The sequence below is a fragment of the Eumetopias jubatus genome, unplaced genomic scaffold (assembly GCF_037043125.1).
Source record: "Eumetopias jubatus isolate StellerSeaLion01/CBP00866 unplaced genomic scaffold, mEumJub1_p1.0 scaffold_5, whole genome shotgun sequence".
NCBI lineage: Eukaryota > Metazoa > Chordata > Mammalia > Carnivora > Otariidae > Eumetopias > Eumetopias jubatus.
In genome coordinates this window covers 38,278,642-38,412,817 of record NW_028274811.1, presented here as the reverse complement: position 1 = coordinate 38,412,817, position 134,176 = coordinate 38,278,642, and the positions used below count along the sequence as shown (strand labels likewise).

General features: G+C 40.9%; 1 protein-coding gene across 3 annotated transcripts; it reads left to right on the top strand.

The window, feature by feature from the left end:
• The first annotated feature begins 13,566 nt into the window (after nucleotides 1–13,566).
• Nucleotides 13,567–88,847, top strand: PRELID2 (PRELI domain containing 2). 3 transcript variants are annotated; one of them, XM_028119140.2, is made up of 7 exons: nucleotides 13,567–13,660; nucleotides 26,444–26,501; nucleotides 28,853–28,926; nucleotides 37,522–37,682; nucleotides 55,217–55,322; nucleotides 81,024–81,093; nucleotides 84,766–88,847. In XM_028119140.2, exons 1-6 carry the CDS (start codon nucleotides 13,634–13,636, stop codon nucleotides 81,081–81,083), a joined length of 486 nt encoding a protein of 161 aa, XP_027974941.1. In that variant the 5' UTR covers nucleotides 13,567–13,633; the 3' UTR covers nucleotides 81,084–81,093; nucleotides 84,766–88,847. The 3 variants fall into 3 exon arrangements, with proteins under 3 accessions (XP_027974941.1, XP_027974940.1, XP_087879433.1); XM_028119139.2 differs by having other exon boundaries at nucleotides 13,567–13,708; XM_088023307.1 differs by lacking the exon at nucleotides 13,567–13,660 and adding an exon at nucleotides 26,053–26,111.
• Nucleotides 88,848–134,176: the final 45,329 nt, after the last annotated feature.

Below are 134,176 nucleotides of genomic sequence, written 5' to 3'. Positions count from 1 at the left end.
TTCCCCTCTTCAGAGTTTTTCCCTCCCACCCCCATCCCAAAGCTGTGCTCCTTACTGGAAATTGTCCTCCACTGCAAGGGAACTGGCTCACCCAGCCCCCTTACCTCAATGGGGTGGGCACCCAGTGCCAGAGCTTCCTATAGGATTGGCTGAGGCCTCAGTTGGAACCAGATTTTGGAGCACTGCATTCTTCACTTCAGAAGCATCCCCAATCTTCTTGTATTTAAGTTCTTGCCTCAAAGTCTGTTTCCAGGGAACCCAATCTAAGATAAATGCCACTCCTTCAGACTGTCGCAAGATTGAATATATAAAGCCCTTTGGGAAGCATTCACTTTGGAGTGGGGAATGGATTTAGTATTTGAGAGCTGTCATTATTCTTGGATGGTATGTCATAGACTGATAACGGTCTCATTTCTTTCTGATCTCATCAGTCAGATAGTACTTTGAGAAAAATAATGTAATAACTAGCTCAAGGCAAAGTTATGTAGTGTTAAGTTTGTTTTTTGTCCCTCAACTCATTCTTCCTTTGCCTTGCGGCCCCTCACGGTTGCCTCCTTCTCCACCACCTCTATTCTCCCTGCTTCCTCTCATTAAAATAAAATTCAACCAAGTAATCTGAAGATCTATTTGGCTTTATTAAGCGATTCATGAATCAGGCAGCCTCTCATCTAGTAAGTAGAGGGGAGCTCTGAAGAGTTGTACAAAATAGGTTTTATAGGAAGGAAGGTAGGGTAAGGAAGTTATAAACAAAACAAAACAAAACAAAACAAAACAAAACAAAAGGATTGTTCCAGGCCAGGTCACTTTCCATTTGGAGAAGAGTAGCAGCTGGGTTGTTTTTTTTTTCCTTTAACTATTAGGGTTTATTTTACTTTTCTTTTTTTTAATTTTTTTTTTAATTTAAATTCAATTAATTAACATATAATGTATTATTAGTTTCAGAGGTAGAGTTCAGTGAGTCACCAGTCTTTTTTTTTTTTTTTAAAGATTTTAGTTATTTATTTGACAGAAAGCGAGAGAGAGAGAGCACAAGTGGGGGGAATGGCAGAGGGAGAGGGAGAAGCAGGCTCCCCAGTGAGCAGGGAGCCTGATGTGGGGCTCGATCCCAGGACCCTGGGATCCTGACCTGAGCCAAAGGCAGATGCTCAACCGATGGAGCCACCCAAGTGCCCCGATTCACCAGTCATATAATACCCAGGGCTCATTACATCACATGCCCTCCTTAATGTCCATCACCCAGTTACCCCGTCCCCCCACCACTCCCTTCCCCTCCAGCAACCCTCAATTTGTTTCCTGTGATTAAGAGTCTCTCATGGTTTGTCTCCCTCTCTAATTCGTCTTATTTTATTTTTCCCTTCCTTCTCCTATGCTCCTCTGTTTTGTTTCTTAAATTCCGCAAATGAGTGACATCATATGATAATTGTCTTTCTCTGATTGACTTATTTCGCTTAGCATCATACACTCTAGTTCCATCCACATGGTTGCAAATGGCAAGATTTCATTTTTTTTGATGGCTGCGTAATATTCCATTGTATACATATACCACATCTTCTTTATCCATTCATCTGTCGATGGACATCTGGGCTCTTTCCATAGTTTGGCTATTGTGGACACTGCTGCTATAAACATCGGGGTGCGTGTGCCCCTTTGGATCCCAAAGTTTGTATCCTTTGGGTAAATACCTAGTAGTGCAATTGCTGGGTTGTAGGGTAGCTCTATTTTCAACCTTTTGAGGAACCTCCATACTGTTTTCCACAGTGGCTGCACCAGCTTGCATTCCCACCAACAGTGTAGGAGGGTTCCCCTTTCCCCACATCCTCGCCAACATCTGTTGTTTCCTGACTTGTTAATTTTAGGCATTCTGACTGGTGTGAGGTGGTATCTCACTGTGGTTTTGATTTGTATTTCTCTGATGCCAAATGACATTGAACATTTTTTTCATGGGTCTGTTGGCCATTTGTATGTCTTCACAGCTGGTCTTACTATGCAAATCACCTTATCTTCCTTTGGGGCTAGGAGAGGGCCCACGTGACAGGTTACCTCACTGTTCTTCTCAGAAAATTCCCTGAATGACCCTTTAAAATTTACATTTCCAGGGAGGTTGAAGGTAATCAGGTTAGGTATTGAGCCCCGGTTTGGTGACTTGGCCTAAGTGATGCCCTTTCTGGCTTGTGGTTTTTCTTTTTAACACCCTCTACCTATTCTAATCCTTCTGTACTTTACTGCATATACCTCCTTCTTCCCCTGGAAAATGTGTGGGAAGGGAAAAGATTTGGTAAACTTATTCACACTGAGGTGCAATATGTTACCCCTTAGCTGTCTAAGTTATACTTCATCTAAAATTCTTTTTGTGTGCCTTTAGTTTTATTATCATTCTCTATATTATGACCATAACTGCCCTTCAGTAATTTCTGGTCTTCATTTTGGCGAGAGATCAGTCTTTTAAAGTTGGTCTTCTCAGACAGGAAATATCTTAGATAGACTCTTTTAAAATGCGTGCCATTAATTAATTAATTAACTAATTAACTAATTGCTACTGCTATCACAGAGAAGATTTTCCCTTTTATACTAACACTGTAAGGTGAATTGCCCTTAAAGGATGCAATTTTGCCAAACAAACAAAATGAATAAAAATCTTACTGGATTTCTAAACAATGAAGATGAAAAGAGTAAAAATAGAGAATTGAACTTATAAATGTCTTAGGCAGCTCACCTTTCAGAGGTCTCAGGAGTTGGGTTGATTTGGAGATGGAAAAAGACCTGACAGTGAAGGTGTTCCTTTTTCTTCTCTTTTTTTCTTTTTCTTTCTCTTTTTCCTTCCTCTTCTCTTCTCTTCCTTTTCCTTTCCTTTCCTTTCTTTTCTTTTCTCTTTTTCTTCCAGCATATGAACTCATAATGGCTAAATTTGTCTTCCACATCAGATTAGTTAGCAGTCTGTGTTGAAAGTGATAGAAAGCTCAACTCAAATAAAGTTATGCATAAAAGGAGATTGACTGGAAGATCCTGGAGAAGCTCAGAAAATTCCAGAAGGAGATGCAAGAACCAAGGCATCTGGTGGTGCTCCCAGGCCAGAACTGAAGATCTGGTGCCACCAGACTTTGTCTTCATCTTTCATCTCTGCTTGTTTTGTGTCTGGTGCTGTGGGGTGAAGTATGTCCTCCAGAAGATGTTTAAGTCCTGACCCCCAGGACCTGGGAATGTGACCTCATTTGGAAAGAGGATTTTAGAAGATGATTAAGTTAAGATGGTGTATTAGTTTGTTAGGGCTGCCATAACAAAGTAAGTAAGGGACAGGTCGGGCTAGGTAGGGAGAGATAGATAGGAGCTCTGGGATCAGACTCACAGAAATCCCCAAAATGTGGAGGAGTAAGGAAACCAGAGATAAGGGAACACACCACACCACCCTGCCCTAGGTGTCTGAGGGGGAAATCTTATTTATGTCAGTCTCCTGTGGTCAACAGAAAATAACCAGACCCTAAAAAGAAGTAAGCCATTAAAGATGTTATCACTAGTCCTTAATCCATGGTGCTGCCAGTAAAAAAGTCAAAAAGATTGAAGTTCCCTGGTTAGCTGGCGAGAGATCAGTCTTTTAAAGTTGGCCTAAAAGACCAAACCCAAAAGCCCTCGGTGGCAACCCTGTCAGGATCCCTCACTCTTGAGAGCTTTTTTCCTGTATCCTTGCTTAATAAAACTCTTATCAGTTTACTCACTCCCCTTTGTCCATGAGATTCATTCTTCGGCTCTGTGAGATAAGTACCTAGCTCTCCCACTTCAAAAGTACCACAGACTGGATGGCTTATACAACCAAACTTTATTTGCAAAACGTTCTGGTGGCTAGAAGCCTAAGATCAAGGTGTCGACAGGGTTGAAATGGTCCTTCAAAATGGTCCTCTCTTTTTACCCAAGAACTACCCTTCTAGGACTCTATTTTAAAAAAAGCAATAAAATGTGGTGATAAAAATTTATCTACAAGGATTTTTGTGAGCAGTAGTTATAAAAAATAATATAAAAGACATAATTTAAGATGGTGGTTCATTCATATAATGGAATATGATTAATATCATTAAAATCATATTTTTGACGCTAATGCTCTCAATTTGTTAGAGAACATGACAAAAGTATACAAAATCATATATACTACATCTCCCGATGTTAAAAGGGAGGAGGTGTGTATCTTCTGAGGCCTCTCTGGCTTACAGACGGGTGTCTTTACCCTCTGTCTTCACGTGGTCTTCCCTCTGTTCAGGTCTACGTCTCATCTTCCCTTCTTATAGGGACCCTAGTCATATTGGATGAGGGCCCGCCCATATGACCTCATTTTACCTTAATTATCTCTTTAAAGGCTTCATCTCCAAATACAGTCACATTCTGAGGTATGAGGGTTAGGGCTTACCATACAAATTTTGAGGGGGTCATAATTCGGCACATAACAGATGAGGTCATTAGGGTAAGTCTTAATCCAGTGATTGGTATCCTTATGAGAAGGGGAAATTTGGAAACAGAGACAGACAAGCATAGAGCGCTGATGATGTGAAGACAGGTAGCACACCATCTATAAGCGAAGGGATGCTGGAGGCCATCAGAGGCTAGGAGAGAGGCCTGGAACAGATTCTCCCTTAGCTCTCAGAAAGCACAACTCTGCCAACACCTTGATTTCAGACTTCTAACCTCCAGAACTGGGAGATGACAAATTTCTGTGTAAGCCTCCCAGTTTCTGGTACTTTGTTTGGGCAGCCCTGGGATGTGAATACATCTGGCTTTATTTCCTTTTCCAGTTTGGTGGGCTTTCCCCTCGGTGGTGTTCGGTATGGCGCTGAGACGTCCTTGGCTCCTCTCACACCCCACTTTTGATCTTTCAGCATGCTTTGCCATCTCTCCCTTCACAAAAGATCCAGAATCTAAACACTGCTCCCTTAGCACCTCCATGATCACTCATCACCTCTGGTCCACATTATTACAACGGCCTCCTAGTTGGTTTCTGTCTTCCCCTTGCCTCCCCAAGGTCACTTCACCATTACTGGCCAGAATGGTTCTGTGAAAACAGAGTTCTGATCATGTCTCTGCCCAGCTCAAACATTTCTGTATCTCATAACAGAGATAAAGGTAACATTTTCACAGGGGCCTAGAAGACTCCGTGTGCCTAGATTCCTGTTGCTTTTCGATCTTATCTTCCAGGACTCTGCTCCAGCCGCACTAGCCTCCTCCCATTTCTCAAACACAGCAGGCAAAGAACTGCTGTCTCAGGGCCTTGTAACTGGCCACCCCTCTGCTTGGAATGATGGTTCCCCAAACACGGGCATGACTTGCTCCCTCTCTTCTTAAATGTCAGCTTGTCAGGGAGGTCTTCCCCTCTGTGCCACCCCCACTTATCATCCTTCTTCCCTACTTTATTTTTTTCTCTTTGGTATCCTTACTTGTGTAATAGTTTTACTTATTTCTCTCTCTAGGCACTGGAATGTGATAGACCTAAGTCCTCTGTAACATGTGGGTTGGAATGATGACCTAGGAGCTCCTTGCCCTGAAATATTTCCTCCCTGGCCGATTAAAGTTCTTGAACTTCCTAAAACTGTTGATCATTTTCATCTTTAACTGAGGGAAGAAAAGTCTGGCTCACTGATGCTTATCCTGATACTGTGAACTTGTTCTCAGATTTTGCCTTGTTCTCCCAGCAAATTCCTGCTTTGTACCCTGGTTCCGGTAACTCTATCTGTGTTGCCTGCCTGAGTCTCTAGCTTGCATCTGAAATCTCAGGGAGCTATAAGGGAATTTAGAAATAGTCTTGGCCCTCTTGGTCACTTTGTTGAGCTTCAGGTACAGGAAAGAACTTGCTCAAGGTCATATTCTCTGTGAAGTATATTCGTGAATTTATTCAACATATACTATGTGCCAGATATTTTGCTGGGTACTTGTGAGATAATAGAAAATATTGCTCCTTCCTCGCTCCCTCTACCCACTCTCTACTCTCCCCTTCACTTCTTTCCTGTCACAGAGTTCCTAAAACCCTTGTAGTGTCTTAAGCAATAAAAGTACAAGGAGCATCTTTTGTTCTAATATTTTGTTCTTGAACTGGGCTTCTAAGCTTTTGAAATTTCCTGGGTAATAGGAGTGTCTTTTGTTCTAATGAAGTGACTGTGGGGGGGCTCCTGGATGGGGGTGGTCACCAGAAACACCAAGCCATGATTAGAAGCTTGGAATGTTCAGCCCCATACCCCATTCTCCAGAGAGTGCAGAAGGGCTGGAAACGGAGTTAATGATTAATCATACCTACATGATGCCTCCATAAAAATCCCACAAGTAGGGGTTGGGGAGAGCTTCCAGGCTGGTGAACACATGCAGGTGCTGGAGAGTGGCACACCTGGAGGGCTCCTGGAAGCTCTATGTTCTTTCCCCCCTATGGACCTTGTCCTATGCATCTCTCCCATCTGCATGTGCATCTGTATCCTTTATCATATCCTCTTTTTTTTTAAGATTTTATTTATTTATTTGACAGAGATAGAGACAGCAAGAGCAGGAACACAAGCAGGGGGAGTGGGAGAGGGAGAAGCAGGCTTCCTGCCGAGCAGGGAGCCCGATGTGGGGCTCGATCCCAGGACCCTGGGATCATGACCTGAGCTGAAGGCAGACGCTTAACGACTGAGCCACCCAGGCGCCCCTTTATCATATCCTCTTAAGATAAACAGGTAAACAGTAGGTAAATGGTTTCCCTGAGTTCTGCTCTAGCAAGTTAATCAAACTGAGGAGGAGGTCATGGGAACCTTTGATTTATAGCGCATCAGTCAGCACAGGAAGCAACCTGGCCTTGTGATTGGCACCTGAGGTGGTGTGGGGGAGCGGCAGTCTTGTAGGACTGAGCCCTGAACGTGTGGGATCTGGCACTATCTCCAGACAGAGTGAAATTGTAGGACACCCAGCTGGTGTCACAGAATTGCGTGGTGTGGGGAAAACCTCCACAGCTGGTGTCAAAAGTATTGTGAGTACGGTAGCAGCAAAGGAATCAAGGAGGCACATAGCAGCAGGCCCCGGGCTTGGATAGGGAAGAGTGAGTAACACACTGTTCTTTCCAGTCTGGAGACCCTCGTAGTTCAGTGCAGAATTTCCATAAACAGACAATTGTAAGATTGGGTGAAAAAGATCAATGATGGAGAGATGGTCAGGATGGTCAGAAGAGCGTGGTGAACCAGCATGAAGAGGGTGAGAAAAGCAAAGAGGGGAGAGAGTGAGGAGAGAGGGTCCTGGCTGAAGCCCCTGTCCACTTCAGCCTCAAGGCATTTATAAAGAGTCAGTCATCTGTCCATTCCCTCAAAGTGGACTGGGTGTCTACTATGTTCAAGCCACTGTGCCTTGCCTTGAAGACACAAAGATGAGTTTGGTATCTCAGAGACCAAATGAAGAACTTGTGAGGTTTTCAAATTTCCAAACTCGAGTCCCTGACTAGTTAAGCCACCCAATTTCAAAAGCAATGGGAATTTGTTTGCAGTTCCTTCTCACTTCCTTGGGGACATAGCAAGTGAGACTGTTGTGCAAGCTGGCTGGGATTCTGAGCCACAAGATTCCTTGGCAGTTAAAGCTTCCCTTGTCAAGCCTGACACACATTTCCACCTTCAGAGTTACCTGGATGTCCTTGGAGTAGGCAGGTGGCCTTTGTTCTTACAGCCAATGAGCCCAGCTAAAGCCAACAGGTTCTGGGTCCTTTAATCTTTTACACCTTTTATGGGCAGCTAATCAGGAGTTGGCAAGCCCAAGGATACATTCTGGAAGAAAGCAGTTGTCAGAGTGGCGTGGGGGTGCAGGACCCAGCCTGGCAGGGGTCTCCTGTGTCACACCCTGTCTCCAGCTATTCTCTGGTAACAGAGGCAGATAAGGGTCACCATCAACTCCGCAAGTCAGTTATCTCTCCTTTGTGGGTCTCTGTAGTTCCCGAGGGAGGCTGGTGTTTATTTGTTTTTCTTATGTATGGTAGAGTTGCTCTCTACATACAATCAACATTTAAGGGCTTTGACATCCAACCCTCCGTTCCACCATTCATAAGTATTTCAAGGAAATGCCACTCTTAGGTGTAGAAGGTGAGGATTAAGAATTAACTAGTAAATATAGCCATTTCGTCATTGGCGACCTTGACAATAGTAGTTTCAGTGAACTGGCAGGGGCCCAAATTGATTGGAATGGGTTCAAGAGATTGTAGGCAACTCCTCTGAGGAGCAAAAATGGAGCAGAGAATTAGACTAGAGCTGGAGGATGGTATGGGGTTAAGAGTGGATTTTTTTTAAGATGGAAGAAATCACAACATACCCTATAGTGTGTGCTGGTTGGAATGACCCCGTAGAGGCAAAACTGACGATGTAAGAAAGGGCAGGCATGGATGGATAAATGTCCTTGGACAAGGAACTTTCTGGTGCTGCCGTACAGTTGTGTAGGGCAGGTAAAAGTTTTCCTTGACCATCTTAGGATCCCTGGCTCGGTCTGAAAATTAAACTGACAAAGACAAGAAAGCATACGCATTTACGTACTCTAAGTTCTGTGGGACATGGACTCCTTCATACAGAAATGAGGACCTGAAGAAATGGTTGTACCTGAGGATTTTAAAACAAGGTTTGATGAAGAGTGGGTGGTAGTATAGAAATCTAATAGGCAAAGAATATAAGGTAAGTGTAATCAATGTTGGGAAACTTGGCAAGGCATATTTGTTTGGATTCTTCTGAAAATTCCCGTCTTGGAGATAAGGTTGCTACTTTCCTTCTGGTATGCAGAGAGCACTCCTTAGAAGACAGTCTTATGACCTGCTTCAGGCAAGAAGGGGAGGGGAAGGTCAGAGAACTTCCCGCTTCTGCCATTTTCTCAAACTCCTTCAGCTTAAAAATATTCAATATGCCATGGTGCCATATTTTGGACTACTGTGCTCTGAATCCTGTTGGTGGGTTGTTAAACAGACATTATTAAATATTAAATTATATAAACTTACAATTAAATAAACTATATTTAAAAAGGTAATAGGTTGGGGCCCCTGGGTGGCTCAGCTGGTTAAGCGTCTGCCTTTGGCTCAGGTCATGATCCCAGGCTCTTGGGTTTGAGCCCCATGTCAGGCTCTCTGCTCAGCGGAGAGCTTGCTTCTCCCTCTCCCTGCTACTCCCCCTGCTTATACTTTCTCTCTGTCAAATAAATAAATAAAATCTTTTTCTAAAAAAAGGTAATAGGTATTCAAAAGTCATCCCTTTTTAATTACTACATTAACCATTAACTGTGTTTTTTTTTTAAGGTTTATTTATTTTAGAGGGAGAGAGAGAGAACAAGTGGGAAGATGGGCAGAGGGAGAGAATCTTCAAGCTGACTCCCCGATGGCTTCGGAGCCCTATGTGGGGCTCGATCTCATGACCCATGAGATCATGACCTGAGCCGAAACCAAGAGTCCCTTGCTTAACTGACTGCACCATCCAGGCGCCCCTGTATTCTTTTAAAGAAAAATTTTTTAAATTTGAGTATAGTTGACACACAGTGTTACATTAGTTTCATGTGTACAACATTGTGATTCAGCTTCTCCATGTGTTATGCTGTGCTCCTTACAAGCGTAGCTATCTTTTGCCACCATACATCGCTTTTCCAGTATCATTGACTGTATTCCCTGTGCTGTGCCTTTTATTACTGAGTAAGGGACAGGTGGGGCTAGGTAGGGAGGGAGAGATAGGAGGCTATGTGATCAGGCTCACAGAAATCCCCAAAACGCGGATGTGTGGGGAAACCAGAGATAAGGGGACAAATTGCACCACCCTACCCTAGGCATGTGGGGCAGGTGTCTTTTTATGATAATCACCTGTGACCAACAAAGAATAACCAGACCCTAAAAAAAAGGAAATAAGTCATTGAAGGTGTTATCACTAGTCCTTGCTCAATGGTGATATCAATAGAAGTATTAAAAGGATTTAAGTTCCCTGTTTAGCTTTCTATAAAAGACCAACCCTAAAGGCCCTCAGTGGCAACCCTGTCGGGACTCTTACTCTTGAGAGCTTTTTCTGTGTCTTCACTTAAACTTCTATCGCTTTACTCACTCTCCGTTGTCAATGAGATTCATTCTTTTTTTTTTAGATAGTTTTTTTTTTTTAAGAATTTATTTATTTGAGAGAGAGAGAATGAGAGATAGAGAGCACAAGAGGGAAGAGGGTCAGAGGGAGAAGCAGACTCCCTGCTGAGCAGGGAGCCCGATGTGGGACTCGATCCCGGGACTCCAGGATCATGACCTGAGCCAAAGGCAGTTGCTTAACCAACTGAGCCACCCAGGCGCCCACGAGATTCACTCTTCAACTCCGTCAGACAAGGACCTAGCTCTCCCGCTTCATGACGGTGACTAATTCACTGGAAGCCTATTATCTCCCATTCCCCTTCACCCATTTTGCCCATCCAACCACCCCCCTTTGCTCTGGCAACCATCAATTGGTTTTCTGTATTTATAGGTCTGCTTCTGCTTTTTATTTGTTTATTCATTATTTTTTACATCCCACATATGAGTGAAATCATATGGTATTTGTCTTTCTCCGTCTGACCTGTTTCACTTAGCATAATGCTCTCTAGTTCCATCCATGTTGTCTCAAATGCCACAATCTCGTCTTTTTTTATGGCTGTGGAATATTCCATTACATATATGTTGCAGGATTTCTTTTCCTTTAGTACCTGTGGTTTTTGGTCACGCCACTTCAAAGAATGAAGAGGTAAATCAGACAAAGAGTGGTGGGCAGCAAAGCCAAGTTTATTGAGCTATAGTACAAAGCTCCTGAAGAGGGAGGGGACCCGACAGGGTTGCTTGTTTGACGTTTAAGCCCAGGGGTTTTATGGGCTCTCTGGTGTGGGCTGTTTTAATCTGATTAACCCTCCACGCACCTGTCATCCAATCAGGTTTTTGTCCACACGCTCATCTACCTATCAGGGAGTTGTTTCCATGGGAAAGGGTGGAGGGCTCTTTCTAGGGTGGTGTTCTGGGACCAAGAGGGTGGTGGCCACCACTGCCATAAAGCATGCCGGCCAGCTACAGGCCACCAGATCAAGCTCTTTGTTTAAATTCCCAACTGGCCGGGGTGCCTGGGTGGCTCAATCGGTTAAGTGTGTCTGCTTTTGGCTCAGGTCATGATCCCGGGGTCCAGGGATTGAGCCTCACATCGGGCTCCCCGCTTTCCCCTCCTCAAATGAATATATGAAATCTTAAAAAAAAAAAAATCCCACTGGCTTTTGAGCTGGCCCTCTGGGCCTGGGTTAGGACACCCAAGGCCATTCCCTTCCTTTCTGTTATAGACAAGCTGTAAGTCCTCCCAGTAGGAGGACTTCAAGCTAGGGCATTGAGTAGAGACTAGAATAACAGGATGGGGTCTTTTTCCTTCTAAGGGTAGTTTCCTCTTAGGGTGGGGGAGAGGCCCTTGTCCCTGCTTGCCTTTCTTCCAACTACCCTTTGTTATATATGTATACATATATGTATATATATGTGTGTGTCTATACACACAATATCTTCCTTATCCATTTGTCTATTGATGAGCACTTAGGTTGTTTCCATATAATGGTTATTATAAATAATGTTACAATAAACATAGGAGGGCATATATCTTTTTGAGTTAGTGTTTTCATTTTCTTTGGGTAAATACTTAATAGTGTTGAATTATTGAATCATGGTAGTTCTATTTTTAACTTTTTGAGTAACCTTCACTGTTTTCCACAGTGGCTGCACCAATTTACATTCCTACCAAGAGTGCATGTACCATACTGTTTTGATTATGATAGCTTTGTAGTATATCTTGAAATCTAGAATTTGTGATACCTCCAGCTTTGTTCCTTCTCAAGGTTGCATTAGCTCCATTAACTACGTTCTTGCAGTCATGTCTACTACAGTGGCGCATTTTTTAAAAAGATTTTATTTATTTATTTGTCAGAGACAGACAAAGAGAGAGCGCACAAGCAGGAGAAGAAGCAGAGGGAGAAGCAGGCTTCCCGCTGAGCAGGGAGCCCGATGCGGGACTCAATCCCAGGACCCTGGGATTATACCTGAGCCGAAGGCAGACGCTTCATGACTGAGCCACCCAGGCGCCCACAGTGGTGCATTTTTGCACGTCTTTCCCCCTCCATGGTTAGTGACATCACTTTGGTAGTTTGAAATTGGCTATGGTGGGAGTACTGACACAACAGAGACTGCAATCATTAGACATCAGGGACTTGTTTTGGTGGTTTTTTAGAAGGATAGCTGTTTGTTAACCATTTGCGAGTCCACTGCTCTATTCAGTGGACCAGTGGTGAGATGGCCTTAAATTAAGCATGACAGTTCACAGGAACAGGAGAGAAGGCAGGGCATTTGGACAGATGAGTAGACAGATATGGTAGAGAGAGGTTTCCTAATCACTAAGTAAAAAAGGAAGCAAGGAAGTCGTCTGAGAATAAGGCTGGGAAGGAAGTGTTGGGGGTTTGAGGTGAGAAGACTATGGGACAGTTAGTGGGTGAGAGAAATGTAGGGTTTTGTTTTTTTTTTTGTCTAGCACCATTAAAAGGCCCCTTGAGGTTAGTGGTTATGAATTTAAAATGAGGCCTGTTAGGATGGGTGTATATTTGTCTCTAGTCTCTTGCAGCGGCAGGAGTGAAGCCCTGAGTAATGGGGAGCTGGATTTACCCCAGTGTATGGTTTTGCAATCCCAGGATGACTTTGTGTGTCAGTAGCAAGCAAGATTATAAAATTATAAATGTGGAAGTCACCACCTCTGAGACCTGCCTCATTCATTCTAGCTAAAATCAGGCCCCACCCCCATACCTTTAATCCATTATCCTGTTTGTGTTCCAATTTTGTTTATTGGATGTCAAATCACCTGGCTGACCCATCGTACCTGCCAGCAGGGACCATGCTTTATTTGCTACTGAATGTGCCGTGCCTACCACAGTGCTTGGCACAGAGTAACGCTCAGTAAGTGATACGTTGAATAACTAATTGAATAAATGGATTCACTTGCACGTTCTTGCAAAATCTGTACAGTCCAGTGAAAAGTATTGAAATTATTTTCCTGCCCCTTTGTTCCTTGCTCCATGGTGTTTCAACTTTGAGGGGCACAGGAATTTCCTTACAGGGTCGGATATGCTAAGCCATGATTATTTCCTGAACACTCCCAGGGCATATAGGCAATTTTTCCTAGAGGCCCAACTTACAGCTTTTTGAGGCGGCGGCCCAGGTCGTCTGTGTCATGCAGTTGCTGACCTTTGTCACAGGGGACGCAGCAACACGGAGGAGGGTTATATTACAACCCAAACTTGGAGGGCGGGTAGTTTCCGTATTTATGATCACTTTTCTTAGGGCTGCTGAGTTCGAAGCTCAGGCGAGGTGACCACAGAAGAGCACGCGTCCGGAGGTCCAGGCGGCAGAGCGCGGGCCGGGCCCCTCCGGGCGGGCCCCTCCCGCCAGGCGCCCGCAGTGCCCAGACCTCCGGAGCCGCGCCCGGGCCTCCCGCCGCCCACACACCGCGGGGGCGGAAGGGGGCGGGGCGCGACCGCCTGTCTGTCCTTCGGGAGGACAATAAAGTTTCGAAAGTTTGAAAAGGGGGGGGAAAAAACCTCCCACGCCCCTTTGGCCCGGCGGGTTTGGACGCCTGCGGCCGCGGCACAACCCGGCCCCTGGCGTGCGGGGATGGGGGTCACGGTGGACGTGCGCCAGGTATACAAGTACCCCTTCGAGCAGGTGGTCGCCAGCTTCCTCCGCAAGGTACCCGCCCGCTCCGCCCCGGGCCGCGCTTGCGTTCCCCCGGGCCGCCCCGACCCCCCGCCCAGCTCGCCCGCCGCCTGCCCCGGTCCCTTCCCCTGCCCCCGCGGGGTCCGCGCCCGCGCTCTCGCGCCCCAGCTGCGGGTTTGGCCTCGGGATGTGCGGGGGCGGGGGTGGAAGTGGATTTCCTCGAAGGTTTCCTACCCCTCCCTGGGATGAGGAGAAGGCACCGTGCGCGGCAGCACGTTCACACCCTGCCCCACAGTTGTGGGGAATACTAGTTCTGGAGCCTGGTTGAAGTTGCACATGACTTGTCGATCTTTCTAGTACATCGTGGACCCCCGCCATAAAAGCCAGTGGGAACCGTGGAAGCGATCACCCTAGTTTACTCAGCGTTGTCGCTCTACCACCTCGCTACTTTCTTTTTTATGAAACGGCTGCGGGACTTGGGGCAGGTGGCTTCGTTTGTGCCTTCGTTTTTTGATCTGTGAAATGGGGGAAATGAAAGTACTAACCCCAAGGGCTGGTTGTGAGGAATCAAGTGAGATAGTTCACGTAAGTGCTTAGACTGAAATGTTAAAGTTGTTTGTATTACTATACCTGCCCCCGAGGCTCGATATTCAGTGTTCCTCTATCCCAGGGGCGCCTCCTAAGGCTATGCTCGTGGTAGAAGATTCGGAAATTTCTTTGAGAAATGGAGAGCACCCAGGCCTGGGAGCTGAGACTCCTGAACTGTAGTCTCTCTCTGCCTTTAGTTACTTCATTTGGTCAAGGGTCATCTTCTCTTCAGTCCTCGCTTTCTGCATCTAAGATAAGAGCCTTATATCAGAAGGTATTTTAGGTTCCCCTTCAGCTTTCACTTTTTAAAGCAAGATTTGCAAGAATTATCATTTGCCTGGGCAGCGGCCACCAGACAATGTGCTCCATATATAACCCAGAAGCAAAACAGAGATGCTGGGAGAGGAAGTCAGTTTTTTAAGTGATAAGACCGGACCCCCATTAGAGGAGGTGATGCGGTTGGGCACCCAGTCACAAGGATTGGTTAGGACGCTGGTTAACATGGTGTTGCGATAGAGGCTTTTTTTCCCTTCTTTTTCAGGAGAATGTCAGTTTGTTGATATTTTTCATTGATCTTCAGTAGCTAGAATGGTGCCTACCACCTAGTAGGTGCTCAGTAAAAACTGGTAAATGATGAATGAATAAATGAATGAAAGAATGAATTGTGGATCTGGTGGACACTTTGCCTTAGGCCAGACTTCTGGGCCCAAAGGAGAAACAGTCAATAAAACTTTTTAAAAATTTAATTTGATTTAATTTTATTATGTTAGTCACCATACAGTACATCATTAGTTTTTGACGTAGTGATCCACGATTCATTGTTTTCGTCTAACACCCAGTGCTCCATGCACTACGTGCCCTCCTTAATACCCATCACCGGGCTAACCCATCCCCCCCACCCCACTCCCCTCTAGAACCCTCAGTTTGTTTGTCGGAGTCCATAGTCTCTTCATCTCTCCCTCTGATTCCCCCCCCTCATTTTTCCCTTCCTTCTCCTAATGTCCTCCATGCTGTTCCTTATGTTCCACAAATAAGTGAAACCATATGGTAATTGACTTTCTCTGCTTGACTTATTTCACTTAGCGTAATCTCCTCCAGTCCCATCCATGTTGATGCAGAAGTTGGGTATTCATCCTTTCTGATGGCTGAGTAGTATTCCATTGTATATATGGACCATATCTTCTTTATCCATTCATCTGTTGAAGGGCATCTCGGCTCTTTCCACAGTTTGGCTATTGCGGACATTGCTGCTGTGAACATTGGGGTGCATGTGCCCCTTCTTTTCACTACATTTAACACTCCATTTTTTATTAGGTCTGGCAGTCTGGAGGGTGGATTCTCTCATGTCACTGCTCCCTTGGAATGCCTTTCTGGATTATCCTTATCAAGAGCTGATCTCCGTCTTGTCAGAACTGGAGGAGCACTTGACCTAGGCATCCCTGACTATCTTCTGCAGTGTTGGGTAGTTACTTCTGCACATACCTTTTTCCCTCATGAGACCCTAAGCTTCTTGGGGGCAGGACTCATTCCTGCAGAAGCACACAGCACAATGCCCAGCTCTCTTTTCAAGGGTACTTGGCATGTGGTCATGCTTCTGGGCTAAATGCTTTTCTTTCATTCAACAGGTGTTTAGAGATACTTTTCTTCTGTGTGCCAGGCTCGGGGCTAGGGCCCAGCAGATAGACCCTCTTCTCACGGAGCTGATGGTCTCTAGTCGGGGAGACTGATGTTAAGAAATTAACAACTAATGAACACATACTTAAAATTGATGATGTGTATTTACGCAGAGAAAGTTCATATTGCTGGGACCAAATATAGCAGGGAAGGCCTGCTAAAGTCCCCCAAGGTGGCCATTAGGAAATCCTTTCTTGAAAAAGTGGCCTTTGTCAAATGATGGCTGAAGTGTGAATAGGAGTTTCTTAGGGAAGAAGGGAGGAGGAGGGAGAGTGCTTTCATACATTATCCTGTTTACTCTGTCCAGCAGCTGCGGGAAGGACTTAGGACCGATTTCCATTTCACTACCTAGAGAAACTGAGGTTCAGAGAAGTTTAAACAACTTTTCCAAGTTCCCACAGCCAGCAGTTGGGAGATCCAGGATTTCAGCACATCCAAAGTCTCAACCCCTAGTCCCCAGGCTGTGCTGCCTGCCACATAATAGGCACTCAGACGATTATTGAGGGAATAAAACGTTCCAGAATCATCTTTGCTGTGCTCTTTATCCAATCTCAGTTTTCTTTAGTCTTCTCTTACAGTTTATTCATCTTGCACCCTTTGTGCCTGATGTAAGGGTATGGTGCGGGATGTGTGCTAAGGTGAGAAAATACAGTGTTTCAGTTTTCTCTTGCTCTGTAACAAATCGCCCCTGTGATTTAGTGGATTAAACCAATGGTAGACTTTTGGGTCTCACCATCCTGTGGGTTGTCAGGGCTCAGCTGACTGGTTTTGTGTGCATATGTTACAGCTGAGGTCATTTATAGGGCTGCATTCAGTTACAATGTGTTAGAATTCTTGTAAAACACTTAGTCAAGTGCCTGACACATAGTAAATAGGATATTTTGGAAGGCAGGGCTAGGGAAAGAATATTTTCAGAAAAGGCCTAGCAGTGGGACAATGCAAACACTATGGGTGACACCACACTTCCGTTATTTTTATTCACAAAGCAATGCCTCAGAGGGGCTGTGTGACTCAATAAATTATGAGATGTCAGTAAATCCACTTGCTGTGAGCATTTCACCTTACATTTCTTAAAGCCATGAACTGGAAGTCAATAGATCTGGTTTCTGATCATTGTGCTTTCCCCATTCAAAGCAGTTTTTGGGTGGCCTTGGGACATGGTTTTTGCCAGTCTGTACTGTGCCCATGTGCAAAGTAGAAAGAGGCCTCATCTAGATGGTGGACTCCACAAGCTCACAGTCAGTGGGGCTAGTGGAAAGGAAATGGGGCTATTTATGCAAATTAGCAAGAGGGGCTGTTACCCAGTCAGGCTCTTGAGCTGTCTAAGCCCTAGAAATGCAGGCTGAGCGGAAGTTCCAGGCAAGGCTTTATCAGGGCTTAATGTTTCAGTACAGGGGAGACAGAATAAAGATTCTGCAGTCTGGCTCCCCAAGGAGAGGTCTCAGAGAGTTTTAAGGAGGCTTAGGCTGAAAAAGGGTCATCAGTGGGGTCCATCTTGGCTTAGATTGGTTCGGTTTTCACAGCCAAGCATTCCTTTTAGGCGCTGGAGGGTTTGCACAGTGTCTGAAGGGGATCAGACTGGTTGAAATCTGGGTGAGGGGTTCTTGTTTGGAGCTTGTGGCTCCTGGCTTCTGTCTTTAGTTTCTGATGGCAAGCCACATCTGCTCGCAGGGCTAGAAAACTGGGTTATTGTGGTTTGTTAGCCAGTTCCTGGGTGTGGGGACCCAAGTCTGGTCGCTGCTCTGTCTCAGCACTCCTTCCACTAGGTGGCTGGGTAGCCCTGTGCCCCCTAGCCTCCTTGACCAGAAGACCTTGTGCAGTGAGCAACATGCACAACTGTACATGACAACTCTACTGTCTTCATTTCGTGTCTGTGAAACAATAATGCCATGTACCTCATCTCCCAGGATTGTTGTGAGGATCAAATGTGTAAGAGTTTGCAAGCATGAGCTTTTTATAAGTATAAGGTAGTAAGAATGATCTTTGTGGCTAAATATACTTTTATTTTTCTTTTAGTCTTTATGTATTTTTTTCAAAGGAAGGCACTTGGCAGAAGGGACAGTCATATGAGGATCTCTGAAAGCATTTAATCTGATTTTGCACAATGGTATGTTTGAAGCTGTTTCAGCACTGAGGATGTTCTATTTTAAATAGAGTCTACTGATCTACGTCTTTTGGTATGTTAGGACTTGCCTTCCAAGTTATTATATACTACTATTTTTAAAACCTGAGGAATGTTTGCTCTTCTTACACCTGCCTGTTGGATACCACAGGCAAAATATTAGCTACATGCTTTCAAAGCTAAGTGGCACCTTGAAAACACACCACAGAACTCTTTGTTCATGGAATACAGTGTTTCTCAATGAACCCTTCATGGAGGAATGCTGTGAGACCCAAAATGGTTTATTCATCAGATGCTAAACTGTAGTTTCCATGCACTGTATTGTCACTGCACCTGACAGTGCATTTAGGCTGCTTTCTTTGTATGACTCTTAGCTTTCTAGCTCTTATCACTTACAGCTCTTTCCTTCCTTTTACTTAAAACCACCCACAAAGAGCAGACAGGGTTGCCTGGCTGCAGGCTAGAAGCTCACTCATCTATTCAAGCCCACATGGATCTGTTTACTGGGCTTGCATTCATGAGCTGGATTCAAACACTCCTTCAGTTTTTCTACCTAAAATTTATAGTCATTGAAAAGGACTCAGAGGGCCCTTGTGTTGACTGGATTTTCTTGTTTATTCTCAGTTAAGGCCAAAGAAGTTAGAGTTTTTCTTACTATAGAGTTGTTCAGGTTAATTTTCTTTCTGTGCTGTAGGCAAAGGAGTCATTGTGAATTGGGTGTAAGCTTCATGGGCAGAGATCTTTCATTTGTTCCTGATGCAGCCCAAGTACCCAAAGAGATCCTGGAATATAGTAGGTGCTCAACAAATCCTTGTGGAGTGAGTGAATGAAGTACACCACTCTGGAGTTTAGCCTTGTGTAATTTGAGACTGAAGTTAGTGTGGGGTTCAGTAACATGTCCTTACTTATGGCACTGTAATAAAATGGACAGATTAAAATAATTTCTTTCTGCTTCAACACAGTGGCCTCGGACTTTTATTTATTCTAGCCAGGAGCCTGACGTGCTGAACAAAATGGTTTGAGTGTTTACCCTTAAACTCATAAAGGCGATTTATGAGTGGCTATTTCCATTTAGAGTAGAAAGTTGACTGGGTAATTAATGTTTCCATTTCTGATCCTATCTTTTCTCCCTTGCAAATCTGCCGCTTACTTGTGGGGAACATCTCTTCCTGAAAAGCTCCTAAACTATTTGGGGTGAACCCATATTTCCAAAATAAATGATTTGACAAATGATAGGGCTAGTTTAACATAACAGTTATTTATCTTTTTACTTACACTGTAATAGTCTTTTTTAATCTTCCTATCCTCAATCCTGCTAGAAGAAGATTAGGTACGACATGAAGCAGAATGGTGCAAACGGGAAGAGCACAGGCTCTGATATCAGCCGGGGGGACGGAGCGCTTCTAGCTGTGTGAGTTTGGGCAAGTCAGTTCTTTTTCTCTGCCTCAGGGTCCTCATCTGCAGAATATGATAATAGTAACTGTCTTCTGGCATTGTTGGGGGAAATTAAGTGGCTAACGCACATAGTTGCATGTAACACACTTAACTTCATGTCGGCACACAGTAGGTGCTTTGAATACTTGTTAAAAATTTTGATAGTGTTCCTGACAATAATAATTTCTCACATTTATTCCATGAACCTGAAAATAAAAAGCTGAGAGAAGCAGTCTGCAGAAATCTTCACCAACCTGGAGTAATAAAGAGAAGAAAGAGCATGAATAATGGTGCACATTTGAATTATGACTTATTTTTTAAATGTTATTTAAACGCTGGGAAAGTGTGCTCGGAAACTTATCTAGTGGTGGTTGTGGCTTAATTAGTTTATAGAAGGTAGGGCAGTTTTTAACTATCAAAGCAGTAATAGTAAAGCTTTCATATGTCTACTAATGGATATTTATAATAAGTCTGTGTATCATTTTGCCCTCCGGAGACGAGGAGGTAAATAAAACATTGCCTAAGCCCTCAAGGAGCTCACTGTCAAGGGGACAGAGGGAAATACATTAATTTTTATCGTGAGTGCTTTCTCAGGGGCATATTACAGACATAGTGTGTGGGGCAAGGATCGTAGTTTTTTTTTTTTTTTATAAGATTTTATTTTTAAGTAATCTCTACCCCACTGTGGGGCTCGAACTCATGACCACCAGATCCAGAGTCACACGACTGAGCCAGCCAGGCAGCCTGTATCTTAATTATAAATCTGTGACAGCTTTTAGAGTACTTAGAGTTTATTGCCTTTTTAAAAAAGTAAATGTTCTCTCTAGTCCTCCTTCTCTCACATGATGCCTTCCCTAATGCTAGTAGGGAGGAATGTGTCAGGAGTTCTTGTCACATAGACCCCAAATCGGTAAAGCATTAGCTTGTGAAGTTTTACTAGTCTGGAAAAGAAGAAATATCTTCTGATAATTTTTAAGTCATCACTTAAATCTGTTTGGCTTGCAGAAGGATACTAGGAGTATACTCAGTGCCACACCACAGTGAATTGCAAGATAGACACTGAAAGTCCTGAAACTAAGTTTTAAAACTGTTGATTTCATTCTTTAGTAGCAAAAAACCGGTACCGTTTATTGAGAACCTGCCCGGTGCCCAGGTGTTATACTTTACATAACATTATTCCTTTTAGTCTCTCTGGCAACTCTTTGTGATGGATTTTTTTCCCCTAATTGTACAGATGAAGAAATTAATGCAGCCTGAGATTAAAGTAATTTCCCCAAGACTCCCACAGATGGGCTTCAGACTGAGGTCTCTTGGATTCTAAAACTCATTCTGTTTTCAACACTCTGTATTCATTCTCATTTTGCTTTTTATTTCTTTGCTTTTCACTGAGAAATCATTTGACCCTAAATAACATGGTGTTTATAGGGGCCCTGGCCCCCACACAATTTAAGCTGTGCATCTGTGTAACTTGTGACTCCCCCAAAACTTAACTCCGAGTAGTCCGCCACTGACTGGAAGCCTTACTGATGACACGAATAGTCAGTGAACACACATTTTGCACATTATGTAAAGCATATACTGTATTCTGACTGTAAGAAACCTAGAGGAAAAAAAATGTTAAGGAAACCATAAGGAAGAGAAAATGCATTTACAGTACTGTATTGTATTTATTGAAAAAAAAAAAGTCTACATAGAAGTGGACCCACGCAGTTCAAACCCATGTTGTTCAAGGGTCAACAGTAATTTGACTTATAAAATGTTGCAAAACAGACAAAAAAATTCCTTTACCCAGCTTTCCTAAACTGGTGTATCATTTTAAAAACCAGGGTATTAGCATTGATACAGTGTTAACTAATCTACAGACTTATTGAAATTTGGCAGTAGTTCACTCATATTATTTTTCCAGTGTGGGAGTCAATCCAGGATCCCACATTGCATTTAGTTATGTGTTAGTCTCCTGCGTTGTGGGACACTTCCTCACTCTTTTTTTTTTTTTTTTTTGTCTTTCTGGACCATGGTACTTTTGAAGAGTACTGGTCATTTATTTTGTAGACTGTGTATCTTTAAATGCATTTGGTTTATGTATGCATTTAACATTGAGATACGAGGGTTTTCCTTTATGTCATAATTATAAGCTGTTTCCTTCAAAAAACTTTACTATGTCATTGCCAATTATTAGGACTTTTTCTTTTAAAAGATTTTATTTGTCAGAGAGAGAGAGAGAGAGAGTGAGTAAGCGCACAAACAGGGGAAGTGGGAGAGGGAGAAGCAGGCTCCCTGGTGAGCAGGGAGCCTGATGCGGGGCTCGATCCCAGGACCCTGGGATCATGACCTGAGCCGAAGGCAGATGCTTAACCAACTGGGCCACCCAGGCATCCCTGTTAGGACGTCTTTGAATGAATAAGGGTGATGTGACATTGTTGGCCTTTGTCTAGAATCGTAACTTGTCGCAGGGAGAAGGGCCTTGAGTATCCTCTGGTGACCCGCCCCCTGGCTTCACAGATGGTAGCATCATGTTCTGTACGTCTTGGCTCCTTGTCCTTTGTTCTTTCTACTTCATCCTCCTACTGGTCTGAAAGGCCAAGGAACAACCATTCAAAAATTTATTGACTTAAATATGTTTTGTTCTTGATCATTGAAATTTTGATTAATCGATGATTCATTTGATCTTGGTATAAAATCAACTTTGCTTTCCTCTAAGATACACTATTGTGTGTAGCTCATTAATTTGGCACAGTTCATGGTGATTTCTTTGTTTAGCTAAAGGTCGAGTCTCTTTTCAGCTGCTCCACCCATTTGCACACACATTTTTGGAAGCAGCCTGAGCAGCAAAGATTTTCGTAGTGCTTATAAAACAGAAATGTTTAATATACAGACTTATTTTAGGTCCGCTTGGCCTTTGTACATACGACTAATCATACAGATCTGTCAGCTCGGTTGCTTCCTTGTGCTCTCTTCAATAATGCCATTTGGAAGTTGGTAAACAATGGTTCCTTTGGAGGTCATTAACTTTTTTGGGGGGGTGTTATTATAAAAGGCAGGCATTGACTTCTGAGCTTTTTGGAAAGTTGATATTTTAAAAACTCCTTACTCTTAAGGGTAGGCTTTATGAAAGCTTGTATATTTTTCCCTTGTAAATGAGAAAGGTAAATGACTGTATCTTCATGAAGCTGCTCCCCCAAGTATATTAACTCTTATTCCTGTAATTAGATGGACTCAATTTCTTGGCCTCTCACTTTTCAAAGCTCTTTGTTTGTCTTAATGTATATTTTCTTTTTTACCCAGTGTTTTGCTCTTTGGAGCTTCTTACCTTTTATTTATTTATTTAGGCCTCTTACCTTTTAATATGTAAAAGGTAAATGAAAGCAAGGTATATGACATTGTAGAGGAGTCTACATTTTACCCTGGTTAGACTCTGATATTTGCAATAGATTTATATCTTGGGGAAGGAAAAAGGATTTCTTTTAGACATTCTATAAAGGAAGTAAAATCATAAGTAAGTTCAAAATGAAGTGAAATATACTTTGGAAAACCCCATAAGTCCCCCAGAATATATGGCACGCAGGGTGAATGTACACAGCTCCATTTGGCAATTGTTATGCCACTACAGTTTGTGATCCACTGAGCCAGCCAGGTTCTGGGATGGCAAGCATTTTTGGCAGACATCTGGGTGTTTAGACCACTTTGCTTCCATGAGAGTTGCTAGTGTGGAGTGGGGATTGGGAAATCTGTGTGACCCTGCTTGTGTGCAGGCTTTACGCCATTTCTGTTTCTAGCGCAAACTCCTTGTCTTAATAGTAGTTAGTAGGCCTTCTCCTTTGGGGAAGTACTAAATGAAATAATGCATGAGATGACCTCTAATACCTGGTGCATTAGATCAGTGGATGCTCACTAAGTCTTTGATGGTCTTGATCCTGACCTAGCTTGATCCGTTCTAATGTCACACCGTGTTTGAAAAGGTGTCCAGAGAAACCTGTCCACTGCCTCCTGTCTTTTCAAATTGCCATTCCTGGTGATGACCGTCTCTCTGAGAGCCTTCCCTCTCTCAACCCCTTATTACCTGACTTCAGAAGGTTCCTGAATTCAATCATGAATATTCAAGTTACCACGAGATGGCGTCAGATCATTTCAAGTAATGCCAGGTAGGGGGAGCCTCAGCACAGTAAATCTTTAATTTTAAAAAAGTTAGAATATATGCCTTTCACATTATGGGATTTAGCTATTGTAAATAAACCTCTCATTTCTTTTCCCATTCTCATGTGGAAACATGAGGCTCGTGTCTCTTCAACTCCCCAAAGTAGTTGGGTGGGAAAATGACTTGAATCATGCAGATGATTTTGCTAAAGTGAATTGTTCAGGATCTCTTGTGTTTGGCTGAAACCTTCATTTTACTTCATTGTTATTTACAAGGGTGACCCTCAGGTATTTTACAATGACCCCTCTCCACGATTTCCCACTTCCCTATTATCCCTGAGTCTGATGTGTTTATTTTTCTCCTGATACGTTTATTTTTTTTTGTTTTTTCCCCCAATTAATACGTAAACTCTGTAAGAGACTACAGGTTTGTTTGTTTCTTTACTACATCCTCAGTACCTGGAACTGTGCCTGGCATGGTAGGTACTTAAAAACCTCTTAAATGAAGAATGAATAGAGAATTTTCACTGTTGTTTCAGTCAATGCCCATTGGCTTAATAAGCAAGTCTTAAAATTATGTAAAAGTGTGAAATTTCTGAGTTTATATTCTTTAGGAATTTCACTGATAACTTGGTGAAGTAATCAGAACTTGAAAGCTTTTATCACTATCCTCCTCTGGTGATTATATTTCAGATCTCTTCCATAATTTAGTTCAGTAATCTTCCTACAACTTACAGTATATTTGTAATATTCAGTCAGGATGTATTGATGAATACAAAATGAGCAAACTAGGACTAGTGAAGGAAATAATTTCAGACTTTCATTTTACCTTAGTAAAGTTTTTATTCACGCACACAAACACACACGCAATTCAGGGGATCTGGGCGAGCCTGAGATATTTTCCTTGCTTCAAGGGTGCTCTGTAAGTGAGGCCCCTTGCCAAGAAGCAGAGTAGCTAAATCTGACCTTCTCTAGTGGACATTATCTGAAAGTTAAACTTCAAGAAAGCAGTCATCATAATTTTCAGCATTTTTTTCTGGAGCAGAAATGAATGAATGAATGAATACTTAAAAATCCACTTTGTGATTAGTTCTTAAGATTGCAGTTGCCAGGACGGAAGTGTGAATGTCAGAGTTTTTGGCATGGAGCATGATGAGGTGTCGAGGCTGCTGATTACTGATCATCTGTGTTCTCTTCACAAATAGGTCCCCAAGCAAAGTGAGGTTTATTTTCCAGATTGACCCCTGAGGTCTGTGAGGTTCATCTCCCTAAATCACTCATTCAGCAAAAATTTATTGAGTGCCCACTATGTGCCAAACACTGTGTTAGTGGTAGAGATAGAGTGACTGAAGTAGATCATATTCCTGTTCTCACAGAGCCTGTGAGTGTCTTTCAGTGTCTTTCGAGGCCACAAATATCTTTAATATGTGTGAAAGTAGTGGACCCTTTTCTTTGAAGATCAACCAGTTAGCCAACCTCTCTCTCTCTCTCTGTCTCTGTCACATACACACACACACACACACACACACACACACACACACACACACACACACACACGGATGCATATAGGTAGCTGGTGTGAGATGGGGAGACCCACACTCATTGAATTGCATATACCACTTCCTGGGGTTCCAAAGACTTGAAGCTCAAATTCACCGAGTGGAGGGCCCCTCTTCCCTTGCCTCTCAGCTTCTTCACTGCTTTCATCCCCCGTTGGTCCTTCATGATGTCTTGGATGGGACTTCCTGTAATTTCCTTTTCAGGTTTGGTCACATGATGAAGCAGTGTAAGCTTCTAGATGAAGAGCCCAAGGGGTGCTCAGCAGGGTTGAATTAGGGGCTGCCTTGTCCTATGGCTTTGAGGAAGTCACTTCCACTCCCGAAGTCTCTTTCTTTGCATCTGAGCCATAGAAAGGACTGGATTTGGGTAATTCTGAGGAGATTTAAGGGTAAGTTGGTGGGCAGGTTTAAAAGGTAATAGAGAATAGCTGTGGGTAAATTACAGTCTCGGTGCTCTTTAGCTGGGTGATTTTGAGCAAACTACTTAGTTTATCTGGGCCTTATTTTACACATGTGAAAGGGAAAAAGCATATACCTCATGGTGTTCATTTGAGAATTAAATTGAAATAATGTATGTAAACTGCCACGACAAAAATGGTAGCTTTTTTCCCAGCCTTGTTATATCCAAATTGTCTTTCAGGGGAATTAATAGATAAACGATTTATTGAGCCCCTGGAGTAGACTACTTCTGTTAATTGTTCTCCTGTGATACCAGCCCAGCTGTCAGGTGATGGTATATGATCGTAGGGAAAGGTTCACTTTGTATTAGGCCTGGTTGAATTTCACGGCTCTCCCACTGACTAGCTGGGTGATCCTAGACTCTCTGATCTTTATTCAGTTTCCATTTCTGACGGATGAGACAATGATAATACATGACCCAGTCACAGCAGAGAGAGAGGCTGTTTTGGGATTTGAACAAGATCGTGTAAGTAAAGAGAGCCTGTAGCACAGGGCCTGGCACAGAGGGCACTCTTCATTTATGTAAGACTGGTTCCGTAATTAACCTAGTTTCACCTCATCCTCCCTTCTCCGCCCAGGGCTAGGTGGGCTCTCAGGGTTTTCCCTGGATTTATACGGGTTCAGTTGATGATAGCACTCGTCTAGGCCCAAGTAGTAAAGTGAAGAGCCTTGATTGCAAATGGGCCTTAGAGGTTCTTGGAAAATATGTACTGTTCCTGCAAAAAACCGTGGTCGCTGGGAAAGAATTCACTTTGGTAAAAGACAAATGGTAATTCTTCTTTATGTGTTTTCATTTAGTATCCCAACCCCATGGATAAAAATGTCATCTCTGTAAAAATTGTGGAGGAAAAAAGAGGTAAGATCTCTGAATTATACCTCACTTCGGTGATGATCATTAAGTGATACTGATTTTCTTAAAGGTGTTGTGTGTGTGTAGCCTGGTATATTTCTGTTTTTGAAGTGACAGGAAAGAGTACCCAGCACGTACAGCAGCAGAGGGCTTGCTCAGTATGCTCTTGTCATTCTCTCAATTAATAACTGGTGACAGCAGTAACAGCTAACATTTCTGAGCACTTCGTATGTGCCAAGCACTCTCACTTTACTAACTCATTTCATCTTTAGACTAATGTATGGTGTACGTATTATTATTACTCCCATTTAATGTATGAAGAGACCAAGGTATGGAGAGGTTAAATAAATTGCCCAAGGTCATATGGCTATATCCCTATCATATATTTATACATCATTTTATAGATGGCAAAATAGTTGTGATTAGTAGCACATATATAAAATGTGACTATAGTGATTAGATTATGGAATCATAACTGTACTTGACAGCGTGGTTCCATATTGACCAGAGCAGGGGTTGACAAACTATGCTTGTCCTGCTTGATGTTGTGAATAAAGTTTTATTGGCATACAGCCATGCCCACTTGTTTATATATTGTCTATGGCTTCTTCCTTGCAACAACAGCAGAGTTGAGTTGTTGTGACAAGACTGGCCCACAAGACCTAAAATATGTACCATCTGGCCCTTTACAGGAAGTGTTTACTCACCCCCGGATTAGAATGTAGGAGTCTGCCCTGCTCACTGTCATTCACATCTCACTGTAAGCATTTCCACTGTCCTTGCCTGGGAACCGGGCCATGCAGGAAGCTCTAGTGATGGACGGAATCTGTGTATAAACAGCAGAGGAAACACTTTGGAAACACCCAGGCCCACTTCTGACATGCTCTTGAGCCTTCCGAGAAAACATATGATAGGCCACTGTTCATGACGTGACTCTGAAGTCTTCTCTGTGCTTGGTGGGCACAAAACTGTTTCGCTTGTGAGGGTCTTTTCTTCATGTCCATAAGTCTATAAAAAATAGTTTAAAAAACTTTTTTTTTTCCCATGTATCTGCACTCAGTGTGGGAGAGATGTGTTATTTGGCATCAGAGAAATCTGATTTCGGGCGCCTGGGTGGCTCAGATGGTTAAGCATCTGCCTTCGGCTCAGGTCATGATCCCGGAGTCCTGGGATCGAGTCCCGCATCGGGCTCCCCTCCCTGCTCCTTGAGAGCCTGCTTCTCCCTCTGCCTCTCTCTCTCTCTCTCTCTCTCTCTCTCTCTGTCTCTCATGAATAAATAAATAAAATCTTTAAAAAAAAAAAAGAAATCTGATTTCAAGCCCTGATTATTACCTGCATGACCTAACTTCCTGAAGGCTCAGTTTCTTCCTTTATTAAATGGGAAAATAATAATCCTGCTTAGAAGATAATAATAATTAGAAGAAGAAAATAATAATAATCCTGCTTGTGAAGATCAAATGAGAGAACAATGTGCACATCCCAAAGTGGTATAGAAACATTAATTATAATTTCTACCATTGACGGGGGCATCTTTGCCTACAAGATTGGCTAATCCATTTTAAGTATGTGTGCTGCAGACTTTGGATGGGATGGCTAAAGGAATGCCAGTGGGCAAGGAGATGAGCCCGCTTCTCAACCTGGCAGTGGCTTCTGGGCAGTCTGGGTGTTTGCACCAGCGTTCAAGGCTACTCTAGCCAGAGTTTGAGAAACCCTATAGGAGCTTGGCTGAGTCACATTAATTTACAGGGCAAAGGACAACAACTCAGTTATTTTTTTTTTTTCTGACCTGGTCTCCCTGTTTCTTAATTCACATTTATTTTGTGTTTTTTACATTATTGGTGCTATTCTCTCTCCAAAACAGAGTAGTGCCAGTCACAGGGAAGCTGCTTCCCTGTGAGTAAAGAGTATGGCTAATATAATTAATTATAGATTTAAATTTTGTAGCCAGAAGCCTGTGCTTGAAAACATGGTTGGTGCAGAAAGTGGCAGAATCGAGTCTCCATTTTTTTGTTAAAACATTCTTTTTATTGGAGTTGAAGACAAGGCTCATTGGCCCTTGTTGTTGGAGTGATGACATTGATTGTCCAGAGCAGTGAATGGTTCGTGATTCTTTATCCTTGATTTTAGAATGTGCGGTGTGAGTTAGCTGTCTCACCCTTATTCCTTGATCACAGATGAGTGTATTTGGAATGATTTAGCTCAGAAAAGTGGTCAGGGACACTGAGTTTTGAGTTAAACATTTTTCTCTAGGAATTCTACATATAGAAAATTGACATCGACATGAAAAGTTTTATTGACATAGGACAAGAATACATTTCCTTAAAAACTTTTTGAGTGTAAAAATTTTCTGTTTCTAGATGTCTCAACAGGGATCATCTATAGAAAGAGGATTGCAGTCTGTCAGAATGTGGTTCCAGAAATTTTAAGGAAGGTAAATTCATTTTAAGATTTAATCAGATTTGGGTGATTTTCATGTAGTCCTGGAAAGAGACAGCATTTTCTGAGGGGGCGGAGCAAGATGGCGGAGGAGTAGGAGACCTGGATTTCGTCTGGTCTCAGGAATTCAGCTGAATAGGGATCAAACCATTCTGAACACCTACAAACTCAACAGGAGACCAAAGAAGAGAGTAGCAACAACTCTCTGAACAGAGAAGAAACAACTACCTACTATGGAAGGTAGGACGTGCGGAGAAGTGAATCCCAGGCGATATTCGGGAGGATAGACAGCGGGGGAGGGGGCCTCCGTCGGCCGCTTCTGGCAAGTGATAGAGCCGCGGAGCACAAATTCGGAACTTTTAGAAGTTGGCTCCGCTGAGGGACGTCGCTCCAGTGGCTAAGCGGGGGGTGGAACCCTCGCGGGACAGTGTGGTCTCAGGACCCTCGGGGTCACAGAAAGACCGGGGGTGCCTGAGTGCGGCAGAGCTCCCAGGTATCGAAGCGGGAAAGCCGGCTGCAGAGACGGAGCCGAGGCGCGGGCTCTCAGCTCAGGGTTGCCATAAACTGTGATCGCCGACAGTCGGGCCACTGCTCTTGCAGCAGGGACCCAACAAGCGGCAGATCCGGGGAGACTCCCCTCCCTCCCCCGGGAGGAGCAGCGCGGGAGTGCACTGCAGGGATCTGCTGGGTTTGGAGACTCCTCATGGGGTCGGGTGCCAGAGATAGAAACGCTCGGTCACAGGCCCGGTGAGCACGGAGTGCGGCCGGAGACCAGGGAGATGGGAGTGACTGACTGCTTTACTCTGGGGGCGCACTGAGGAGCGGGGCCCTGAGTTCTCAGCTCCTCCGAGTGGAGATTGGGAGGCCACCATTTTCACTCTCGTCCTCCAAAGCTGTACCAGAGCTTGCAGGCAACAAAAGCTCCTGAGAGCAAACCCCAGCAGCTTGCTTAGCCTGGACCTACAAGGGCGGGGCAATTCCACCTCCGGCAAAGACATTTGGAAACCACGGCAACAGGCCCCTCCCCCCGAAGATCAGCACGAACAGCCAGCAAGCCAAGACCAAGTTTACCGATCAAGGAGAACGGGAGAACTCCAGTACGAGGGGGATACTGCACATAGAATTCATGGCTTTTTTTACCATGATTCATTAGTTTTTCAAAGTTAATTTTTTAACTGTTTTTTAATTTTTCTTTTTCCCTTTTTCAACCAACATCTTATCAGTCCCTTTTTTTAAAAAAAACATTTTTTATTTTTCATTTTTAGAGTCATATTTTATCCCTTCATAGTAGTTACCCTTATTTTTGGCATATATATATATATAAGTTGTTCCCTCTTTAAAGTTATGAGACACAGTTTCTTCTAACAGATCAAAATATACCCTAAATCACTAGTGTATGGCTTTGTTCTAGTCTCCTGCCTGATCACATTCTCTCCCTTTTTTTTTCCTTTTTTTTTTTTAAATTTTCTTTCTTTTTTCAAACAACATCTTATCACTTCCTTTTATAAAATCTTTTATTATTTTCATCTTTACAGTCATCTTCCATCCCTTCATTGTATCAACCCTTATTTGTACATATATAAGTCTTTCTTCCTTTAAAATTTTAGGAGGCACTTTTTTTCTGACAGACCAAAATACACCCAAAATCTAGTCTGTGGCACTGATCTATGCACTAGCCTGATCATATTTGATCATATTCTGTTTTTTTTGTATTGTTCTGTTTTTGTTTTTATCTTTTTCTTTTTGTTTTTTTTTTCTTTCTTTTATCTTTCTTTTTCCTTTCTTTCCCTTTCTTTTCCCCTGGTTTCAGGTCTTTTCTGATTTGTATAGAGTATATTTGCTGGGGACATTGTTAACCTGTTAGCATTTTGTTCTCTCATTCATCTATTCTCCTCTGGACAAAATGAGAAGATGAAAAAAATTACCGCAGCAAAAAGAACAAGAGATAGTACCGTCAGCCAGGGACTTACTCAATACGGACGTTAGTACGATGTCGGACCTAGAGTTCAGAATCATGACTTTAAAGATACTAGCTGGGCTTGAAAAAAGCATGGAAGATATTAGAGAAACCCTTTCTGGAGAAATAAAAGAACTAAAATCTAACCAAGTCGAAATCAAAAAGGCTATTGATGAGGTGCAATCAAAAATGGGGGCACTAACTGCTAGGATAAATGAGGCAGAAGAGAGAATCAGCGATATAGAAGACCAAATGATGGAAAATAAAGAGGCTGAGAAAAAGAGAGAGAAACAACTACAGGATCACGAGGGCAGAATTCGAGAGATAAGCGATACGATAAGACAAAACAACATTAGAATAATTGGGATCCCAGAAGAAGAAGAAAGAGAGAGAGGGGCAGAAGGTATATTGGAGCAAATTATAGCAGAGAACTTCCCTAATGTGAGGAAGGAAACAGGCATCAAAATCCAGGAGGCACAGAGAACCCCTCTCAAAATCAATAAAAATAGGTCAACACCCCAACATCTAATAGTAAAACTTACGAGTCTCAGAGACAAAGAGAAAATCCTGAAAGCAGCTCGGGAGAACAGATATCTAACCTACAATGGTAGAAACAGATTGGCAACAGACCTATCCATAGAGACGTGGCAGGCCAGAAAGGACTGGCAAGATATCTTCAGAGCACTAAACAAGAAAAATATGCAGCCAAGAATACTATATCCAGCTAGGCTGTCATTGAAAATTGAAGGAGAGATCAAAAGCTTCCAGGACAAACAAAAACTAAAGGAATTTGCAAACATGAAACCAGCCCTCCAAGAAATATTGAAAGGGGTCCTCTAAGCAAAGAGAGAGCCTAAAAGCAGCATAGATCAGAAAGGAACACAGACAATATACAGTCACAGTCTCCTTAGAGGCAATACAGTGGCACTAAAGTCATACTTTTCAATAGTTACCCTGAATGTAAATGGGCTAAATGCCCCAATCAAAAGACACAGGCTATCAGACTGGATTAAAAAACAAGACCCATCCATATGCTGTCTGCAAGAGACTCATTTTAGACCCAAAGACACCCCCAGATTGAAAGTGAGGGGGTGGAAAACCATTTACCATGCTAATGGACACCCAAAGAAAGCTGGGGTGGCAATTCTTATATCAGACAAATTAGATTTTAAAACAAAGACTGTAATAAGAGATGAGGAAGGACACTATATCCTACTTAAAGGGTCTATCCAACAAGAAGATCGAACAATTGTAAATATCTATGCCCCTAACATGGGAGCAGCCAATTATATAAGGCAATTAATAAGAAAAGCAAAGAAACACATTGACAACAATACAGTAATAGTGGGGGACTTTAACACCCCCCTGACTGAAATGGACAGATCATCTCAGCAAAAGATCAACAAGGAAATAAAGACTTTAAATGACACACTGGACCAAATGGACTTCACAGACATATTCAGAACATTCCATCCCAAAACAACGGAATACACATTCTTCTCCAGTGCCCATGGAACATTCTCCAGAATTGATCACATCCTAGGTCACAAATCAGTTCTCAACCGGTACCAAAAGATTGGGATCATTCCCTGCATATTTTCAGACCACAGTGCTTTGAAACGAGAACTCAATCACAAGAGGAAAGTCGGAAAGAACTCACATACATGGAGGCTAAAGAGCATCCTACTAAAGAAGGAATGGGTCAACCAGGAAATTAAAGAAGAATTAAAAAAACTCATGGAAACCAATGAAAATGAAAACACAACTGTTCAAAATCTTTGGGATACAGCAAAGGCAGTCCTGAGAGGAAAGTATATAGCAATACAAGCCTTTCTCAAGAAACAAGAAAGGTCTCAAATACACAACCTAACCCTACACTAAAGGAGCTGGAGAAAGAACAGCAAATAAAGCCTAAACCCAGCAGGAGAAGAGAAATCATAAAGATCAGAGCAGAAATCAATGAACTAGAAACCAAAAGAACAGGAGAACAGATCAACGAAACTAGGAGCTCGTTCTTTGAAAGAATTAACAAGATTGATAACCCCCTGGCCAGACTGATCAAAAAGAAAAGAGAAATGACCCAAATCAACAAAGTCATGAATGAAAGAGGAGAGATCACAACCAACACCAAAGACATACAAACAATTATAAGAACATATTATGAGCAACTCTATGCCAGCAAATTAGATAACCTGGAAGAAATGGATGCATTCCTAGAGATGTATCAACTACCAAAATTGAACCAGGGAGAAATAGAAAACCTGAACAGACCTATAACCACTAAGGAAATTGAAGCAGTCATCCAAAATCGCCCAACAAACAAAAGCCCAGGGCCAGATGGCTTCCCAGGGGAATTCTATCAGACATTTAAAGAAGAATTAATACCTATTGTCCTGAAATGGTTCCAAAAAAAAAAAAAAAAAAAGAAATGGAAGGAGAACTTCCAAACTCATTTTATGAGGCCAGCATTACCTTGATCCCAAAACCAGACAAAGACTATGATAAAGGAGAATTACAGACCAATATCCTTGATGAACATGGATGCAAAAATTCTCACCAAAATACTAGCCAATAGGATCCAACAGTATATTCAAAGGATTATTCACCATGACCAAGTGGATTTCTCCCTGGGCTGCAAGGCTGGTTCAACATCCGCAAATCAATCAACGTGATACAATACATTAACAAAAGAAAGAACAAGAATCATATGATCCTCTCAATAGATGCAGAAAAAGCATTTGACAAAGTACAGCATCCTTTCTTGATCAAAACTCTTCAGAGTATAGGGATAGAGGGTACATACCTCAATATCATAAAGGCCATCTATGAAAAACGGATAGCAAACATCATTCTCAACGGGAAAAGCTGAGAGCTTTCCCCCTAAGGTCAGGAACGCGGCAGGGATGTCCACTCTCACCACTGCTATTCAACATAGTACTAGAAGTCCTAGCCACAGCAATCAGACAACAAAAAGAAATCAAAGGCATCCGAATCGGCAAAGAGGAAGTCAAACTCTCACTCTTTGCAGATGATAGGATACTGTATGTGGAAAACCCAAAAGACTCCACCCCAAAACTGCTAGAACTCATACAAGAATTCAGTAAAGTAGCAGGATATAAAATCAATGCACAGGAATCAGTGGCATTCCTATACACCACCAACAAGACAGAAGGGAGACAAATGAAGGAGTCGATCCCATTTACAATTGCACCCAAAACCATAAGATACCTAGGAATAAATTTAACCAAAGAGGCAAAGGATCTGTACTCAGAAAACTATAAAATACTCATGGAAGAAATTGAAGAAGACACAAAGAAATGGAAAAACGTTCCATGCTCATGGATTGGAAGAACAAACATTGTGAAGATGTCAATGCTACCTAGAGCAATCTACACATTCAATGCAATTCCCATCAAAATGCCATCCACTTTTTTCAAGGAAATGGAACAAATATTCCTAAAATTTGTATGGAACCAGAAGAGACCCCGCATAGCCAGAGGACTATTGAAAAAGAAAAGCAAAGCTGGCGGCATCACAATTCCGGACTTCCAGCTCTATGACAAAGCTGTCATCATCAAGACAGTATGGTACTGGCACAAAAACAGACACATCGATCAATGGAACAGAATCGAGAGCCCAGAAATGGACCCTCAACTCGATGGTCAACTCATCTTTGACAAAGCAGGAACGAATGTCCAATGGAAAAAAGACCGTCTCTTCAACAAATGGTGTTGGGAGAATTGGACAGCCACATGCAGAAGAATGAAACTGGACCATTTCCTTACACCACACACAAAAATAGACTCCAAATGGTTGAAAGACCTAAACGTGAGACAGGAGTCCATCAAAATCCTAAAGGAGAACACAGGTAGCAACCTCTTTGACCTCAGCCGCAGCAACTTCTTCCTAGAAACATCGCCAAAGGCAAGGGAAGCAAGGGCAAAAATGAGGTATTGGGATTTCATCAAGATAAAAAGCTTTTGCACAGCAAAAGAAACAGTCCACAAAACCAAAAGACAACTGACAGAATGGGAGAAAATGTTTGCCAATGACATATCAGATAAAGGGGTAGTATCCAAAATCTATAAAGAACTTATCAAGCTCAACACCCAAAGAACAAATGATCCAATCAAGAAATGGGCAGACGACATGAAGAGACATTTTTCGAAAGAAGACATCCAAATGGCCAACAGACACATGAAAAAGTGCTCAGCATCACTCGGCTTCAGGGAAATCCAAATCAAAACGTCAATGAGATACCACCTCACACCCGTCAGAATGGCTAAAATTAACAAGTCGGGAAACGACGGATGTTGGCGGGGATGTGGAGAAAGGGGAACCCTCCTACACTGTTGGTGGGAATGCAAGCTGGTGTAGCCACTCTGGAAAACAGTATGGAGGTTCCTCAAACAGTTGAAAATAGAGCTACCATACGATCCAGCAATTGCAGTACTGGGCATTTACCCCAAAGATACAAATGTAGGGATCCGAAGGGGTACGTGCACCCCAATGTTTATAGCAGCAATGTCCACAATAGCCAAACTGTGGAAAGAGCGAAGATGTCCATCGACAGATGAATGGATAAAGAAGTGGTATATATACACAATGGAATATTAATGCAGCTATCAAAAGGAATCAGATCTTGCCATTTGCAACGACGTGGGTAGAACTGGAGGGTGTTATGCTGAGTGAAATAAGCAATCAGAGAAAGACATGTATCATCTTACCTCACTGATAAGAGAAATTCTTAATCTCAGGAAACAAACTGAGGGTTGCTGGAGTGGTGGGGGGTGGGAGGGATGGGGTGGCTGGGTGATAGACATTGGGGAGGGTATGTGCTATGGTGAGCGCTGTGAAATGTGCAAGACTGTTGAATCACAGATTTGTACTTCTGAAACAAATAATGCAACATATGTTAAGAAAAAAGAAAACGAGGAAGATAGCAGGAGGGGAAGAACGAAGGGGAGTAAGTCGGAGGGGGAGACGAACCATGAGAGACGATGGACTCTGAAAAAGAAACTGAGCGTTCTAGAGGGGAGGAGGTTGGGGGGATGGGTTAGCCTGGTGATGGGTATTAAGGAGGGCACAGTCTGCGTGGAGCACTGGGTGTTATACACAAACAATGAATCATGGAACACTACATCAAAAACTAATGATGTAATGTATGGTGATTAACATAACAATAAAAAAAATAACCGGCGGGGGTGGAAAGAGACAGCATTTTCTGATGTACAGGAGTGTTAGAACTTTCCCAGTTGTACCTCATAGCCCCTCAGTGGGTGAAAGCACTCTCATATCTAAGCTCACTTTTGGCAGATGCCACCAGAGATAGTTTTTTTCCTGTCTATTTCTTCTTCTCATTTGTGGAGGGCTCTTAGTTGACATAGAGATGGTCTGTAATTATTGCAAAGAGACCTTGGACATTTTGCATGAAGTGACCAGCTTTTCTCATCTGTCCATGGATATATATGACTGTTAGATAAGAAAGATCAGAAATGGGCACTTGGTAAATATTTAGTCTCATCTTTAGCAAGGAAGATAAAAGCTTCAATTTCTATTTCACTGTCAGAGAGTATAGTTATTTCAGGGAGTATAATGTTCTCAGTGTTCTCTGTAAGTCTTTCTTGTGTGTTTCTGTAAACGGTGGGGATGATGAAATCTTCATGATATGAAATTGTTTTCTCTCTTTGAAATTCTTAAGCACTCTGGTGATTGTTGGCAGAGGTAAATGGGAAGTTTTAATAACATTGCTTACATCATAGTGGGATTATTGACATGAGTCCTTTTAGAATCATTAGGAAATAAGAGGAGAGCATCTTGATGTGAACTTCTTACGATGTCTCAGATGGTGGTTTCAACCTGGAAGTGATTCTGTTTGTGATGGAGAAGCCAATTAGCTTGCAGGTTACACTGGTCTGTGTAGACTGTCAAGACTGACAAGACTGTCACATTCTTTGAAGGAAAGAAAGCTTATGTGACAATGGAAAAGAACTTTTTTATTTTCCGTATGTGTTGCCCTTGTATGCAGCAAATTATCATTGGCTTTTTCTACAGGGTGTATACCCCGCCTTTGCCCTATATACACGCTTTGAATCTATTATTTAAAAAGGCCTTCAACTTTGTCTTGTATCTCAATTCTTAAATAATTTAAGGACACCTCTGACTTGTACAATGCTGCCTTTGTAGTTTCCCATGTCTCCCCCACCTTGGAAACCATACATTTTGAGGTATTGGACAGAGTTTAAAATGAAGAAAATATTTTATCTGATACTGTCCTGTATGCGAGCCCATAAGTGGGCCCAATTAGAATCCATCAATTTAAGAAGGCCATAACCAGCGCTAGAGGAGACAAGAAGGAGGTTGATAATTTGCTTAGTGTTTAGCAGTTAGGGAAATCAGGCCAGGGACTGCACAGCCTGCAGAAATCCTGGGCCATTTGCATGTCCTCACCAGCATTTAGTAAGGTCATAGTGTGTTTGATTATCAAGGACTCACAGCCATTGGTGAGCCTTCATTTCTATATGAGCATCACTTGTCCTATTAATTATCCAAGACTAAAAGCAACTCTGGACTTAGTCTTTATGTAGCTCGCTCTGCCTAAATTGAGAAAGCCATCCACTCTCTCTTGGACAGGTGAACATTTTAAAGGTACCTAGTATCCAGTTGGAAGAGGAATCATGGCTCAATCCTCAGGAAAGAAACATGGCTATACGGAGTCACTGCCTTACGTGGACACAGTATGCATCCATGAAGGAAGAGTCTGTCTTCCGGGAAAGTATGGAAAATCCAAATTGGTAAGATCAGCTGTGTGTGTGTGTGTTTAGGTTGGGTGCAGGGATACACAGATGACTGCATATATTAAAAGGCTATAATTCCATACTCATAACATCTGTTTATAACTCACATAAGGTACACACTATTAATTTTTTTATTTTAGAGTGAGAGAGAGAGTGCACATGTGGGCAAGTGGCGGGGAGGGGCAGAAGGAAAGGGAGAGAGAGAATCTCAAGCAGGCTCTGTGCCTTGCGTGTGGGCTCAGTCTCACGACCCTGGGATCATGACCTGAGCTGAAATCAAGAGTTGGACGCTTAACTGACTGAGCCACCCAGGTGCCCCACATTATTAATTTTTAATCCTACAAGTAGTTAATGAATAGATTTCCCTTTGGGGGAAAAATAACAGAGCTCAACTCTGTTCTCATCACCCTGTCCAGTCTTGGTGCCTTTTTGCTCTCTCCAGAAGCAGTGAGTGTTACCAATGTGCTGAGGATTCTTCCAGACTTTTAAGAGATACCATTAGGTATTTACATGTGTATTCACAGAGTCTATATGGCATGGTTTTGTATCTTTTCACATATATGCTTTCATTCTGTGTCAGTCATTGTATACTTATCTTTTTTTCTTAATAAAAGTTTATCTATTTAATATATATAAAACCTAGCTTATTCCTTTATACTGTTGTGTGGGATTCAATCCTATGATTATACTACATCTTTTTAGCTTTTTTTTTTTAAAGATTTTATTCATTTATTTGAGAGAGAGAGAATGAGAGATAGCATGAGAGGGAGGAGGGTCAGAGGGAGATGCAGATGCCCTGCTGAGCGGGGAGCCCGATGCGGGACTCGATCCCGGGACTCCAGGATCATGACCTGAGCCGAAGGCAGTCGCTTAACCAAGTGAGCCACCCAGGCGCCCCTAGCTTTTTTTTTTTTTTTTAAGATTTTATTTATTTGGAAGAGAGAAAGTGCACGCGTGTGCAAGTGCACGAGCTGGGAGAGGGACAGAGAGAGAAGCAGACTCCCCGCTGAGCAGGGAGCCTGATGCAGGATTTGATCCCAGAATCCTGGGATCATGACTTGAACCCAAGGCAGACACTTAATTGACTGAGCCACCCAGGTGCCCCTGTTTAGCTTTTTTTTGGTAGAGGTTCAGATAGTTTCCAGTTTATCTTTATTACAAACAGTAGTATAGTATTTGTGAAGCCTATGACCCTTATGTATGCAATATATGAATGTTTCTCTAAAGGAGAAGTTTTAATTGTCAGGTTTATTGAGTATATTAATTTCTTATGGCAGAATTTATTCTTATTGTACGGTTTTAGGAGTTTTGACATAGTTGTGTAAACACTGCCACTATCAAGCTATAGAACATTTAAAAGGAAGACTTTAAAAAGCTATATGCCAAGACTATTCAGTGAAGAAAGAATATTCTTTTCAACAAATGGTGCGGTCACAACTGGATGTCTACAAACAGAAGAATGAAGTTAGACCCTTACCTCATACCAAATACAAAATTAATTGAAGATGCATCAAAGACCTAAATGAGTTAAGACCTATAAAACTTTTTTTTAAAGAGATTTTACTTATTTATTTGTGTGAGAGAGAGAGAGATCACAAGCAGCGGGGAAGGGTAGAGGGAGAAGCAGACTCCCCGCCGAGCAGGGAGCCTGATGCGTGGCTCAATCCCAGGACCCTGGGATCATGACCTGAGCTGAAGGCAGACACTTAATCAACTGAGCCACTCAGGCACCCCAAGACCTATAAAACTTTTAGAAGAAAACAGGTAAAATCTTTTCAATCTTGGATTAGATAGTGATTTCTTAGATAGGACACCAAAAGCCCAAGCAACAAAAGACAAAATAGGTGAAATTGGTTTCATCAAAACTGAAAATTTTTCTATTTCAGGGACACTGTCAGGAAGGTCAAAAGACAATGTAGAGAATGGGAGAGAATACTTATAAACCATATATCTGCTTATATGTATATCCATAGTATGTGAGAGTACACTTATTTTGATGAGCCCTGAATAATGTATAGAATTATTGAACCCATATTGTACATGGAAACTAATATAACACTGCCTGTTAATTATACTTGAATTTAAAAAAAAGCCTAATTAAAACATGGGCAAAAGATTTGAGTGGATATTTCTCCAAAAAAGATGGGTAGCTGGCCATTAAGTGCGTGAAAAGAGGGTCAGCATCATTCTGCATCCAGAAGTGCAAATCAAAATCATGATGAGCTACCACTTCAAACCTCCTAGGATGGTTAGAGTAAAAAAGGTACATGGTAACAAGTGTTGGAAAGGGTGGGGAGCAATGGGAACGCTTCCACACCACTGACAGCAATGTGAATGGTGCAGCTGCTATGCAAACCAGGGTTTCAGGGCCTCAGAAAATTAAACAGAGAGTTACCTCTGGACTCAGCAGTTTATACTATATTGAAAACATACGTATTTTGTGAAAACAAAAACTTGTACAGGAATGTTTATAGCACTGTTGTTCATAATAGGCAGAATGTGGAAACCAAATGTCTGTCTAGTGATGAACATATAACCAAATGTGGTATACTTATAAATGGAATATTATTCAGCCATAAGAATGAAGGACACATGCTATAATGTGGGGGAAGCTTGACAACATTATGCTACGCGGAAGAAGCCAGTTACAAAAGGCCACGTAGCGTATGAATCAATTTGTTGGAAATGTGCAGAATTGGTATGTCCATAAGGACAGAAAATAGATTAGTGGTTGCCATGGGCAAGGAGGGAAAGAGGGGGCAGTGACTGCTAATGGGCATGGAGTTTCTTTTTGGGGTGATGAAAATGTTCCGGAACTCATGTTGATGGTTTCCCAACTCTGAATATAGCAAAAACATTGAGTTGTACACCTTAAAAGAGTTCATTTCCCTAAGCCAGCAGTTCCTGTTAACATACTTTAAAAATTTTTTTGTCAATTTAATGGGTGAGAAACGATAAATTCCTTTTGAGATAGGCTTAAAGACAAAAGCAAAATATAACAAGCATCAAGTGTTAATAGTGATTACTGCCGTGAGCTCTGATTTTAGAGGATAATGTACTGTTTTTCGTTTTTCTGTATGATTTGAATCTCTGATTCACTTGTCATTTTAATGGAAATAGTAAGACTCTCAAGCTCAAATAACTAAAACCCCCAAATTTAAAATCCGTTCTGGAGCCCCAACACTTATACGAATCGTTACTGCTCCCCATAATTTCGGTCCTGTGGTGGTAATTCTCAGATGCTCCAGCCACCCACTGAAGGAGTGTGAAAGCCACGTCTTACTAGCTTCTGAGCGGGTTTGCCTGGAACCACCTACTAGGTGCTTTTCCTCAGCCTCTCGCGTGGCAGGAGCTTCACACGGAACATGGGTGTTTGGGATTTTTGTACGTAGAAGTAGTAAAATGACAGAATTGTCTGATTTTATACAGAAAACACAAAAGTCTTTCATTCACCTTGTTTTAGCCTCAGTTTTCTCAGAGATCTGGGCTATTTGGCTAGCCTGAACCGGACCTTTATCAGTGAAATGTAAAGTGATAATTGGCCCTGAGAATCCAAGGAAAACATCCTTCAGGACCTTTTTTCCCTTTGTGTCTTTTTTAAAAATTATTTTTCCAATACCTTGATTCTGGAAAATATGATACATGTGTCTTATAAAAAATATTAAACAGTTCTGGGGGAAAAAGACAAGTTTTCATTACCTAGCGATAGTGTCTGTTTATATAATTTTCTTAGTTCATTCCTAATTGGCATTTAGATTGTTTCTGTAATTTTTTGCTATTACAAATAACGCTGTGATGAAATTCCTATTATTATGTATTTCTGTAGTTATTCAATAACCTTTTAAGGTAGATGGAGCGAGTTGGATTTCTGGGTCAAAGTCATATTTTGATACATATTATCAGATTGCTCTATAAAAAGGTTTGACCAATTACACTTTTTTTTTCTTTCTTTGATCTGTTATGTTCTTGTCCTCTCCCAAACACTCTCCTTTTAGGTTTTTGATATATCAGGCCAATATTTATTGGCGCCTCCCACATCAAGGTCAAAGCTAGATCCTTCCCCTGCAGTGTTTTAAAACTCAGGTTAAATAACTTACCCAGAGTGAGAAGAGGTTGCTGAGCCAGGGTGTGAGTCCAGGTGTTTTGGACGTCACCTTGAGCAAAGTGGTGAGGTAGAAGTAGGGACATGGATAAAGGGTGGATTTACATCAAGCCATAGAGTGTTCTGGATCCCAGGTTATGGTGGAGAGGTCTTGTCCCTTCAGCAGTCAGCAGCCACATGAAGGTTTCTGAGCGGGGGATTATGTGCTGAAAGATATAGTCCAGACTCTAGGAAACTTGTTTTCTTATCTCTTGACACGGATTTAAGCAAGGTATTTTAGGCAGACATTCTAAATGAGTGGGTAATCTTGGTGGGACATCAAAGAAAGGACATTATTTCTTTCCCCTCCTTTGCCAGGGAATGTGACAATGATGGCTGGCCACTCTACCCAGAAGATGAAATATGGACAACCCTCCCCCGCCTTTTTTTAAAGAGAAAAAGCTGTCACAGCTGTTGAGTCTAAAATTAGACCCTCAAGCTGTATGTTGGTTAGCAGTTGTGGGTATGTGATGGGAAACCAGATGTCATTCTGTCCCTATGCATGGCCTGTCGGCTCCATTCAGAGATGGACTCCAAAAGCGTTCCTTAGAATCTGTGTTTTTTTACGTAGATCCAACTTTGGCTTACCACTGATGTCTCTGCACTTGTGGCACCTTCTTGGGCAAGAGTTACATTATAATTTCACATTCTCTCAAGCACACCAGCTCTGAGGCTGTAAGCTCCTCAATCAGACAATCATGGTTTCTGCTTTCTGAAATCTTACATTCCAAGACAAATTTATTAATTTCTTACTATTTTGTGTTTGGTCCTATTTTTCCCAGGACCCTGGGATCATGACCTGAGCTGGAGGCAGACGCTTAACTGACTGAGCCACCCAGGCGCCCCTGGTCTTTTTCCTTAAAATAGATTTTTACTGTACTATGTAGGCATGTGATTGACACAAATTTGGTTTGGCTTTAATGATGGATATTTAGTTTATCCAAGCAATTCTAAAAAGATAAGTATTTTTGGGGGCTTTGCTCTTTCACCATAACTATGGATTTTGTGGTCAGTAGGAACTTTCCTGTTATCTTGAAGCAAGGTTTTAGTTATCACCGTCAGTGGAGACTTCACTCTATTCACGATGTTGCCGAGCTGGGTTTCTTTTGCTTTAGGTTAACAAGATCATTTTCCCATGCTCAGTGTTGAGTATCTTAGTGGCCCGTGTCTTTACCCATCCATGTGGAACAAATTTTGCTTATTCATTAATGGTTATAAACCTTATTTCTGAGATTTAAAATGTGCAGCCTAGTGGAGTACAGGTTAATAACATTGGATGTATTGACCTATTTATAAAATATCAAATAAATTTCTCTGGAATGTAGTAAAAGAAACAAAAGCCAAAATTAAACTTTACACCCAGATTAAATTAATGGGATGAGCAGCTGTTTTTCGTTCAATAAATTTTCATTATAATGAAGTTACACGTATGACTATTCTTCATTCTAATAAGATGTGCAGCATTTTTTATTTTCTATTTTTCAGTTTCTGGATCAAAACATCCCATGCCTTGAGTCTTCATCTGGTGAATCACAAATATTAAAATTTGCATGTTTCGAGGGGCTGATGGTTGGGCATTTTTTTTGTTTGTGTATCCATTTTTTTCCTTGCTTTGAAGTCTTTTTTTTTTTTCTTAAGTAGCAAATTTGACAGTTTGGTGACTTCCTTGTGTTGGGCACCAGCCTTTTTGGTTGACCTTCAAACTTGCTATCACTGGAATATTAAAATATTCCAGCTTTGTTAATTTTACTTAGGCGTTATTTCTAAGCCCATAAAGGGCTTGAAGGTGTAATTATCAAATAGCCCAGATAAATAACACTGTATTCATCCCAAAACATGATACCCTGTACTTAATATTCAACCTTAATTTCCAGGGCACCAGTGGGTGATCAATTAGCAGAATGCATTGCCAATTACAGAAAACTGAGCAACAAGGCCTTTTCTGTGTAAATAGGATATCTGGGCAGGAGTCTTATTTTTGGTGCAATAGGACTGCCCTCCAAAAGATAATCATTTGCTTTTTATGTTTGTGTTCATATAATCAGAGTCTTCTCTGTTTTCCCATCCTGCTGTATCCTCAGTATGTAGCACAGTGCTCCGATGCTTACAGAGGATGCTCTGTGCTGTTTGTTGACCGAATGGCAGATCGTGCTTCTTATGGGCTGAAAAGGGGATGAGGGAAGTGAAAAGGGGTGGAATTGGCAGAAGGGGCAAGTGCAAACTGGGACAGTCCAAGATGATTTGGTAGGAAAGTCAATGTAGAGGAAATCTTGAAATCACCAGTAATACAGAGACCTTGCTCCTGGTTTTTGCTGCTGGGACACTTATATACGGTTTGACTCTAGGAAAAGGCACGAAGCTGGCCTGAACTCCCTCATAAAGTAATGTTAAGATTTACTAAGATAATAAATGGGAATGCTCTATACTTGGAGAGTATAAGGCACTACACGCATGGAAGTTGTTGGAACTAATGGTGAATAAATGCTGTTTTCAATTTCGTGGAATACGCTGTTTTATTGAAAATAGTGGTGATAATTGAACTGGAAACAGGATGTTTAGTTAGGGGAGCATTCTGTGCCGTGTACAAGCAAGAACTTTTGAAATATCTTGGTCAAGGCCTGTTGACTTTTTGTTTCCATCTTCCTTGCCCTTTTGTTTGGACTGTGTATTAGTGCAGGATTCAGGGGCAAGGTTAAACAGGGAGATTTGTTGTGTTGGCTCTAGTTTTGTAGGCCTGGGCTGGCCCTTGGGATTCTTCAGGTGAATCTTTTGAGCACATAGATTGGCCTGATATCTAGTCTGTATCCTGTGGCCCCAGTGGTGAGCAAACATACTGCTGGCTCTTCTTTGAAACTCCGTTTTTCGCAAAGTTCCTGTTAATCTCATAAAGCGCGACCAGTTGATAATCTGGCTCTTCAAGCAAACAGTAAACACTTTTTGGCAGAAGCACCCTCCTGAAAAGTTTAACAGAATTCAGTTGAGGGCCTTCTTGAATTTATGTAAGAAAGGAATTTTCAGTGGAAGTAAGGAAGGAAGAAGGGAGACTTCAGTGAGTCTGACTAGTGTCGAAATTGTGTTGCAGTCTCCGCTCTTATGGATCAGAGATGCTGGGTAAACTTTCTTTCTTTCTTTCTTTCTTTTTTGTTAGTTTCTTACATCTGTAGTAAGTAAATATGTTGAGTATTAAAAACTATAATACTTTATCACCATGCATTGATATCATGCAGAACAACCTGAAGGTCTTGAGACAGCAGACCAGGAATCTGATGCCCATCTGCCTCGTTTAAGGATCTGTCGTCTACATCAGGTTGAGAATTGACACCTGGGAGCTTGGGTGTCATCTTTCCAATCAAGGATAATATTGGAAATAAGCAGAGATGGAAAGTAAAAAAGCCAGGTGGAGTTGAGTTTCCTGGTCTGCATTTACAGCTTCATTTTGGGATAGTTCCTGTGCTGGAGGTGGAGACAGCCCCATTTCATATGTCTGACCTCAGGAGGGTTGGAGCATTGAGAGGAATTGAGGTGGTAATTCGTGGCTTGTTCTTGATTCTCCCCTCTGCTCTGGGATGACTCCACAGCCTTCTGTCTGAAGATCAGAAAACCTGACCCTTACGTAGTTCTAGTTTGGATGAATCTTACTCCAAATATCCTTTGTTATCATATGTTCAAATAATCTTTCCTCTTTTTTTTCCCTACAAGTATTGCCTATTTACCATAGGACGGTTACAACATGCATGTAAGAAAAAACAGAGTATGTTCATGCCCTCTTCAGGTATGTTCTCTTTCTAGCCAGTGGCCCCAAAGAGAACCCATATTCTGACCTCCATCCTTCTAGATTAATTTTACCGATTGTGGATCTTCGTGTGGAACGGAATCAGCGTATGCACTCTACTATATCCGTTTTCTGTTGTTAAATATTGTGTCTGGAGCCTCATTTGGGTGTGTCCGTGCTTGTCCCAGTGCTGTGTAGCATTCCATCCTAGGAGCATACTGCAGTTGCTACAATTTATTTACTCATTCTGCAGAAAAATTGTTTTTACAAACGTGGACTCATACTGTATATGCTATTCTTTCACGTTAATTTAACATTACATTTGTGACTGTCTTTCCTTATTAAATATGTCATTTTAAAATGATTTTCTGTGGCTGTTTAGATGTATTCATTGGATAAAATTATTCTAGTGTGTTTTATTAAATGTCTGTAGTGGGCATTTGCATTATTTCTCATTATTTGCTCTTCTAAATAATGGTGTGATGAATATCTTTATAGGCTGCTCTAAGCCCTCAACTAAGATTATTTGCTTAGGACACATTTTTAGAAGTAGATATATGAGTCTAAGGGCTTGCATGTGTTTGAGGTTCTTATTAGGTTAGGTATTGCTAAACTGGAGCACGCATTTCTATGCATCTCAGAAAACTCCCCGAGGGCATGGCGGTTGGCAGTGTTGTATAGACCTACGTTGGAAATGGGATGAGGAACAGCTACGTAATTTGCAGAGCCCAGTGCAAAATGAAAATACAGTCTCTTGTTCAGGTGGTTGAGAATTTCAGGAACAGGGACATCAGATCATTTAACCAAGTGTGTAGCAAACTGTGCAACAGCATAGGTGGCGTGTCCTTGAAGCCAGCACCAAATGGGATGTGTGCCCTGGGGGACCCGATACCCCAAGGCAAGACCCTGAATGGACCAGTTCACAAACTGTTGTAGATTTTGAAACTTTGCCCACCACTCAGGATGTCAATAAAGCTTGCCCTAAATAGACATTTTTTCTAGGTAGTAGGATTGGGGGAAGGGATATGGGATCTGAGGTTAACTGTGTGGATTTAAATGGTAGCCCTGTCACTTAATTTTGTGAGACCTTAGCACATTTGCCTCTTTGAACCTCAGTTTTTTAACCTGTAAAATGGGGTTAATATTACTTCATCATAAGATTGTTGTGAGAATTAAACGTGTGTATACAAAGGACTTAACACAATACCATGGTAGGCTATCTGGGGTACCTGGGTGGCTCAGTTGGTTAAGCATCTGACTGTTGATCTCAGCTCAGGTCTTGATCTCAGGGTCGTGAGTTCAAGCCCTGTGTTGGGTTCCACATTGGGTGTGGAGCCTACTTAAAAAAAAAAAAGTGTTATCTATTGTAATTGATTATCAGTTCTTTTTTTTTTTCAAAGATTTTATTTATTCATGAGAGACAGAAAGAGAGGCAGAGGCAGAGGGAGAAGCAGGCTCCCCACGGAGCATGGAGCCCGATGCGGGACTCCTGAGCCAAAAGCAGTTGCTTAGCTGACTGAGGCACCCAGGCGCCCTGATTATCAGTTCTTAAGCACCATGTTTTAAGAGAGTGAGCCACCTTGGCCTATAATATGTATCTGCGCTAGGCTGTTGAGCTCCTGAGATTCCCCCACTTGATAATTCCTTAGCATTATGGAATTCCCTGCTGCAGCTCACTATTAATAATTTACGACTTGTTAGAGGAGGGCAGCTCAGAGGGGGAGCCCCAGGAGTGGGGGCCAGAGAGGCTAGTGGGGTGTTTGGTTTTCCATGGCTGTCATGCAGAGTGTGCGAGTGTGATGTGTGATGGCAGGGTGAGCAGGAGGCTGCTGAGGTGGGAGGGCTCTGGAGCTCCGAGGGCTTTGAATGCCGGGACGGGTGGGGAGGGTTTCATTGCCAAGTGGTTTAGGGTGGTTGAGGGTCACCTAGAATTTACTAGAGGTACAAAGGTTTGGGAGTTGATGAGAGTTGGATTTGTGCTATGAGCATTTAACTTCTCAGGCACAGTGTTTGTGTCAATGGGGGAGTAGTAGATGGCATTATTATTAGTGGTAGTAATAGTAAAGTAGGTTAGTATTATTAACTAACATGTATTGAATGCTTACCTGTATTACCTTCAGTACTTTACACATATTACCTTATTCACCTTTGGAACAACCTGTGTGATAGGTATTATTAATCCTTTTTGACTGAGGAGACTGAACCTCACACAGCAATAGGTACTTACCTATGTTGGCAGGACTCCACTCTGTGTTAGAGATTGAGATGTGAATGCAAGAACTACACCCTTAATCTGTGTTCTCTTTCTCTCTCCCTGTGTGTGTGTGTGTGTGTGTGTGTGTGTGTGTGTGTGTGTGTGTGTGTGTTAAGGCTAAGACTGCTTAGCACTTACTGAGAACTCTGTCAGTTGGATTGGTTCCCTGAGGAAGCATTATGACATGAATGGGTTTGGTGAGATGGTGTGGGCAAGACCACGTGTTCTGGGTGGTGGAATCACGTAGGAGCCCGGCAATCTCTGCAGCACTGTTAGACCCCGGGACCAGGAGCGGGCAATCTGACCTGCAGACCCTGCCTTTCTTTTGGGCTATCCCTCTGTGTGGTTACAGGAGAATGCCAGGGTCACCATGATTAGAACTGAGATGTCATCACAACCAGAACGTCTGTGGAAACTCCCCCCCCCAAGACACTTTAATTAAATTCCCATCATGAAAACAATTAGGCAAAATTTGCCATACCTAACCAGTCAATAATTCAAGGACAGGATCTCATTAAGAGCTTTTGCTTTCCCGGAAACTGCCGTTTTGAGGATTCAGAGCTAGTGGCTGCGTGCTCTGGGAATTAATTTATCCATATTCCCCTGAGCTTTTTTATTTTCCCAAATCCAGAAGGAGACACATTTTTAAATGACCTAAAAGCAGGAGACTGATTGTATAAACTGGCATTCACTTTCACAAAGATGTTCCTGGGTTTGAGGTGTGCATTCTCTGTCACGATTCCATTGTGTTCTGTGTTGAATGATGCCTACCTGGGGACAGAGCAAGAGATGTGACTCTGATAACAGGCACCACAGTGTGTGAGCCTCCTCTTCTACCATCATTTTCCAGATCACGCTGGTGCCTTATCTTTGACCAGGTGGACGCTGCCCCCTATTGACCTTAGCAGGTAGAAATCTTGAGATACTTTGTTCAGTTGCCCTGACAAAAGTATTGAGATGTACTATAAATTCTCTCGTTCTTTTGCTTCCTTCTCCTCTCTCCCTTTCCTTCTCTCCACGCTTTTGTTCTTAATGCAGTATTGATTTTTCTACCATGTGCTAGCCATTGCAACTGGCATTGAAGCAGTAAAGAAAAAAAACCCCACAGGTACAACAATTTAGAAGAACATTTGACATCATCTACTAATGTTGAAACTGCACATATCCTGTGACCCAGACATTCAACTAATCTATATGTTAGAGACACTTTTGGACCTACATCCCTGGATGCATTATAATATGTTCATCTTCACTAGAATGGATAAATAATTTGGAGTGTTTTCAAACAATGGAACACTATGCGCCAGTGAAAACGAACGGACAAGTTACATGCAGCAATATGGACGACTCTCAACTGAGCATTCAGGGTTTATTCTCTGCGACTTTGTAGGCAGTCTGTGACAAGATCAGCAGGTGCTTAGGAAACTGACTTCAGGCAGCATGGATTGTAGAGAACACACGCTGGAGACCAGGATCCCACTGAGAGGCAGCTGTGGTCCTAGAAAGGGAAAATTGCTGTGCTGACCCCAGGCAGTGGCCGGAGCAGTGGCAGGGAAGAGAATGACATGGGCTGTGGAGGGGCTGTTAGAAAGTAAAATAAACAGTCTGGTGATTGAATGTTTGGGTTAATTAGGAAGGGAATAATAGAACATGTTGCTGAGGTCTCTAATATCATAGACTAGGAGGATGGCTGTGTCATTAACTGACATAGGAGCAGGACTGGGGTTTTGAAGCAGTAAATAACGAATCTACATCCACCAAACTATATGACCCTGGGCAAGTTATTTAACTTCTTTTTGCCACAATTTCCTCATGTGTAAAAGAGAGAAAATGTGTTAAGAGTAACAACCTCAAAAGATAATACAGTGTCTGATACACAATACACACTGTTGCTACAGAGTTTTTGAAGAGTAAAAGTGACCCTGGGTATGTAACATCATAAATGTGATCAGTCCTTCCTTTAGGCTTCGCAGAGATAAAAGATAGATGTTGGAAAACTTGAATCATCTTTATGTCTCTTGAGTGAAACATCAAACACTTCAAGCTTGAGGGCAGTAGAAAGTCTTAGGACAGGGCGCCTGGGTGGCTCAGTTGGTTAAGCGACTGCCTTCGGCTCAGGTCATGATCCTGGAGTCGCGGGATCGAGTCCCACGTCGGGCTCCCTGCTCAGCAGGGAGTCTGCTTCTCTCTGACCCTCTTCCCTCTCGTGCTCTCTATCTCTCATTCTCTCTCTCTCTCAAATAAATAAATAAAATCTTAAAAAAAAAAGTCTTAGGAAAAAAGGCACAGAAAACAGAGGTTACATAGTGTGGGGAAAGGAAAGCCGAGAGGTGATTTAATGAGATTTTAAGTGAATGGTAAGTCAGAGTTAGCATGTACGTTTACTGAGAATGGTTCTTGGGGAGCACAGAGCCTTTTGAAGAGTTAACTTTTTATTTATATAGAAATGATCCTTAGGTCCTTATGGTTATTAGTTTTGGTGATTACCAAGTAATACATATTATAGAAAATTAGTAAAAGGCAGAAGATGAAAAAACACCTATAATTCTAACATCCAGAGGTTCTTTTCATATTTCAGCTCTCTCCATTCATCTTTCCATCCATCAGTCCATCTTTTCTTTCTTGCTTCTTTTTTTAAGAGCTGAAATTAAACTGTATATTGTTGTGTAACCTGCTATGTTTTGCCAAGGAACTTAAAAGAAGGCTTATCTAGCATGAGGGATTTAGGTTGGCTATGTGTAGTAAGAAGAAAATGTCTAATGTGCTTTGTCAATGAATTATTGAGGGAAAGTGCAACATTTTCTTCTCTAGCAGTCTTAAAATATACTAGGCTAAACTCATTTCAATGATGGTGAGGGTATGACCCCGCTTTACTGCCCTGTTATTCTCTGATATGTGGGCAAGCCATGAGAGAGCTTTTCTGAGCACTTACGTCTCCCAAAAGTAGCAGAAAGAAATATTGGTTAGAATATGATGTGATAGAGACTTTTATTAATCCCTCACCTACACTTGCCTTGAGGACTGAAGAGTTTATCTCTCCCAAGAGTGTAAGACTGCTCAACTTTTCATTTTTAAATATTAAAATCATTGTAAAATTCTACTCTGACTAATCTGGAATAAAGACAGGAAAGATTGGTGTCACTTTACATGAACAAATCATTTTAAATAGGCTTAAATCTAAGAGGTAGAAGCTGCTTTGCCTAGACTGACTATTTGCTTAGACTATTTATGTCAGATTGGCTAGGATAACTCTGCATGTGCGTGTGTGTGTGTGTGAGAGAGAGAGAGAGAGAGAGAAGACTTCCTTTTATGGAGTGCATGATTGGCATGTAGAGGCTACTGCTACTAGAGAATTAGAAGGTCTAATAAGAGTTATGATAACTATTTTTTACCAGAATCACAGCTTTTTGGATCTATATTTTTCTCAGAGTATCTTTCTTAGTGTGAGCAAATGTGCTCACATCTATATCTATATATAGATATAGATATGCACACACACCCCCAAATACACATACAGGAGACATGGCTCCCATCTCCTTTCCATACAGATAGAAGGTAGAAGAGAGTAGAGGAAATATTTTCTTTGCTGAATATTTTTGGTTGTAAAGAAATGTAATATTAATGTATTTATTCACATAAATGCTTACTGAACTCGCTGAGTGTGGGTACTTTGTTGCAAATGGGGGATAGGAGATGGTCTAAAAGCATTAAAGAGTGGCACTGAGCTATTTAGTCAGTGGTGCACACGTAACTGTTCATCTCTACCTGTTACTTGGTGGCCTCAGAGGGAGAGTCCTTGCTGCCTGCACGATAAAGTCTAAACTCCTCAGCATGAGAAGACCATTTGCAATCTGGTCTCCATTTGTCCTTAAGCGTCCTCTCCTAATATCTCCTGTGCCCACCTTATGCTCTGGTCATTCCTATGAACAGAATTTATTAAGCTCCTTACTAAGTACTGGGTATTTTCAGATAACTTGTGGCTTCTCAGACATTCTCTGTTTCTTCATGTTCTCTTGCTTGGGGCCTTGTGGTTTTCCTTATTGGAATGCCCTGGCTCTATTAGCTGGTGTGACACTCAACCACTTGCCTATTTGTCCTTCCCACTAGTCAGCGGGATCCTGGAGGCCAGAGACTTTCTCCTCTGTGTGTCTCTAGCCCTGAGTAAGGCGCTTAGCGTACAGTAGCCAGTTAGCGTGTGGAACACGTGAATTAACAAGGCAAGTTTAAATGTAATCCAAATTTATCCCTCATTTTTTATCTGGGAAAGTCTTAATTTCTCCTTTATTTTTGAATAGTTTTGTCAGATAGGTATTCTTGGTTTGTAGTGTTTCGTGTTTTTTTTTTTTTCCTCCCTTCAGTACTTTGAATATTTGAATATATTGTTCTACTCTGGCCTACGAGGTTTCTCTGAAAATCATTGGAGCTCCCTTGTATGTGATAAATTGCTTTTTTCTTGCTGCTTTCAAGATTCTTGCTTGGTGGTTTGATTATAATGTGTCTTGATGTAGGTCTCTTTAGATTTATCGTTTTTGGTATTCATTGAGCTTCTTGAATTTGGATGTCCATTTCCTTTCTCAGATTTGGCAAGTTTTTAGCCATTGTTTCTTCAAATAGGCTATGCCCCTTTCTCTCCTTTGCTTCTGGCACTCCCATAATGTGTACAATTGATACATTTGGTGATGTCCCTTAAGTCCCTTAGGCTGTCTCACTTTTCTTTCTTTTTTCTTTTTGCTCCTCTTAACTCCGTAATTTCACATGATTTGTGTCCAAGTTTGCTGATTCTTCTGCTTGTTTAAGTCTGCTGTTGAATCCCTCTAGGACATTTTTCAATTCAATTATTGTATACTTCATCTTCTGATTTTTTTTTAATAGTTACTGTTTGTTGATATTCTCATTTTGTTCATCATTTTCCTGATTTTGTTTCATTGTCTCTCTGTTTTCTTTTTTAGTTTACTGGAATTTTTTTTTAATTTTTATTTATTTATTTGACAGAGAGAGAGAGAACACAAGCAGGGGGAGCAGCAGGCAGAAGGAGAGGGAGAAGCAGACTCCCCGCTGAACAGGGAGCCTGATGCAGAGCTCTATCCCAGGACCCTGGGTTCACAACCTAAGCCTAAGGCAGACGCTTAACCAACCTAGCCACTCAGGCACCCCTTTACTGAGCATTTTTAAGATGATCATTTTGAATTATTTGTCAGATAAGTCATAGATCTCTGTTTCTTTAGGCTTGGTTTCTAGAGATTTATTTTGCTCCTTTGAGTGAGCCATGTTTCTTTGTTTCTTTGTACACTTCGTGATCTTTTGCTGAAACTCAGGCATTTGAAAAAACAGCCACCTCCCCCAGTCTTAACGGACTGGTTTCATGCAGAGGAAGACCTTAGTAATCAGCGTGGGTAGAGATTCTGGGGGTCTTTCAAACTTTTTCTGGGGATGATTCTTCTGTAGGTTTGTGTGTGAAATTTTCTAGGTAGAGGTCTGCCCCTGTTCTCAAGTTGCCATGGTCTCTTGCTGTCCCTGGTGTCTATCTGTCCCTGGTGTCTGTCTGGGGCACTGCAGACTCTGGGCTGTAACAAGCCACCACATTCGCCTTTGTTCTCAGCAGCCCTCAAAGTATCCTGCCATTCCTTTCAGCATTCTGAGTCAGGTGAGATAGAAACCTGTCCCTTGGGCAGCCCCCTTGTAAAGCCAGGATACTGGATATTCCATTCTTCTCTTTGCCTCCTGGGGGAGAAGCTAGAAGTGGGGAGTTTTTCCCCAATTGCACTGAGCTTTGCTCGGTGGATGGGAGCTAAGATGGGTAAATGCAGCAAACTTTCTTTCCCACTTTGATGTGGCTTCTCTTGACTTTGGACTCACTTGGGGAGCTGCAAACTCTTAACTGGTTTCTGGAGTTCTCCCAAAGGCAAGTCGGTCCATGTACTGTTAACTTGGAATCCTCATGGGAGAGTGAGGATCTGGAGGTTTCTATTCTGCCATCTTTTGATGTTACTCTCAAGTGTTGTCTAATCCGGGATGCCTGGGTGGCTCCGTCGGTTGGGCGTCTGCCTTCAGCTCAGGTCATAATCCCAGGGTCCTGGGCTCGAGTCCCACATCGGGCTCCCTGCTCGGTGGGGAGCCTCCTTCTCCCTCTCCCTCTGCTGCTCCCCCTGCTTGTGCTCTCTCTCTCTGACAAATAAATAAATAAAATCTTAAAAAAAAGTGTTATCTAATCCATTTTATGAAATGGAGATAATATTGGTAGAACTTTATTTTTTTAAAGGTTTTATTTATTTATTTGAGAGAGAGAGAGTGCGAGCAGGGGGCAGGGCAGAGGGAGAAGCAGGCTCCCCGCTGAGCAGGGAACCTGATGTGTGCCTGAATCCCCAGACTCCAGGATCATGACCTGAGCCGAAGGCAGATGCTTAACTGACTGAACCACCCAGGCGTCCCTGTTCATAGAACTTTAAATAGCATAGTGGCACATCTAATCTCACCACCCTCTCCAATCAAAGATTAAAGAAGTCATCCTAGGCTTCTGGCTTTCCAGTCTGTCTCTACTGCCTGTCTCTCTGTAGTAATAATGGCTAACATTTAATGAATGCTCATTGTTTCTCATGAATATTTCATGTTCCCATTATGTGTATTAACTGATATACTTCTGACAGTAGTTGTGAAAGGATGATACTATGATTATTCTCATATTCTCAGACTCAATTTTAAGAAGCCATTTTGCGGCATGAAATGAGTGTATATATATATATGTGTGTGTATATATATATTCATAACAATACATATATTTTAATTGGAATCAGTTAAGTTTATTTATTGTGGGTCAAGTAGAACAACATTTTGAAGAGAGAGTACAGACCTCTTGACTGTCACACTTTTATCATGGAATTATGTCTTAGGTGTGACTAGAAATCCTTTATTCTGCAGTTGCTATAATTAGAATAATGCAGCTATATATTTTCTTTTTTCCCTGAGCTTTATTGAGATATAACTGACATATAGTGTAAGTGTAAAGTGTACAACATAATTTTATATGTTTGTATTACAAAATGTTACTGTAATAAGGTTAGTTAACACGTTGATCACCTCTCATAGTTAAAAATATTTTTGTGTGTGATGAGAACTTTTAAAATTTACTCTTTAACAACGTGAAACAAATATTCTTTAATCTGAATAAAATAATTGTATATATAAATTCTAAGTCTCTTTTTAACAAAACTTTTGTTGTAATAGGCAGTTATTGCATTGTTATGGACATTGTTTTTGTTTTGTGTTGATCGTAAGTGGTAATTATGCTGTTGGAAATCTGTAGTTTAATATCCAAACATAGAATACCATCAAAGATGCATTTTTTTTGTTTTTTGTTTTTTTTACAGGACAGAGTTCATTCAGAGAGGCAGGATTTCAATCACAGGGGCTGGCTTTCTCAACTACATTTTGGAAACTTTTGCCAGCACGTTCTTAAGACAGGGTGCCCAGAAGGTAAGCTTGTTTCTGCTTTGAACCAACATTCATTTTAAGAAACCATGGAGATTCCCATTGGGTTATTGGATAAGGCTCATGAGCAGACATCATGAAAAAAAAATACAGTTAATAAGCAAAAATAAATAGATGCAAAAATAATTATGTTTGCTAATTATTACATTTAAGTCAAAGTAAAACTTAAGTACCATTTGTGATGCATTAAATTAAAAAAATGACAGTGAAGAATATGTAATAATATGGAAAATTCTTAGAGTCTAAGTAAGAGATATAATCAGAATGAATAATTATATTTTCAGTATATACAGAATGATGACAACTATTTCCTTAAAAAAAGATAATAGCTAATATTTATTGAGCACTTACTTGTACCACTCAATGTAAAAATAATTTTTTATTTATCATCTCATTTAATCCTTACAAACCTTTGAAGTAACTGTTTTTATGAGCTCCTGGTGGTCAATTCTTATGGTTTTCAAACTCCATACTTGTGGGAGCTCAGGCTTCCATGAAGGTGTTTCAGAGGCCACATTGCGGTTCTAAGGTCTATACCCTGTTTTAAGTAGTACTATTCTATTTTTACATCTATCCTTATGTAGAGCTGTATATGTGCTATTTTCTTGCCTTCATAGCATTATTTTCAAAACTTCTTTAGTCTATTCCTTTTGCATGATTATATACTTATTACAGGTGTTTTGCAGTATTGACAAATTCATTTTTATTAACTTGCTTTATTTATAATATTTTACTTTTTGTTATTATTATTAATTGTGATGAGGAGCATAATCACTTACTTCCATGATTTACTCAGGACTAATGCTATGCATATGTTACCTTGTTTTGTTTTGTAGAGTACTAGGTTTAATGGCTATTATTTGTGGAACAATAGGTTTAATAATAGGTTTAATGGCTGGTCTGAAGGAATATTGTTAGGACCCCAGAGATTTTCTGGGTAACTTTGTTCTCCCTTTGCAGATCTAGGTTCAGGAATGAACCTGGACCACGATGTGTTAGTCTGGGAGGCTGAGGGTGATGAGTGAGTGTTTGATACTGTACTGTACTCCATAAACATACTGTCAGGGTCAATGTGTTCCTGGCCTAGAGGTGCATAGACTGGCCCAGGCTGTTTAAGCTGGGTGTGAAGTGGGTAGTTGAGCTTCTGGAAGGTCTGATGTGACTTTTACACAGACATGACTGCAGGTTTTTCTGCTCTATTGCAAAGTATGCATGTTCTGCAAAACTGATGGGGCTAAAATTAATGGGGCTGATGAGAAGAATAATTTCATTGCCATATCCCTGAGTGAGTTTTCTTGTACATTGTTTTGATCAAGATCAACAAACTTTTTCAAACTTCTTCATATTTCAGATGGTAAATATGTTAGGCTTTGTGGCCAAAAGGCAAACTGGAGATATTATGTTGGTACTTTATAACAAGAGAGAAACAAATTTCCATAAATTTTGTATTGACAAAATTAAAATATAATAATAATTGAATTTTATTTGTAGTATAGTTCTTCTAATCAGAAAAATGGGATTCTGTTTTGTGGGGGAACATAACAATTAGCTAAATTGTGACTCAAAGTTAGTGTTCCCTACCATCAGATTGCAAATATTCATTTGTAAAAACTGTTCTTATCTTGTGGACTGTACAAACACAGGTGGTGGACTGGATTTGGCCTGTGGGCTACATAGTTTGCCAACCCCCGCTTTAGATACATAAATATTCTTTGATTAAGTCAGGTGGGTCTATATTTGACCTGTCCATCAGTCTGAACCTATCAATGACTTTTAACCATACACAGGTATGTATATTCTGATCCTGTGAGATGCATAAAGTAGACACTATTAGTCCCATTGTATTAATGAGAAATGTCTTGAAGGAGTAAGTGCACCTAATATGTGGGTGGCTGCTAGTCTGCCTTCCTTTTTCTGACATATACGTGCTGAGCACGTGCTTTGTGTTAGGCACTGTGTTAAGCACAGGCTAAATGGATTTACTCAAGGTCATGGGACTAGCAAAGAGTGGAGTCTGGACTCACATCCCCATCTTTTACAACAAGTCTTACTCCTTGCCCCTTTACTCTGCAAGTTGTGTTCCAATAAATGAAGCAGAATGTTTGCCTCCTTAGCACCATGCTTTGTATTAGATGCGTTTATGTTATGGTCTTACTCCTTCTGTAGTTATTACGACTCTTTGGTTGCAAGTAACAGAAACTACTTTAGGCTAGCTCACTGTAAGGGTACAAGGGGGGTGAGATGGTCAGGCTTCAGAATGGTCTGCCCTGGGACGGAGAGCTGCCAGGATCCCATAGTATTCCTTCTTTAGCACTTGTCCGTAAGAGTATGCATCTGTTTTATTCTCTTTTCTCTGCTCCACAGACTGTAGAGTATGATGTGGACCTCCATAGTCCAGGTGTGTATGTTATATAGAGTTCTGGCCAAAAAGAGGCTGTCTGCTTATTTCATTCATTTCCAAATTCTTTGGGAGGGACTCTTGTTGTCCTTTCATGGGTCAAGCATGGCCTGGTGGGTAGAAGTCAAGTTTTACGAATAAGGCTCGACTTGGGCTGTGAGTGTGTGGGTCAGGGTTGGGATGTCACATCCCAGGGAAAGGGGTGGTGGGATGTGCCAATATTCCCAAAGGCTTCTGGCATGGTCTCACAGTAGATTCTGTGTTCTTGATGGCAGAGAGGGGGTTTTATTTTTTTATTTATTTAATTTTTTTTAAAGATTTTATTTGTTTCTTCGACACGGAGAGAGAGACGGCGAGAGAGGGAACACAAGCAGGGGGAGCAGGAGAGGGAGAAGCAGGCTCCCCGAGGAGCGGGGAGCCTGATGTGGGGTTTGATCCCAGGACCCTGGGACCATGACCTGAGCCGAAGGCAGACGCTTAACGACTGAGCCACCCAGGCGCCCTGAGAGGGGATTTTATTAATCTTAATCCCAGTTCTGCGCAACCCATAGTAGCTTGGGCAGTGCTCCTACATTTATGTGGAAATGAGTAGAAAGGAGATAGAGTGCGCAGCTACGTCTCAGTTGGTTTCTGATGAATATGATCTGGAAATCATCAGGTGACTTCAAATTTTTAAAGTGAGGAACCCAACTAATTTCTCTTTTTTTCTCACTTTTGCTCAGAAGTAAGAATATGCTTTTCCTGCTAGGTTTTGCCTTTTCTGACTTTCCTCCTTTTTTTTTTTTTTTTTTTTTTTTTAAGAGGCTTAGTTTAATGAGTTAGCTTTTCAATTTTAGGAGCCACTCGGGCTAAATTGTCTTTTACCTTTTATCCGAGTGCTGATGTTTTCTGGTATCAGCCTGACTTCGTGATAAACCTTCACAGCTGAGCCTGCATAAATGGCTTTTGTGGAAGTTACCATGAGAGTGTTTTAGGTGACTTTATTTTTACTTTAGGACTTTATCCTTGAGGCTGTTCAGTGATGGTGAAGGTGGGATCTGATATCTATTTTTATCCAGAAAAAGCACAATGAGGCACTCACAAAGTTTGTATCTCTGTGTTTGTCAGTTAGAAGCTAGCCCTAGATACGGGCCCCCAAGGTGAGGTCACTTGTGTTTCTGTGCCTCCAGAGGGTGTGCAATTGCTTTTCTCTCCTCCCTTTACCACTCGGAGGTGACTTGCAATTCGGGGGCCTTTCTGACACAAATGCTGACTTTTCATATATCACTTGGATCTCACTTTCGTCTTAGAATGGAAGTATGTGGGCAGGTGAATGGGGATTGCCCTCTGGTAGCCAAATCAACAACTAGGTTTTTTTTTGTTTGTTTGTTTCTCTTCAAATTCATCTGAACACACAGATTTTAAACTCAGAAGTTTAGTTCCACAAACACTTTGGGTATCCACTATGCGCCAGGCACTGGGTGGGATGCTGGAGACACAAGTAGGAAGGAGAATTCACAAGAGTGGAATCTGTGCTTTCTACAGCTTTATTTCACAGGTATCTAAAAGCTTGGAGTGGAAAGCTTGACAGGCAATGAATAAACATCTGCTGATAATGAGAATTTATTGAGCCCCACTTGGTGTCTGATGCATAGCACTATGGTCAGTGCTGAGAAGAATATTAAAATAACAACTATACTTATAAGAGGTTACTAGATGCCAAGCACATTACCTAAATTACTTTTCTTCCTTTTTTTTTTTTTAAAGATTTATTTACTTATTTGAGAGAGAGAAGGAGAGAGAGAGAGAATGAGTGCGAGCAGGGAGAGGGGCAGTGGGAGAGAGAGAACCGAAGCAGACTCCCTGCTGAGCCCCATGTGGGGCTCCATCCCAGGACGCTGAGATCATGACCTGAACCAAAATCAAGAGTCAGACATTTTAACCAACTGAGATACCCAGGCGCGCCCCCCCCCCCATTACTTTTCTAAACAACTCTGTGACATAGGAACTCTTATTCCTGTATTATGCATTGGGAACCTGAGGTCCCAAGCGATAAAGCAGTTTTCTCAAGGTCACAGAATTAGTGAGTGGTGAACTTGGGATTTGAACCCTAACCTCACTGGCTCCAGTGTGTACTGTTAATGAGTATACCCACTGCCACATCCACGCGCTCTGCACTCAAGCCCCTGCATGTGCGGCAGCAGATGTGGTGTGCTTGCGAGAGCCAGAGCAAGGGGATGTGGTATTTACAGTAAGGATGGAGGAATGCAGAAGCAAGGAATTCAGTTGCAATGGGAGAGCTTGGACTGGACCAGGGGAATAAGGGCTATGATACTGGTTTTCAATGGCTAGAGAGCATCCTCCCTTCTGGTCGGAGCCCCTCCCACCCCCCCGACTGGTTTTATCCAGACTCTACCTGACCTAAATTCCAGAGTGCCAGGCAGGTTGAGGGTATGTTCAGCTGTTAATGTTATATCCTTTTTTTCTGCTTTCCTCTGGACTATGGGTTTGTTTTTGTGCTATCTGTCTTGAAAATATCTTTATATTACAAAAGAAAATTTCAGTGGCATTTTTCACAGAAATAGAATAAACAGTCCTAAAATCTGTATGGAAGCAGAGAAGACCTCAAATAGCCAAAGCAATCTTGAGAAAGAACCTGGAGGCATTGTGCTCCCTTATGTCAAACTATATTACAAAGTTGTAGTCATCAAACCATTATGGTATTGCCTAAAAACAGACACGTAGATCAAAGGGACCGAATAGAAAGCCCAGAAATCAACCCATGCTTATTCAGTCAATTAATTTATAACGGAGTAACCATGAATATACAGTAGGGAAAGGACAGTCTCTTCAACAAATAGTGCTTGGAAAACTGGACAGCTACATGCGAAAGAATGAAACTGAACCACTTTCTTATACCATACACGAAAAACAAGAGCAAAAACCCTAAACAAATGTTAAAAAAAATGGGCAGAGGAACCAAATAGACATTTTTCCAAAGAATGCATACAGATGGCTAGCAGGTACCTGAAAAAATGTTGAATATCACAAATCATCGGGGAAATGCAAATCGAAATCACAATGAGATACCACCTCACACCTGTCAGAATGACTGGTATCAATAAAAAAGAAATAATCAGTTGTTGATGGTGGGAGAAAAGAGAACCCTCGAGCACTGCTGGTAGGAATGTAAGTTGATGTAGCTACTGTGGAAAACAGTATGGAGGTTCCTCAAAAAATTAAAAATAGAACTATCCTATGATCTAGCAATTCCACTTCTGGGTATTTATCCAAAGGAAATGAGAACACTAACTCAAAAGATAGATATGCCCCCGTGTACATAATGAATTATTTACATTAGCCAAGATACAGAAACAACCTAAATATCCACTGACGGATGAGTGGATAAAGAAGATGTGGGACATACACACACACACACACACACACACACACACACACACACACACACACACACACACACACAGAGAGGAATATTATTTAGCCCTAAAAAAGAATGAAATCTTGCCATTTGCAACAACATGGATAGGACCTTGAGGCTATTATGCTAAATAAATAAGTCAGAGAAATACAGATACCATATAATCTCACTGACTTGTGGAATATAAAACAAAAGCAAAAACCAAGTTCATAGATACAGAGAAAAATTAGTGGTTGCCAGGGGTGGTTATAAAATAAATACGATGGGCAGGGGTGTAGAGTCCAGCGCAGTGACTATGGTTAATAATACTGTATTGCATATTTGCAAGTTGCTAATAGAGTAAATCTTAAAAACTCTCATCACAACAAAAATGAATTCTGTAATTATGTATGGTGATGAACACTAACTAGACTTACTGTGGTGATCGTTTCACAGTACATACAAATATCGAATCATTATGTGGTACACCTGAGACTAGTATAACGTATGCCAGTTATACCTCAATAAGAAAAAAACATACCCGTGAAGGTGATGTTGGGAATGGTGTGGCTGGTGACATATAAGACGAGATAGAAAATGTCATCCATCAGTTGGAAAGTTCAGGGAATCATGGATCCCGAGCCGCTGATCAAATCCAGATTCAAGCACTGCACACAGACTTTCTGGGTCTGACTCCTGGGGACACAACAGAGGACAAGCTGTTGAGTACATGCGGTGATCTGAAGTTTGGGAAGCGGAGCGTTAGAGAAGAGGAAGCATGAGTTTTCCAGATGCTACTTGACTTGCTAAAATCATAAATCAAGAAGTAGAGGAAAACCTACAGTAAAGATCACCTGATTCCCCCCACTCTAAATATTAAAAACTATAGTAAAGATTTTTTATTGTGATAAAGTAATACGTTACGTAAAATTTACCAGTTGGACTATTTTTAAATGCAATCTGCTGTGCATTAAGTACATTCAGTGTTGTGTAACTATCAGCACCATCCAAATCCAGAACTTTTTCATCTTCCTAATAATAACTCAGATAGCCATTAAATATTAACTCCCCATTCCTCTCTCCTCCCAGCTCCTGGCAACTACCATTTTATTTTTTGTCTCTTGTGAATTTTACTTCTTGAGGTACTTCATGTAAGTGGAATCATACAATATTTGTGCTTTTTGTGTCTGGCTTATTTCATTTAGCATAATGTTTTCAAGGTTTATCAATGTCATAGTGTGTGTCAGTATTTCTTTTTAGGGCTGAGTGGTATTGCATTATGTATTTGTACCACATATTATTTGTTTATTCATCCGTCAGTGGACACTTGGGTTTCTTCCACCTTTTGGCTATTGTGAATAATGCTGCCATGAATATGGGTCTATAAATACCTGTTCAAGTCTTTGCTCTCAATTCTTTTTCTGGATTTTGTGGTAATTCCATTTTAATTTTTGAGGAACTGCTTAAAAATTTGTTTTTGAGATAGCTAGCTCTCTCTGTCCATGGCAGCAATGGACTGTACCATTACTGTGTAGTTTTCTCAAGTCCGTCCAGAAGAGTGGTGCTAAATAGACTCTACTCTTGGCTGGTGACACCAGCAAGTGTGGCATGTGGTGCTCTCCTCAGTCTGAGAGCCATTCAGTTGTCTCTTGACTGCGCCATAGTCTCTGTCTCTCGGTCGTAATTTCAGGTTCTCGTGGACAGTTTTGATCCATGATGGGTTGGAAGTGTTGAAAAGTGCCATAGACAAGTAGCACACTGGATACCACTTAAGTACATATTTTAACTGGCCTTGAGGTAAGCAAGCACGTTTAAAAAATAGATGAAGAAAACAGAGGGAAGGATCTGACAGAAAATAAGGATTGAGGGAAGTCTGAGACACATGAAAGGCTTCATACACATTTCTGCAGCCTAGGGGAATGGCCAGCAGCTGTGAAGCGGGCCTGTGCTGAGCCCAGGCCAGTCAAGTCCCACCTCAGGGATCCTAGGAGAATGACACAGCAGAGAGATCAGGATATTGCCTGGGCACGTGTGGCTCTGCAGGTGCTCCCCAGTTACGGGAAGGTAGGCCCTGGGTCTTGGTTTTCAACCTTTTCTTCATTATCACCCAGCCATACCCAGTGAACCTTTTTAGACTTTTTTTTTTCTCCTATTTGTCCCCATCCCCATGAACTATTAATACCATGGAGATACTGATTATCTGTTTATATACTTATATTATGCCTTTGCTTTATACATAAAAAGCATAAGATATGTTTCACTCCCCAAAATAAATTGTCACCTTGTGTTGATATGGTTCCCACTGAGAAAGTATGCTTCATACCACACTGGTTGTAACTGTCTCCATCTCCCCCCTATTCAGTCACCAGTCCCCTGGCCCCCGACCCCCAAAATTCGAAACCAAAACCAAAAGAACTTTTTGGTGGACTCCCACGTGGTTCTGGCAGATTTCCCATTTTACTCTTCTGGGAGAGGCTTAGGAGATGATATGGGTGATAACACTCTTGTCATGCAAGTGTTCTGTTTTAGCCCTGTTGTCTCTGTGCTTGGAGACACGGCACATGCTGTGGAAATGGAGAGCTCTTGTGATGCACTCATGGAGAGGTTCTTTTTTTTTTTTTTTTTTCCCCTTAAGTTTTTGAAATACATTTTCAATGTGTAGTAAAATAATTTGTTATCGTAGCCCCTCTCCTGGCCAGGCCCCATTATTCTTGTGTTGACCGGGAAGCTGAATTGAAGTGGAGCGAGGCTGAATTCAACAGCCTGTGAAGTATCTGTCACCGAAACATTGTGGGCAAGTCAAACAGTTTGAACATCACTTTAAAGAAGGTCTGGCCTATACATGCTACAGCTAAAGATATCTGAACATGCTGTTTCCTTAGGGTGTTTATAAAAATCCATTTTAATAGTGGAATATAATTCTCTGAGACAGAAGGTACTATTCTTGGGTATATACCAGTATATATAAATGTGTGTGTATGTGTATATGTACACACACACACTGTACACAACACACACACACACACACACACGCATACCTACACTGAGACACTGTCTTTGTAGTAGTCCAAATGGGCATTTGAAAAAACCTGGCTGCTATTTGGTTGCATCATTTTTGTAAACGATATTAGTCATCTATGGCTGTATAACACATCATCCCGGCACTCCACAGCTTACAACACACATTTACTGTCTCTCAGTTTCTGTGGGTCAGGAGTCTGGGCATGACTTAGTTGGGTCTTCTGCTTCAGGGTTTTGGATATAATCAAGGTTTTGGCTGGGGCTGTGATCTCATTGGAAGGCTCTGTGGGCAAGATTCAGTTCCAAATGCATTCACATGGTTGCTGGTAGGATTCTACCAGCCTTCCTTGGTTCCTTGCCATATGGGGCTCTCACAACATGGCAGCAAGCAAGAGAGGAGGCAGGAGATTGCTAGCAAGGCAGAAGCCGTAGTTTTTGTTACCTAATCATAGAAGTGACATCCATTTCTTTTTTTGTATTGTGTTCACTAGATGTAGACCACCCTCAAGGGAAGGGGATTACACAGGGCATAAATACCGAGAGGCAGGAATCACTAGGACCAATGTCAGTACTGCCCACCATACTGACCTCAGCTGATTGGTATGCCAAGTTGCATGCACAGCTGTTAAATTCTTTTTGACATATATTGGGAATTGATAATAATTAGAAGTTGGTAAGCATCAGCTGCACCCTCACAACCTTACTATCAGCTTATAAAAAAGTTCTCGCAACATGTACAGACATTTTGTTAACCCTTTGTTTATAAGTAGGCACAAAATAGTTTACCTGTTTTATCAGTTTGATTAAATCTCTGTCCTTTTGGGTGCTCTGACCATGAATTGCATCAGCAGCTAACTCAACTGAAAGCAGAGCTGACACTCTTCCAAAGGCAGGGTTCAGCTCTTTTAGAGATAGCATCAGGCAGCCAAATCTTCTGCTCCAGTGGGTGGTCATAGGACCATCTAGGCATAAACTTTGGGTGCCATCCCTAAAGTTGGCTGGCATAGGGCTTGCTGGATCGAATCTTAGACCTTCATTGTGCAAGGATGGGTATATCCGTGGAAATTTGAGCTGGCCCCTGTATCCTAAGTTCCACTAATTAAATTAATGAGAGTCCATGTGGCACATTCACTAGGAAGGCGCTGACTTTACCAGTGGAAATTCACAATTTTAACATTCCTTATTCCAATTATCAAAGCCCCTGCTGTTTGTTTTCAAGGATAAAGGTAACTGAAGTTTCTGGAGAGTAGGTTTGCTGATTAGAATGCTCATAGCCCAACCTGTAGAGCCTGAAGCCTGCATTGGGACAACTGACTGTCCCTGGTGTATGATGTGAACTCTAACACAGGCACCATGATTGGATACTGTATGTGCTGACATATTTTGAAGCAAATTATAGATATCCTAATAATCATGTACTAGATTTCAATTCCTGAACCTGGTATATTCTGCCTTTAGAAAGATTATTTAGCATGAAACAAGGTTTTGATTGTGTGTTTAACATAAGGATTGAATGTGAAGCTTTAGAGAAGTGCCCTTTGGTCCATGCTCTGGTTTTTTCACTTCCTAGATGTCGCATTTCACATCTTGGACCCTCAATTTTCTCGTCTCTAAATTGGAGTGATAGTGGTGTACTTCATAGGGATATTTTAAAGATTGAGGGCACATATATGAAGTATGGCTGGCACATAAAGAAACTTCAAGAATTACAAGCATTAAGAGTTCTCTGATAAGAAAGATATTTTTATATGTCAATACCTTCTTAAATACTTGCCTGAACAAAAATTTGATTGCAACCGTTTATGGTTTTTTAAAAATTATTTTTTATCATTTGTTTAAATCCATAATTTTAATACTCATTTTATCCACATTTAACATTTTGATTTAGTTCCTTCTATGTGTCTTTGTGTATGTTGGCATACATATGTATGTCTGTATGGTATTTTTTTGAAAGACAAAATTGGGATTTTTTTTTTAAGATTGTATTTATTTATTTAATTCACAGAGAGAGAGAGAGAGAGAGAGAGAGAGAAACAGTGAGAGAGGGAACACAAGCAGGGGGAGTGGGAGAGGGAGAAGCAGGCTTCCTGCGGAGCAGGGAGCCCGATGCGGGGCTCGATGCCAGGACCCTGGGATCATGACCTGAGCCGAAGGCAGACACTTAACGACTGAGCCACCCCGGCGCCCCTAACAAAACTGGGATTATTCTGTTTAGTTAGCCCTCCTTGAAAACATGAGTTTTGAGGCCTTCATAATAGTCCGTTGGCAGAATTGCTTTTCTTGTTGGTTTCCATTTTTTTTTTCACCATTATAGATAATATTGTGGTAAATCCATGAATACAAATGCTTGTGTATATATCTCATCACTTCCTGGGTTAAAGAGTGTGCACATTTTTAAGACCTTTGATGTGAATCACTAAATTTCTTTACAAAAGAATTTTTGCCAATTTGTAGCTTCCACCAGAAGCCAACTGGGTAGTACCAGTTTTCTTGCTGTGTGACTTGAATGAAGGACCTAACCTCTTAGAACTTCATTTGTCATTAGGAAAGCAGGGTTCATTATTCTACCCTCATAGGATTATTGTGAAGAGGAAATGAAATTGTTAGCTCCCGTCTTCTGAGGCCTATTCCAAGGACATTGAAAGTTAATGTTTCTGTCGTTAACTAGTTGTTTGACCCAGTCCTCCTCCACGCTAATGGTGTTGCCTTGGACTGGTTGCCTGGAGCTGCTCAGTTCCTCATCTGTGAATGTCTAGTAGACACACGTGCATGGTAGTCACTACCTAAAAAAGAATGGACATTTCAAAACCCAGTAATTCTAAGATAAGAGGAAGACAGCAAATAAAAGTGTCATTCAAAAGAATAAATAAAAGTCACCAGTATGACATACGAACATCAGTATAATAATCTGCTGACTGCATGTTGGAGACTTGTATTTCCTTCTTGGTTACGTGAATCTTTTCAAGATTTTTTTTATTGCTAGATCAGTTAAATGATGGTAACAGCCCTCTGCTTACCTATCCCCTCCCCGTCAGCTCAGCTTGTCCTGCTATCTCTAGAGTTTTAGTCCCAAGCAATGTAGCCTTTGTAGTGAAAACCTCTCGGTGAAAATGAGAATGCTGTGAGTGATAACAGTCTTTGGTCCTTTCCCTGAGTTTAAGTCAATGCCTTTACCTTGACTGTGAGCCTTAAGAATCCAGAATCCCGTGATGGCTCATTTGAATTCATCAGGGTTGTAAGAGACTGCCCAGTGGTAAAACTTTGGGGGAAACCCTGCAATCAGCCAGCTGCAACTGTAGGGCATTGCCTTCTGTGAAACTCGATGAACCTGAGAAGTTAGGCTTTTAGCTGAAATGGCAGAAAGTGTTTTTTTATTGTTATGTTAATCACCATACATTACATCATTAGTTTTTGATGTAATGTTCCATGATTCATTGTTTGTGCATAACACCCAGTGCTCCACGCAGAATGTGCCCTCTTTAATACCCATCACCAGGCTAACCCATCCCCCCACCCCCCTCCCCTCTAGAACCCTCAGTTTGTTTTTCAGAGTCCATTGTCTCTCATGGTTCTACGTCTCCCCCTCCGATTTACTCCCCTTCATTCTTCCCCTCCTGCTATCTTCTTCTTTTTTTTTTTTCTTAACACATATTGCATTATTTGTTTCAGAGGTACAGATCTGTGATTCAGCAGTCTTGCACAATTCACAGCGCTCACCATAGCACATACCCTCCCCAATGTCCATCACCCAGCCACCCCCTCCCTTCCACCCCCCACCACTCCAGCAACCCTCAGTTTGTTTCCTGAGATTAAGAATTCCTCATATCAGCGAGGTCATATGATACATGTAGAAAGTGGTTTCTTGAGCCCTAGATATGTCACTGGCATTATTTGCATAGTGATCGGAAGTCACGTCTCCGCACATCATGCAGCATTTATTTTTTTAATTTAATTTAATTTTATTATGTTAGTCACCATACAGTACATCATTAGTTTTTGACGTAGTGTTCCATGATTCATTGTTTTCTTGTAACACCCAGTGCTCCATGCAATACGTGCCCTCCTTAATACCCATCACTGGGCTAACCCATCCCCCCACCCCTCTCCCCTCCAGAACCCTCAGTTTGTTTCCCGGTGTCCATAGTCTCTCATGGTTTGTCTCCCCCTCTGATCCCCCCCCTTCATTTTTCCCTTCCTTCTCCTAATGTCCTCCATGCTATACCTTATGTTCCACAAGTAAGTGAAACCATATGATAATTGACTTTCTCTGCTTGACTTATTTCATGCAGCATTTAATGCAGGGGCCAAGAATCAGGAAATCGGGTAGAGGCCCTGCCTTGGCCGCACTCAGTGGCCACATTGCTTGGACTGGTTGCTCTGAACTTCAGTATCATCTTTTGTAAATCAGGGATTGGACTAGGAGGGTTGGTTTTAATTCTGACATGATGTGATTTTTTTTTTTTTTTTTTTTGGAGCCGTTCCTCCTTTCCCTCAGTGTGTAAATATCAAGATTTAAATTTTTTTTCTGACAGATTGTCTTTAAGCCTGCATAAAAATCCAAGAGTTTAAGTTAAGTGGGGATCCAGGACCGTCAGAGATAATTCATGTAATAAGTAGATGGTCAAGGGTTGAGGTGGTGGCAATAAAATATTTAAAAATGATAAACATGCTTTCATAAAATACTAGTTAGCAAGGGGGGGATGGTAAGCATGTGGTAGGGATGTTACAGTTTCATTTTATAGTCCTGTTCAGGTGAGTTAAATAAAGTGCTTATTACAAAGATTTGTAGGAGTTGTAGGGGTCTTTGAGCTATTGGTACCCCATAATAGACATGTTGCCTTATTTTTAATCCATGCTTTCTGAAAACAGACTGTTCTGGAAATTTGGAGAAAACCAGATACAGTATTAATATTAACTGTCATCTGTTGAGTGTTTGCCATGAGCCAAGCACTGCACTATTTTATGAGCACTGGGTTCTCCCAGTGACTGTGAGAGAGAGTCCATTTTACAGATGAGGCAGCGGAGGCACAAGTTACTTTACTTGCACAGGGTCATCAGCCAGCAGGTGGCAGAGCTGGAATTCCAGGGGGTCTGACCTCAGAGCCCATCCTCTTAACTGCCATACTCTGACTCCCTGGCCTTGAGGGCAGAATCCTTTCCCCCAAAGAGCTTGACTGAGGAGACAGGACAAATGCATGACTGGTCTCCATCAGCTTGGGGTATGACCTTGGAGTCACATGACCTTCTTAAAGTCAACACTTGTCAGAACATAGAGAAAATGTCATCTCCATAACACTTACTGTGATACTTGCTTGCTGTCCTAACACTCCTTTTCTCTCACACCCACCCAGGAATCTTTGGAGATTTGGGAGCCCTGTTCTCCCCACTGTTCTGGATAGACTTTCCGACCAATCTGTTACTTTTCTGAGCTCGCTTTCCCACTCTGTTGTGCTAAATTCAAAAACAGAGACAACAAGAAAATAGGTGTTTGTGGCCACCATAAATCTTCACATACCTCATATAAACCTAAGGCAGACACAGAATTGAAAACTGAAACAGTGCTGGCCAGTGGCATTGAAATACTGGAAAAATTGGGGCTGTGTCTGCAGATTGCGTGGATTAAATGCATTTGAGGCACAAATCTTTTGTGGATCAGATCTGTTGTAGGACTGGACTTGAATTCAGCTGGGTTCTTTGTGCTAAATTAAGATTCTTAGTTTGACCAACAAGGCCAGAAAAATGTCATTGAGGCTTCTCAGATCAGGAGTTAATACAGAATTCTGGGTAGAGCAACTTGAATTGCAAAGGTAATTTAATTTCTTAAAGGTACCTCCAATAGTTAAACTTCAGTTGTGTGCTTAAGCCCTGCAGCATACTAATTAAATGCTCTGTGAGTTCTCCGAGGTGTCCTGCTGTTCCCCTTGATCATTTTTCCTTCTCTGTAGGTGGGATTTCTTATTCTGTGTCCCCAGTCTGTGGGAGAATTTCATCTCTTGCTGAATGACCCCTTTAGTTGTGCCCACCCTCTGTGGGACTTGTGGTACCAGGCAGAGCCCCAGCAGGAGACGGGGAGAAGGCTGGAGAGCCTGCCACGTAATGAGGAAAGAAGCCTGTGGCTTGTGAACCCAGGTTTGTTGGAGTGATATTTCTTTGTCTTTTTGGGAGAAGATTTTTCTTCTTCGGGATCCCACTTGCTGCCTGGGATTTGACCCTTCCCTCCCTCCCTCCCTCCCTTCCTTCCTTCCTTCCTCCCTTCTTCCCTTCTTTTCTTCCTTCCTTCCTTGTGGGGGGTGGGAGGGGCAGAGCAGGGAGAGGGAGAGAGAGAGAGAATATTAAGCAGGCTCCAGGCTCATCGCGGAGTCCAACAGGGGCTTGATCTTACAACCCTGAGATCATGACCTGAGTCAAAATCAAGAGTCATCAGACACTTAACTGACTGAGTCACCTTGACTCCTTATTTCTTGTCTAGCTTTCTTCCTTAGAGTCTAGCTAAACTATGTTTCTGTTTTTCTCCGAATTTTGTTAGAAAAGGAAAATGGTGGGTTTTTGAGAGTTAATTAACTCCTTTCATACTGACACCAATTAAAGAAGAATTTAAAGCCTATAATTAAAAAAAGCACTCAGTTGATAGCCTCTGGTGGGGATGTTGCTTTTTTACTTTTCAAGATACTAACATTTTTTAAAGTGTTTTTTTCTTCGCTTCTTGATATGTTTGAGTATTTCATAATTTAAAAAATGGCTGCACTTCTCCCAAAAAGACTCTTTCAGTCTGTATAAAAAAAATTAAGGTTTTGTTTAAAATGTTTTTGTATAGGTGCTACCTGCACATGTTTTAAAATATTTATTTTCAGCAGAGCCATATAAGTTCTTTTGCCCTAGATATCTTTGAAAACCAGCAGAATGCCCTGTACTGATCAGCTGTGTGACCTTGAGTAATTGACCTTAATTTCTGAGTCTCATTTTCCTCATCTGTAAAGTGAGGATAGTATTGGAATCTACTTTGTCAAGTACTTATGAGAAGTAAATGAGTTATATGCATGAAATGCTCAGGACAGGACTTGGCACACAGCAGATAATCAGTTGTTATTATTTAAAACGAAAAATGCAAGGAAGTTATAAGCAAAAACTTATTTTTCCTATTAAGGCTGCAGACAGTTATTTAGAGGTTATGATAATCTGTCTTTGAAGTCACTGGAATCCGAACTTAAAATCTCTGGGCCCTCTCTCATAGGGTGCGTACAGATAGAGCCTCTGGTGAAATGTGAATGATAGTACTTACCTTCTGAGCAGGAGAATAAAAAGGAATAGTATAATGAAGTGCTTAAAATATCTTGGCATATATTAAATCCTCCAGAAATGATAACTGTTATCCTGCCATAATAGCTCAAATTGGCATGTTCTTTTCAGTCTTTTATGTGCAGATTTTAGACAGTCATAATTACAGTGTAAGTACAATTTCATGTCTTGCTCTTTTCAGGTAATATTATATCATAAATGCATATCACAGCAACTGGAGGAACTGCAAAGCCAACATTTTAATGACTGCATAATACTTCGTTAAGTTGTTATATAATAATTGATTGCCCTGTTTCTTTAGGATTGAACACTGAAGTCGTTTCCAAGCTTCCCATTAGAAGCGAGACCATGTGAAACATCTTTATACTAGAATCTTTGATATTTCGTGTCATTACCATAGAAAAGATTCCCTGAAGTACTGGTATCAGGATGTGGCGGTTTTCATGATTCTTCGTTTGCCTTAGTGTACAGGAGGCTTCAATGTGGGGCTCAGCACTTTATCCTCAGCACCTAGCGCATAGTCAGTGCTCAGTAAATAGTTACTGAATTAGTGAACACATGTGCATATTATTGAATGATTTTCCGAACGTGCAAAGACTTTGTTTCTATCCTAGTTTTTAAGGATTTTTTGTTTATTTATTAGGGAGAGAGAGAGAGCGAGCATGAGCGGTGCGGGGAGGGGGGGGGTTTCAAGAAGAGGGAGAAGCGGACTCCCTGCTGAGTTGGAAGCCTGACCTGGGGCTCCAGACCCTTCACCGACTGAGCCACCCAGGTGCCCCTGTTTCTATTCTATTTTTTAAAATATTCTTAAAGGCAGCGAAACTTTTTAGTCATTGGGGTAATAGGAAAGGTAATAACAGGTCATATTTGTTGAGCACTTTCTATGCCCTAGGCATCATCCTCAGTACTTACGTGTGTTACCTCCAATTTGCGTAACACTGCTCTGCGGTAAGGACTGTTATGACCATTTTACAGATTTAGGAGACAGTCGACGTGCCCCAAGTCACACAGGTGGTGAGTGGTAGAACCCATTTTCACATGAGGCAGTCAGACCCTTAAGTCTCTTCACCTGATGACTAGATTACATATCCCTCCTACTTTACTTTTCCAGCAGCTCGTCCCTTTCCATGTCAGCCAGTCTAACAAATGATTTCCCAGGGAACCTGAATTTCTTGGCCAAATTCCAAACAGAGTGTGATTCAGGTGTCCCTGAGCTTGGAGGGTTTTGCTTCAGTCTCAGAATGAGAGCCAGAATTGCTTACAGGTGCTTGTTCTTTAAAAGGAGTCTCACCTTTGCAGTTCACCAAGTGAAGGATGTGCAAATGTATTTTTTTTTTTTTATAAAACGGAGCTTTTTTTTATTGAAGGGAAGAATTTTATCACATTGTTAAACATTCAAGGCAGCTGGGAGATTTATAACGTCGTTCTTGTGGGAGTTATTAATTCATGAAGGAATATCTGGGACCAAACAATACAAAGGATAAGATCCTAGGGATTAACCAATAATGCTTCCATTTAGTTAGCAATTGAAAGAGAGCAATTTTTAAAGAGTATCACATGTGCTATTACAACCATTTCTTCACTCTCTCTTTCCCCTTATCAGTTTATTATTGGATAATAATGGGGATAATGGCTGGGGACTTTAAAGAATATTTGCATCTGTGAGCACTACATGGTTTTTTTCCCCCCTTTGCAAATAAATGACTCTTAAAAACAGCAGGTAGGTTATCTTTAGACTATTATTTGCACATAGTGATTTTATGATTTAGTCATTTATTTGTAGCTTTTGTTCTGGTTGTTTGTGTTAATTTGTAATATTAAATGCTTATACTTGCCATGGACGTCATGGTTCTGCCGTATACTGCACCGGTGGCATGCAGGATGGGGAGTGCAGATGAGCCCTCCTAGTTAAGTAGCTAAGGTTCATTACGGCCCTCCAGCTCACAGCTCTAACCTCATACCTCATTCAGCCTCCCTGGGGTTTTAGCCCCAAGGAATAATGAAAGCCTTTTTGTGGGAAGTAACAGCCTTACTAGTTTTTCGATAAAACCAAGGAATTCTAATTGGCAGATATTGTGTGAAAATGGGAATGTTACCTGTGCCACGTGCCTGTCCTCCTTCTTCCTAGTGCATGGGAGAGCTTCACTTGGTATCAACAGAAAATGAAGCGCGTTTGGAGATGAGATGAGGTGCTTTTATCCTTAAGGAAGTTTCAAGAATTACATGTAGCTTCGTTTCAGCCCGCCTCCCCTAAATAGATAAATTAAAATCACCCAGATGTAGATGGAAATAACTTTGGGATGGCAGGAAGGACTATGCCTAAGGCAACATGTCATTTTTTGGGGATTTGACTAAGAGAAGCGTGAAAATGTACCTTTTTAAGGAGGTGATGTCTTGTGGGCTCAGTCACAAAAACCAGGGTGTGAATCTGGATTCTGCACTTACATAGCTGTGAGGCTCATTTTCTTCATGTCACTGACTCGTACGTTGAGTGTGAGGCTTAAATGAGAACAGGCCTATGATGTGCTCGGCACAGCCTAGTAGGGCCATAGTCTTTCTATAAACAGTTCTTTCCTGTGATTTGGATTCTAGTTCTGTTCCTTTTGCTGAAGACCCTGTGACCTAGAGAAAGCTGGCTTACTCTGTGGGGCTCAGTGTTGTCAAATGGAAGTTTTAGTAGCTCTTAGAGGTGATGTGAAGATCAGGTAAAATGCCCAAATGCTTGGAGAAATCTGATCCAGGCATGAGGTGAGCCCTTGCTGACGTATCTTCTGGGTCACTGACCATCCACTGAATGGGGGTGGGGTGGCGGGGGTGGGTTGGGGTGCCTGGTCATGGGAGTCCCACTGTGAGGGACCCGTAGTCAGATTTGGGTCTGCAAAGAAATCAGTAGTCGCTTTTCAGGCCCCAGGGAGAAAGGGTGGGAATGCCTGACAAAAGTCTGTCATGTGCCAGTAGCTTTATATGTTGCCTCAGTGAATCCTCACAGCAATCCTGCAAGCAGGCATGCTTGCTCACCTCCCTCCACCCATTGTATGCGTCCAGAAACAAACTCATTGAGGTAAATACCCATTGTGGTAAGAGTTGGAGAAATCCAGGTTTAAATTTCAGGTTGGTCACTTAACTCACTCTGTGACCCTGAGCAAGTTACTCTCCTCTTTGAGGCCCAATTTCCTTACCTGGAAATGGTGAGAGTAAACGTGTCTTAGCTCAGGGGACTCCTGAGAGGATTAACTGAGATAGTTTCAGTATTGGTGAGATTTGGTGTGATGGGTTTTTGACTGAAATATGGCTTTTGAAAATTGTATTTCCCTCAAAGGACGCATGAGATGTGAAGACGCAGTAGGCTGGCCTTACATGTAAAGAAAATTGTTGACGTACAGAAAATAATATGAATGTGGGTAAAAAGAAGGAAAGAAGGGGAGAGCTCAAAGTAAAAGGAGAATTATCTGGGCATCTAGTGGATTTATTTCTTCTGTTAGAGAAAACAAGCCTGCTGGCAATCATTTTATCTCTCAGAACAGGGAAGAAGCAAGGCGGAATTATGACTGTGCTTAAATTTGATGAATAGTGAATAAGTGCCAATAAAGGGAAGTGATAGGAGCCTTGTGTTTTAGTTTGTTTGTTAAAAGAGTTGGTACTGGACCCCTTCAGTGTGCCAGGCACTGAGGCAGTGTCACCTTAGTGTTGGGAAGACTGCCGTATAATGAGGACTGACAGATGGAATAGAGGTAGAAAGCCTCCCCTCTGTGGAGGTTTCTAAGCAGGCAACAGAAGATCGTTTGTCAGAAATGTCATGGATGGCATGTGGCACTAGGTTGGAGGCTGGCCTGTTGGTTAGTGGTGAAAAAGCCATATAGTCCAAGTCAGGAAAAATAAAATTATATATAGGTCGTTTTAAAAAACTAAAAATGAAAATAGATTAATGGGGTTACCCTGGAGGGTTGGGGAAGGAATTTTATAAAATAGGCAAACACCAATGCCCATATGCCTTTTAGCTACTAAACTGTTCATGCCACGTCAGAGTTTATTTGAGAACTGGCAAGAGGGAAATGGCTTGGTCATCTTTCATCCTGGGACACCTCTCTGACTCAGGCGCATCACCCACAGTTCCTTGCAAAGACTTTGCTCTCTGGACTAGACATTATAGTGTCCTTGCCAATTCTTAGTTTTTATTATTTGGGGGTATATTCTTTTCCACAACCAGTTGTGAGATTAAATATTCTCTTTAAGGAGAGAGGGAGTTTTATAATGTGAAGCACAGACATCTGAATTATTATATCTGTTAATGTTCTGCAGTTACACCTAAAGATTTTGGGTTACTTATCAAAATAAAAATGAATCTTATGCAAGAGTTTATTAGCTACTATGAGAAAGTTATAGTGAGGTCATACATCCTATCAGATATTCCTACTTGAAAAGCATTGTATTTAAAGTAATTTGTAGAGGTGATTAAATATTGATTCATATATTAAGAATTGTGCCATTTAGTTTGGGAGCAGGGCTGCAATGTCTAATTTATTTATCAGGCTTTTTGAACATGGTAAATAGGGAAGGGAAGAACAAGCTCCTGCTGTGTACCCAGCATTATAATAGGCATTTTCACATATACAATCTCATTTATGCCTTCTGTCCCTTTGTGTGGAAACATCCTGGATCCTGGACTCTCGGTACTGATTGCTTTGGGTCAAATCAAGACTCTTTGCTTGTTAGTTATTGTGTGATTTTTGTGCAGATGCTTAATTTTTCTGAACCTCAGATCTCATCCAAAAGAAAAAAGATAATCCTCTAAGGCAGATAGGAGAGTAAACTAAGCCAATGGCAGGTAAACCACTCAGCACAGTGCTTGGCATAGAGTATATGCCAATAATTTTGACTATTGTTTGGTGTTATCCTAGCTTTATGGGTGAGGAACACCTAAATGTAAATGAATTAACCTACATCAGATTAAAAGATCCTTTACTGGGCAAAAGATGTCTTCCTGGAGAAGCCTTGAGCAGTGTTTCTCTTTTACTGAGAAAACTGGATGCGGATTCCTCCCTTTTTCCCCACAGACGATGCCCACTGGCCAGGTGTTTCTCCCTTCTCCTAGAGCTTCCTTTCTATTTGGGGGAGGGGATGGCTGACAGTACAAAATATTTGAAAAAGCACGATCATTTTTTATCATGATGAGTGCTATAAAGACAGTAGGACCAAGCTGTGTGATCCAGGCTGTGGCCAGGCTGTTTTAGCTAGGGCCGTCGGGAGTCTCTGAGGAGGTGCTGGCTGAGTTGAGATCTCAGTATGGCAAGGAGGTATCTGGCCACTGGAAGATCTGGGGATGTTCCTGCTGGAGGGAACAGTGCGTGAAAGAGAAAGGAACTGAGCATGCTGCCTGAATGGAAAGCAGGCTTGTGTCTTTGCAGGGCACCAACCTTAGTGGGAAATCCCTGGAGCCGTGATAGTGAGTGTGCATGTCTTATAAGAGCAATGGGACACTCTGAAAGGGTTGAAGCAGGGAGTGACATATTCTCATCCTTCCTTTTAAATTCATACTGTTAGGATTCTACACAGAGGAAGTGAAAAGATTTGAGGAAAGTTTTGTGTAAACCAACTGAATGAAAAAAATAGAAAAAGACGTGAGGTCAACTTGATGTAAATGTTTTTATCGAAAGTGAGTGGTTTTCTAATGTGAACTTCAGCATTTGACATTACTGCACTTTGTAAACATCCCCATGGCTAATCCAGATTCTTGGGGACCCATTTTAGGTCCTGCCTCTGCTGTCAAATTCTTTTCACATCATTCTTTTCCACCTTTTTTTTTTTTTTTTTAATACTTCCATTCTTTATTCTTTCCTTGTTTTGTTCTTTCATCTCCTGGGCAGCCCTTGTTATCCTGGCCTTTTCCATTGCTCTTTGAAGAATCCTAACTCCTGGGCAGAATGCTACTGTAATGTTAAAATTCAGACTCTTTCAGCCTGGCATTCGAAAGTAATCAGTTTATCAGTCTTGTAATCCATCAACATCCAGTACCTTTTGTGTGCCAAATTCTGCACCCATCTTTTATCTTTGTGATAATTAAGTGAGCTGTTCTTGTTTTGTTAAGAGTGCCCCATAGATGTGTCTTTTGAGAACTGCTTTAGAACTCTGCAATTTTTATAAGGTCTAATACCACTCTCTTTGGGACCTCCTAGGTCAGTCAGGGCTTCTTAAGGAAGCATCATTTGGAGAACAGAATAAATATACTGTCTGGACCGAGCCACCTTTAGCTCCAGTTTTTTCCAGCTCCCCTTCAGACAAGCTTTTTGTTTCCCACAATAATCAGCTATTTCTCAGAGACTCTTAGCGTGGGGGATCTGTGAAGTGTTTTCAATCTGTGAGACTCTGGGACGCCTTTGTGGGGATGCGCTTGGCCCACACAGTGTTGGTATTAGGGAAATGAGACCGTGAGAGGGCTCACTTCTCTGTACATTGGCAAATAGAGAAAGATAGCCTTGTTATAGAAAAAATCTCAGAGGGGAAAGGAATAATAAAATCAAGCTGCTTTATGGTTTGTCAGTCCAAAAAGCTTTTAAGCCATATCTATAAAGGTGGATTCACTTAATGTTTGCTCTGCACTTCAGACATCATTGTGTGATAAGTGGTGTAAATTTAGCCTCTTTAAGCCTGATCTCCTAGGGGTTGATTTTTAAGCATTGGAACTTTATTTGAAAGGACTCTATCGATTGGGTTTTTATTTGGTCCCTCCATACTAAAGAGAGGTACTAAATAATGGTTTCGCCGCCCTGTTAGGGTTTTTTTTTTTTAATTCACTTTATAGGTCTCTCTCTCTCTGCCTCTGTTCTCCACCTTCTATTTCTAACTGTTCTCCTTAAAAAGACTAAATTGGTATGAGAGAGGGGGGAAAAGGGGGAAAGAAAAATCAACTGTCACATTGTGAACATAATTGATTCAATAAATAATGTCTTTCAATTCCCAAGGCAAACCTCAAAGTCTTCACTTATGTCAGTTAGTGTTCAGCTCCATAAGTGGTGGCATTCTTCTTAGGCGACTGGGGAGAGTTCACCGGTGCTCACTTCCTAAGGAGGGAGCGTGCTTTCCTTTTTTTAAAGACATACCACCAGATTTATGCGAAAAGGAGGTTGCAGCGGAATCAACGTGGCTGTCCTTATTCTTCCTGAAAATAGAAGGAAGGCATTTAGTTATTGTTCAGGGTTTTGTTGAAACAAACAAATAAATGGAAACAAGGGGAATGAAAACTACTAGATTGTAAGCTCAGTGTTGGCAGGGGCTTTATCTTGTTTGTTCACCATTTAATCTCCAGTGCACACAGTAGGTGCATAATATTTGTTGAGTGGATTTGTTGATGAGAGCAGAAATGAGAGCAGTTAGATCTTAGGGGTAAGAATGAGGTTAAATTTCATTGCACTGGTGGTTTCATCCCCACTCCCCTCCTCCTCCCCCTAATTCTTGGAAAGGAGAGTAGCTCTAAGAGTACCAGAGGGCAGTGTGTACCCTATCTTCCGAAATGCATTCTCAGACTGGCAGGGCTGAGAGGGATCTTCGAGGTAGTGTCAGGCTGCTATTCACAAATTCTAGTAAATGAACCAGTTGGGCTTCAGAACTACATGAGGTATATTACAAATTTACAGGTTCCATGCCCCAGCCCCAGAAATGCGGACGGTGCGGCTCTCAGTAAGACGTGGGGATCCCTGTGTGCTTCTGTGGGTTCCCCTCCTGGTTCTGGTGTGCAGCTGCGCTCCCCCTTTGGCCTTGCTGTCCCCTTAGCTCCCCAGTCTCAGTTACTTCTTTGTAAAAAGTGACTCAGCTAAAGTACCGCAGAATAACTTGGCACTACGTGACCAGAAGCCGGGCGTCCCGACTCCGGCAGCCATGCCCCTGGTCTTAGAGTTTGCAGCTGTAGTTCGTCCCCACTCTGTGCTGCTCAGCATTCTGTCAGGACCCTTTCATTGATGCTTCTTCCTTGTAGGACAGGGGCAGTATTTGTGGCGATGGCTAGCCACCATCTGAAGGAGCATCTGAAACCTCGAGGATATGTTACATTTTGTTTGGTGTACTCTCGCACTAAATATATTTTACGGTCTTCTCTGGAGGCTCACTCCCTTACTGTGGCACAAAATAAACCCTTAGTAGGAAGCCCCAGTTTTTTCTCTTGTAGCTCCCTCAGTGTTTACCACACCTGCCCCATCACGGGTATCACCTGGGTGCTTGCTAAAGTGTGCAGTTCTGGGGCCTGCTTGAGGTCATCCTGTATATTCAGAGTTTCTGTGAGCAGTCTGGGGACCTATGTTTTAAGTTAGCTTAGATCATTCCTATTCCCTGTAAACTACTTTCTAGTCCCTGAACACAGTGTCTCCCATTCCCCCCCGCCCCGACCCCAGTCCCAGATCCAGCTCTGACTTCCTTAAAACTCTAGCTCATAATTACATCATCATCCTGTCTTTCTATGTGAAGGTTTATCCCCTGGTCTGCAGAACTTGTTCTTGAAGGAGGAAAGAGGAAATATCTGCTGTCCTCCTTCCTCCGGGGCAGATTTTGATTGGCAAGGTGGGTGCGTGGACAGGTGGGGATGTGCAGTCATGGAGTTGAGCACGTGAGAAGGGGCAGGGGACCCTTTGAAGCCAGAATAGAGTCGCTCTGTTCTTTCCCTGCATTGTTACTCAACAGATGTATGATTTTGGAAAAATTGCTTGAACCTCTTGGAGTTACTGTTTCCTCATCTGTAAAATGGGAGTAAGAATCGTACTTGTTCAGGGGTTTGGTGTGTATTAAACTAGGTATCCCAGGCTGGCTCTTGGGACACAGACTCAGAGACAAAGACTTTTGTGCAGAGGGTGACTGCCCTTGCAAGGGAGTAGGGGAAACAGAATCAGGCAGGAGGGGACTTTGAACTGTGGTGATGGAGCAGTGAAGGTCTCAGCTGATCCCATGGGGACCTCTAGACCTGGGATGTCCTTCAGTTGTCCGGGGGGGGGAAGGAGGCTGGGCCTTTAAGCCCCCATATCCACTGGTCCTTGGATGTGGGTGGCCCCTGGAGAGGGGACATGACCTCAGGTAAGGCAGCTACCTTTGGCTGAGGGTGGCTGTGCCCCCAGTGCTGGCAGGTGGGGAAGGGGTGCCCAGGTGCTGGAGGGGTCTCCGTGGTGCACCCTGCACCCACTACCCAGGACCACGCTCACGCAAACCTGGGTAGCCAGTGTAGCACATTTGTAAGTGCTCAGTAAGTACTCATTATTGCCATTATTATTCCAGCTCTGGCAATGCCCTTTAGCAGCTGGGCCAATTTCAAGAAGTGACTTACCTTCTCTTGGCCTGTTTTCTGTTGTTAAAAATGGAGATTCTAAACTCTCCTGTGCCTGCTTCCCTTGACTAATTCTGAGCCCACATAGAGAAAATAGATGTGAAATTGGTGAGGAAAATACTATAAAAATGTAAGGTATGACTATGAGCTTACTTTTCTGAAATAAGTATAGTGCCGCGACTTGGATTTCTTGAAGGGAAAGGGTCGTGATGAATGTAAAAGTGTTTGTCCACGAACTGTGGCGTTCTGATGGGTTCTTTCTTCTCTCTCTAGGGAATTAGAATAATGGAGATGCTGCTGAAGGAACAGTGTGGTGCCCCCTTAGCCGAATAAAGAATCATCAGTGAGTACCAAAAGCAAAATCAGAATTATTTACTCCAGCCATGTTTTCATGCTTTTAAGCCCTGTATTATGCATTAGCCTCCCTGGGCTACTCATGCTGTACATTTCCCAGTTACAGGCAGAGGATACTGTCTCACAGGTGTTTTGTTATCTCTTTAGCACCTTCATTTACTTTGTTTCTTTGATTTTCAGAGCATTTTGGTACCACGTGCTGGGTTACAACTGCATTCAAATTGTTTAAACTGCTTAGTACAATCCAGCATGATTGCAACCCTCAAGGTGCCACAGATTTGTAGAGTGTGGTTCAGGATTAACAGAAACTTAGTTTTATTCTGGGAACAATAAAAGGAAGGGTTTAAAAGCTGTATTTGAAGCAGAAAGAGAAACAAGAAAGGGGCATGTTTTGATTGGCCAGTGAAATAAATATATTTTATTGGTTATAATACTTCCACTGGTTGGGAGTGACTATACCTGAAACGCTATAGAGAAGGGTTCTGACATCTTGAGAATACTCGTGGGCTCTGGGTGAGGGTGCCGTGCGTGACAAGCACTGTGTGTGGTCCGTAGAGCATGGCAGAAAGGCACTCACCACCTCTAGTTGAGGACAAATGCTGTCGGGGTCACAGGTAGCAGGGGGGTTTTAGCATTAATTTTTTTTCCTTAAGTTTTTACTGTCTACACGAAGGACAATGGTCTCTATAGTAGAAAGGACAGAACAAAGTTATTTAAGAGAGAACCAGAGCCTAAAATAAATGAGTGTAATGGATTTGCCTCTTACCAAATTTATTGGACTTGGATTTTTAACATCTGAGAAGCAACTTTGGACTCTAATTGTGATATACAATACAGTTTGAGAACGATTAACCAAAGAAGAAGCAAAATGAACATTTATGTACAAGTTCTTCGGCATTGAACACACACTAGCCAGGCCTGTGAGTACGTTTATTCATGACTGGGGAGGCTAAATAAGATAATTTCATTTAGCACAAGCACAGCACATGGCAGGTGCTCAAAAATGTTGAAATGAAATCTAAATATGCTGTGTTCCTGCATCTACTCTGTTCTTTGAACAAAATTCTTGAGGCATTTTTGTGAGGCTCACCAAGTAGCTCTAGACCTCACACACTTGAGTGCGGATCCCATCTTATTCCTAAGGTCAGCTCCAGGTTAAATGAGAGAATGTGACAGGACTCCACTTATAAGTAGACATTGGTTTTCAAACTTCAAATTGATGATTTGGAACGTCCTTGAATATCAGAATCGTCTGGAGGATTTGTTAAACATAGATGGGTGGGTCCCACTCTCAGAGTTTCTGAGTCAGTAGGTCTGCGGTGCCGTCCGAGGATTTGTATTTCTAGCAGGGTCCCAGGTGATGCTGATGCTGCTGGTCCAGGGCCCACACTGAGAACAGTTGCTTTAAACAATGTCTTGTCTCTGAGTGGAGACAGATGATGAAATACAAGGGCACTGAGGAAGCTTATAACTGGAGTTCTCAAATTGTTGTCGTATATTTTGTTGTCTTTAGATTAATCAGAGGAATGATTTTCTTGTATGGCTTTTCCCTGATTTTAGCATCTCACCCACGTCCTGTTTAACTTTTTTTTTTTTTTTTTCTGCCTAAATGCTGACATGCTCCACACTGGAGGAAAGACAACTGAAAAGAACAGAGATGACACTCACACCAACTTGTGTCTTTGATTTTAAGTGAAATGAGGAAATTCAACAGGCCTCACCTATTGGCATAAATTACCCATGCTCTTTTTGTTTGTTTATTTGTTTTGTTTTTACTGTGGTTGAAAGCTAAGCCATGAACTCGCGGCTTTGCATTGTTTCTAAAAGCTACTTATTCTCCTCTTTCAAGTGAAGTGGTTGAGGTCTGGGTACTACCAGGAGTTTAGTGTGGGACAGTTGTATTCAGGGCATTTAATGCAACAAAGGTTTTGAAGGATTTACATAATTCAAGCTCTCTTAATTCATGACCCAGGGGGGCAAATGTGAAGTAACGGATATATACTTCTACCACATAAATCTAATCCAAAGAGGAGCCTGTTGCCGAGGCTTTAAGCACTTTTTCAATATCCACTTTATTGAAGTATTATTTATGTACAATTAAATTGACCAATTTTAAGTGTACAGTTTGGTGAGTTTTGACAAATACATAGATATGTAAGCTTCGTAAAAAAGGTGATATAGGACATTTTAAGGCTTTGATGTTGCTGCCGTGTTTTTGCCAGATATTGCTTCCCTTTTTTTTTTCCCTCACTATTATTAGAGTTTTGGCAAGCTTGAAATATGCCTGTTTTAATGGAACTTCTTTTCTCAAAATTGGCTCTACGGAAAATGGGAGAATGTTTTTTTGAGCAATAAAATGTCACATTTAAAGGAAGGGGGTAGATATCAGGTCTAAGGCTGTAGAGGAAGGGTCAGTCAGTTGTTGCCCTCAGGCCAAATCCAACCTGCTATCTGCTTTTGTAAATAAAGTTTTACTGGAACACAGCTATGTCTCTGGCTTTCTTACGGCTGCAACACCGGAGTGAATGGCTGTGATAGAGCGCTCCTCTCCTGCAAGGCTTAAAATATTTCCTGTCTGGTCTTTTAAGGAAAAGCTTTCTGTCCCCTAGGTTTGAGCATATGCCCCGTCCTAAGTTATGATCAAGGAGCCTTATGGTGGGTGTTTAGCCTTTTTGAGATGGCATTGGGTATGTATTTCAAGGTTAATAGTGTGACAGTTTATTTTCTCTGTATTAGCTCTAACCTCACCACCCGGATGATTCTATTTTAAGGGCTAAAAAAGCATTGAAATTATCACAACAATGAAGTTAAAATAGCAGCAACCGTCGTCATTACCATTGTTCATGAAGTTCCAGTGCACGTGCACAAGGGACTAGAAAAGTAGGCGTTTTTGTTTAGCAGATAAAGCAGCTCTGTGATGTGGTGGAGGTCTAGGTGCTGTGTACAGTGGAGTCAATTCGCCAGTTTGAGAATTTTGCAGTTCTTAATTAAAAAAAAAATTCTGTGGGATTTGGATGAATTTGCATAGGGAGACATTTACTATTTTTATATCATACTCCATTTCAGATGTGCATAATTTAAATTCACATAGATTGTGACCACCTTGTATATGGTGCGCAGTCCTCAAGATACTCCCCAGAACTCTCTCTGGCCTGTGTATCTATGTGGGCATTTGAATATTAGAAAGCTTAGAAGGTGATTTTGTCATGAGCCAGAATAGAGGTACATAAATCTCACCAACCAATATGCTTGTGGTGTTGCAGCTGACACATCCATTTGATAATTTTTGATTTCCTGTCATTTTTGAATAAAACAAATAGCCTGACATCTGTTTGTTCTTGCCACTGGCAGTTGCGAGACTGGGCTTGGTGAGGTTTGATAACTCGGCAGAGTTCTTTCACACTGGAGTGATGAAGCCCTCAGCTTTGGCTCTGTCATAACTCCCCTTTGAACCAGCTCCTCTGGGTCACTGGACTTAATAAAATAAGATGCCAGCTTTGTTCAAAGATCATTAGGAGGCAGAAATGCAGTTTCTTCAAGAATTATCCATAGTGATAGCATTCAAGTGACTTTTAAGAGTTGCTTCAGAAAAGAGGCAAATAAGTACTGATTGGCGAGACATGTTTATTCGGTGATAAAGCCTGTTTGCTTTCTGTTGCAGGGGGGCTGTGTTGTGCTACTTTTGCTCGAGAATCACTTCTTGGCCGTAACACATCACCGATGCGTACAGTTTTCCAAATACAAGCTTCAGGATACAGTGTCGGCAGCTTAAAGAAGAGGAGGGCTTCCTGCCAGGACGTGAAACGATATCCTCCCCTGGGAGCCTGCCTCAGATAGCGGCCCTCTTGGATATGAGACCTTCCAGATGGATTTTTATGGCACAGTGTCTTTATGATTTACAAATAAAGGAAAAAACCCACAGAAGGTGACGTCTGCCCTTCTTCAGGATGTCTTGCTGATTGCCTGGTGACGGTGTCAGGGAAGCCAAGGGCAGGCTAGAGCCCTGGCGAGTGGTACTTGTGCCTATGTCATCAGCATCATTGCTCATAGGATTCATGAGAAGATTCTGGGACAGATAAAGGAGCTGAACCTGATGCCTGATGCATGGGTGGCCTACAACAGAAAGGAATGTACCAGGCCTGGGTTGAAGCTAAGACATGTTTAGATCAATGTTTGATTCTCAGAAATCGGGAGCATTTGATATCTGCCCATAAGTACTACCTAAGGGCCATCGGTATAGATTCTGCTGCCCATAAGTACTACCTAAGGGCCATCGGTATAGATTCTGTAATGTAACATGTCAGCTGGCTCATCTGGTCTTCTGAAAGAACATGGCGTGGGGAGCGGGGAGGCAGCGTGTAACTCTGGCATCGTGAGATGGGGAGCAGATCGTTAGCCTCTCTGTTTTTCACTGGCAAGGCGGGAGAACTGGGCGCACATGCCTCTGTCTCATGATGATTAAACATGGAAGGGCAAGGGGGGGAGTTTAGTGCGAAAAGCACAGGTGTGGGAATTTGACAGACCTGTGTTTGAGTGCAAGTGTTGCCGCCCACTAGCTCAGTGATCGATCGTGTACATAATTTTTAATCTTTCTGAAGCTCTTTCTTTTTAATTGTCCAACGGGGTTATGGGATTAACTTCGTGAGGTTGTTGGACCGATTTGAGATCATGTCTATCAAGTGCAGTATGTGACCTCTTGCAGAGTAGAAGTCGTTATTATGTGAACCCATTTTGAAAATGTACTTTTCAGATGCATTGTAGGGTAGTATTACTGTTTGAAAATTAGGTGACAGTAGTTTGCATTTCCCATGATTAGAAGCCAAAATATAAATGCACACTACCTAACAGAAAGCTTGAAGAGAGGCAATAATTTGGAATTTATCTGCTTAAGATAAAAATTGGGCCATTACTGGAAAGACTTGGGGAAATCGTTCTTTTTTTTAAAATATTTGAATATTTTTCCACTTAGTGCAGTGATGAATTTCAAAACAATTTTATTTGTTCATTCAAGCCTGCCAGTGTGAGCTGCTTCTTACTGTGTTTGAGCTGTTTGAGCTGCTTGAGTTTTGTCCCTTTAGGATAATTCTCATTTTTTTAGAGTTTCATCCTTCAGGTGTGTTGGAGGGAAAAGGAATGGTAGAAACCAGAACACACTTTGACTTCCTTTCCCAGTTTGTAAATGGCATTTGGTAGGCTTTCGGAATAATGTCCCATTTCACAAAATAAAAGGTGATGTAAAGTATCACAAAGGTGAGGGGTTAGAAATCCATATTTGGAGGTTGACATTGGAATGAACTTACTGCTTCACACTCAACACCGTGCATCCTCTGAAGGCAGAAGTTCTCAGCCTTGGGTGTTCATTAGAACCACCTGGGGAGCTTTATGCACCATCCGCTGCTGCCCGGGGTTATTTCCCAGAGCAATACAGCAGAATCTCTGGGGGTGGAACCCGGTGTCCATATTTTCTAAAGCTCCCTAGGTGGTTCCAATAGGCAGCTAGGGATGAGAACGCTATAGTGAATTCTAGGTGATTTTCAGACATTATCTGATTTCTTTCTCAACACTTCTAAAGTAGGAAAGGATCTTTGTAGCAAGCATTTTTGTTAGAACTAGAAAGAGTGAAGCACGGAGAGGCTGAATTTTTGCCCTAATTGCCTGGAGCCGGGGTGGCCAGTGCAAATGGCTTTGGGCACCGGGCAGGTGGCCGCTGGGAGACAGGATGCACACCTTTGTAAAGGTGGGTAGCTGCTGCCCAGGTCCTCCACACTGTGGCCGTGTGGCTGGCCTTTCTAGTGATTCCACCAGTTTGGTAGAAAAAGACAGATTTTTTTAAAGAAAAGAATTCTCCCAGTTTTTATAGGTTGGCAATAATTCAGAATTGTTTAAAACATTTTGCCGGCCATACAAAATGTGTTTGTCAGTAGTTTTCAGTCTCTCCCTCAAGAGTGTTAAGGCCTAGCTTAAACACCCCAGCCAATTTTTAATAGATTTGCATTTCCCCATTCTGGATGTAAGCTGCATTCTGCCTCTCCTACAAGACTGCTTTGAGATGTATTTTCTTCTCATTCCCAAGAAATCCTCTGGATACTCAGTATTTTTTTTAAACACTCTGCAGGCATCCATTGCTTTGAACTCCACATATATGGCTTAGAAATCTTATGCTCTTTTTAAAATTAATTAGAGCTTGTTAGAGTTTATTTTTATTATATGTCAGAATCCTTTTCCTGTGATAAGACTAATTAGAAATGTCAAAACCGGTAGTAGTACCGCCTTACCAGGCATATTAGGAACAAGTGTGGGAAGGGGTTAATTCATAGGCCTGGCCAGTTACCTCCTGACTGGGTGGCTGAGCCTACACTTCATTTTTTTTTTTTTTTTTTTTTTTTAGTAGGCTCCACACATAGCGTGGAGCCCAGCATGGGGTTTGAACTCACAGCCCTGAGATCAAGACCTGAGCTGAAATCAAGAGTCAGACCCTTAACCAGCTGAGCCAGCCGGGCACCCCTGAGCCTACACTTCAAGGCGATGATTTTGTAGAGTGATTCCCACACTTCTACTTGTACCAGAAATCCTCGGGGAAGAGTGCTAAACTGTAGGCTCTCAGACCTTCCCCCAGAGATTATGATTCAAGGAACTTCACTTGGGACTGGGGGATCTACATTTTAAAGCGAATTCACCAGGAGATTCAGTTGTGCTGTTCCACAGATCGTATTTTGAGAAACACTGATTTCAAGGGACCGTGTCGTTGCCCTCTGTGTCTCCTATCATGTAAAAAGATTTTGCAGTCATTTGGGCTCACTGATCGATAGAATTGACTGCTCAGGACACAATATAAAGTTCTTAATGCAGAGATAAGCTGACTGAGGCTATCCCTACATGATTGAGGTGCTTTTACCATGAAGGGGCTTTTATGGGTTCAATCATATGTGGACAAAAAGGGTGCTGTATTCTTTTTATATAAATTGTGTATTTTATAAGCAGTATATGTGTGGTAATGATATCCCATTTGTCAGACATTGTAGGGTACACGGTGTCGACAAGTCAAGGTTGTTCTTTTCAGTTACACGTCTTTTTTGCTTTATTTGAGCCATTTACATTGTAACTCTTAGTGTACATGTCCCTGCTTTTGTGAACAATCTACTAAAAATAATGAAAAAATTTGAAGGTCATCCTTTATGTTTTTCATTGCTTCAGGCCCCCTTTGGGTTTGTTAAAGCCCCTCCACCGAATGGCTCTGCTCTTTGAGCTCTGCCGTGGATACCTTCGCCTGCCTCTAGGAAACTTCCTCTCGTTCTGTCCAGGGTTGGGAACTCATGTCACTGCCTACTGTAGGTCTCAACACTAAACAGGATCTGAGTGAGGCTTTGAGGGGCTTTCCTGAGAATAAGTAAAACGAATGAATGTTGCTGCATTGATCTGGTGATGGGATTTTTCTATTTTCCTATAGCTTCCTGATTTCTCGACTACACTTGTCAAATCTTTGACCTCAAGGTAAGTGAGATGTTGCTACAGATGATGTCTTTTGATCTAGAAGCCGTTGTCTCCCCCAAATGTGTTCGTGTTTTTATATGTACAGTTGTATAATGTGCAGTGTAAGTAAATTCAAATGAACATTTCTCAGGCCACGTTTTTGTGCAGGATAAAAGTATTTCTGGTTCACCGTGTACCCTATCAATTAGTTGTATAGGTGTGAAATTCAATCCTGTAGACATTCTGAAATAAAGGTGTTACGATTAGTACTTATGCATGATCTTTAGTTTCTTGGGGGTATCATGTCACCCAGCAGAGTTTGTGTTTATCGTCGGTAGGGATGATCCTCGTCCTGTACAGCAGCCCCCCCATGCGGGTGTTAACACCCACCATAGGATGTTCGCTCCCTGTTTCCCCCAAGGTGAGCCATTAACCTTTCTCCCAGAAATAAGCAGAGGCTCCTCTTTGGGCGACCTGAAGGGGCCATGGGCTAATGGGGCAAAGGTCCTGGGTGGGCCAAGAGAGAAGAAATGAAGCGCGACACAGACACTGCAGCATGGAGTCACGTGATCCCCCAGAGGGAGGGACACACAGCCGCTGCTTGAGTTGTGAGGCTCAGCTCTGCTTTCTGTACTTTGTTTCCATGGGAGTTCCATGAGATCCTTTCACTTGTCTGCTTTGCACTTGGATGAATTGGCGTGGCTTTCTGTGCCTTTTTTCCAAAATGCCCTGTCCACGCCCTGTCAATGCTTTGCTTTTATTAGAGCCCGGGTCCTTAGTTCAACCAGCATTTACGGAGCATCTATTGTGTTCAAGCAAAAGGCAGGCAAACCCTTCAAGTTTTGACTTGATCCAGGGGTTTCTAGGAGGCCTGCACTGACATTCTATGGACAGATGGCAGCGGTGGGCACCAGTTGATGGTAAGACCAGACGCATGTACCTCCTGAGTAAATCAAACAATGGTTGCTTATTTAAGGGTGAAAAAAATCAGCCAAGGACACGCAGTGGAGACACCAACATATAAACGGATAGCTTGGTGGCCCTGAAGCCTCACCAGCAGATTGCACGGTTGTGGATGATCCTGTCTGAATTAGTGAGGGGGCACATCATACCTTTTGGAAGATAACCAGTTTTCTCTAGGATCAGCCTTATATGTACAAGGGCGGAGCTGCCCTGCAGGAGACCACCTCCTCCTCTGAGCCACAAAGGAACTTTGCATCACATAATGTTTGCTGGGTACAGGATATTCAAGCATAAACATCTTTTACTTTCAAACTGTTCTGACTATCACAGCCTGGTCCAAGGGCATTCCTGAATTCATGGCTGCAGGGTAGTGTTTCCCTGATGTCTGGGTGAGGCATGCTAACTAGTGTGGAGTAATCCTGCAAACTCCAGAGAACTTTCACACAAGCATTGGAGAGACTGGGGCAGGTAGAGAGGTGGAATCCTAACAATGACAAGCTCAGTGTGATGGGGGCTCAGAATAGAAATTTTATTAACTTATCGCAACAATTTCTAGAAATGTAAAATGCAACCTTTAAAACTTTAAATGCAGTATTTCTTGCATACCCTGATGGCTGATCGGAACCCCCGGGTAGCTTTAAAACACACTGATGCTTGTGTCCCATTTCCAGAGATTCTAGGTCACAGCCCTGGCATCTGGATTGTGTAAAGCTCCCCAGCTGATCCTGAAGCCATGCGTGGAAATTCCTACCACCTTCAGAAATATGTCTCTTATTCCATAAGTGGGATCCCTTACGTAGCTAGCTGGAGGAGGGAGTTGGCAATATGAGACCTCTCCCTTTTGGTGAATTTTGCCTCTAGGCCTTCAGAAAAATGTAATTTACTGTCCAAGAAAAAAGTGCTGTGGTGTCTCTTAAATGCTAGTAGAAGAAAAGTGATCCTAAAAACACTCCACCAGTGCAGTTGGCTTTGTTAATGATCAAAAGTTTGAGTTGCATTTGTTGGAACAGAATCCAGTGCAGAAGAAGGATGCCATAATAACTCAAGACCCTTGCTTGTCTCGAAGGGTTAACCTGAGACCTTGCACTGCTGGACCCTAAGATGCAGCTCCCCAAGCTGTGGCCAGGCCTGCTGTGCAGGAGGTGCCAGGCAGAAAATAGCAGCCCCCATCCTGGTAAATTAAACTCCATGGAGCTATTTGCCAGCATTCTTGGAGAAGGTTGCAGCCATTTCGTGCCTGCCATCTGTTAAGCTGCTGATGGAATCATTCCTTCTTTGTGTTGGTGCCAGGCTGAACTTTTAGATCTGACAACGAAGGAGAAAATGTGAACTGTTCACTTGTATGTTTTGTTTTCTTATTGTGAGTTTAGATGTCCCCCTAAATTCAAAAGTCCATCAATTGTGCCGACTTGGAAGTGACCACATTGTCAATTTTCTTTAGAGGTTTAGGGCAAATAACTTTCCGGACTGAAGCTCCTCTGTTTTTTGTGTTTAGAGATGTAGTCATTAATCTCATCAAAACCAAAGTCATTCTTGTCAATCTGTCAAAAAAAAAAAAAAATTTCCCTGGTCTCTAGGACAGGAGGCTTACATAAAGCACCCAGAAAGAATTTAATGAATGAATTAGCCCAGAGTCTAGTCTTTGTAACTGGAAACAGGAAACTGGAAACTGGAAACAGGGGCCAGAAGAGGGAGAGAGAAAGGGAGAAAACCTATCAAGGTTATACCTGTCACTGAGTAGGTTAGGGTGACCATGAGGAAATCTTGGTTGTCTGGTACTTTCTTGCACAAATGACATTTCAGAGAATTGCAGGATATACCATGGAGGTTTAGAGGCTCAGTTCATGTCTTCCTTTCTCTGTATGTATTCATAGACATAGAAGAAAAAAAAAAGTCTAATGCAGCTTTCTCCTGGATCTTCGTGATTGGATCTAGAGACTGGAAAAGTTGGAGTCACATTTGAGGCACTACATGGCTACAATTTTTAATTACAGTTTTAAATTGGATTACACGAAGCATCAGATTACAATTGGAAGTATTCCAGTATGTAAAGTAGTCTTTTTGTATGTGCGAAGTCAGAAGCTAGCTTTATAACTTGTTTCCTTAGGTGTTAATTGTTCTATCAAGTGCTATGAGAACTATTTCTTCTGGAAAAAATTAAGTGCTAACAATGTTTTGGGGCCTTAGTAAGGCAAGGATTTTGCAGAGGAGAGTTGGGGAGGAGTAGAGTGTCAGCCAGGCATTTATTTTGGCCCCCCCCCATTTGCCTCGGAAACCTCTTCCTGGGGAGTGTCACCTGCAATTTTTGAAATAGGGTATTTGTACCCTTGGGAATATATAGTCATCTCTGTGAGGGATGTATGAAGCCATCTATCATGAAGGGAGATGGGCAGAATGCTTCTCTTAAAGCATTCCTTTTTCTCCAGGATTTGTGGGACACATTGTTTTTCTATTAAACATATAACTTTGTAGGTTGTAAAACTGGAATGGAACCTTAATTTAGAAAAAAACAGAAGCCGTAAAGTCCTTTTGCTTGGAGCGCTGCTTAGTGTGCTGCCTAGAACATGGCAGGTGTTATATGAGGTTGAATCTACTGGAAATACCAAAGAGTGGCCATTACATGTGCTTCAGCCTGCTGCAAGCACTTGGCAATTAGCACATCCCAAATGCTCCAGGGCTGTCTTCTGCTAGTGGGAGTCAGATTCCTCTCCAGAAAAGTCTGGGAAGCCCTGATATAGGACACCCCAGTCCCCCGGAACCCCCAGAATTCCCATGTTCCTCAGAGATGGCCTTGCATCCCAGCAGCATGGCCTTCTGCCAATATCTTGTGATACAAAATAGGGCAAATATCCTATAAACTTGGGCAAGCCTTGCCATCAGGGACATCATGGGTTATTTTGAGGGCTGAGTTAATGCACAACTCTTCGTTGTTGAGAAGGAGGTACGTAAGTATGAAGAGTATTTATTAAATATTAAAGTTTAAGTTATTTTTCTCTCATTTTTTGGGAGGTAGTCATGTTTCCTCTTTTGTTAAGAGAAAACACTAGTTGGGAAAATTTTGTTTGTCAGTATATGTTTTTGACATACGTTTTTTCCTAAATGGAGACAGCAGATACACCTATAGACCGCAGCTTTTCTAAGCACTCTGTCTACAGTGCTTGTTAAAATCCATGGGAAGGGGTATAATTAGTCTTGATGGAGTAAAATAACAAACACAAGGAAAAAATTAATGAAGCGGTGTTTTGATTCTTGATTCTTGTAATTATAGTGGTGCGGCTGGTTCTCCTATAGCGAAGCTTTTACCATTACCAATAATAAACCTCTTTTCTGGTTGTATTCTCTCAGATATGTTTTAACTATCATCTAGATGGAAATTGTATGGCAGTTGCCAGCAGAAATAACCTTTACTTTTATTTACAAAACACATATTTCTATTGAGAATGCCAACTATAGTAGTACCCCAAATTCTTTGTTGAAAGAATGTGTCCTGGTCAGATCTGAGTTTCCCTTCGAAAAAGTGAAATTTGACTATATATTAGGTGATAGATTAGGATTAATATACAAGAAATCTGAGCATTGATTTGTTCAGATTTATCCCAGAAATGTAAATTGGAGTCCTGGTTATGTCATACCCTAGGTGTGTACCTAAATGCTCAGGGCTTTGTTTTGTTCATATGGGAGGGAGTAATAATAGGGCCTCTTTTTTAGGGTTGTTGAAAGGATTAAATGAGCTCAAGACATGTAAAAACTGTTGGAACGGTGCCTGGCACATAGTAAACACTCCACAGTCTCTGGAACCAGAGATTGTGTTGAGTTGGTGTTCTTTAAATGTTTGGTAGAATTCTCCAGTGAAACCATCTAGAGCTTAAGGTTTCTGTTCGAGGGAGATTTTAAATCACAAATTGTGGTATTTCTTTAATAGTTGGGGGGCAGTCAAATGTCCCATTTCATTTTGGGTGAGTTGTGGTAGTTTGTGTTTTTGAGGAATTGGTCTGTTTTATCTAAATTGTCAAATTTACATGTGTAGGATTGTTCATAGTATTTTCATATTAACCTTTTGATGTCTGCTTGGTCTTTAATGATAGGTTCTGTTTTATTCCTGATACTAGAATTTGTGTCTTCTCTTTTTTCTTTGCCAATTGCTAGATGTTTGTCAGTTTTATTGATCTTTTCAAAGAACCAGCTTTCCAATTCATTGATTTTTCTCTGTTGCTTTACTGGTGTGTTTTATGGATTTCTGCTTTTTATTTCTGTCTTCTGCTTGATTTGGATTAATTTTTTTAAGAGATTTTATTTATTTATTTGACAGAGAGAGACACAGCAAGAGAGGGAACACAAGCAGGGGGAGTGGGAGAGGGAGAAGCAGGCTTCTCACTGAACAAGGAGCCTGATGGGGCACTCGATGTCAGGATCCTGGGATCCTGACCTGAGGATCAGCATCAGGACCATGACCTGAGCTGAAGGCAGACGCTTAACGACTGAGCCACCCAGGCACTCTGGATTAATTTTTTTGTTCTTTTTCTAGGTCTTCAGGTGGGGGGTTAGATTATTGTTCTGAGACTTTTTCACTTTTCTAATGTATATATTTAGTGCTATAAATTTCCCTCCTAGCACTGCTTTAACTGTGTTCCATAAAATTTGATATGGTGTATTTTCATTTTAATTCCATTCAATGTATTTTTAAAATATCCCTTGGGATTTTATCTTTTACCCATGGATTATTTAGGAATGTGTTGTTTAGTTTCCAATTGTTTGGAGATTTTCCAGCTTTCTGCTATTGATTTCAGTTTGATTCCATTCTGGTTGGAGAACACACCTGTATAATTTCATTTCTTTAAATATGGTGAGTCTTGTTTTCTGGCCCAGGATGTATAATCTATCTTGGTATATGTTTCATGGGCACTTGAAAAAGAATGGATATTCTGCTCTTGGGTGTAGCATTCTACAAATGTTGGTCGGATCCTGTTGATGGTAGTGTCAAATTCTTCTGTATACATATATTCTGTCTTGTGTTATAAATTGTTGAGAGAAAGATGTTGAGGTTTCCATCTACAATTGTAGATTTGTCTACATCTCCTTTTATTTCTTTTGATTTTTGCTTCACATATTTTGTAGCTCTTTTGTTTAGTATGTACAAATTTAGGTTTGAGATATTTTCATTTTAGCTTAACCCTTTTGTCATTTTATATATATATCACTCTTCATCACTGGTAATTTTAAAGTCTCCTTTAGCTGGTGTGCCTTTAGTAGGAATTCCTATATTTCTTTTTATTAATATTTAGTATGATATATATTTTTCAATTATTTTTCTTTTAATTTGCCTGTATGGTTACATTTGAAGTGAGTTTCTTGCATACAGTTTGGTCATGTTTTTTAAAGCACTATGCCAATCTCTGACTTTTAATTAGTGATTTAGACCATTTACATTTAATATAATTATTGATATGTTAGGGCTTAAGTCTTCCATTTTATTTTTTTGATTTCTGTTTGTTCTGTTTTTTTCTTCCTTTGTTCTGTTTTTTTTTTTTTCCTTCCGTGTGTGTGTGTGTGTGTGTATTTATATATATCTTATCATAGTCTACTGGTGTCATCATTTTACCAGTTTGAGTGAAGTGTAGAAACCTTACCTCCCTTTACATTCCTGCCTCTTCATGTTTATAATTAATTGCCTGAAATATTTCTTCTACATGGGGTGAGAACCATATCAGACAGTGTTATAGTTTTTTGCTTAACCATCAAATGTAATTTAAAAGACTCAATAGGAGAAGGAAAATTTACTGCATTTACCCATATTTTATTTACTGTGTTCTTTTTTCCTTCCTGATATCCTGAATTTTCTTCTTTTATCATTGTTTTTCTGTTTAGAGAACTACTTTAGCCATTCTTTTAGGATAGAATTGCTGGAAACGAAGTTTTTCAGGTTTTCATCATCTGAAAATGTCTTGATTTCCACTTACTTAATTCCTTAAGGATATTTTCATCAGATAGATAGGATTCAGGGTTGACAGTTCTTTTCTTCTAGCACTTGAAAAATGTTTGTACCACTTCCTGTGGCCTCCATGGCTTTTGCTTGGAGAATACCACTATTTTTCCCCTACAGGTAGATTGTCATGTCCCTCCTACTGTTTTCAAGAATTTTTTTCTTTTTGCCTTTAATTTTCTAAAGTTTGGCTGCATTGTGTTTTAATGTGGATTTCTTTGGGTTGACCTGTTTGGTGTTTGCTCAATTTCTTCAACCTGTCAATTTATGTCTTTTGCAAAATTTGTAAAGTTTTCAGTCATTTCTTCAAGTACTCTTTTTAGTACTTCCCAGTCTCTTTTCTCCTCTCCTCTGGAACTATAATGACATGAATGTTAGAAGTTTTGTTATTGCCACTTAGGTCCCTGAAGCTCTGTTTATTTTTGTTCTTCACTTTATTTTTTCTCTGTTGTTCAGATAGAGTAATTTCTATTACTGTGTCTTTCAGTTTACAAGTTCTTCTTCTTCTTTCTTCTTTCTTCTTTCTTCTTCTGTCTCCTCCATTCTCCTTTTGACCTAATCCATGAAGCTTTTTACTTTGATTATTATGTTTTACAGTTCTAAAATTTCTAATTGGTTCTTATTTCTAGTCTTTTCGTAGACTTTTTGTTATTTGTGTCATACATGTTTGTAGTTGTTCACTGAAGCACTTTTATGATTACTTAAAAATATTTGCCAGATAATTCTAATGTCTCTTTCATCTTGGTGTTGGCATCTTCTGATTATCTTTTGTTTTTGTTTGGAGATCTTTCTGGTTTGTGATATGATGAATGATTTTTTATTGAATTCTGGGCATTTGGGGTATTATGTTATGAAATGCTGGATCTGGTTTAGACAGTCTATTTAGCTGGCTTATTGTGATACCACTCCAGCAGGGGAAAGGGTGGGTACTGCCTTATTAAATGACACATGGGGTAAAAGTTCCCTGCCTAGTCTCCATAGACATCTGAGGGAGGGGAGACTTTCCCTGTTACACTGTGGTGGGTTTGGGGATTCTGGCTCTACTAATCCCCACTGATATCTTCCTGGCTAGGAAGGGTAAGAGTACCTCATGACTGCTCCCCACCTGGTCTCCACTGATACTGTGGTATTGATGAATACCCTAACTCTCCACTGGGTCTCTGCTGACACCACCTCCGCAGAGAGGGAGGGGAGTAACTCCTTCCTGACAGGTAGAGGTAGAAGTTCAGGCCCCTCACATAGTCTCCACTGAGGGGATGGGGGGTATTCATTACCACTTGGTGGGGATGAAAGTCCTAGCTCCCTACTCAGTCTTCTCTCACATCACCCTGGCAGGGGAATTGGGAACCTCTGTTAAAGTCAAGTGAGAGTGGAAGTCTGGGCTCCTCAGTTGGTCTTTGCTGGCATGGGTTGGGGTAGCAGCTGTAGTATTTTTTATGGCATGGAGTACAGTGACTGTCTTTTAAATGTTTTCTATCTCGCTGGGTGGCCCCTTTCCTGGTCCTTTGCCTAGAGAGAGCAGGATGTTGTATTTTTCTCAAAAAAGAGGCATTAGTTCTAGGTTGCTGGTTTCTCCAGCACTCAGTCTCACATATGTGAAGCAAAACGAAAAGCCAGCAAACTCATTGCAGTTTTGTTCTTTGGATCTCAAGTTCCTTAGATGGGCTGCCTTCTTGGCTTCACTTTTCTTAGTTATCTTGTTTTGTTTCAAATATACTGTCTAGGAGTTTTAGTTGTACCACAACTGACTTTTTAAAGTCCAAAGTCTTTGGTCTCCTTTCTCTACTTACTTCCATCTTTCTTTTAAGTCTTCACTGAAGTGTCACTTACAGGAAACTCTCCTCACTCTGCACACTAGGCTGGGTGTCCCATTACACTCCTCCATAGCACTTTGCATTTCTCTTTGCAATAACTTTGTTCAGTGTCTATCTCCTCCATTTGATTGTAAACTTCTTGAGGGCAGGAGTTGGGTCCAATCTTGAACAAACGCGTGAGTGACATTGTCATTTGCAAAATGAGGCAGCTGGAATGGATGAATTTAAAGACCCTCAATCTCTGCCTTTTTTCCTTCTTTCTCCCTCATTCATTCTCTTTTCTCTCTCTCTCCACCTCCCAAATAATTTCCAAAATAGAATCATACTGAAATTTTCTCTTTCTGTGCTCTGTCAACATCACGTTTCATCATGAAACACAAAATAAATTTTGGTTATCTGTTAGATAAATAATGACAATTTACAGTTTTATTTTGTACTTATTTGAATACCAGGAAAGTTCATTTATCCTGTCAATAAATATTGAGTATCTACTATATTCCAACCTCTGTGGGAGGCTGTGGAGATAGAACAGTTCACCAAACAAAGCCCACGTTCTCATGGAGCTTATAGTTGAAATTTTTTTCATATTATTATCGAACATTTACATATATTTTGTGAATTGCCTCTTTGCGTCGGTTGCTCATCCACCTTCCACACTCTCCTTTCTGTGCTTATTTAACAAATATTTTGCTCAGGAGTATTAGAATATAAAATTAAGATAATCCTTTTCACAATTCACTTGGCATCTATTCTGACTCATCAGTTGATACATTCAAACAAAAACACTTTCCTCAAAAAAGAGGTCTGGGCAGCCCCAGTCATCACTGTATTGTTTATACCTGAAAGAACTTGAATAAAACTTAAAAAAAAAAAAGAAAGGCCAAAGTGCCTATGATTTTGGCATATTAATTTTATAATGCATGTGTGGCCTGACTATATAGCAACAGTTAAATATCATACATCACAAAAGGGAATTGAACAGTTGGATTTAATGAAACCATTTTAACAAGAACCAGTTTCAGTGTTAGGTTGTAATTGCAGAGGAACCTGTCTGGACTTTAATTTGTCATCTTGTTTTATTTTAAAATGATACTTAATTTGCATTTCCCAGATATCAGAGGCGGTGATGAGAGGTCCTGGGTGACAAGCCTGTAACATCAGCAAGGTTTTAAACAAAATCCAGCATTTTTCTGATGAGCTAAAATTCTACTCATTTCAGAGGGAGCCCTTAGTAGACTGCTTTCATTTCATGACATAGTTGGTTATGCTGATCTTTATCTCTCTTATCTGTAGGGGACATTTTGGTTTATTTACTAAGCACTTCCATATCCATTATCTCATTTAATTTTTGAGGCAACCCTGTGAAGATGGTAGGAGACGATTTACAGATGAGAAATCAAAGGCTCACTGTGGGTTAAGTGACACAGGGAGTAAGTGGCTGAACTGTAGTCCTTGTGTGGCCACATATTTATCAAACCTCAAATGTAATTTCATAGTAATGCTGTGTAATGCTAGATACACTGAAGAAAATGTCTATATAGCTCTTGATGTATATTTCCTGATTACAAACTATATTACTTACACCATGTCAAGTTCTTGTCATGTGATCTTATTTGCCGTCTTTCCTTGAGATGGAGTAAACTCTTCCTTCCTTCCTTTCTTGAGAGAGCGGGGGTGGGGGAGGTGGGGGGGTGGAAGGGGCAGAGGGAAAGGAAATCTCAGGCAGACTCCGTGCTGAGTGCACAGCCCAACACCGGGCTTGATGCCACAACCCTGAGATCATGACCTGAGCCAAAACCAGGAGTCCAACGCTTAACTGACTCAGCCACCCAGGTGCCCCTCACTTGATGTTTCTGAGTATGTGTAAAACATGTTTTGTGAAAAGTCCTTTATACACCTCTTTTCAAATTATTGTGTTTGGTTATTCTGTTTCTCACTGTGATCTTTACTATGGTGATAGAGCTAGAATTGGTTAGACTAATTACAATTTTTTCATCTATTAAATGAGGTGTTTGAGTTAGCATCTGGGAATTCTAGAAACTCAGGTTTGGAAGGGGCCTTAAGAGCCTACACTTTTGAATCAGATGGATCACAGAGCAAGTGTTGGCTAGTAAGTCTGCCATTTACTAGCTATGAAGTCTGAGGCAAGTCGTTTAAAGTCTGAATTTAAGCTTCCTCATTGGTGAAAAATAATTGAAATTAGTATATTTTTGGAATTGTTGTAAAGTGATTAGCACACTGCCTGACATATAATGACCACTTCAAAAAGAGCCAGTAAAATAGATATTCTCTCTGAGGATTAAGAGCTTGGTTGGCTGGATTGCTGAATGATCACCATTTTCCCATAGACCGTGCTAATTGATGCCCACATCATCTTGAATAATCATTGCTGGTGTACCTCACTCATGTTTGTACGCTCCTGGTCTCACTCATTGAATTACATTTTGCAAGGGTTGTTTGCATCCTAAATCACTTTATGCTCATTTATAATCATTTAACTGTTATGTAAACTGTGTATTGGTCTCCTATTGCTGCTTTAATAAATAAGGACAAACCTGGTGGCTTAAAACAATACAAATTTATTATCTTACTGGGGGTCAGTCTGAAATGGGTTTCACTGGACTAGAGTCAAGATGCTGCATTTCTTCCCGAGGCTCTAAGGGAGAATCTTCCCTTTCTTTTCATCTAGCTTCTAGATGCCACCTACATTCCTTGACTTGTGGCTGGCTCCTTTCTCCATCTTCAGTCAGTAGTATAGTATTTTCAAATTTCTGTCTGGCTCTCCATCTCTCTCTTTCACAAGGACCTTTATGCTTATATTGGGCTCACCAAATAATCCAGCATAATCTTCCCATTTCAAGATCACTAATTTAATCACATTTCCAAAGTCCCTTTTGTCCTGCAAAGTAAGATATTCAGAGTCTGAGGATTAGAGCATGGACATCTTTGGGTGGCAATTATTTTGCCTACCGCATCTGTTGACATTTGAGAGAAGAGGGAGAGGATATTTTTATGAAATCCAGTTTTTTGCTTTGGAAAGAGTCATTAAGTTACAGTGAAAATAATTGGTTTTGAATTACATGTGGGTTAGCGCTAACATTTTGGCAAAATTGTGAAAGTCTAGAAGGATTCCACACTTAGATTGCTTCAGAAGTGTCTTTATGTTCTTGCTCCACTTAGAGAAACTCACTGGAAACCAGAAAACGCTTTATGGTTTTGATTTATGGAAGAAATAGAGTGTAGAAATCTAGTCAGTGCACTCATTCACAAAGAAGAGTCCTTGGCTCCCCACCAGAAGACTGGGAAAGGCAAATACATGTATTTTCATTTATTATAAATTGAAATAAAAGATTGTAAATGTGTGAGCACTATTTTTTTTTATGTCTTCTCACTTTAAGATAAAATTTCTCACTTTCTTGGTTAACTAGTCAGCTGCCAATCTCAACTGTGTCAGATAAAAATTGTCTATTATGTTATTAAACCAACCCACATTCTATTTCCATCCTCTGTTCTGAGGTTTTTCACCCCTAGCTCAAGGATTTTTGACGTTTTGGTGGAATCTTACACGTCTTTGAGAATTTGATGAAAGCTGAGTCTGACCTTGAAAAATACCCGTACCGACAATTTTTTCTTTCTTTTTTGTATCTTGGGCACAAAGAGTTATTATACTCTTCAGTTCTTGGTCCATTATCATTTTTTAGTCTGTGCAGATCCATGCTTTTATTTTTATTATGTTATGTTATGTTATTTTACTTTCACCTTCACCTCTTATCCCCACCCCTGTAGATACCCACCCTAATTTCTTTAATACTTAATCTTGAGTAACTCTGTGTTATTGGAAGATAAATAGTATTGTTTTGCATACTCGATATTTCATATACAGCTTAGGTCAATTTGTGTGTCTTTTGAAGGCTATTCTTGGACACTAGGAGGTCTGTGGGTCCAGAACCTTCTCTTTAATCTGTGCTATTCACTACAGTAGCCACTAGCCTCATGTGACTATTTAAATTCAAATTTAAATTAAGATTATATAAAATTGAAAGGTAGATTTCCCAGTCACACTAACTGCATTTCAAGTGCTCAATAGCCATCTGTGGCTATTGGCTGCTTTACTGTATAGCACAGCAGAAATACAGATCATGCCCATCATCCCAGAAAGTTCTACTGGACAGCACTTCCCCAAGTGATCCAGAAGAACTCTCCCAGCTCTAAGGATTATTTTAGTTGGAAACATTTTCTCTCACTGGCATGCCTTTGTGCTTGTGTGGAATAACTCATTCCTCAAAACTGAGTTAGAGAGTCCCTGATAAAGCAGATGGGAAGAGGGTCAGGGCATAAAAACTCTAAGTAATGGTTCTCGATCCCGCAAAATTAAAGGACTTCAAATCTGTCCCTACCCAGATGCTCTCTGAGGAATTCTACTCTGACATACACTATAATCCTTGAGGTCATAAATCTAATCCCTCAATCTGTATATAACATTTTATAATTTGAAAACCTATTGATTTCAGCTGCCTTTGGTCATAGAGTTATTATTATAACCATTGGTTGTTCATGAAATGTCCAGATTGGCATTCAGGTATGAAAATACAGGAGGTGATGTACGAGAGGTTTTTACTTTCCTCATTGAACCCCCTTTCAGTCTACATTAAGAGATCATTCAGAGGCTTCTAGTTTCTTTGATCTCTGTCTATCCTTGCTGTTCCTCAGGGTTCTGGTTGCCTTCTGGAATTAGGGCATGGAGTGCTCTATTGTGGTCCCTGCTGAAAGGTGAAAAGTAGATCCTTTTGACCTCATCTCCTTTTACAGAAGGACACTTGGGTGTTTAGATTCTTCAGAATTGAGACAAATAAACTCTTCTCTTTCCTAATTTGAGTTTCTCATAGCATAATTTTAATAGGAGTGAGGAGTACAAGGAACAAAATGAGGCAAGGAAGAGGGAAATGATCCGTTGGAATATAGCCTCATTTTCTGATAAAGACACTGAGGCTGAGAATGGGTCAATGTCATGCCTAAGATTATTCAGCTAGTGAGTCTCTGCTCCACACATCTGTTGCTCTTTCCTATTGTCACACTAACAGCTTGGGGTAAAGAAGTCCAGAGTTCCCAAACCACTTTGTTGTATGACTGTGTCTGATACATAGGACTCATTGAATTCCAGTCAGTATATATCTTTAGTCCCTGTGAGTCTTATGAATTGAGAGGCACTGTGACTGAGAAAGTAGTTGATATGAACATTTGCCATGATCAAGAGATGCGATTGATGAATCAGTGAATGGACCCTGATGTTCAAAACTAAATGTCCCAAGAACTCTGATAGTCCTCAAATTTATAGCAGATAATTTCCCTTATGGAACTTAAGTTTACTTTATAAGCGTGAGTGCATTTGCAACAACAGAGAACAGCGAAGTTGCAATGTGATAGGATATGATGTGGATGTTGGGCAGTTAAGTTGGTTCATTCTTAGAGAAGAAACTTGCTTTGGTGCTTTCTCCAACTGTCTTCATCCTCATTAACATGCATGATTCAAATTCATGCGTCAGTAAAATCACCAATGATTCCTTGCCATGGATCTTTATGTCTCTCACGAATAGTGAAAACCATTTTTAAGTTTGGCATTATGACAGAGTGCTGGTGTTAGTGCAGCTCATTAAATATTGCCTGCTCTCTCCCTTTTGTGCATATATATGGTGGGATTGAACTTTTCTTTCATTCATTGCAGCTGGACATGACCGAGTGAATTAGTTTGGCCAGTGGAATGCTACTGGCAGAGACATGAGTCACTTGCAGACAGAAGCCTTAAGAATCAGTGTACAATGTGTATGGGTGGACCAAGCTCCCACTGTCTGGGAGAAAGCCTAAATTTGGAAAAGCTGATAGACATGTAGTAGGGTAGGAAGCTGTCAGGGTGAAAATCTACAGCTGATGCAAAAATCAGGCTGAAGGGATATGGTGAGGAATTACTGACGTGTCATCCGCATAATGTGTACCCACCCTATTTGACCTACCTAGGGGCTCCAACTCCCTGGTCCTAAATACATCCTGTAGTAGACATAACTATTACATATCTACTTGCCTGTCCCTCTCTCTCTCCCTCTTTCTATCTCTCTCATCTTTCCATGCCTCCATCACCAGGAGTGGAGATGCTGGTGGATGTTGACTAAGACTGCCTTAACATCCCCCTCAGCTTTACTAAACTTTAGAAAAGTTTCTTCCTGATTATAGGCCCCTGACTTTTCTTTTCTCAGTAGATTTACTTCAGAAAGCTTGCCGTTGTATTATAAATATTCTACACCCCAGAAATGTATTTCTTAAGGAACTATGAAATGTAATCAAAGAAGGAGATAGTCTCCATATCCCAGTCTCTGTGGGAGGGCAGGAGCCTAACTCTGAAAAGTGACAATTATCGGACGTAGATGTTCTGATCACATGGGCCGACCTTACTGTGAATGTCCTCCATTAGTTTTCCATTAGCTCATCCCAGCATTTAAACATTCTCCTGCCTTTGGTTTCAGCAGAGTTGAGTTCAGTCTCTCTCCCTTATTGCAATAGTTTTAAAGTCTTCCTTGACATTTTTAATGAGTGTCCAGTGAAGTTTTTCTTTAACAGTGTACATATATTTAATTTGATTAAGTAGTGCCAGATTGTTATATGGAATGGCTATACTGGTTTATATTTCCATATAAATATATATATATATATACACACACACACATATATATACGGAAATGTGTATATATACATATCTATATGGAAATATATATATATATCTGTTAGCAAGGCATAAGGATTCCTACATCCCCATATTTCTACCAACCCTTAGACTTATTTGGAGTTCTAATGTTTATGAAATAGAGTTAAGTGATATTTCATTGTTTTTTTTATTTTTTTCATTGTTTTTTTAAATTTGCATTTCTCAAACTACCAGTGACTCTGAGCACTTTTTTTTTTATATGTTTGGTAGATTTGGGGGTTTTCTCTTCTGTAAATTGTTCATAGGCTTTGTCTTTTATTCTATTGGGATCACTGTTTTTTCTTGTTCCTTTGCAGGAATTCCTTTTACAATCAGTCAAATCCTTGCAAATTTTAGACATTCCAAATTTCTTTTCCCATACTTTCAACCACTGGTGAACCTTGTCCATGTTATGACTTGTTAAACAGAAATGCACATTTAAAAAACTACTTTGAACTTGCAGAAAAGCTGCAAAACTAATACATAAGAATTCCAATATATTATTTATTCAGGCTCACTAATTTTAATATTTTATTCCATTTACTTACCATTCTCTCTTTCTCCCCCCCTCCACACACACATGCCTGTAATTTATATTTTTTAAAGAACTGTTTGGGAATAAATTGCCAACATTGTATTTCTTTGCTCCTAGTTATTTCAGTGTGCGTTTTCTAAGAACAGGAACAAGCTATAACCAGAGTACAAGCATGGAATCTGGGAATTTAACATAGATTCAATATTATTATCTTATCCACTATGCAAGTTCAAATTTTGCCAATTGTCTTGATATTGAGTTTTATAGTTATTTTCCTCCTCCAATCCAGGATTCTACCTGTTACGTCTTATTTTCTTTTTCTTTCTTTCTTTCTTTCTTGAATCTTTCTTTCTTTCTTTCTTTCTGTCTGTCTCTCAGGATTCTTTATTTTTCATACCCTTATCATTTTATTCTGTACATTGTTCTGAAGTATGTGTTGGTGTGATTTTTTTTCATGATTATGATTTTTTTTTTTCCAGAAATACTTCAAAGCCGTTGTTGTGTTCTCAGGGCATCATGTCAGGAGGCACATGATATCAGTTTATAACATTACTGACGGTGTTAACTTTGGTCACTTAATTAAGCTGAGTCTGCCAATGACCATTTTTTCCTTTGTAACTAGCTGCTTTTATATTGACACTTCGTGTCTATGGGAAAATAAGGGAATATAAATATATCTGCATTTTGCATTTGTCACATCAATATGTGCTGAACTCACTTCATATTAGCTCATAGAGATCTTTTTTTAAATGTTTTTATTTTTATTTATTTATTCATGAGAGTCAGAGAGAGAGAGAGAGAGAGAGAGGCAGAGGCAGAGGGAGAAGCAGGCTCCCCGCCTAGCAGGGAGCCCAATGCGGGACTCGATCCCAGCACCCTGGGATCATGACCTGAGCCGAAGGCGGATGCTTAACCATCTGAGCCACCCAGACGCCCTAGAGATCTTTTTTTATTCTTTATTATAAAGCACCCCATTGTGTATATGCATCATAATTGATTTTACCAATCCCCCATGTAGAGAGATTTAGGTCATTACCAATAGTTTGCATTTACAAATAATGTTACATTGGAAAACCTAACACACATGCATTTTCTTACTGTTAGAGGTGTATCTTCAGGGTAAATTCCAAGAACTGGGATCGCTAAATGAAAAGGAAATGCATATGTAATTTTGTTAGAGATTGCCAAATTCCCCACTGCAAGGGTTCTATCATCCGCCTTCCCACCAGCAATGGAAGAGTGCCTCACAGCCTTTCCAAGCACAATGTGGTGCCAAGCTTCTAAAGTTTTTGCTAACCTGAGAGAAAAGCAATGGTATCTCAGTGTAATTTTATTTGCTTTTCTCTTATTATGAGTAAAATCAAAATAGTTTCATGTGACTAAGGGCCATTGTACATTTTTTTTTAATGACTTGTTCGTGCCTTTAATTCATCGTTCTATTGAGGTTTTGGTCATTTTCCCCCTTTATGAGTTTTCAAGTATATTCAGGATAATACTGTTTTATCTGTGATCTATTGTGATGCAAATATTCTTCCCCAGCTTGTCATTTGTCATGTTACTTTGGCTATGGTTTTCTTCCATGAAAAAATTTTTTTTGATTTTTATATAGTCACATTTATCTTTTAAGTTTTTCAACTGGATTTTAAGTCTTCATTAGAAACTTTTCTTATGTTCATGTTATAGATAAATTCAACCGTGTTGTCTTCTAGGACTTGTATGGCTTTATTTTTTACCTGTATATCTGCATAAGTAAATTTTACATTTTATATCTCTGGATCCATGTGGAGTTTATTTTTACGTGTGATGTGAGGAATGCATTTAATTGCATCTTTTCCAAAAGATTCTCTGGTTGTGTCAGTCCCATTTTTTAAAAAAGTTCATCTTTTTTAAAGAGGTTGCGAGTCACCTTTATCATATGTAACATTTCCACAGGTGCTTGGGTCCATCTGTGGGCATTCTGCTCGATGCTTTTGCACCGGTCTGCCTGCTTGTTCATGTGCTGGTACGATTACACCATTTTAATGATAGAACCTTTATAGGCTTTTTTTAAAAGATTTGATTTATTTATTTGAGAGAGAGAGAGCGAGAGAGTACAAGGGGGAGGACAGGGAGAAGCAGACTCCCACTGAGCAAGAAGCCTGATGTGGGGCTCGATCCCAGGACCCTGGGATCATGACCTGAGCCGAAGGCAGACACTTAACGACTGAGCCACCGGGCGCCCCCCTTTATAGACTATTTGAATATCTGATGGGGTTAGTCTCTTTTCATAGCTGTGCAAGAGCTAGCTCTTCATGCCTGTTTATTTTCCTTATGAACTTTTGTTGCAACTTACCTAGCTTCATAAGGAATACCTTATTGGTATTTTTATTGTTATTGCCTTAAGTTTATAGATTAGTGTAAGGGAGGAGTCATCTTTTTATGATGCTGAACTGTCTTTTTCACATCTGATTCTGTGTCTTTCAGTGGTGTTTTTAAGCTTTTCTTATACGGGTTGTACGAGTTAACTCTTGCTGCATAACAAATTACCTCTACACTTGGTGGCTGAATGCGATAGTAACCAGGTAGTAGCTCACACATTTTCTGTGGGTCAGGAATTCAGGGGTGACCTAGCTGAGTGATTTTGGCTTTCGGGTGTCTCATGAAGGGGTTGTCAGGATGGTGGCTGGGGCTGCGGATAGCTGAGGCTAAGCTGTTGCTTCTATGATGGCTCACTCATGTGGCTGGCAAGTCAGTGCTGGCTGTTGGAAGGCCACAGTTTTTCATTGTGTGGTCCTCTCTGCAGGGCTGTTTGAACGTCCTCAAAACACGGCAGCTGGCTTTCACTGGACAAATGATCCAAGAGCGAGAACAAGGTGGACACTACAATTGTTTTTCATAACTAAGCCTTGGATGTCATGCAACATCATTTCTGTGGTGTGTGTATTGGGTCCACAGATGAGCACTATTCAGCGTGGGAGAGGTCTATACAAAGAGGTGAATTCATGGTTATGGTGACCATTAAGGCCCTCTTGGAAGTACACATCTTGCACATATCTGTAGTGTTTTTACACTAAGGAAGATGTAGTTTTGGAATCATGGTGTGTGTGTGTGTGTGTGTGTGTGTGTGTGTGTTTGGATATGCATGTTGAATTTTTATTTATTTATTTATTTATTTATTTATTTTTAAAAAAGATTTTATTTATTTATTTGACAGAGAGAGAGAGACATAGCGAGAGAAGGAACACAAGCAGGGGGAGTGGGAGAGGGAGAAGCAGGCTTCCCTGCAGAGCAGGGAGCCCGATGTGAGGCTCGATCCCAGGACCCTGGGATCACGACCTGAGCTGAAGGCAGACACTTAACGACTGAGCCACCCAGGCGCCCCGCGTGTTGAATTTTTAAAAAGAAGTTTTCATCATTTATAAAGATCATAACATGATTTTTCTCTTTGGATTTATGGTATTTTCTGCTAATAGAATTCCCATATTGAGTGTACTTTGAGTGCCTAGAACAAATCCTGCTTGGTTATTGCATATTATTTTCAGAGTATGGTGATCAATTCTATTTGACAATAAATATTGAATATTTTTGAATCAATAGTCACGGATTATATTAGTTGGTAATTTTATTTTTAAGAATTTGGACTATGTCAGAGCGGCTGGGTGGCTCAGTCAGTTAAGCGTCTGCCTTCTGCTCAGGTCATAGTCCCAGGGTCCTGGGATCGAGGCTCCGAGTTGGGCTCCCTGCTCAGTGGGGAGTCTGCTTCTCTCTCTCCCTCTGCCTGTTACTGCCCCTGCCTTTGCTCTCTCCCTCTCTCTCAAATAGACAAATCTTAAAAGAATTTGGATGGTCATATTTGGCTATCAATATTTTATTTGCTTCATAAAATGATTTCAAAAGTTGTCCTTTATGTTCTGCTTAGGGACAAGTTTTGTTACATTGGGACTATCTAGTTATTGATAGTTTGGTAAAATTTCATTGTGAAACCTTCTAAACCTGGTGCACTTTTTGGGTTATATAGATTTGATACATTTCTGTATTTTTTTTCTATGAAAATTAGCACATTTAAGCTTTCTAACTGTACTTAAAGAATTTCAGTCAGTAAACTGTATTTCTTTAACAATTATTCATTTGATATGGGTTTTAAATTTATTTGCATAGAGATATGCAAAGTAATCTCATGATTTTAAAGTTTTATCTCAGTGGCCATTTCTTATTATTTCTTTATGTATTTGTGCTTTCTTTCCTTTTTCTCTTGATTAGGCTAGCTAGTGATATGCCCACTTCATTAATGCTCTTCAAAGAACCAGGATTTTGATTTATTAATTAGATTTCATGTATTTCTCTTTTCTACTATATTAATTTTCACTTTAAAAAAAAGATTTTATTTATTTATTTGACAGAGAGAGACACAGCGAGAGAGGGAACAAAAGCAAGGGGAGTGGGAGAGGGAGAAGAAGGCTTCCCATGGCGTGGGGGGCCTGATGTGGGGCTCGATCCCAGGACCCCAGGATATGACCCGAGTTGAAGGCAGAAGCTTAACCCCGACTGAGCCACCTAGGCGCCCTATAAGATCTGTTTTTTATTTAGGCTTTCGATAGCCCTACTAATTTTTTGTCCCCTTGTTCTATGTTATAATGAGAGTAGTTTCAAGTACATAATCAGTGTGCTTTTTGTATTTGTATTTGCTTCTCCTGTAATTTCTGCTTTATAAAGATGGTTGCTGTGTTATTTGGTGTATCAGTATTTCTAAATGTTATATCTCTGTTTTGAATTGCAGCTTGTAGTATTAATGGTGGTCTTTTTGTTTCACTAATTAGTCTTTGGCTTGCATTCTACTTTGATGTCAGCATTGCAAACACTGTTTTCTTGCTGATTTCCTTTGCCTGTTCTGTCTTTATCCATTTGCGGTTAGTTTTTTTGATTCACTGCTTTTCAGGTGTAACTCTTGTATATATCATAGATTTGATATTTTTCTGTGAGTCGTTTTGGAAATATTTTTATTTGGAAAGATGAGTTAAGCCAATTCACATTTACTGATATGCTTGTTACATTCTCTACTCTCTCATTTTATTTCAATTATAATTACCTTATGATTTTATTATATTTTGTTTCTCTACCTGAAACATTTGCTTTGCTTTTTAATTTTTAAATTTTCTTTTGGGATTAGGATTAGGTGTTTCAGTGATAACCTTGTATTTACACCTTTTTAAATGCCTTTCTCCACTGTTTCCTTAGTCTTCATTACCTGATTTGTCAGTTTCCTTCTTTCTTTTTTTTTTTTAACATTTTAATTTTTAAGTAACTTCTACACCGAAAGTGGGGATGGGAATCACAACCCTGAGATCAAGAGTCACGTGTTTTACTTACTGAGCCAGTGAGGCGCCCCTAATTTGTCTGTTCTAATATATCCTCTGACTCCTCCTTTTATGTGCCCAATGAATGTTCTCAAACTGTTGTCCCCTGAGGCCTCTGAAACCTTTTCAGGAAGTCTGTGAGTCCAACCATTTTCATAATAATACTAAGACATCATTTTGCTTTCCTGCTCACATTTTCTCATGAGTTCACATGAACGCTTTCCAGAGGCTACATGATACGTGATGATGTTATCACCCTGAAGGCTAATGAAATGTGTGAAGCTCTATGGAAATCCAGTTATCTTCTAATAAGCCAGACCTTAAAGGGATTTGCAAAAATATAGATGATGCCACTGTTCTCACTGTATTTTGGGGGAAAAGTATAATTTTTCATAAAATGTTATTGATATTACCATGTGACAGGTTTATTATAGTTTTTTGTTTTGTTTTGTTTTGTTTTTACTTTTTAAAAAAATTTTTTATTGTTATGTTAATCACCATATATTACATCATTAGTTTTCGATGTAGTGTTCCATGATTCATTGTTTGTGCATAACACCCAGTGCTCCACGCAGAACGTGCCCTCTTGAATACCCATCACCAGGCTAACCCATCCCCCCACCCTCCACCCCTCTAGAACCCTCAGTTTTTTTTGGAGCCCATCGTCTCCCATGGTTCGTCTCCCCCTCTGACATACTCCCCATCATTCTTCCCCTCCTGCTATCTTCTTTTCCTTTTTTCTTAACATATGTTGCATTATTTGTTGCAGAAGTACAAATCTGTGATTCAACAGTCTTGCAAAATTCACAGCGCTCACCATAGCACATACCCTCCCCAATGTCTATCACCCAACCACCCCATCCCTCCCACCCCCCACCACTCCAGCAACCCTCAGTTTGTTTCCTGAGATTAAGAATTCCTCATATCAGTGAGGTCATATGATACATGTCTTCCTCTGATTGACTTATTTCACTCAGCATAACACCCTCCGGTTCCATCCACGTCGTTGCAAATGGCAAGATCTCATTCCTTTTGATGGCTGCCTAATATTCCATTGTGTATATATACCACATCTTCTTGATCCATTCATCTGTCAATGGACATCTTGGCTCTTTCCACAGTTTGGCTATTGTGGACATTGCTGCTATAAACATTGGGGTGCACGTACCCCTTCGGATCCCTACATTTGTATCTTTGGGGTAAATACCCAGTAGTGCAATTGCTAGGTCCTAGGGCAGCTCTATTTTCAACTTTTTGAGGAACCTCCATACTGTTTTCCACAGTGGCTGCACCAGCTTGCATTCCCACCAACAGTGTAGGAGGGTTCCCCTTTCTCCACATCCCCGCCAACATCTATCGTTTCCTGACTTGTTAATTTTAGCCATTCTGACTGGTGTGAGGTGGTATCTCATTGAGGTTTTGATTTGGATTTCCCTGATGCCGAGCGATGTTGAGCACTTTTTCATGTGTCTGTTGGCCATTTGGATGTCTTCTTTGGAAAAATGTCTCTTCATGTCATCTGCCAATTTCTTGATTGGATTATTTGTTCTTTGGGTGTTGAGTTTGATAAGTTCTTTATAGATTTTGGATACTAGCCCTTTATCTGATATGTCATTGGCAAACATTTTCTCCCATTCTGTCGGTTGTCTTTTGGTTTTGTGGACTGTTTCTTTTGCTGTGCAAAAGCTTTTTATCTTGATGAAATCACAATAGCTCATTTTTGCCCTTGCTTCCCTTGCCTTTGGCAATGTTTCTAGGAAGAAGTTGCTGCGGCTGAGGTCGAAGAGGTTGCTACCTGTGTTCTCCTCTAGGATTTTGATGGACTCCTGTCTTACGTTTAAGTCTTTCAACCATTTGGAGTCTATTTTTGTGTGTGGTGTAAGGAAATGGTCCAGTTTCATTCTTCTGCATGTGGCTGTCCAATTTTCCCAACACCATTTGTTGAAGAGACAGTCTTTTTGCCATTGGACATTCTTTCTTGCTTTGTCAAAGATGAGTTGACCATAGAGTTGAGGGTCCATTTCTGGGCTCTCGATTCTGTTCCATTGATCGATGTGTCTGTTTTTGTGCCAGTACCATACTGTCTTGATGATGACAGCTTTGTAATAGAGCTGCAAGTCCGGAATTGTGATGCCGCCAGCTTTGCTTTTCTTTTTCAACATTCCTCTGGCTATGCGGGGTCTCTTCTGGTTCCATACCAATTTTAGGATTATTTGTTCCATTTCTTTGAGAAAGGTGGATGGTATTTTGTTGGGGATTGCATTGAATGTGTAGATTGCTCTAAGTAGCATTGACATCTTCACAATATTAGTTCTCCCAGTCCATGAGCATGGAACATTTTTCCATTTCTTTGTGTCTTCTTCAATTTCTTTCATGAGTATTATATAGTTTTCTGAGCACCGATCCTTTGCCTCTTTGGTTAGATTTATTGCTAGGTATCTTATGGTTTTGGGTGCAATTGTAAATGGGATTGACTCCTTCATTTGTCTCTCTTCTGTCTTGTTGTTGGTGTATAGGAATGCCACTGATTTCTGTGCATTGATTTTATATCCTGCCACTTTACTGAATTCCTGTATGAGTTCTAGCAGTTTTGGGGTGGAGTCTTTTGGATTTTCCACATACAGTATCCTATCATCTGCAAAGAGTGAGAGTTTGACTTCCTCTTTGCCGATTTGGATGCCTTTGATTTCTTTTTGTTGTCTGATTGTTGTGGCTAGGACTTCTAATACTATGTTGAATAGCAGTGGTGATAGTGGACATCCCTGCCGCGTTCCTGAACTTAGGGGGAAAGCTCTCAGCTTTTCCTCATTGAGAATGATATTCGCTGTAGGTTTTTCATAGATGGCTTTTATGATATTGAGGTATGTACCCTCTATCCCTATACTCTGTAGAGTTTTGATCAAGAAAGGATGCTGTACTTTGTCAAATGCTTTTTCTGCATCTATCGAGAGGATCATATGATTCTTGTTCTTTCTTTTGTTAATGTATTGTATCACGTTGATTGATTTGCGGATGTTGAACCATCCTTGCAGCCCAGGGATAAATCCCACTTGGTCGTGGTGAATAATCCTTTTAATGTACTGTTGGATTCTATTGGCTAGTATTTTGGTGAGAATTTTTAATCCATGTTCATCAAGGATATTGGTCTGTAATTCTCCTTTTTGATGGGGTCTTTGTCTGGTTTGGGGATCAAGGTAATGGTGGCCTCATAAAATGAGTTTGGAAGTTTTCCTTCCATTTCTATTTTTTGGAACAGTTTCAGGAGAATAGGTATTAATTCTTCTTTAAATGTCTGATAGAATTCCCCTGGGAAGCCATCTGGCCCCGGGCTTTTGTTTGTTGGGAGATTTTTGATGACTGCTTCAATTTCCTTAGTGGCTATATGTCTGTTTAGGTTTCTATTTCTTCCTGGTTCCATTTTGGTAGTTGATACATCTCTAGGAATGCACCCATTTCTTCCAGGTTATCTAATTTGCTGGCATAGAGTTGCTCATAATATGTTCTTAGAATTGTTTGTATTTCTTTGGTGTTGGTTGTGATCTCTCTCATTCATGATTTTGTTGATTTGGGTCATTTCTCTTTTCTTTTTGATAAGTGTGGCCAGGGGTTTATCAATCTTGTTAATTCTTTCAAAGAACCAGCTCCTAGTTACGTTGATTTGTTCTACTGTTCTTTTGGTTTCTAGTTCATTGATTTCTGCTCTGATCTTTATTATTTCTCTTCTCCTACTGGTTTAGGCTTTATTTCTTGTTCTTTCTCCAGCTCCTTTAGGTGTAGGGTTAGGTTGTGTATTTGAGACCTTTCTTGTTTCTTGAGAAAGGCTTGTATTGCTATATACTTTCCTCTCAGGACTGCTTGCTGTATCCCAAAGATTCTGAACAGTTGTGTTTTCATTTTCATTGGTTTCCATGAATTTTTTAAATTCTTCTTTAATTTCCTGGTTGACCCATTCATTCTTTAGTAGGATGCTCTTTAGCCTCCATGTATTTGAGTTCTTTCCAAATTTCCTCTTGTTATTGAGTTCTAGTTTCAAAGCATTGTGGTCTGAAAACATGCAGGGAATGATCCCAATCTTTTGGTACTGGTTGAGACCTGATTTGTGACCTAGGATGTGATCAATTCTGGAGAATGTTCCATGGGCACTAGAGAAGAATGTGTATTCCGTTGCTTTGGGATGGAATGTTCTGAATATGTCTGTGAAGTCCATTTGGTCCAGTGTGTCATTTAAAGTCTTTATTTCCCTGTTGATCTTTTGCATAGATGATCTGTCCATTTCAGTCAGGGGGGTGTTAAAGTCCCCCACTACTATTGTATTGTTGTAAATGTGTTTCTTTGCTTTTGTTATTAATTGGCTTATATAATGGCTCTCCCATGTTAGGGGCATAGATATTTACAATTGTTCGATCTTCTGTTGGATAGACCCTTTAAAGTAGGATATAGTGTCCTTCCTCATCTCTTATTGCAGTCTTTGTTTTAAAATCTAGTTTGTCTGAAATAAGGATTGCCACCCCAGCTTTCTTTTGGTGTCCATTAGCATGGTAAATTGTTTTCCACCCCCTCACTTTCAATATGGGGGTGTCTCTGGGTCTAAAATGAATCTCTTGCAGTCAGCATATGGATGGGTCTTGTTTTTTAATCCAATCTGATAGCCTGTGTCTTTTGATTGGGGCATTTAGCCCATTTACATTCAGGGTAACTATTGAAAGGTATGAATTTAGTGCCATTGTATTGCCTGTAAGGTGACTCTTACTGTATAGTCTCTGTTCCTTTCTGATCTATGCTGCTTTTAGGCTCCTCTTTGCTTAGAGGACCCCTTTCAATATTTCTTGGAGGGCTGGTTTCGGGTTTGCAAATTCCTTTAGTTTTTGTTTGTCCTGGAAGTTTTTGATCTCTCCTTCAATTTTCAATGACAGCCTAGCTGGATATAGTATTCTTGGCTGCATATTTTTCTCGTTTAGTGCTCTGAAGATATCTTGCCAGTCCTTTCTGGCCTGCCACGTCTCTGCGGATAGGTCTGTTGCCAGTCGAATATTTCTACCATTGTAGGTTACATATCTCTTCTCCCGAGCTGCTTTCAGGATTTTCTCTTTGTCTCTGAGACTCGTAAGTTTTACTATTAGATGTCGGAGTGTTGACCTATTAATATTGATTTTGAGAGGGGTTCTCTGTGCCTCCCGGATTTTGATGCCTGTTTCCTTCCTCACATTAGAGAAGTTCTCTGCTATTATTTGCTCCAGTATACCTTCTGCCCCCCTCTCTCTTTCTTCTTCTCCTGGGATCCCAATTATTCTAATGTTGTTTTGTCTTATCGTATCACTTATCTCTCGAATTCTGCCCTCGTGATCCTGTAGTTGTTTCTCTCTTTTTCTCAGCCTCTTTATTGTCCATCATTTGGTCTTCTATACGGCTGATTCTCTCTTCTGCCTCATTTATCCTAGCAGTTAGTGCCCCCATTTTTGATCGCACCTCATTAATAGCCTTTTTGATTTCGACTTAGTTAGATTTTAGTTCTTTTATTTCTCCAGAAAGGGTTTCTCTAACAACTTCCACGCTTTTTTGAAGCCCAGCTAGTATCTTTAAAGTCATGATTCTGAACTCTAGGTCAGACATCGTACTAATGTCCGTATTGAGTAGGTCCCTGGCTGACGGTACTACCTCTTGTTCTTTTTGCTGAGGTGATTTTTTTCATCTTGTCATTTTGTCCAGAGGAGACTAGATGAATGAGAGAACAAAATGCTAACAGGTTAACAACGTCCCCAGCAAATATACTGTATACAAATCAGAAAAGACCTGAAACCAGGGGAAAAGAAAGGGAAAGAAAGAAAAAAGAAAGAGAAAAAAAAAGACAAAAAAAGATAAAAACAAAAACAGAACAATAGAAAAAAAGCAGAATATGATCAAATATGATCAGGCTAGTGCATAGATCAGTGCTACACACTAGATTTTGGGCGTATTTTGGTCTGTTAGAAAAAAGTGCCTCCTAAAATTTTAAAGGAAGAAAGACATATATGTACAAAATAAGGGTCGATACAATGAAGGGATGGAAGATGAGTGTAAAGTTGAAAATTATAAAAGATTTTATAAAAGGAATTGATAAAATAAGTTGTTTGAAAAAAGAAAGAAGAATATTTAAAAAAAAAGAAAAAAGGGAGAGAATGTGGTCAGGCAGGAGACTAGAACAAAGCCATACACTAGTGATTTAGGGTATATTTTGATATGTTAGAAGAAACTGTATCTCAAAATTATAAAGAGAGAACAACTTATATATATATATATATATGCCAAAAATAGGGGTAACTACTATGGAGGGATAAAATATCACTCTAAAAATGAAAAATAAAAATGTTTTTTTTAAAAAAGGGATTGATAAGATGTTGGTTGAAAAAGGGAAAAAGAAAAATTAAAAAAAAAACAGTTAAAAAAATTAACTTTGATGAACTAATGAATCATGGTAAAAAAAGCCATGAATTCTATGTGCAGTATTCCCCTAGCGCTGGAGTTCTCCCATTCTCCTTGATCGGTAAACTTGGTCTTGGCTTGCTGGCTGTTCGTGCTGATCTTCTGGGGGAGGGGCCTGTTGCCGTGGTTCCCAAACGTCTTTGCCTGAGGTGGAATTGCCCCGCCCTTGTCGGTCCAGTCTAAGCAAGCTGCTCGGGTTTGATCTCAGGAGCTTTTGTTCCCTGCAAGCTCTCAGTACAGCTTTGGAGGACCAGGGCAAAAATGGCGGCCTCCCAATCTCCACCCAGAGGAGCTGATAACTCGGGGCCCCGCTCCTCAGTGCGCCCCCAGAGAAAAGCAGTCACTCCCGTGTCCCCGGTCTCCGGCCTCACTCCGTGCTCACCTGGCATGTGACCGACCGTTTGTATCTCTGGCACCTGACCCCATGTGGAGTCTCCAAACCCAGCAGATCCCTGCGGTGCACTCCCGCGCCGCTCCTCCTGGGGGAGGAAGGGGAGTCTCCACGGCTTTGCCGCTTGTTGGGTCCTTGCTGGAGGAGCAGTGGCCCGACTGGGCCGCGGATCACAGTTTATGGCAACCCCGAGCTGAGAGCCTGCGCCTCGGCTCCGTCTCTGCAGCCGGCTCCCCTGCTCTGGTACCTGGGAGCTCTGGCGCACTCAGGCACCCCCGGTCTTTCTGTGACCCCGAGGGTCCTGAGACCACACTGTCCCGGGAGGATTCCACCCCCCGCTTAGCCACTGGAGCGACGTCCCTCAGCGGAGCCGACTTCTAAAAGGTCCGATTTTGTGCTCTGCGGCTCTATCACTTGCCAGAAATGGCCGACGGAGGCCCCCCTCCCCCGCCGTCTATCCTCCCGAATATCACCTTGGATTCACCTTCTCTGCACGTCCTACCTTCCAGAAAGTGGTCGCTTCTCTGTTCAGAGAGTTGTTGCTATTCTTCTCTTCGATCTCCTGTTGAGTTTGTAGGTGTTCAGAATGGTTTGATCCCTATTCAGCTGAATTCCTGAGACCAGATGAAATCTGGGTCTCCTACTCCTCCGCCATCTTGCTTCGCCCCCTGTTGAACTTGGCTAAGTTTATTCCAGGAGATCACTGGCTCACCATCCTTCTGCCATGTGGTCGTGGAAGCCCTCTCTCACTGTGTCCAAAGTCGTTCTTGTTGTGCTCCAGTGGTGTGGGGCATCTCTCCTCAGGTCCTCAGGAGACCAGGACTTGCACAAGGGCTGAGTCCTCCATGGCTGTGTCCCAAGTCAGCACGCCCAGCTCTTCACAGGCTCTTGCTGGTCCTGTGGGGAGAAAAGGGGGGATGGCCAGGCCCCAGTGCCTCTAATCCAGTGCACAGGCCGGCGAGAGGATCCCGCCCACCCACCCGCCAGGGCCCTTGCTGCTGGGCTCTAAATCTCACAGCTTGCCCAGAGGCACTTTTGTTCACCGGTGGATGCCGAATTTTAGTTGGTGTAACGACGGACAAAAAAGGTGGGACGATTTATCCCACCACTATGCTGACCAACTCCGTGGTTCCTGTTTTTATTTATTTATTTTTTTAATTAGGGCTCAACCTTCATTTAAAAAAATCTAATAAGTAGTGTGAAAGGATTTCTATCTAAAATGGAACTGGGGGCTACGAAACGGAGACTCCCCTATTATTGTTATTTTTAAGTAAATAAATTACTTTGCAGGTTTAACTGCTAATATGGAAAATATTGCTACATATATTATATTCAACTAATGAATAATTGAACATTATATAAAAAACTAATGATGTACTATACATTGGCTGATTGAATTTAAATTTAAAAAAATTTAATAAGCAAAAACATTCTGAAGTTCTCAAAACTTTGAGAAGTGTAAAGGATTTCAGAGGACAAGAAGTTTGAGAAGTACTTCTATGCAACCTCAGTGAATTCATTTGCTTTTCTACTTTCCTTCTTTCTTCTCTGTCACTTTTTCTTCACCTTATATTTCCTTTGTCGAAATATATGGCATTTTATATTATTCTACTCTTGTCTCCATTTTTGTTTTAGCCTTAAATCTAAAATTAGAAGTATTAAATCCTTCCTGTCACTGCTTTTTCCTAAACTTCCTTAGTCATAACTTGGTTGGATGAAATTCATCCCTTAGCATATTCTTCAAGGACTCATGAATCCAGTGTTCCCCAAGTTCTTGGGTGTGGAAAAATGTTTTTTAAGTTACTGTGTATTTATGGCCTTGTTATTGAAGAACAGCTTAGCTGGATATAAAATCCTTGTTTTGCGTGTTTCCCCCTTGAGTTCTTGCAAATGTTGCTTGCTTCCTGCCTTAGTTTGTATGTTGCTCTTGGGAAGTGTGATCCCAGGTGAATTTTCTTGCTCTTTTAAAATTTCTAGTTCTTTTTGCCTGAGTGGAGGCTTCAGGGCATTTTCTTCATCTCTCAAGTCTAATAGTTTTGTTAGGATATATCTGCGGGTTGATTATTCTGGGCTAATTTTCCCAGGTACCTGGTGGTCCTGTTTAGTATGTGGATTTAGAGTTTCTATAATTTCCTGAATCTTTTCATGGGTATATTTTAAAATATTAGTTCTATTGCATTGTGTTTTTAAAAACTTTTTTAAATTTATTATTTTTTTAAGAGAGAGAGAGAGTATGTGTGCAAGTGGTTGGGGGAAAGGAGCAGAGGGGCAGAGGGATGGAATCTTTAGCAGACTCCCTGCTGCATGGAACCCAATAGGGGGGCTCGATCTCATAACCCTGAGCTGAAATCAAGAGTCAGATGCTTAACTTATTGAGCCACCCAGGTGCCCATATTGTTGTTGTTGTTTTTAAGATATTATTTTTAAGTAATCTCAAAACCAAATGTAGGGCTCCAAATCACAATCCCGAAATCAAGACTTGCTGGCTTCACTGACTGAGCTGGCCAGGTGCCCCTGCATTGTTTTGTTTTTATATGTAATTGGATCTCCTTTGCTCATCTTCCATTTAAACTACTTTCTTTTTGACTTTTTCTTATGTTTTTATTTTATACTTATTATCTTGGTTGGTTGTCTGTTTCCTTTCCACTTATTAAATGTTCATTCGATTCTAAATTTCATAGGGCAACTTCAATTTAATTTTTTAAATTAAAAATTTTAATTTCGTTCCTGAGATGACTTTTTCCTTTTTCTTCCATTTCATCTCATCCACTTTTACTTTATTTCTTCCTGTTTTATGTCCATTCTGGTTCCTTAGATTTTGATAATCTAATTCAGGTGTTTTTCATAGTCCCATATGCTTGCTTGAAAATACTGGATTTGGTGTGGAGTATTGTGCTATATAGTTTCTTCTGCTTTGCTGTTGTTTTGGGGGTGGTGTGGGAGAATTTTCACCAGTTTAAATGTTTCAAGTTTCGGTTTTATACTTCCAAACTTGTATAGTGTAGACTGTCTTGGAGTCTACATCTGCAGAGTGCCATCAGCGGAGTCCCACTGAGGGACGTCGCTGCAGTGGCTAAGCGGGGGGTGGAACCCTCGCGGGACAGTGTGGTCTCAGGACCCTTGGGATCACAGAAAGACCGGGGCTGCTTGAGTGCGGCAGAGCTCCCAGGTATCGGAGCAGGAAAGCCGGCTGCAGAGACCAGCCAAGGCGCGGGCTCTCAGCTCGGGGTTGCCATAAACCATGATCCGCGACCCAGTCGGGCCACTGCTCCTCCAGCAGGGACCCAACAAGCGGCAGAGCCGGGGAGACTCCCCTTCCTCCCCTGGGAGGAGCAGTGGGAGTGTGCACCTCAGGGATCTGCGGGGTTTGGAGACTCCACACGGGGTCGGGTACCAGAGAGAGAAATGGTCACAGGCCAGTGAGCACGGAGTGAGGCCGGAGAGCAGGGAGACGGGAGTGACTGCTTTTCTCTGGGGGCTCACTGAGGAGTGGGGCCCTGAGTTCTCAGCTCCTCCGGGCAGAGATTGGGAGGCCACCATTTTCACTCTCGTCCTCCAAATCTGTACCAAGAGCTTGCAGGGAAGAAAAGCTCCTGAGAGCAAACCCGAACAGATGACTTAGCCCGGACCCGCCAAGGGCGGGGCCATTCCGCCTCCGGCAAAGACATTTGGGAACCACAGCAACAGGCCCCTCCCCCAGAAGATCAGCACGAACAGCCAGCCAAGACCAAGTTTACCCATCAATGAGAACCACAGAACTCCAGCGCTAGGGGAATACTGCACATAGAATTCATGGCTTTTTCCCATGATTCTTTAGTCTTTCAAAGTTAATTTTTTTAACTGGTTTTTTTTTTTAATTTTTTTCCCTTTTTCACCCAACATCTTATCAATCCCTTTTTAAAAAATTTTTTTATTTTTCATTTTTAGAGTCATTCTATCCCTTCATAGTAGTTACCCCTATTTTTGGTATATATATATATATATATATATATATATATATATATATATATATATATAAATTCTCTTTTAAAATTTTGAGATAGTTTCTTCTAACATATCAAAATATACCCTAAATCTCTAGTGTATGGCTTTGTTCTAGTCTCCTGCCTGATCACATTCTCTCCCCTTTTTCTTTCTTTCTCTTTTTTAATCATCTTTTTTCTTTTTTCAAGCACCTTATCAATTCCTTTTTAAAATTTTATAATTTTCATCTTTACAGTCATATTCCATCCCTTCATTGTATCAACCCTTATTTTGTACATATATGTCTTTCTTTAAAATTTTAGGAAGCGCTTTCTTCTAACAGACCAAAAAACACCCAAAATCTAGTGTGTGGCACTAAGCTATGCACTAGCCTTGTCATATTGGATCATACTGTTTTTTGTTTTGTTTTGTTTTGTTCTGTTTTTGGTTTTATCTTTTTCTTTTCCCTTTTTTTTTTCTCTTTTGTTTCCCTTTCTTTTCCCCTGGTTTCAGGTCTTTTCTGATTTGTTTAGAGTATATTTTCCGGGGATGTTTTTAACCTGTAAGCATTTTGTTCTCTCATTCATCTGTTCTCCTCTGGACAAAATGACAAGACAATAAAATCACCTCAACAAAAAGAGCAGGAGGTACTACCGTCTGCCAGGGACCTACTCAATAGAGATATTAGTATGATGTCGGACCTAGAGTTCAGAATCATTATTTTTAGATACTAGCTGGGTTTGAAAAAATGCATGGAAGTTATTAGAGAAAGCCTTCCTGGAGAACTAAAAGAACTAAAATTTAACCAAGTCGAAGTCAAAAAGGCTATTAATGAGGTGCAATAAAAAATGGGGGCACTAACTGCTAGGATAAATGAGGCAGAAGAGAGAATCAGCGATATAGAAGACCAAATGATGGAAAATAAAGAAGCTGAGAAAAGGGGTAAACTACTGGATCAGGAGGGCAGAATTTGAGATATAAGTGATGCCATAAGATGAATTATTAGAATAATTGGGATTCCAGAGAAGAAGAAAGAGAGGGGCAGAAGGTATATTGGAGCAAATTATAGCAGAGAACTTCCCTAATGTGGGGAAGGAAACAGGCATCAAAATAGAGGAGGCACAGAGAACCCCTCTCAAAATCAATAAAAATAAGTCAACAACCCAACATCTAATAGTAAAACATATGAGTCTCAGAGACAAAGAGAAAATCCAGAAAGCAGCTTGGGAGAAGAGATATGTAACCTATAATGGTAGAAACATTAGACGGGCAACAGACCTATCCACAGAGACCTGGCAGGCCAGAAAGGATTGGCATGATATCTTCAGAGCAATAAATGAGAAAAATATGCAGCCAGGAATACTATATCCAGCTAGGCTGTCATTGAAAATAGAAGGAGAGATAAAAAGCTTCCAGGACAAACAAAAACTAAAGGAATTTGCAAACATGAAACCAGCCCTCCAAGAAATATTGAAAGGGGTCCTCTAAGCAAAGAGAGAGCCTAAAAGCAGCATAGATCAGAAAGGAACACAGACAATATACAGTCACAGTCACCTTACAGGCGATACAATGGCACTAAATTCATATCTTTCAATAGCTACCCTGAATGTAAATAGGCTGTGTGCCCCAATCAAAAGACACAGGCTATCAGATTGGATTAAAAAACAAGACCCATCCATATGCTGTCTGCAAGAGACTCATTTTAGACCCAAAGACACCCCCAGATTGAAAGTGAGGGGGTGGAAAACCGTTTACCATGCTAATGGACACCAAAAGAAAGCTGGGGTGGCAATCCTTATCTCAGACAAATTAGATTTTAAAACAAAGACTGTAATAAGAGATGAGGAAGGACACTATATCCTACTTAAAGGGTCTATCCAACAAGAAGATCGAACAATTGTAAATATCTATGCCCCTAACATGGGAGCAGCCAATTATATAAGGCAATTAATAAGAAAAGCAAAGAAACACATTGACAACAATACAGTAATAGTGGGGGACTTTAACACCCCCCTGACTGTAATGGACAGATCATCTCAGCAAAAGATCAACAAGGAAATAAAGACTTTAAATGACACACTGGACCAAATGGACTTCACAGACGTATTCAGAACATTCTATCCCAAAACAACGGAATACACATTCTTCTCTAGTGCCCATGGAACATTCTCCAGAATTGATCACATCCTAGGTCACAAATCAGGTCTCAACTGGTACCAAAAGATTGGGATCATTCCCTGCATGTTTTCAGACCACAATGCTTTGAAACTAGAACTCAATCACAAGAGGAAAGTTGGAAAGAACTCACATACATGGAGGCTAAAGAGCATCCTACTAAAGAATGAATGGGTCAACCAGGAAATTAAAGAAGAATTAAAAAAATTCATGGAAACCAATGAAAATGAAAACACAACTGTTCAGAATCTTTGGGATACAGCAAAGCAGTCCTGAGAGGAAAGTATATAGCAATACAAGCCTTTCTCAAGAAACAAGAAAGGTCTCAAATACACAACCTAACCTTACACCTAAAGGAGCTAGAGAAAAAACAGCAAATAAAGCCTAAACCCAGCAGGAGAAGAGAAATAATAAAGATCAGAGCAGAAATCAATGAAATAGAAACCAAAAGAACAGTAGAACAGACCAACGAACCTAGGAGCTGGTTCCTTGAAAGAATTAACAAGATTGATAAACCCCTGGCCAGACTGATCAAAAAGAAAAATAACCCAAATCAACAAAATCATGAATGAAAGAGGAGAGATCACAACCAACACCAAGGAAATACAAACAATTCTAAGAACATATTATGAGCAACTCTATGCCCGCAAATTAGATAACCTGGAAGAAATGGATGCATTCCTAGAGATGTATCAACAACCAAAACTGAATCAGGAAGAAATAGAAAACCTGAACAGACCTATAACCATTAAGGAAATTGAAGCAGTCATCCAAAATCTCCCAACAAACAAAAGCTCAGGGCCAGATGGCTTCCCAGGGGAATTCCTCCAAACACTTCAAGAAGAATTAATACCCATTTTCCTGAAACTGTTCCAAAAAATAGAATTGGAAGTAAAACTTCCAGACTCATTTTATGAGGCCACCATTACCTTGATCCCCAAACCAGACAAAGACCCCATCAAAAAGAATAACCGACCAATATCCTTGATGAACATGGATGCAAAAATTCTCACCAAAATACAAGCCAATAGGATCCAACAGTACATTCAAAGGATTATTCACCACGACCAAGTGAGATTTATCCCTGGGCTGCAAGGTTGGTTCAACATCCGCAAATCAATCAATGTGATACAATATATGAACAAAAGAAAGAACAAGAATCATATGATCCTCTCAATAGATGAAGGAAAAGTATTTGACAAAGTACAGCTTCCTTTCTTGGTCAAAACTCTACAGAGTATAGGGATAGAGGGTACATACCTCAATATCATAAAAGCCATCTATGAAAAACCTACAACGAATATCATTCTCAATGTGGAAAAGCTGAGAGCTTTCCCCCTAAGGTCAGGAACGCGGCAGGGATGTCCACTATCACCGCTGCTATTCAACATAGTATTAGAAGTCCTAGCCACAGCAATCAGACAACAAAAAGAAAACAAAGGCATCCAAATGAGCAAAGAGGAAGTCAAACTCTTGCTCTTTGCAGATGATATGATACTGTATGTGGAAAACCCAAAAGACTCCACCCCAAAACTGCTAGAACTCATACAGGAATTCAGTAAAGTAGCAGGATATAAAATCAATGCACAGAAATCAGTGGCATTCCTATACACCAACAGCAAGACGGAAGAGAGACAAATGAAGGAGTCGATCCCATTTACAATTGCACCCAAAACCATAAGATACCTAGCAATAAATCTAACCAAAGAGGCAAAGGATCTGTGCTCAGAAAACTAGAAAATACTCATGAAAGAAATTGAGGAAGACATAAAGAAATGGAAAAACGTTCCATGCTCATGGATTGGGAGAACTAATATTGTGAAGATGTCAATGCTACTTAGAGCAATCTACACATTCAATGCAATCCCCAACAAAATACCATCCACCTTTCTCAAAGAAATGGAACAAATAATCCTAAAATTGGTATGGAACCAGAAGAGACCCCGCATAGCCAGAGGAATGTTGAAAAAGAAAAGCAAAGCTGGCGGCATCACAATTCCGGACTTGCAGCTCTATTACAAAGCTGTCATCATCAAGACAGTATGGTACTGGCACAAAAACAGACACATCGATCAATGGAACAGAATCGAGAGCCCAGAAATGGACCCTCAACTCTATGGTCAACTCATCTTTGACAAAGCAAGAAAGAATGTCCAATGGCAAAAAGACTGTCTCTTCAACAAATGGTGTTGGGAAAATTGGACAGCCACATGCAGAAGAATGAAACTGGACCATTTCCTTACACCACACACAAAAATAGACTCCAAATGGTTGAAAGACTTAAACGTAAGACAGGAGTCCATCAAAATCCTAGAGGAGAACACAGGTAGCAACCTCTTCGACCTCAGCCGCAGCAACTTCTTCCTAGAAACATTGCCAAAGGCAAGGGAAGCAAGGGCAAAAATGAGCTATTGTGATTTCATCAAGATAAAAAGCTTTTGCACAGCAAAAGAAACTGTCCACAAAACCAAAAGACAACCGACAGAATGGGAGAAAATGTTTGCCAATGACATATCAGATAAAGGGCTAGTATCCAAAATCTATAAAGAACTTATCAAACTCAACACCCAAAGAACAAATAATCCAATCAAGAAATGGGCAGAAGACATGAACAGACATTTTTCCAAAGAAGACATCCAAATGGCCAACAGACCCATGAAAAAGTGCTCAACATCGCTCGGCATCAGGGAAATCCAATAGAAAACCTCAATGAGATACCACCTCACACCAGTCAGAATGGCTAAAATTAACAAGTCAGGAAACGATAGATGTTGGCGGGGATGTGGAGAAAGGGGAACCCTCCTACACTGTTGGTGGGAATGCAAGCTGGTGCAGCTACTCTGGAAAAATTTATGGAGGTTCCTCAAAAATTTGAAAATAGAGCCATCATACGGTCCAGCAATTGGACTACTGGGTATTTTCCAGAAAGATACAAATGTAGGGATCCGAAGGGTTTTTTTATATATTTATATTTATATTTATATTTATGTTTATATTTATAGCAGCAATGTCCACAATAGCCAAGTGTGGAAAGAGCCAAGATGTCCATCGACAGATGAATGGATAAAGAAGGGGTGGTATATATACACAATGGAATATTATGCATCCATCAAAAGGAATGGGATCTTGCCATTTGTAATGATGTGGATGGAACTGGAGGGTGTTATGCTGAGTGAAATAAGTCAATCAGAGAAAGAAGATGTATCATATGACCTCACTTATATGAGGAATTCTTAATCTCAGGAAACAAACTGAGTGTTGCTGGAGTGGTGGGGGTGGTGGGAGGGATGGGGTGGCTGGGTGAAAGACATTGGGGAGGGTATGTGCTATGGTGAGCGCTGTGAATTGTGCGAGACTGCTGAATCACAGATCTGTACCTCTGAAACAAATAATGCAATATATGTTACAAAAAGAAAAAGATAGCAGGAGAGGAAGAATGAAGGGGAGTAAATTGGAGGGAGAGACGAACTGTGATAGATGATAGAGTCTGAACAACAAACTGAGGGTTCTAGAGGGGATGGGAGTGGGGGATGGGTTATCCTGGTGATGAGTATTAAAGAGGGCACGTTCTGCGTGTAGCACTGGGTGTTATGCACAAACAATGAATCATGGAACACTACATCAAAAACTAATGATGTAATGTATGGTGATTAACATAAGAATAAAAATAATAATAAAAATAACAAAAAACTCCTGACCACGAGACCAAGAGTCACATGCTCCATCGACTGAGTCAGCCAGGCTCCCTGTATGTGTTTTAATTTTATTTGTTTTGTCTATGAAGCTCATGAAAGTTTTTTTCAGTTAACACTATAGTTCTGTTGCTTTTATATCTCAAGCCTATCCAGTCTCCCTATTTATATAGCGTTAGAATGTTTTTATGGTTTGATTCTTTTTTCTTTTCCCCATGTAGTGAACAAATTTTCCCAACACCTTCTTGAAAATAACCCTTCTCTTACTTACTTGCCTTTTGTCACATATGAGGTTTTCATATACACATAAAGGTTTCTAAGATATTTATTCTGCTCCATTGGTTTATTTTATTATTATGGCTTTATAGTGTGTTTTAGCATCTGCTTGCCAGCTTTTCAATTTTTTATTTTAAAGTTGATTGAGCTATACGTGGACCTATGCACCTTTTTCCATGTGAATTTTAAGGTAAATACTATTTCTCAAATGTTGAATTTGAAATTTGGGGATTTACAGATGAGTGATGGCAAAATTTACATGTAAACTATTGAAATTTCCATGCATTCTGACCATCTTTGTCCTTCATTAGATTTTAAAATTATTTTCTAAAGAAGTATTGTGATTTACTGCCCAATTTAATTCCTAAATATCTTCTATTTTTGTTCTCTTACTATATTTTCTAACTGGTTATTACCGATGTTGAGTAATTTGATTGATCTTTGTAGGTCAATCATAATTAGCAGCACACCTGAACTCTTTTATTCTAATAGTTTGTCTCTAGCTTATGTTGGTTTTTCGAAGTAGATGATGATAGATAATTGACACAGAAAGCCTCCAGTTTGTCCACTTTCTCTCTCATGGATTTTGTCCTTTTTATTTTGTATTTTTGGGTGAGATGAAAGTAGGAAATTATACCAGTGTTAGATTTGTTCTTGACTGTCCATGAACTTCAGTATTTCTTACCCTTACTCTTCAGTGTGATTATTGGCACCACCTATGGTAGTATTTTAATATAGTATTATGTTAAAGCTACGGGGGAAATGCTCAGCCTCCGCAGCCGAATGATATAAGGAGGAGACACATGAACCTGAATTCCTCCTACCTGTTTAATTTCTGTTGATCTTAATACCTAGGTGAGCTAACTAACAAAAATCAAACAATGTTTGTTTTAGGTACTTGATTTGAATTTTGAAAATCTTGTTAGTTTTCGTTACACAATGGATTATTTTAAATTAAAGGAGTAATTATTTTAAGTGTGGATTTTTCCCATCTGATGATTCGAATGACGTAGAACGAGAGGGGAAGAAATTTCTACTTTGTCATTGCCTGAGGTTCCTTCCTCCGCCGTGAACCATCTCTGTGTATCCTTTTATCCATTTTCTTGATTTTTAATTATGTATTTATATATTATACCATTTTTTTATTCAGTTACTTCTTAAATAGGTTCTTCATTGTAATATTTCTCCTATAGCAAGAAATCCCCACCATTTCCAAATGTACGATTTGGTGCTTTGTAGGTGTGTTCACAAATTATACAATCCTCACAAGTGTCCACTTCCAGAACATGTTTATCACTCTCAAAAGAAACCCCACAGCTGCTAGTCATCACTCTTCATTTCTCCTCTTCTCCCTACCTCTGGCAACCACTAATAACGTTTCTGCCATTGTGGTTTTGTGTGAACGGAATAAAACAGCATGTGGTCTTCCTTAGCTGTACATGACAAAATAAGTCTTAATGGGATCCTTTATTCCTCTTACATGCTTTTATTTATATATCTGCATTTTTTTCTACTTGGCTTAGATACTTTAAACCTATCTTATGTATTTCTGAGTAATTATTTTTAAAAGAGGTATAATCTCTACAGATGAGATGCATCATTGTTGACTGACACATTCCATTGATGGATAGAAGTCATAGCCAGTCATTCTTAAAAAGAATCTCCTACTGAAATTGGTTGATAACTACAGTGTGTATGTGTAAGGGCCTTGTCTAGAAGGGGAATCTACAAAGTGGAAATAATACTACCCACCTTTAAGTTATTGTGCAGGTAAAACAAGATAATACTAGGGCTTTGAACAATGCCTGGCAAATAAACTCTGAAATGTTAGCGGTCGTTAATATTATAAAAATACTCAGTAGCCCAGAAAATGTTTATAATAGTAAGTATAAAAAGCAACCCAGTAAAATAGTGTATATTCTTTGGCTGTAATTTTGTAAAAACTGTATCTGCTTATGAATAAAAACTGAAAGGAAATAATATATGTGTGAACAGAAGTGCTTTGCTGTGATAATGGTATTATGGATTGCCTTTTCATGTTTTCAAAATATCTTTAATGTTTTAGCAGTGTAACATTAAAAAGAAATGTAGAGAGAGGTGAAGTCTTGACTTGCCCTTGAAGATGAGAAGGAGGTTCCCAAGCACTCTGAGGTGGGGCCCCCACCCAAGTCAATGTGGCTCTGCAAGGGGTGAGTCAAGCAATCCATTCATTCATGCATATGTATTGAGAGCTCACTGTGTGTGAAGCAGTGTTTGACGTAAACTATAGTGGACAATGGGGAAGTTCTTGGGTTTTGCGTTTTAACATCATTGTGCAACTTAAAGGAACAACAAAGAAGAAAAGAATCAAGGACAAGTGCTACGGAGATAATTAAAGTACAAGAATGTATGGCCGGACTTGGTGCTGGTACCTGACTTGGTATCTACTTGAGATTGGTGGTCAGGACTAGGGGTAGGTCCATGGGGAAGTAGCACTAACCACTCACATTCATGGTAGATGGGATGGGGTGGGAAGAGCATTGGTGGGCCAAGAAAAGACACATACACACAAAAGTGGTGACTGAGGGTCTAATATCAGACCTCTCTTACACAAGTTTTGCTCCGTATGGTCTTGGAATCAGCTCAAGAACTGTCACCCATGTTTATTCCATGGGGTCAAGAGATGGAGCAGCTTTTTCTTTCACTTGTCCCAGCAGAACTCCTGGCAAGTCATAACTTCTGTGTGGTTTTCTGGCCATACATGGTGGCAGCTGTAAACCGTGTCCTTGATTCCAGTTTGGGGAATTTTGCACAAAAGTATGCAAGGATTTGTCCCACCCGACTGAGAAGGCTGTTTTTCTGGATGGATCTCTATTTATGCATGAGGAAACTTGGCACTGGTGAAGCGGTAGCTTATTTCTCTTTTTTGTTTGGTTTTATTTTGTGCTTCAGAAATAGAACAGATTAAGCATTACTTGCTTTTGAAGGCTCCAGCTCTCCCTACAGCTTGACTTTAAATTCTCTTCTCCCCAGGAAAACATCTTTGCTAGCTTTTGTTAAAAGCAATGCAAATTCACGGAATAGTTGGGAGGGATATTTTAGTTTAATTTAATTTATATGTCTTTGAAAATAAGTCTACCTACAAAAAATAAAGCCTTGTTGTAAAGAAAATAAAGCAAAAGAAAAAAGAAAAAATGAAATTGGATGGTAATTAAAATGATGAAATAAAACTACATTAGAACTAGAAGGACCTTAAAAATAATGTAACCAGACTCCAACTATTTTATGAAGGATGAACCTGGGGCCCAGGGAAGTGAAGCCACTTGCTCAGGGTTCCATAACTAATAGTCAAGAGTTAGAATCCTTTTCTTTCTTCATTCATCTTGTTTTCTTGTACCCGGATTTCCAGCATTTTAGTGACTTTGTAGCGAGGAGACTCTTCAAGGTAAATCTTAATTAAAAGCCAGGTACCTAAAAAGAGGTGATGTTGTAGTTAGATGTGGGGAGGAGCTCCTGCATGCCTGTTGTATCCACCCCAGGGTCCCCCAGCATTCTCTAGAGACACCCCTATGAAATGCCTTGGATTTCCTGGGGCAATGTTGGATGTATTTAGTAATCATTGCCTGCTACCACTTACTCATTTAATTGTCAACAATTGACTGAATGTTTACGATGGGCCAGGCATATTTTGAGGTGAAAGGAGTCAAACCTTGAACAGAACAAAGATGTGCAGGGTACACGAGTTCTCTCTTCTGCTTGCCTGTGATAGTTTTCCCCATTCCTTCCAGGTAGTTTGCGATACCCGTTAAGATTTGAGTTAGGACAACACCCGATATAAACCATCCTGCAAGTCCTTTTTCTTCCCCACCCCCCAGACTTGATTAGAAAATAATTCAGTCTTTCCTTGTTTTGAAAAGATCCAACATTTCTCGGGATTCATTCAGAGCCATTTCTCTTTAGCTGACCCAAAGTTTAATAGTTGCTCTGAGACTAATTTCTGTTTCCACTTTTATTACAGATGAGGAATTTGACCATTCCAAAGGCTGCCATTTCAGCATCTTTTGGACAAACCTCATAAGGATACTATACTTCCTTAATTAGAAGAGGTTAAAAAAATTTCTGATGGACAAAATTAAGTACCCTATACTTCTTTTGCCCTAATGTAGCCTCTTAAAAATTTAAATGTATAAAATAGAAATGACTCTATTTCCAACAGGAGTTGTAAACTCCATTCCCAAAGGTCACCTGAACCATCTTCCAAGTCGGCTGTGTGGTCCTCCACCTCCCTTGAGCCCCTGACATGAAAGCAGGAAGGGCAGATGGAGAGGTGTTGGGTCCTGGGGGTCAAATCCTGGCCCTGCTTCTCACAGGCTGTGATTGTGGACAAGGTACTTCTTTGAGCCTCTGGTTCATCACCTATGTATTAACATGAATAGGTATGAAATGGGGGTCATTCTGTGTTTAAAAGAAAAATCTATTCAAGTGGCACAATGCCTGGCCCATAGGCACTCAGAACAGCCTGTTTCTTTCCTCTCCTTGAAATCTGAAGAAGTAGTTTCCTAGGGCAGTGGCTTTATTGGGCACATGACACCTGGGGATTGTGAAAATGCAGATTCACCATCAGGTCTGAGGATGGGGCCTGAAATTCTGCATTTGTGCTCAGCCCTTGACCATGGATGCCTAGTGACTTGAAGATCTGTGTTTGAATCCTGACTTGACCACTTGCTGGCTGGGGTGAATCACTTTGCCTTTCTGAGCCTCTTCGTTCCAACTGGGGTCATTATATATCAAAGGTCAAGTGAAGTTTTAAAATGAGACCCTGGGTTCCAGGAATATTGCACCATTATTGTTAGTGCGATTTTTAACCCCCTTATATTAAACTGAGCCCTAACAAGAAGATGTGGAGAACATGCTGCGCTGCTATTGGTGGAGGGAGTGCATCTTTTGAGTAGTCCCTAGCCCCTAGCATCGTGCCTGGCATGCAGGAGGTAATCCCTGGATGGCGACTCACAGCACACATAAGTTCCTTCTGGCCCTGGCTGAGGGAGAGTCGGGAAAGGCTGCTATGTGGGTCTTGGTTAGTTTGGGTGGATGCTCCCTTGAGCAACCTTCTAAAAGGAAAAGCAACTACTCGCTGATCATCTGGATCCACCACAATTGGAAACAGTATGATTCTAGGCTGTGGGTTTTTAATATAACTTCTGGAACTGGAGGCTAGAATAGTTGAGGCTGTATACTTGGTAAGGTGTCTCTGTGTTGATGTGGGAAGCTCATTTCAGACAGGATTTCCTGCGTTCCCACGTGGTGTAATCCTGGTTTTCAGTGAGACTTAAGTCTGGCCTAGCAGCCAGGAAAATGTTAGCATTCGGGGGCACAGGAAGGCTTGCACATTCCAACCCTGACATTTTTCTTCCTTCTCCTTGTCTTTGAATGACCTTTCATGACCTTGCTTTCCTTTTTTTTTTTTAAATGTAACTAAAACTAATTTAATACATGCCTATGCTAGGAAAATAGAAAATACATGTGATCAAAAAGAAAATAAGTATCCCTGAAACCCAGCACCTTTATTTTATTATTTTTTTTTAAAGATTTTATTTATTTATTTTGACAGAGACCTAGCAAGAGAGGGAACACAAGCAGGGAGACTGGGAGAGGAAGAAGCAGGCTTGCCTCTGAGCAGGGAGACCAATGCGGGGCTCGATCCCAGGACCCTGGGATCATGACCCGAGCCGAAGGCAGATGCTTAAAGACTGAGACACCCAGGTGCCCATGAAACCCAGCACTTTCATGTATACTAATACTGTGAAGTAATTTTTTTTTCTTTTTTAAAGAACGAGTGAGTGAGTATGTGCACAGGTGAGGGGCAAAGGGGGAGGGAGGGAGAGAGAGAGAGAGAGAGAGAGAGAGAGAGAGAGAGAATCTCAAGCAGTCTCCACACCCAGTGCAGAGCCTGATGGGGGCTTGATTTCACAACCCTGAGACCATGTCCTGAGCTGAAATCAAGAGTCAGACACTTACTGACTGAGCCACCTAGGTGCTCTGGGAAAGTAATATTTTCAAAGCTGTGTGCATTAGTATGTGTGTAGAGCTCACAGCTAAGAATATATTTTCATATCTCTTAATGACTGAAAAAAAATCAGAAGAATACAATTTTGTGGCCTGTAAAACTTTTATGAAATTCACATTTTGTTGTCCATAACTAGTACTTCTGGAACATAACCACATCTGTTTGTTGGCATATTACCTATGACTGCTTTCTTGATTCAACAGAGTAGTTAGGACAGAGATCATGTGACCAAAAAAGCTTCAAATATTCATTTGCTATTTGACTCTTTACAGAAAAAGTTTGACTCCTGATACAAAATTCTATTTTGGTAATATGATGATCAGCTTAATGACAAATCTTAAACATCTTTACATGTTAACAAATTCCTTTGGGTCAAATAATTTGTTTTTCATTAAATTATACATTTTTGTCAGATCTGTTGTTTTTGTCAGTCATGAAATGGATCATCCTTACCAGTTTTTATAGTAGGATATTATATATTGCATATTACAAATCATTCTCACTTAATTCTTAGAGCTGCCTAGTGAATGAGACACGAGGAATTCTTGAAAATTCTCTGCTTGAAAGTAGCAGAAACCAACTTAAATGTCTTAGACAAGAGCAGGGTATTGAGGAGGATTGATGTAAGATTAAGGGATTTGCCAGGGAACACTCTGGCAGGGCTGTAGCTGGACTTTTTGCAAGGGCCTAGAAAGCAGCTGGGACTCTCTTGATTTCCTTTCAGCTCTTTTGTGTGTCTTTTAAAATCTTTTTGCATAGATTGTTTTTCTCTGCTGGTTAGTACAAGTGGTGAACTCTGCCTGATGATAGCATGAGGTTCCATGTTCCCGGTCCCCCCACTCTCAAGGAGCCTAATTGTTCCTTTTCAGGCCTAATTCAAAATACTATGTGGGAGAGAAATATGGTTGGCCCAGAATTGGCCAGATTTTACTCTTGGCCCAATCATCTGCAACGATTATGAAAACAGTTGTTGGGGCAATTATTTACAATGTGGCTCCTCTATACATGGGGGATAGTTAAGAGGGGTAATTGTGAATTACACAGGTGCTTCAAAAGTAACTGATTTCATTATATTGCTCCCATTTTATGGAAGAGGAAATTGAGTCTTACAGATACAAATGAATTACCCAAGTAGTAAAATAATCTGCCAAATAAGTCTTCAGAATCCAATCCCAGGTGTGTTCAGAGTGCAACGCACTGCGGCTCATTGACTGTTGGGGTCTTGAGATGTTGCAGTAGTAA

Bases quoted from the DNA above. Each gene is read 5' to 3' on its own strand.
- PRELID2 (XM_028119139.2), top strand. From the start codon at position 13,634: ATGGGGGTCACGGTGGACGTGCGCCAGGTATACAAGTACCCCTTCGAG. The intron at 13,709-26,443 runs GTACCCGCCCGC...GTTTTCATTTAG, and splicing joins TCGCCAGCTTCCTCCGCAAG to TATCCCAACCCCATGGATAA. The intron at 37,683-55,216 runs GTAAGATCAGCT...TTTTTTTTACAG, and splicing joins AGTATGGAAAATCCAAATTG to GACAGAGTTCATTCAGAGAG.